At 40.0% G+C, this 115,385-nt stretch overlaps 1 protein-coding gene and 1 long non-coding RNA gene across 9 annotated transcripts; one reads left to right on the top strand and one right to left on the bottom strand.

The window, feature by feature from the left end:
• Positions 1-7,193: 7,193 nt before the first annotated feature.
• LOC133072404 (cytochrome c oxidase assembly factor 1 homolog) lies at positions 7,194-99,694 on the bottom strand. Of its 8 annotated transcripts, none has more exons than XM_061165636.1 (7): positions 99,582-99,694; positions 54,599-54,651; positions 13,874-13,925; positions 12,199-12,298; positions 10,025-10,173; positions 8,299-8,375; positions 7,194-7,505 (listed from the first exon to the last, which is right to left on the bottom strand). In XM_061165636.1, exons 4-7 carry the CDS (start codon positions 12,281-12,283, stop codon positions 7,409-7,411), a joined length of 408 nt encoding a protein of 135 aa, XP_061021619.1. In that variant the 5' UTR covers positions 12,284-12,298; positions 13,874-13,925; positions 54,599-54,651; positions 99,582-99,694; the 3' UTR covers positions 7,194-7,408. The 8 variants fall into 8 exon arrangements, with proteins under 8 accessions (XP_061021619.1, XP_061021618.1, XP_061021620.1 ...); XM_061165635.1 differs by having other exon boundaries at positions 99,612-99,690; XM_061165637.1 differs by lacking the exon at positions 99,582-99,694 and adding an exon at positions 99,397-99,496.
• On the top strand, positions 17,552-37,036 carry LOC133072847 (uncharacterized). The gene is made up of 3 exons (XR_009696819.1): positions 17,552-18,140; positions 18,239-18,290; positions 36,848-37,036. It is a non-coding gene; the product is annotated as an uncharacterized LOC133072847 (long non-coding RNA).
• Positions 99,695-115,385: the final 15,691 nt, after the last annotated feature.

The raw sequence follows: 115,385 nt of genomic DNA, 5'->3' as shown, positions 1-115,385 counted from the left end.
AGACACATGCAGCTGTAGTAAAATAACAAAACCAGGGGGCTGACATTCATGTAGATGCCCTTTTATCACATGTAGTTTCTTATAACCACAATTTATATACATAACTCTTCAATCTCAACAAAAATGGGTTAGTATCAACATTTTACCAGTTTGGGTAAAGTATTATATCAATGTTATCTGTTTTGTTTCCACTATCAAACAATTGAGAAAACACAAGAGATGGACAGTTTATCATATTTACCCATATTTTTGCTCTATCGTTCTTCCTTCCTGATGTTCTAAGACTTTTTTTTTTAAGCATTTCCTTTCTATTTCAAGAACTTCCCTTAGTCACTCTTTTAAGGTAGGTCTAGTCAGCAGATTGTTTTTGCTTTCCATCATCTGGAATGTCTTTATTTTTCCTTCATTCCTGAAGAATAATTGTATCAGATACAGAATTCAGAGTTGACAGTTCTTTTAGTCTGTGCTGTTTCTCTGTCCTCCACGGTTTCTGAGGAGACATCTCTCACCTGGATTATCTTCCCAGGGTAGGTAAGGTGGTATTTCTGTCTTGCTGCTCTCAGGGCTTTTTCTTTGCCTTTATTTTTCAGAAGTTTGTCTAATCATAAATTTCTTTAGGTTTACGTTGTTTGGGTTTCACCCAGTTTCTTAAAGGTATAGGTTTATGTCTTTTGCCACATTTGAAAACTTGTCAGCCATTAATTCTTTCAAATGCTTTTTTAGCCCCACCCTTATCTTCTCTCCTGGGATTCCAGTGACATGAATGCTGGATTTTTTTAATTACAGACTCACATGTACTATTTTTGGACTATTTTCTCTTGGTTCAGATTGGGTAATTTCTAATTTCCTGATCCTTTCCTTCTTTTTAAGTTGATATTTTCCTGGTTCTTGGTATACAAAAATACAATTTTCTCTTGTATACTGGACACTCGGTTTTATGTTAAAAGACTGTGGATGTTGTTTAAATCTTCTGTTTCAGCACGTCTTCTCTGACACCATGCTGGTGGGCAAAGTGGGGGTACGTATGCTGCCTCCTCACTGCTGCCAGTTGTAGGGTGAAGGTCCAGGTTCACCACTTGGCCTCCTTTGACACCCTGGCAGGGGTTAAGGGTACCTGTTTACTGTCTGAAGAACATGGGCCTCATTGACACTATGAGAATGGTGGGTAGGTGTAGAAGGGTGGGCTGGCTCCCTGTGTGGCCTCCATTGATGCCACAGGGATGGGGAGAGGATATCCTTGGCAGGGATGGAGTCCTAGCTCCCCACTGCCTAGCTCCCCACTGAGCCTTCTCTTTCTCTGCCTGCCACCACCCCTGCAGAGGACCAGGGGCAGCCTCATGAGAGCTGAGTAAGGAAGTCTAGGCTCTCCACCCGGCCTCAGCTGACAGGAGAAGGCTGGGGCCGTTTTTATCCATGGTATCTCTGGCAATTACCGTGTGGAACTTCTTTGGCTTGAGAAAGCCAGCTTTTCTTGGCTTTAGTTATCTCTGCCATCGGTGTTTTGAGGCTGCTGGTTTTACCAGCACCTAGTCTGGGAAAAATGAGGTAAAAGAAAACACAGGAACTCATTGCTGTGTTACTGTTTGGGTCCAAAGTCCTTAGCCAGTCTGCTGCCTTTTCATTTTTCAGGTTGTTTCTGTTGCTTTGATAAATATCCTGGGTTTTAGCTATGCTTAATGGGAAGAACAGGGAAAAGGTCTCTATCTTGTCCCTCCTGGGGGGTTTTGCTTCTTAGACTTGACAGTGGTTCTGTGTATTTTAGGTCTGAGAAAATTAGTAAATTCACCTCAGATTATGAACGCCAGGTTTGTGGAAAGGAGGAAGTCTCCAGTGAATGAGTGTGAGCGTGTGCGCACACACACACAGTAACACTAGACCAGTGGTAGTTTAAAATTTCTTGGGATTTCATTTTGCCAGGAGAATATATCCCACACTAAGAATGTTAAGGCAGAAAGTCACTAAAAATATTTTAACAAATGAGTCATATAGAGAAGAAATATTTCAAAAGAATTTTAAAGATTTTTTTTCTTTGCAGTTTTATTTTTTAATTATGTAAAAACAAAATAGCATGGTTTCAAAGTCTCAACTGTAAGATAAGGTACGTTGTGGAAATTACAGCTTCCATCCCTGTTTCCTGCTAAGATCCCCTTGCTGTTTACTTCCCCAAAGGTAACTACTGCTGCTGACTTTATTCTTCCATTGTTTCTTTTTGAAAGTAGAAGCTAATATATACATACATATAAACATGCATATGTAAAATTCCTTTTCACAAGTACAGACTCCTCAGTTATAAGGAAATCCCAAAACTGATTTAACCCATTCTCTATTGATGGATAGTTGGGTTACATTCAGGTTGTTTACAGTTTTTTCCTACTACAAGCAATGTTGCATTAAATAATCTGTACAAAGGTGGCATTTTGTATTTTTTTTGCCAGCATATCTTTGGGATAGAATCTTAGTGCAGTGGGACTGCTGCATAGAATGGTAAGTGTACATGACAGCATCAAATGTCGTTCTACAGGTGGTGGTGCATTTTTGTCTTCAAACCAGCAATTTAAATATGCCTGTTTACCCACAGTCTTTTGAGAAAACAGTTTCTCAGATTTGAGGATTATTGCCCATTTGCTAGAAGAAAAATGGTATTTTCCTATAATTTGAATTTGTAGTCTTTTTAATAGTGAGGCTGACCATTTTTTTTAAATGTTTGAGTCACCTGAATTTCTTCTCTGCGAATTTGTAGTATCTTTTGCCTATTTTCCCCATGGGTTACTATTTTCTCAACTTTCACTGTAGAGCTTAGAGATATTAAACTTTCGTAATTTAAACTGTAAATATTTTCCCATTTATCATTTGCTTTTTGCTTTGCTTTTGGTATTTTTAGACACGCAATTTGTTTTTATATAGTCAATTTCCCTTATTTTACAATGAATCATGGTTAGGTAAGTTTCTCCACTTGTGAGTTATAAAAGAATTCACCCATGTTTTTTTGCTAGTGCCTAGATGGTTTCATTTTTATATTTAGATCTTTGTTCCAATTAGAATTTGTATGATGAGCAGTGGATTCCATTTCATCTTTTCTGTGTATGGCTATCAGGTTGTTCCAACATCATTTTTCAAACATCTTCCCCCCCGTCTCTGCCTTAGAGCTGCTTTATCATAACCAGGTTTCCATTGCATTGTCTCTTCATGTGCCAGCACACCATCAGTATTTACAGATATGTTTGAATGGATGTGACTACCTTCCCTCCTTGCTCTTCCTTTGCAGGGATTTCCTGGCCATCTTTGCTTATTTCTACTTCCAAATGAATTTATAATTAATTAGCTTATCTAACTTTTAAAAGTCACCAATAAAAATGTTAGGGACTTTTAAAAGTTAGACAAGCTACTTAATTAATAAAGATGTCAGGGAGAACTGACATCTTTATGGTGAGCAATCTTGCCATCCAAGAACACCATGTCTTTTCTTTTGTTCAGTTCTGCATTTGGACCTCAGGGAGTGTTTTTTAGCACATCTAAGTTTTGCAGATTTCTTGCTAAGTTTTTTCCTAAGTAGTTTTTGCGATTCTAAACATTGTCTGCTCTCCATTATTTCTTTTGATTATTATTTATGTGAAGAATATTGGTTTTATAATTTACTAAATACACAGTACTGACCCATGGATTGCCTTGGGTTTTGCAGATATATAAAATCATCTATGTAAACAGTAACTGCATTACTCTTTCTCATGTTTTAGGCCTTTTAAAAAATATCTAATTGTACTGGATACAATACAGTGTTAAATAATAGTCAATATAATGCATCCTTATCTTGTAAAAAACCTCTACCAGTTTCCCAATTAGGATGTTGGCTTTGAGAATATAATGTATACACACACACACACCCCCTTTAAGAAAAGAATTATCCATTGATTCTCATTTTTAATATGAACACTTTAGTCAAATGCCTTTTTGTATCTTTTAAAATTAGCATATATACTTCCCTTCTTAGCTTTTTATTAATGTGATGAACTATACTAGTGGTTCTCCTAATATGATACCACCCTTCCATTTCTGAAATAGACCTCTCAGTCACCGTTAGAAGTCCAGTTAAGCTGGAGTGAAAATGTCCCCAGTTGTAAGGACTTAGAAGGGTTTATTTCTCATTCAGGCTACCTGTCTCATTTGGGGTCATCTATATTCAAGCACCCAGGTCCTGGGAATAGCTGCCATCTGGAACATTACTGATTTTAAGGAAGACAGAAAAAGAAGACGTGGTGAACTGAGGGGCTGGCAGGGAAGTATAGTCTCCCCATAGAGAAGGGCACTGCAAGGAAGGCACCAAAACACTTTGTGAGAAATACAATATACCACTACTGTATGTCACTAGACTCAGTTTGCTAACATTTTCTTTAGGCCAGTCTCTGTGACTGTAGCAAAATTCTATAGTTTCGTGAAAGTCACTCAGTCATGTCCACTCTTTGCGAACCCAAGTCCATGGAATTCAGGCCAGAATGCTGGAGTGGGTAGCCCTTCCCTTCTCCAGGGGATCTTTCCAACCCAGGAATCAAACCCGGGTGTCCTGAATTGGAGATGGATTCTTTACCAACTGAGCTATCAGGGAAGCCCATAGTTTTATAGTTTCTTATTTTATACAAAAAATTTGTAAGTAAAAAATTACCTTCATATTAAGACTGCAAGGTAACTGACACATGGTAGCCAAATTTAAAAGTATAATGGTTATGTGGTGGCAGAAAAATAACTTCTGCCTTTGCCTTGGAGGATCATTATTTAATAACGAAAGGTGTTCAATGTGCCACATGTGGTCTATGATACATACCTGTGTCTGAGACATGTTTCTAACATTTTCATCTCCCACTTTTGAACCCTGGATCATAAAACGTCAGCTTCTCTTTACACACTCCTGGCAGGACTTTTAACCGAACGGGTTCCTGAAGAGTCGAGAGTCCTCCTGTGGGCGGCGCCTGGAGGTTTTCCCTCACCCTCTCACCACCTCCTTGATGCCCCGCCGCCATCATCAGGGCTCCTGTGGCCAAGCCTCCAAACAAGCAGCAGGAACACTGCCTCACCTGTAAGACTGGTAACCGATGGGTATTTATTCATATCGATTCATGTCTTTAATATGGACAAGCTGAAAACACCAGAGTCCACAGCCTAAGGTTGCTTGCCTTCAGAAAGCCCTAAAGGGGCTGTTGAGAGAGCATTTCTCTGGCCTTTCCACTAGGAAGGAGAGAGAGGCCACTATTTGCCAAGCGCTGGTAGCTTCTTCATGTGGATGTAATTTAGTTTCATCTTTGCTGAATACAACTTTACCAAAACTGGAAGTGATAGAACCTTGTCTCAGCAGGTATTATTAAATCCCTGGATTGGTGAATGGTTAGAAGGAAGAGAGGTAGGGGGAAGCCAAATCTAGAAAAATGGGATAAATTGACTTCTGAGAGTCATACGGGTCTTATCAGTATAATTTGGCACAGTCTCTTAACAGTAGAATCACATACTTACTCCAAAATCTGATGGCTATAAGCTGCATGTAAAGTGCTAACACTGGCCACCTTACCTGTCCAGAGCTTGCTTTTACTGTATCTTCAGCTAATTGGCCAAAGGGCAGATCATCTTTCTGGAGCATAGCTCACACTTTCTCTGCTGAGACCTTTTTTCATGTTCTTTCTGTTTATAAGGCAGTCTCCATCATATCTGAAATCTTAGACCTCAAGGCCCATAGAGTCTCCAGTCCACTGGACTGGCCTCTTGGATTCCTCCTAACTGGTCTCTCCCTCCTACTACATTATTTTCGCACCACTGCTTGGAACTCTGCTAGTCCAGTATCATGTAAACTGCTGTGAGTGGAGACCAGGCAGCATCTTATTTAGTAAATGCAGGACTGGGAGTCCTCCTGCCATCTGTGGGCTGTGATTGCTTGTCTGCTGTTTTCATAAGTCTATTATTCTTACAATGCTAGTGAAGCCCTTTCTCCAGTGGTGGCTTGGAGCATTTGCTCAGATGGTAAAAAGTCACCTTTGCCTCTGATGATGATGTATATTATCCAAGATTTCTTCAAGGTCATTCCTGGGAGACCATGGCTGAGGCACAATGATTGCTGGATACATAAGAAGTAGTGGGCTGCACATATACAGCACCAATTCAAGAAAAGAATGGACAATGCCTACTACAGTGACTGCATTCTGGCCTGTTCAGAATCAGCCATGAAGGCATTAAGAAGTAAATACACTGAATATGCTTAACTGGAAAAAAAAAGTACCCAAGATGGTGACTTTCAAATAGAAATGAAGGGCCTTTTCACTACATAATACTAGAGGAAAGCCTCTTAATCCAAATTTTAACAAAAACTGTTACTTTTCCTTCAGAACAGATGATCCACTTGGGTTTTCTATGGTTTGGCCACAGCAAGAAAAAAATCCAGCAAACACTGAAAGGAAGTAAAAGCTGTTAACAGAACAGCACATAATTGTTAAAAGAATAGAGCAGCACAAAAAAGACTCCACAGATTGTAATATTTATCAACAAACACACTGGAAAAACTGCACTCAGGGAAAGACTTCTCCACTTAATATTCTATTCAAAGAGTATTTTTTAAAGAAACAAACTGTAGAACAGGAATAACAAACTACAGAACAACGATGAAAGGCCTCATACTCTACCAGCATATTTAAGCATAACCTTTTTGAAGTTTCCCTTCAGTGAATATTAAGAGTGCAGGAAAAGAGCTGATGAACATCCTTGATTATAACTGCATTAAGCTTAATAACACTGAGGGGGTTAAATTGGCCTTTCCAAAGCAAAAGTGGCAGATTTCTGGGTTTTGCAGGCTCTGGTGCTCAGAAGATCTTGTCCCCCTGCAAGACTAATAAAACCTACAGGTAAGATTCTCTAAAATGTGGTTGTTTTAAGCTTTTGAAATGTTTGGATTAAAGCAGTTATTTTGTGAATCTTCAATTAGGCAGACAGTTGGTGACTAAAACAAGAAAATAAAACAATGAAGAAAAAAAATTCTAAGTACTTGAGAGTGACCAAGAAGCTACTTAACATAAATTTAGGGTAGAGTAACCAGACAGAAGTGCTTGTCTGTCTCCCTTGGCATTCTGATGTTAACAATTAAAAACCTTGTCAGTGCTAGAAAACCTCATTGAAAACTCTCTTTTTGGCGGGGTGGGTTGGTGAGAGATGAGAAATCACCATTATTAATACTGATTCCTTTTATTCTATACTTTTCTTCTATACAGAGAACTTTCAAATTATTATAAATTTTAGTAAGTTTCTGATTAAAAACTTCAGTAGGGTTCACTGTGGATAAATTAGAATGATACGGAGATCACCATATGGCCGCACCTGCAGCCCTGGGGGGCGCGTGCTAACCAGCGAGGCCAGGAGCAGAGGGAGCTGATCATTATTTTCACTCCTTTTTCACCTCGTCGTTGTCCCTGCTGGGCTTGAACAGGGGAATCTGCTGACCGTCCTTGAGCTCTAAGAAGACCTCCTGAAGGTTCCACCTGAGAAAAAGGAAAAGTATAGTCTCTCATCAACAGAACACTAAGGCAAAAGACATGGTTTAAAAGGAAATAAGCAGTTGTTTGGAATGTCTTAAATTTTTAAAACTATATTATGTTAGCAATGTTTTAACCTTTTATTCCATTCCAGGCTATCTTTATTTAAATCGCCATCAAGGCAAGTTTCACAATGAATGGCTGGCATCAGAGAAGGAGCACCTCATTCCTGGTTTCCTAATTCCCCTCGACCTTCAGCTCCTCCTCTAATCCCAGGCTCAGGGGTCAGCGAGGCCAGGCAGGGACTGCCTGCTCCTTTTGTCCCCAGGAATTAAAACGCATCCTGGCTAAAGAGCAAACATCTCAGAGAGAGGCTTCCCGTGGGGGAAGTGAGTGACTTAGCTCCTGGCAACCAGACAAGAAAAGCCAATTAATGGGGGTGGAGGGAGAGCTTACATAAAAAATGTGATGAATAACTCTGGAAGAGGAACCCAGTCTTTTATTCACTTGTAACGACAGAGGCAGCAGTGTTGGAAACTGTGATACAGCACGGCAGACCTAGACCACACCAACTGTAAAGCTCCTCAAATTCAGTAGCATGAGGAGAGGACGATTCAGTAGTTCGCATTGGATAAGATGTCCGGACTGAGCTAAGGGCAAAAGCACTGGCACGCATGTCGTCCTGGCTGTGAAACTAATTCTTGGTGCCACACTCATACAACTGCAGTTGAAAAGGGAAATCAAGATTATTTCCAGAAGAAGGTTCTCCTCCTGCTCCCCACCCACTTTCCCATCATACCTCTTAAAGGGGGCATCTCTGGATGAGCTGACATAGAGATGGCCCTCTGACTTTGGTCCAGAAACAGGGATCTTCAGCTGGGGGGTATAAAGAGACATAAGTGGATACAACGCTGTTCTCTCAGAGATAGCTATAAAGTGAGAAGAGCATGAGGCCACTCTGAGGTGATAGGAACAGTCTATAGTATCTAGGTAGGGGCTTGAGTTGCCTAGGGGGATGCATTTGTTAAAATTCATCAGATAGGAGACATAGATCACAGAAGGTAAATTTTATGTCAAAAAAAAAAGCAACTATAAACTCTAGTTAATGATATACAGCTTATGAATTTAAAGGTTAAGTGTGTGGATATTTGAAAATAATAAGATAGGTTCATGAACAAATAGAGGTAGGCAAATAGGTATGGAATAAAGCACACTGAGAATCCAGAATTACAGAATCCAGGTAGCAGCTATATGGGTTCCACAGCATAAATTCTTTCATTGTTTCCATATACTTGAAACTTTTCATGATAGAAAAATAAAAACAAGTCCACTGTTTGTTTAACAAGGGTAACTATTAGGAGCAAATTGGTTCATACTCTGATCTGGACCATAAAGGAGTTAGAACAAAGCCCAAAGTCAGTGAAAGGAAATAATAAAAATCAGAGGAAATTAATAGATTTAAAACAATAGAAAAGATAAATATAATCTAGAGCTGGGAAAAGATAAAATCAACAAACCTCTAGCCAGACTCAAGAAAATAGGAGTGGACCCGAATAAGAAATGAAAGACGACGAGCCACAACTCTTAGTACAGATACAGAATCATAGGAGAAGACTATGAACAGTTATATGCCAACAAATTGGACTAACCTAACATAAAATCAACTAGACGTCAAAAGTTTTTTAAACCACTGACCACTTTTAGAATACTTGAGCACAAATTGCTTTTGTAGTTAGGGGGAGAATTCCAATAAAACTGTTTCTGTTAATAAAACAACAAGAACAAAAATAAACTAGGTCAGATCAGCTCACTCTTATCCTCCAAATACTCCAGGCCTTTTGCTTGTCACAGAATCAAATGCACACCTCACAAGATGACGTCACAGCCCTTTCATTGCCTCACTCAGCCCATTCTCCCAGCCACACCTCTGCTGAGAACATGCTGGCAGAGGGAACCAGAGCCATAAACTCCCTCAAAGTCTTTTCTGTATTCCCCACACAACTTAGAATCATTCCTCTAACATATTAAACAGAAGGGGAAAAAATGCTTTTTATGTTCAGTTGAGTTTTATCAGTTGAACTATAAAAGTGAGATATAGCTGAAAAAATGGACTGGCATTGCATGGAAGCTTTTACATTTAAAACTAGAGTTTAAAGAGTTTTTAGATTTGAATGAGCACCAATTAGCTGTAGGTATATTTCAAGTTCAGAATTGAAATACTGGCGTACCACCACTGATCATTTCTCGACAACCTTTAGTTCAAGATGGTGACCTGAGCACAAACAGGCTTTTCCTTGCCACATCAATTCCCCGGAAAGGAAGAAAACTTATGTGAAAGTTAATTAATCCACAATGCTTTTTTTTTTTAAAAAGGTGCTAAGTGACACCCAGTGGCAGTTTTACATAGTGGATTTTCCCATCTCACACCTTTCTCTCCAGCTTGCTCCAAGACCCTTTCCAGATTACAGCAGCCCCTCCTCAGCCCAGCGGGCACCCAGCCCACAGCTCGCGGGGGAGCAGGTCACCTTTGCATCGGCGATGTCCACGAAGTTGTACTTGTCAGTGAGCTGCAGGTAGTGAACGTTGAGGGGAGTGCCCAGAGCTTCCAGTGCCTCAGGGTGGCTGTGCAGCTGCTCCAGAGCCAGCTGGTAATAGGAAGCTCTGGAAAAAGTTTCTAAGTGTAAAAGAGAGGGGTTACATTTATTTCCTTTATTGAACTTGTAGAAAGTTAGATGACACAATTCACGTACAACATGGAAAACAGAAACAAACATGAAATCAATAGGTGGAATTATTAATAAGGTCTACCTAATCTGTCCATTTTAGAGACTCCAAAACAGGAAATCAGCATCTGTAGGGGTGTGGCAGGTGACCTTGAGCAAGGTATTTGATCTTTCTGTGTCAATTTCTTCATTGCTTATTTCCTCACCTCATTCACTGCCTCTCCACGTAAGGTGTCTGATCAGACCTTCTCTAACTTTCTTTCTATTTCTATGTCCTGTGATTCCATGACTTGCTCAGTGACAAGGAAAATCTGAAGCAGAGTTAGGGCTAGAATCTAACTCGATTTCTGAACATTCCTCCTTCCACTAAGAGGAAGGTCCTGATAAACCAGCAAAATATAGAGAGACCGCACCACCAAAAACAAAACCCTTAGGCCAAGTAATAGGACATGAAAAGGCTAACTTGTCAAGTTTACAGATTTATGCCAACATTTCATGTAGATAAACTGCTCTCAGCCTCAGGTATCCTTGGCCCAAAGGCTGCTGGGAACTCCAGGAAGCACTTCTCTGAAAGCATGAGGTACGACAAGCCTCCCCAGGGAGAGACCAAAGGAAGCTAAGCTTCTCAAGTATGGCTGTCAGTGTGGCAACAAGAAAGACGTGGGCCAGATCACTGTAACGGACGGGAAAGGCGGCTTGAGCCTGGAGGGGTCAAGGAGAATGCCCTTCCAGGATGGCCTCCCAGGAGAGGGCTGCAGGCGCGAGCAAGGTCCCAGCCATGATAAGCGGAGGAGTAGAGGTAGCATCCAGACCATCTTCCCTGAGCAATTTCTCTGTATCCCACAAGTTGTGAGACTGATTTAATTTTTACAACAACCTCACACATAGGCCCTGAATATTACCCCTCATCACATAGATAACTCAGGCCCAGGAAGAAGACAGACTCCCCCATAAGGTCACACAGCTAGGCCAGAGTTGGGAGTTGGGATTCAACCCAGGCAGTTGGTGGCAGAGCCCACTGTACTATCACTATTAGCTGACCCCAGCTCCCTCAGAAGGAAAGGCTGCCAAGGCCCTCAACCTGAAAATGGATTCATTCCTGTCATGTTCTGCCTCCATTGCTCTGGCAGAGGGGCAATGGTGCTGAGCTATTCCAGTATGAATTATCCCTGGGAATGCTCATCTCTGGCCACCTCTAGACCCAGAGACCTCTGGGTCAGCCCTGAAGGAAGGTGGGGAAGAAAGGGTGGAGGGGGCTGAGGCTATCTGCCTGGCTGTGAGTGATGCTCATGTCAGGGCAGGAAGTAACAGGGTGAGGAGCCAAGCTGGGCAGGCATAAAAAATCTTCAAAGAAAGTCAGTCGAGAAAAAAAGCTACTGCTGCTTCGCAACCAGTAGCACTGAAATGCCCTTAAATGTCTTGGCTGCTCACAAGAATCTTTACAAATTCAAATTTAGGTGCAGTGGGGCTGAAAGCCACATCTGTCAGGATTTTGCCAGCCTGGACTCTGCTTTTAATTTCTGCTTCTGCCCCAGTCCCCAGCTCAAGGTGTCCCGTCCTCCACTAAATGAACAGCAGAGAATGGCAGGGTGAACAGGCTAAGGACACTGGAAAAAGCCAGTTTTCCACACCTGGGAACCATCTGGTAGCCCCCTTTCCTTTGTTCTTTACATAATCTCAGAAGTCTTGATGGATCCCCTGCATGTGCACAGGGGTGAAAGCCCATCTTGCTTTTTCAAGGCTTCTTATGCAAATGAGTCCTGTTCCTTTTATTTGTTCTTGTGGCTCCTGGGAAAACTGGGATTATAGGATGAGAAGGAAGCTATAGCCAATGGAATGGTGTACTGGCTGCTCAAAATAGCCCTTTCCTTCTTTCTCTAATCTGCTGAAAGCACCTGAAGTATTTCCTTTAATGGAGGAAGGGGCCAAGAGAACTAGGAGGCAGCCTTGCCGTGGGCACTTCATCGGATACTTACTCTGGACCAGGTAGTACAGAATGGCGCAGCTCCCACTAGCTGCCACTCCGGCGAGAAAGACCTGCTTCCCCAGAGGCATTGGCATCCTGCTTCCTAGAGACTTAGGAACAAAAGAGGTGAATTTATGGTGAGATTCAGGTTCGTGCCAAGGGCTCTGCCTGGATTGGGCCCCATGGGGAAGGGAAAGCTAAGGAGGAAGCCAGCAAGGAGGCAAGGCCGCCTTGCCTTTCAGAAGCCCAGGGCCAGTTCTGGAGCCCAAGCAAAAGTGCCCTCCGGAGGGTGGCCTGCATCCAGGACCGGGGCCACAGGGGCAAGGGCTGAGCACAGAGCAGGCATTCAGCCCTGCCGTCCTGATGGACAGAATGTGGCCCACGTGCCAAGTCCCACACAGCCAGGAAGCACCACCACTTTGTCTCACGCCGGCTGGTAAACAGGAAGCTTCTCCCTTTGTGGCAATAGCTGGTCTTGTAAGCCTACAAGCGGGCCAGAGCAGTCACTGGCTGCTTTCTTTCATATTCTGAGAAATGCCCCACCCCCTGGATAAGGAAACTGGCCATGACTTTCAGGCTGAATGAAGACATGGAGAGGAGCCAGCTCAGCAAGTTCAGTGCACCAAACCCATTGCACTGGACTCAGATCAGCGAGAGTCTCTGCTAACCAACCTGAGTCAAGATGAACACATTCCCACCGTCTGCTCCTCCACCTTCTAGGGGATGGAGAGTAAGAACAGCTGCCTGCCTATCATTTCTGCAACCTGAAGGTAAATGAATCCTGAAGGTTCAGAAGGCGGCCTGTTAGAGAAAGTTCCTCATGTAGATACTCTTTCTGGGAACGGATCATTAAACACACCCTCTGACAGGGCTAAAGTTGACCAGTTCTACACAGAAATATCAAACTCAGGGTTTAGATAAATCGAATTAAAAAAGATGAAGTTTCTGATCATCCCTATATTATTTGGATTCTTCCCTGGTGGCTCAGACGGTAAAGCGTCTGTCTACAATGCAGGACACCCAGGTTCGATCCCTGGGTTGGGAAGATCCCTTGGAGAAGGAAATGGCAACCCACTCCAGTATTATTGCCTGGAAAATCCCATGGAGAGAGGAGCCTGGTAGACTACAGTCTATGGGGTCGCAAAGAGTCAGACACGACTGAGTGACTTCACTAAATTGTTTACTCATATACTGTTCTGTTCAACCAAGGAAAGGGTACCAAAACTCCAAATCAGTGTACTCCAATGCCGTAGGAGTCTCTGCTGTGCTCTCTGGTAGGTAAGGATATTTCTCAAAGTGGAGGGTAAACTCAATTACAGTAGTGTGATCTGGGAAAAAACCATTTAGTCTCATGATGAAAACAGGCAGAGCATCTCCAAAGAATGCATTAGTCAGATCTTGCTTAACGTGAAGGAGAGCTCAACAGGGTGTGGTGGTGAGCAGGAGTCATGCACAGCTTTCTACACAGCTGTTGTTTCTCAAGCGAGCATGAGATAGGAGGAAAAGTCCTAAGCAATTCAGAGAAGAGCCCACCGCATCCCTGACATGGTCTTGCAGCCAGCCACAAGTGAACAGTGAGGACCAGGGGAACCCACGACTCTTTGAGGAAAGACATCCATCCACTGTCTAACTTGAGGACACCAGGAGGCATCAGATGGGGAGCTAGGCCCCAGAAGAGTCATTACCTTTGCCACTTCGTAGCCCAGTTTCCTTGAAAACCATCTAAGGAAGGTTGCCCTGCAATCAGACAAAAACTTTACATTAGAAGAACTTTTTCAGGGAATTCCCCGGTGGTCCACAGGGTAAGACTCCAGGCTCTCAATCCCTGGTCAGGGAACTAAAATCCAACAAGCTGCTTAGTGCAGTGAATGAATTAATGGATAAATAATCACTTTCTCAAATATAATTTTCTTTGGTTGATAGTTTTACACAGCTAAGATTTATTACCAATCTAAGCTTTGGAGAAGTTAAGTTCTAAAATGAGCCTTATCTGGTTTTCCCCTCTTTCTCTTTTGCTATATTAAGAAGAAAAAACAAAACCTGCTGGTTTCCTGTCAGTGTCCTGTGCATGTTCTCTTGCAGCAAACCAGAAAACTGGTGCAGGCAAGAGAGGGTGTTCCACCTCAGCACACAGAATGGGGCCCGTCCGCGGCTGCTGACACAGGATGCTTATCCATCCATGTGAGCTGGGCTCCATGCATGAAAACAGCTTTTCAGGGTTAAAAGGAAACAGCAACATAGTAAGTGTCTATGTAGCCTTTAATGGTACTGCTAATAGCTACTACTCATATCTCTTACTATTTATTATGTGCCTGGTGATATTCTAAGCACTGCACATATATTAATCCATTGCACTCTCACTACAACCCCAGGAAGTAGGGGAACAAACTATTGTTAAAACAGGCACAACAAGGTTAAGTAAAATGCCCAGAATCTCACTAATAAGTGTGTAAGAAGCCCTGGGATTCAGGCCCAAGTAGTCCAGCTCCAGGGGCTGTGTCCTCCCCTACCACAGTCCACTGACTAAGGTATCTGTCATTTCAGAAATACTGAGATGGGGGGGGGGGGGGGGGACATCTCAGCATTATAATATATTCATAATATTCAGTGCAAAAGCCTTGTCAAGTGTGCTTTCCCTGCTATTTTTCAGATAAGAGCACGGTGTGAATTCACACCTTTGTTCTTCCTTTAGCTTAGCAAACAAGTGTTGAGGGCCTGCCCTGGCCAGACTGACGGTGCTGGGGACATGGACAGTTCCCACCAGTTACAACTGCGCAGGCAGGCACCCCCCACCCCCACACACTCAGGGCGCCCCTCACAGGGTAAACAGCCTGGCTCTTTCATTCATCAGACGGGTTTCCAGTAGTAGGAAGTCCTGTGCAGTACCTTGTTCTGATCTGCACAAAGGCCCCTGTGGGTGAGCAGCCCAGTCAGTGTGACCCAACACATGCAGCAGGGGCAGCAGCAGCACCCAGGAAGTGGTCTGCCCTGCTTTCACAGAGGAAACTGACTCAGAGCAGACAGAGATGAAGGGGTGGGAGGAGGGCTTCAGATTCACAGAAATGACAAGCGGGGTGGGGGGGGGGGGGGGAGGGGGGCAGAGTGGCAGAACCAGAGCTGCAGAAGTGAACCACGGGAAAGGTCTAGAGGGTCTAGAAACAGAGGCATTTGCTCAGAGAGGCATCTACCCTGCGCGGCTGGGTCAACTCTGCAGGAGAGGGCTGCAGGAAGGAGATGGATGGGATAGGGCACGAGCAGCCAGTGACTTCTGCAACAGCCCAGCCTACAGCTCAGACCAGAGTGCTAAGAATCCATCAAAAGGACTTCTTAAATATTAAAAAGGTTTCTTAAAATATTTAGGACAGTTCTTATGTATTTGCTAATTGATACACCAACTTCTTCTAAAAAGAATGATGGGGCTAACAAGGATATTACATGTCAGAAGAGAAGTAAACAGATGGATAAGGAAATGAAGACAAATGGAAAACAATTTTAAGAAGAAAAAGCTGGGGTAAAGTTAGTACCCCAAACTACACACTGTCATGTACTGGCCGTTCCCTCAAGGTGGCCACAGTCTTGACACTGAGCTTCCTATCTGCTCAGCAGAAAAGGGAGCCTAAGTAGCTACAAGGTCCAGAGTGTCCATGGAGGAACACCACCCTCCTAATACCATACATTCTATCTCTCCCACGTGTGTTCAGAAAGGCAATCTCTCAAGTGGGTGGTGTTACAAACAGCACCCCTAGATCTTTTTATAAAATATCATAATCAAAACCACAATCGCAGCTCAAGAAAAAAAAGCATAAATAGAATCTCACAAGTGACCCAAACAGTGAGGACTTAGTCGGGAGCTCTACTGGGCTACTCTGACTCCGTGGAGCACTAAGGCAGTCATGATCCACCTGGTCTCCAGGGAGCCACTGAGTGTGTCCAAGTGAGGAGAAGGGATTGGGATGGGAGAAAGGGGGGCTCAGTCTCTGCTCCTTTTTACCCAGCTTCAGTTTCCCTGCCCCATCGGCTAACTTTTGAATAAAGTATTCAGCAGCCCCTAATCTCACAAAAAAATTCAAAAAGGTTCTGTAAAACTAGAGCAGACTTTAGGCTACCTCCAGGAAGGTGACATTTTATATCTAAGTGTTTGATAAGAAGTGAAGATTTTTTAATGAAGTGAAAATCTCCCGAGAAACTCAAATTCAATTACTCGTTATTGGTTAGTCACTAAGTTATGTCTGACTCTTTGCAACCGCAGGACTGTAGCCCGTCAGGCTCCTCTGTCCATGGGAATTCTCTAGGCAAGAATACTGGAGTGGGTTGCCATTTCCTTCTCTAGGGGATCTTCTTGATACAGGGATCAAACCCACACCTCCTGCATTGGCAGGTGAACTCTTTGTCACCAAGCCACCAGGAAGCCCTCAATTAGCCTACTACATAGCCAAGAAGAACTTTTTCTTTTTTGCTTTACAATTAACCAAGAGGAAAGGGTTGCAACTCATTTTGAAAACTAAGGGATGGTTAGCCACGGGAAGATGTAACAAAGTACAGGCAAGATGTCTCCGGAAAGCAGTCCTAACAGCTCTGCTCTGACACACAAAGGGTGACTTGGGCCCCAGTCGTTTCAAAGTGCTGACCCCCTTGCTAGAGTAATCGAAAGGCGATCTGTTAGACAGCTGCAAGAGCCGGCATAGGGTTGGAGACTACCTCCTGGCTGCTCCCCTCAAGCCCCTGCAGATGAAGGAGGCCTGCAGAAGCCTCACCAGAGGGGTGGACAGAAGAACCCCTGAGGGTTCGAGCCACAGGAGAAACCTGCGCCGGAAGGAGGGAAGCCATCCCACGGTACAATATCAACCTCTGCACATCAGAACCCCGAGGACAGCGCAGGGTCACGTAGCTCTTCCACAGTAGAGCCATAACGTCCGTCTGTCTGACCCTGCAGGCCACAGTCTTTCCACCGAGTGACCAAACGCACGTTACAGATCATACATTTCAGAACAGTCAGATTCTCACACAGGTGGTATGTGCTATCCAAAAGTCACTCTAAAGTTCACGTGTCACTATACCCTCAAGTCATCATTTCAGGGGTCAAGACAGAGAACAGTGACTCAGAAAATACTGGACAGAGGAGAGGCAGGTCTTCCCATCTGCTGAATGACACTGCCCACAATATTGCCACTCTCAGAGGACTACACATCCTTCCAGCCTTTAGAAAATCAAACCATGAGGGGAAGAGAGGCCAGAGGAGGGGAGGAAATCTGACTTAAGAAAATAGACATGAAAAAATTAAGGAAGTAAGAAATAAAATTAAAGTGAAGGAACAAGGAAGGACTAGACCAAAAAAGACCAAAAATAGACAAAAAATAAAAGAAGTAGGACTAGCAAAAAAGAAAACTAAACTTTAAAAGAATAAAATGTAGTATATTTGAGATAAGGCAGACAAAAGAGGCTAAAAACAAAAACCAAAAATACAGCAGCATGCAAATGAATGTGATTAAAAGATTTTTTAAATTAAAAGACTAAATATTCTCACCAAAAATAATTGAAAGCTAAGTGATGGATTTGTTAGAGGGTATCCATTCACAGTGTTTACATTATATATATTAGATCATCACAGTTGTTTATTTTAAATAGCTGACAATTTTATTTGTCAATTATACCGCAATAAAAATGAGAAAGAAAAAAAAAAGGGTGATCATGTTCAAATGAGACCAGGAAGGTGGAGTTCTAGCCCATTACGACTAATGTCCTCATAAGAAGAGGAAGAGATACCAGGGATGCGGGTGCGCAAAGAAAACTGTGTGAAGAGGCAGCAAGAGGGAGACCACCTGCAAGCCAAGCAGACAGGCCTCAGAAGAAACCACCCACCGACACCTGGGGCTTGGTCCCTCAGCCTCCAGAGCTCTGACAGCACAGATTTCTGTTGTTTAAACCCCTTCCCTGAATTAAAAGACTAAGAAGGTAAGCATTTTAAAAGTTAAGCTTTCTAACCAGTTTTGGCTCTGGAGTCTTAGAACAACCAAGTGCTTCTAAAAGAAAACTTTCTATTCTCAACTCAGGATAATCATGAGGAACGCGCCTGGCAGGAGGCAACCTTCCCCCTGGGTTAAGGTGAGTTAGGAATGTTGATAAAAGGCTGTCCAATGTTGATAACAGATTGAAGTTCCTGTTAGTGAGTCCAGGGAAACAATGACTACCTGGAAGAGATCCTGGTGCCGATAAAAAGGACTGTGCTCAGTCACTCAGCTGTTTCTGACTCTGTGACACCATGGACTACAGCCTGCCAGGCTCCTCTATCCATGGAGTTTTCCAGGCAAGGATACTGGAGTGGGTTGCCATTTCCTACTCCAAGGGATCTTCTTGACCCAGGGATTGAACCTGCGTCTCCTGCACTGGCAGGCGGATTCTTTACCACTGACTCACCTAGAAAGCTCCTTAATTTTTTTAAAAAAATAAATGAAATATAGGATGGGGAAAAAAAAATCTAGCTTAAGAGGGCACCAGGCGACCTGACATGAATTTTTAAATCCCATTTAAAACACCTATAAAGACACACACAAGAAAAGACCGAAAGCAGAGCCTACTTCAGAAGTAACATATTACTAAAATCTGGGAGAAAGTTCCACTAACTAGTGTGAAGGAAGACTGAGACACAGTTCAATGGCCAACCGCAGCCCCACCTCTACCTCTGAAGGGTGAGAGCGCAGCTGCCAGGAAGTGCGTGGGAAGAGGGCGCAGCCCTTCACCTCTCTCCACCCCCAGCCCAGGGTTCCTGCGTTTGCAGCAATCCGGAAACAGGCAGCCAGCTCCACACGGGGTGAGCCCTGACAGCCACGATCCCTTCCCCATCCAGAAGTTCTTCTTCTACATCCATTCAGAGGCTACAATCCTAGTCAGTAAAACTTCACACTAAGTAGAGACAGGACTGGCACTGGCAACGATTTACTCCAAGAAATAATATGAAGAAGAGCACTGATTTGGACACATCCTTAGTTGGACGGAGAAGCCTGGTGGGTCACAGTCCATGGGGTCACAGAGTCGGACACGACTGAGCGACTTCACTCACTTTTTAGTTATTGAAAGACACTGCCTGTAAGAACCAAGTAAGATGGGTTTCCCTGGTGGCTCAGACGGTAAAGAATCCGCATGCAGTACATGAGACCTGGGTTCCACTCCTGGGTTGGGAAGATCCCCTGGAGGAGGGCAAGGCAACCCATTCCGATATTCTTGCCTGGAGAATCCCCAGAGGCGGAGGAGCCGGGTAGGCTACAGTTCATGGGGTCACAAAGAGACAGACACGACTGAGTGACTAAGAACACACAAGATGGGAATAAAGAGACATCATGCGAAGAAGGAAACAGAAGAAACTCAGGTAAGATTCCAAGGAAACTTGAAAATGCAACAGCACACTTGACATTAGCGCTGGAGAAAAACAGCAGAATTAACATGACCAGAAAAGCTGAATTCATAATGAGGAAGTTACATTCAAGTCTTCCCAGGGACTGGCCCAGTGGCCCAGTGGTTAAGACTCCATCTTCCAATGCATGGGGCATATGTTTGATCCCTGGTTGATCAGGAAACTAAGATCTCACATGTTATGTGGTGTGGTTAAAAGTTAAAAAAGTTTTTCCAATTAAAAAAGTTGTACAATAAAAGAGCAAAAACAGAGCAAATGACAAATGCCAATTTCAGAACTAAGATCTAACAAACCTGATCATCATCAGTTCAGTTCAGTTCAGTTCAGTCACTCAGTCGTGTCTAACTCTTTGTGACCCCATGAATCGCAGCACGACAGGCCTCCCTGTCCATCACCAACTCCCGGAGTTTACTCAAACTCATGCCTATCAAGTAGGTGATGCCATCCAGCCATCTCATCCTCTGTCATCCCCTTCTCCTGCCCCCAGTCCCTCCCAGCATCAGGGTCTTTTCCAATGAGTCAACTCTTCACATGAGGTGGCCGAAGTATTGGAGTTTCAGTTTCAGCATCAGTCCTTCCAATGAACACCCAGGACTGATCTCCTTTAGGATGGACTGGTTGGATCTCCTTGCAGTCCAAGGGACTCTCAAGAGTCTTCTCCAACACCATAGTTCAAAAGCATCAATTTTTCAGCGCTCAGCTTTCCCCACAGTCCAACTCTCACATCCATATATGACCACTGGAAAAACCACAGCCTTGACCAGACGGACCTTTGTTGGCAAAGTAATGTCTCTGCTTTTTAATATGCTATCTAGGTTGGTCATAACTTTCCTTCCAAGGAGTAAGCGTCTTTTAATTTCATGGCTGCAATCACCATCTGCAGTGATTTGGGAGCCCAAAAAAATAAAGTCAGCCACTGTTTCCATTGTCTCCCCGTCTATTTGCCATGAAGTGATGGGACTAGATGCCATGATCTTAGTTTTCTGAATGTTGAGCTTTAAGCCGACTTTTTCACTCATAACTGCTGTTAAATTGAAGATGAGACAAAACAGAATTATACTAGAAGAAAACAAAATTGAAGAAAGACAAAAATGTACACCATCTTCCAGATCTATTCACCAACCCTCACTGGCAAAAACTTAATATTACAGGGGGAGAAAAAAAATCCAGTACCCTAAAACGGTATACCCATAAATGACAATAAATTTCCTAAGACAAAAGAATAATAACAATAAATTCCTGGGAAGCACTGAGTGTGATCCAAGACCTCTAAAACCAGGAGTTCCCTGGCAATTCAGTGATTAGGACTCAGCACTTTCACTGCTAGGGGCCCTGGTCAAGGAACTAAGATCCCACAAGTCATGTGGTATGGCCAAAAACAAACAAACAAAAACTCTATAGCCAATCAAACTGTGTGAAGACAGAGGAAGTCATTATATATTTGGAAAGAATGCAGATGTTACATAATCTACACAGCCTTCCCGAAACATTATCTAGGAAAAAAGTGTATTAGGAAAGACAGCATGCAATTAATTGGACTTAATTAGGTCTAGATTTAATTAGATCCAATTAACTAGATCTAAAAAATTATTGTTTATACAGTTACAAAATGAATGAAAACATCTAAAACTTTTTAAAAGATATATACAATATTCAAATTTATAACATGGCCTAAAATTTCACATAATATGTATAAAACATAAGTAAAATCATGCTGAAGCCCCCAGTCATCATAACTGATTCCATGGTGCAGCCTGCAAGGCTCCTCTGTCCATAGAATTCTCCAGGCAAAAATACTAGAGTGGATTACCTTTCCCTTCTCCAGGGGATCTTCCCAACCCAGAGACCGAACACAGGTCTCCTGCATTACAGGCAGATTCTTTATCATCTGAGCTAAATTGGAGTACAAGTACTATTATTTTTCTCGATGTTGATACAGAAGTTAACAGAATTAAAAGCATATGCAAATTCACTAAAGGAAGTAAAAGTCTAAGCCCTAAGAACAATACCATGTCAAGTAAAATAATAAATGTGAAGGGTTTAGACTCTCATATTGTGGTAAATAGGCTCTCAGGATGCCCTCAGTGAACCACACCTCCTGGTATTCACACCCTGATACGAACCTGGGCTGGCTCTAGGACTCCTTCAGCCAACAGGAGGAGGCGGAACTGACCCTGTGGCAGTTCTATGCCTCAGCTTTAAGGAGACCTGGCAGCTTTCACTTCAGCACTGTTGGGAGTCCCAAGCCATCATATAAAAAGTATGGCTACTCTGCCCTGCTGCAGAGATCACATAAAAAGAATAAGTGAAGACGCCACTGGTAAGGGAGAGGACTGAGGCTACATAGTAGGTAGACAGATAAACAGACAGTATGCCCCACTGTCCCAAGGACTATCCCTGCACCAAGGCACTAATAACCACATGAATGAGCCTTCATGGACATTCTAGTCCTAGTGAGCCACCAGATGACTGCAGTACCAGCTGAATAACCATGGAACAGAAGAACTATCCAGCCCAACTATAAATCATGAGAGGTAACAAAATAGTTCTAGCTTAAAGCCACTAAGTTTCGAGATGGTTTGTTATGCAGCAACAGAGAACCAAAACATTTTTAAAAAGCTTTTCTAAAAGGATTTTTAAAAACTCAACTCTTTCAAATTTACATTATTTTTAAGAGCAACAATCTAAAATGCAATGAAAGGGTTAAAAACAGAAGACTTGGCATATTCATACAAAAACAAAGCAGAATGGAAACAAAGACTCAGTTCAAGGCAAAAAGCATTAATTGGGATAAAAATAGATAAAAATATAATAGTTATAAAAATTAGTGGCAAACAACACTAAAATATACAGCCAAAAACAACTAAAGATAAAATTTAAAAAACTGAAAACAACCATAGCAGGAGACCAACATGTCATTTCCCATCTTTAACAAATCCAATTAACAAAAAAGCAATCTAGAATAGGGAATTTGAATAATTTTTTTGAACCTTGCAAGGCTCAATGTGTGTGTGTGTAGACACATATTTGAACATATTAAGACTCTGAGGTGTCTTAACAGGCGGCCTTCCTTCCATAAGGCTTTGTGGGACTAATGCAAACATTCGCCTGTTCTCACTGCCCAACCCTGTGACAACCTCCTGGAGAATAAATCTGAATAGCTCATGAGAGGGCAAAACAAGTATAAATCAGTAATTAGATGTCTTAAACCAATTAATCTAAGCCATTGTGGAAATTCATCTCACACTATTACTAGCGGCTAGTATCCTTAATTTTGAAGATAAAATGGTAAAATTTTGAAACTGAGTTTTAAACAAGAAGATGACATAAATCAGCTTAATACCATTTTCATTAAGAATAAAACAAACTAGAAATGTTAACAATGGTTATCCATTCAATCAACAAATATCTGTCATCCAAAATACCAAGCACTATATTGTGCACTGGAAATACAGTAGAAAGCAAGACAGTTGTTTGTGGATTTTACACTGTAGTGGGAGGAGATATACAATAACCAATAAGACTATTTTAGTTAGTGATGAATACTTTTGGAAAAAATAGTATGTCAAGAGAATGAGAAGACAAGCCACAGACTAGGAGGAAATATTTGCAAATGACATATCTGATAAAAGACCTTTATCTAAAATATACAAAGAACTCATAAAACTCATTAAGAAAATGAATTAATTAAAAATGGGCAAAATTTTTTAACAGTTCAACAAAAAGAAATACAGATGACATAAGCATTCAAAAGACACTCAATGTCAAATGTTACTAGGAAATTACAAATTAAAAGAACAATGAGATACCATATGTATCTATTAGAACTACTAAAATCCAAAACACTGGCAACACGAAATGCTGGATGTGGATCAACCATTGCTGGTGGGAGTGTACATCCACTTTGGAGGACTGTTTGACAGTTCCTTACAAAACTATGCTACTCACTCACTCACGTGCAACATAAACGTGACATGCTAGAGTATGAAAATGGGAAAGAGCAGCTTTAGCTGTGGAGTGAGGGAAGGCCTCTCTGCCAAGTTCTGAGTTGAGACTGAAGGAGTAATCTGAAAACTAAGGGAAGGGCTAAGGCCCTAAAGCACCCACCAGCTTGGTTTGTTCAAAGCAGCAGGAAGCAGACTAGTGCGGTAAACGAGGGTGGGCAGGGTCTTCACCACATAAAGCTTTGTAGGGTATGGTATTGAGTTTGAATTTTATTCCAAGTATAATGAGAAACTGCTGAAGATTTCTATCAGGTTTTTTAGACTTCTCTAGGAGGGGAGAGAAGGAAGGAGAAAGTCTAGTTACAAGTCTGTTGCAGCAGTCCACACTGAAGATGATGGCACTGCTGGTGGCAGTGGAGAGGCAGAGGCAAGAGGTGTCTGAGAGGAAGCAAAGTAACAAGGGAGAAGGACAAGGCGCGTAGCAGACTGACTTCACAGAATCTATCATTACACTCAAACCTCTTCACAAATACTTTGAGCATTCAAAACTACGATGCAGTTAGAATTTAGAAATGATAAAAACGAGTCTTGGGAGAAAGCTTTAAACAGTAAACTAGGCTTTTGGATAGCAGCCATCCTGACTGGCGTGTAATGGTACCTCATTGTGGTTTTGATTTGCATTTCTCTAATAATGAGTGATGTTGAGCATCTTTTCATGTGTTTGTTAGCCATCTGTATGTCTTCTTTGGAGAAATGTCTGTTTAGTTCTTTGGCCCATTTTTTGATTGGGTCATTTATTTTTCTGGAATTGAGCTGCAGGAGTTGCTTGTATATTTTTGAGATTAATCCTTTGTCTGTTTCTTCATTTGCTATTATTTTCTCCCAATCTGAGGGCTGTCTTTTCACCTTACTTATAGTTTCCTTTGTAGTGCAAAAGCTTTTAAGTTTCATTAGGTCCCATTTGTTTATTTTTGCTTTTATTTCCAATATTCTGGGAGGTGGGTCATAGAGGATCTTGCTGTGGTTTATGTCGGAGAGTGTTTTGCCTATGTTCTCCTCTAGGAGTTTTATAGTTTCTGGTCTTACATTTAGATCTTTAATCCATTTTGAGTTTATTTTTGTGTATGGTGTTAGAAAGTGTTCTAGTTTCATTCTTTTACAAGTGGTTGACCAGCTTTCCCAGCACCACTTGTTAAAGAAGTTGTCTTTTTTCCATTGTATATCCTTGTCTCCTTTGAAGGTGTCCATAAGTTCGTGGATTTATCTCTGGGCTTTCTATTCTGTTCCATTGATCTATATTTCTGTCTTTGTGCCAGTACCATACTGTCTTGATGACTGTGGCTTTGTAGTATAGTCTGAAGTCAGGCAGGTTGATTCCTCCAGTTCCATTCTTCTTTCTCAAGATTACTTTGGCTATTCGAGGTTTTTTGTATTTCCATACAAATTGTGAAATTATTTGTTCTAGTTCTGTGAAAAACACCGTTGGTAGCTTGCAACAAGCAATAAATGCTGGAGAGGGTGTGGAGAAAAGGGAACCCTCTTACACTGTTGGTGGGAATGCAAACTAGTACAGCCGCTATGGAGAACAGTGTGGAGATTTCTTAAAAAACTGGAAATAGAACTGCCATATGACCCAGCAATCCCACTTCTGGGCATACACACTGAGGAAACCAGATCTGAAAGAGACACGTGCACCCCAATGTTCATCGCAGCACTGTTTATAATAGCCAGGACATGGAAGCAACCTAGATGTCCATCAGCAGATGAATGGATAAGGAAGCTGTGGTACATATACACCATGGAATATTACTCAGCCGTTAAAAAGAATTCATTTGAACCAGTTCTAATGAGATGGATGAAACTGGAGCCCATTATACAGAGTGAAGTAAGCCAGAAAGATAAAGAACATTACAGCATACTAACACATATATATGGAATTTAGAAAGATGGTAACGACGACCCTTTATGCAAAACAGAAAAAGAGACACAGAAGTACAGAACAGACTTTTGAACTCTGTGGAGAAGGTGAGGGTGGGATGTTGCGAAAGAACAGCATGTATATTATCTATGGTGAAACAGATCACCAGCCCAGGTGGGATGCATGAGACAAGTGCTCGGGCCTGGTGCACTGGGAAGACCCAGAGGAATCGGGTGGAGAGGGAGGTGGGAGGGGGGATCGGGATGGGGAATACGTGTAAATCTATTGCTGATTCATGTCAATGTATGACAAAACCCACTGAAAAAATAAATAAATAAATAAATAAAAAAGAAAAACAAAACAGTAAACTAGGATTCCTAAAATGTGAACATTGACATTTCAGGAATCCGTGAACTAAAATGGACGGGAATGGGCGAATTTAATTCAGATGACCATTATATCTACTACTGTGGGCAAGAATCCCTTTAGAAGGAATGGAATAGCTCTCACAGAAAACAAGAGTCTGAAATGCAGTACTTGGATGCAATCTCAAAAATGACAGAATGATCTTGGTTCATTTCTAAGGCAAACCATTAACATCACAGTAATCCAAGGCTGTGTCCCAACCTCTAATGCTGAAGAAGCTGAAGTTGAATGATTCTATGAAGACCTACAAGACCTCCTAGAACTAACACCAAAAAAAAAATGTCCATTTCATCATAGGGGACTGGAATGCAAAAGTAGGAAGTCAAGAGATACCTGGAATAACAGGCAAGTTTGGCCTTGGAGTACAAAATGAAGCAGTACAGAGGTTAACAGAGTTTTGTCAAGAAAACACACTGGTCAGAGCAAACACCCTCTTCCAACAAGACAAGAGACAGCTCTACACATGGACATTACCAGACGGTCAGTACCAAAATCAGACTGATAATATTCTTTGCAACCAAAGATGGAGAAGCTCTGTACAGTCAGAAAAAAAAAAAAAAAAAAAAAAAGACCTGGAGCTGACTGTGGCTCAGATCACTAGCTCCTTACTGAAAAATTCAGGCTCAAAATGAAGAAAGTATGGAAAACCACTAGGCCTTTCATGTATGACCTAAATTAAATCCCTTATGATTATACAAGGACTTCCCTTGTAGCTCAGTATAAAGAATGTGCCTATAGTGCAGGAGACCCGGGTTCGATCCATGGGTTGGGAAGATCCCCTGGAGAAGGAAATGGCAACCCACTCCAGTATCCTTGCCTGGAAAATCTCATGGACACAGGAGCCTGGTGGGCTGCAGTCCATGGGGTCCCAAAGAGCTGGGCACAACTGAGCAACTAACACTTACTTACTTTACAATTATACAGTGGAGGTGATGAATAGATTCAAGGGACTAGATCTGGTACACAGAGTCCCTGCAGAACTATGGACAGAGGTTTGCAACATTGTACAGGAGGTGATGGCCAAAACCATACCCAAAAAAAGGAAATGCAAGAAGGCAAGGTGGTTGTCTGAGGAGGCCTTACAAATAGCTAAGAAAAAGAGAAGCAAAAAGCAAAGGAGGAAGGGAAAGATATACTCAACTGAATGCAGATTTACAAAAAATAGCAAGGAGAGATAAGAAAGCCTTCTTAAGTGACCAATGCAAAGAGAGAGAGGAAAACAACAGAATGGGAAAGACTAGAGATCTCTTCAAGAAAACTGGAGATACCAAGGGAACATTTCAAGCAAAGATGGGCACAATAAAGGACAAAAACAGCAGGAACCTAACAGAAGCAGAGGATATTAAAAAGAGGTGGTAAGAATACACAAAAGAACTGTACAAAAAAGCTCCTAATGACCTAGATAACTATGATGGTGTGGCCACCTAGAGCCAGACATCCTGGAGTGTGAAGTCAAGTGCACCTTAAAAAGCACTACTACGAATGAAGCTAATGGAGGTGATGGAATTCCAGCTGAGCTATTTCAAATTCTTAAAAGATGCTGCTGCACTCATTATGCCAGCAAATTTGGAAAACTCAGTGGTGCCCACAGGACTGGAAAAGGTCAGTTTTCATTCCAATCCCAAATAAAGGCAATGCCAAAGAATGTTCAAATTACTGTACAATTACACTCATTTCACATGCCAGCATGATTATGTTCAAAATTCTCCAAGCTAGGCTTCAACAGTACATGAGGCCAAGAACTTTCAGATGTACAAGCTGGATTTAGAAAAGGCAGAGGAACCAGAGATGAAATTGCCAGCATATGCTGGATCATAGAAAAAGCAAGGGAATTCAAAAAAAACATCTACTTCTGCTTCACTGACTATGCTGAAGCCTTTGATGCTGTGGATCACAACAAACTGGAATATTTTTAATGAGATGGAAATACCAGACCACCTTTCCTGCCTCCAAAGAAACCTGTTATACAGGACAAGAAGCAAGAGTTAGAACCAGATATGGAACAATGGACTGCTTCAAAATTGAGAAAGGAGTTCATCAAGGATGTATATTGTCACCCTGCTTATTTAACTTACATGTAGAGTACACCACATGAAATGTTGGGCTGGATGAATCACAAGCTGGAATCAAGACTGCAGGGAGAAATATCAACAACCTCAGATATGCAGATGATACCACTTTAAAGATAGAAAGTGAAGAGGAACTAAAGAACCTTGTCATGAAGGTGAAAGAGGAGAGTGAAAAAGCTGGCTTAAAACTCAACATTCAAAAAACTAAGATCATGGTATCTGGTACTATCACTTCATGGTAAATAGATGGGGAAAATGTCAGATTTCATTTTCTTGGGCTCCAAAATCATTGTGATGGTAACCGCAGCCACAAAATTAAAAGACGCTTGCTCCTTGGAAGAACAGTTATGAAAAGCCTAGACAGTGCATTAAAAATCAGACACATCACTTTGCCAACAAAGGTCTGTATAGTCAAAGCTAAGGTTTTTTCAGTAGTCATGTGTGGATATGACAGTTGGGCCATAAAGAAGGCTGATTGCCAAAGATTTGACACTTTCAATCTGTAGTGCTGGAGAAGACTCTTCTAAGAGTTCCTTGGACAGCAAGGAGATCAAACTGGTTAATCCTAAAGGAAATCAACCCTGAGTATTCATTGGAAGGACTGATGCTGAGCTGAAGCTCCAATACTTTGGTCACCTGATGTGAAGAGCCAACTCATTGGAAAAGCCCTAATGCTGGGAAAGATAGAGAGCAAGAGGAGAAGGGGGCCACAGAGGATGAGATGGTTGGATGGCATCACTGACTCAATGGACACGTGTTTGAACAAACTCAGGGAGATGGTGAAGGACAGAGAAGCCTGGCATGCTGCAGTTCATGGGGTTGCAGAGTCGCACACAACTTAGCAACTGAACCACAAGGATTCCTAAATCTGACTGCTTGTGATGTCTCATCTATTTAAACAAAATACATTTCAAGACCATTATACCAAAGATCTGAAAACACAGCAAGAAGATAACAGTATTTTCCAGCATCCAAAACTTCAAATAACAGACTGATTCATAACTATTTTCCAAGTCTGAGTAAGGTAAACCCTATAAAACAGCTACTTCAGCATTTCTATTTAGATCTCCCATTTTATGAAAAGAAAGTAAAATAATTTGTTATGGGGGATTAGATGATTTAGAATCTGGGAGGCCTGTGGTCTACTCTACCATTCCTGAAATCCTCCCCTTATTTGCACAAACTCAATTCTCTACCTGTTCCTTTTACCTCTCTGGCCAGTCCCTTCAGTTTCTTATGTCAATCTGTAGTCCTCTAGCCATCCTATATTCTCCTTTATTCTATGTTATGGACAGAACATGCCCTCCCACGCCCCACTCACCACATTCATATGTTGAAGCCTTAATACTCAGAATGTAATTATATTTGAAAATAAGGTCTTTAAAGAGGTAATTAGGGCTTCCCTGATAGCTCAGTTGGTAAAGAATCCGCTTGCAATGCAGGAGACCCTGGTTCGATTCCTGGGTCAGGAAGATAGGCTGGAGAAGGGATAGGCTACACACTCCAGTACTTTGGGGCTTCTCTTGTGGCTCAGCTGGTAAAGAATCCTCCTGCAATGCAGGAAACCTGGGTTTGATCACTGGGTTGGGAAGATCCCCTGGAGAAGGGAAAGGCTATCCACTCCAGTATTCTGGCCTGGAGAATTCCATGGACTGTATAGTCCATGGGTCGCAAAGAGTCAGACACAACTGAGCGACTTTCACTTTCTTTTTCACTTCAAAGAGGTAATTAAGTTAAAATGAGGTCTTTAGGGTAAGCCCTAATCCAATAATGACTGGTGTCCTCATAAGATGAAATTTGTACAGGGACATGTAGGCAAACAGACGAAGGACTGAGTGAAGGCAAATGGAGAAGGTGGCCATCTACAACCAAAGGAGAGAGGTCTCAGAAGAAACTAAAATTGGTTACACCTCTAGAACTGTAAGGAAATCCATTTCTATTGTTTAAGCCACCCAGGCTGTTGTGTTTTGTCATGACTGTCATAGCAAACTAACATACACCATTTCCCCTCTTCCACCAAATTCCATTCCCATCAAAATCTTCACCTAAAATGTTATCCAGTGACTTGAGTCTGGGTCTACTAAGATTCCTAAATTTCTATCTCTAGGCCAGGCATCCCTGGGGGCTTAAACTAAATCTCTCTTAAACACTTACCCATATCCCTAAGTGAGCTCCTTTCCCTACCGCTCCTCCCCATGCCAGCTCTCCCTTACCTGAATTCCCTACTGCAGTGGATGGAACCAACACAGGCAGTTCCTGCAGATAAGTAAGGTATCCAGAAGTCATCTTCATAGAAACGAAAATAGCTACCACATATTTACTAAACATGTGAGAGCTTTACACACATCTCAAAGAAACCAGAACATTCATATAATGATGCTAGGGTATAACCACCATGGACAACTATTTGACAGTATCTATTAAAGTGTACAGGTACACACCCAATAAGTCAGAAATCCCACTCCAAGATACACAGAAAAACATACACACATACATCAAAAAGCACATACAAGAATGTTCATAGCCATATTATTTATATTAGGCCCCAAATAAGAATGTCTGCAATGATGAATGGAGAATAAAACAGCAATGAAAATGAACGAGAATAAACCTTAGAAACACCGTACTGAGCAAGAGAAATCTGGATCCTAAACATTGCACACTGAATAATTATCTGCACATAAAATGTCTTTCCTCCCCAAACGGTGCGTGCATGTGTGTGTGTGTACACATGCACGCATGGTAAAAAAACACACAACATACGATGACATCAGCAATAAGGCACAATAACAGACCCCAGCTTCCATCTCCCAACAAAGAACAATTAGCCAGCTATCCATAAAAGAAAATACCTCCTGGAGAAGGAAATGGCAACCCACTCCAGTATTCTTGCCTGGAAAAGTCCATGGACAGAGGAGCCTGGCGGGCTGAAGTCCATGGGATTACATGACTGAGCATGTGTGCACGAGGGTGGAGGGAGATGGGTTGGTAGCAATAAAGTAGTAGAACTTAAAAAAGAAAAAGAAAGAAAATACCTCCTGGAGAGTTCATAGATTCACCTAAGAAGCGTCAGCAACATAGTAGAAAAAAAAAGTCTGAGAAAAACTGCACATAAAAGGTAAAAAAGATTGATTTGCCTTTACCAGCCCATCCCCAGGCCTGCCCTGCTCAGTGCCAAGAGGGAACTTCCCCATGGGAGAGAGTTCTCCTTACCAGGAAAAGGGAAGCAGGTGAGCGACCAGCTTTCACAGCCTTCCAGGGCACTGCACGTAGGACCTGCTGCAGTTTCACCGCAGCAGAGACTAGCAAAGCTGACCTGTACAGAGAGGGCTCAGAAAGGGAGGAAGGCCATGTGGCAGGAGTAACACAGTTCCCAGCGGCCTCATCTGCAGAGGATCCCAGCAGCCTTCACTTCTGAGGACAACAACAGGCTTGTGGACACTGCAGATCTGGCATCCTCATCCCTGAGGACCTCACTGTGGACCCCAGCAGATGGCTCCAGGCAGGACCCCAGTAGCTTTCACAGCTGACAAAACCAATAGCCAGTACAGCCACTGTGGACCCCCTGCCGGCTTCACCACTGAGATTCTCACCCATAGGTTTTTTCATATTCACAGTCAACAGGGCCCATGTCCCTCCCCATTCCTTCCCCCAACCTCCTGCTTGAGCCCAGAATCCTCCCCAGCAGCCGACTCTGGCTGCTACTGCTACACGCAAGCAAGGCACCAGCCTGCCCCACGGCTAGTCCTGGCAGCCACACGCGTACACATCAACAGGCAAGGCCCACGTAAGACTCTGACTCCTGTCACTGGTCTGCACAGCTTCACACGCCGGCATCTAGCCCCTGGAAGCCACTGGCCCCAGTTCCTGTCACAAGCCTCCAATGTCATGTACATGACTGTGGCAAGGCCCTGAAGCCACACAAGTGTATGCTGACAGCCCAGGTCCCCACAGCTGCTCAAGCACCCAGAGCAGACCCAACTCCAGTCACTAGCCTGCGCTTACATGTGCCCAAGATTGTCCCAGAAGCCACACCCTTATCCTCAACCACCTTGATTCCAGATGTTGTCGTTCAGTCGCAAAGTCAGGTCCAACTCTCTGCCTCCACATGAACTGTAGCCTGCCAGGCTCCGCTGTCCACAGGATTTCCCAGGCAAGAATACTAGAGTGGGTTGCCATTTCCTTCTCAGGGATCTTCCTAACCCAGGGATCAAACCCATATCTCCTGCATTGGCAGGAAGATTCTTTACCACTGAGCCACCAGAGAAGCCAAGATTCCATATACCAGCTCCCAAAGTTATGCATGCCGCCATGGCTAGGTCCTACAGATTTAGAAGTAAACTCTTCTAACAGCCAGGTCTCCTAGAGCTGGTCCCAGACCCTGCTACTCTGGCCTTGCATTGCACATGTATCTCCAGCCAATCCTGCCCACACAGGCACCTGCAGCAGCCCTCACACTCAAGCATGCACATCCCACCAACTCTGGCCACACCAGGCCGCCACCACCACAGCCTGTCCTGGAACCTAACTGCTGGATCTACAGGCATTGCTGAGGACCTCGGGTGCCTCTGAAACCACAGTAGACTGCCTCTGGCTCTCAGCAAGGGTCACACAGTTGTCATGACTGCTTGAACTCACAAGATACCACATACCATGGGGCCTAGAGATGCCATACATTTGGCACCTTGCACCACTGGACCCAAGTTTATAATGCAGTCCAGTGGGCCCCTACCTGGAGGTGAATGTCTTTCCTTAGTGAAATCAGTCCATAAAAGCTATGAATACAGAGATTCATAGACTTTGAATACAGAGATACCCATTCAAGGCTACAACTGTCAGAAAGAAACAAGGAAAAATAAACCAAACACACACACACAAAAACAGTAAAATTCCAGTACCTGACCCCCCTGCAAAATGGAGACAGATAAACTACCTGACAAAGAACTCAGAGAACTACAAGAGATGACACATGAACAATTTAATGCAATCAGGAAAATCATACAAGAACAAAATGAGATGTATAACAAAGAGATAGAAAACCTAAAAAAGTACCAAACAAATTTTGGAGCTGATGAATACAATCACTGAACTAAAGAATTCAACAAGAGCTTTAACAGCAGACTAGATCAAACAGAAAAAACAATCAATGAACTCAAAGACAGGTCATTTGAAAGTATCCAGTGAGAGACATGAAAATAAAAAAGAATGAAAAGGAATGAAGAAAGCCTACAGAACTTACAGGACACCATGAGAAGAAATAATGTATTAAGGGAGCCCCAAGAGAAGAGACAGAGAAAGAGCTGAAAGCTTGTATAAAGATAAAATGGCAGAGAACTTTCCAAATTTGGACATCTGAGTTCTTGAAGCTCATAGGTCTCCAAACAATTCAATCAAAAGATACCTTCTCCATGATACATTATAATAAAGCAGTCAAAAAGTTAAAAATAGAATTACCAAAATATCCAGTAAATCCATTTCTGGGTATATATCCAAAGAAATGAAAATAGGTTATTTAAGAGATATATGTACACCCATGTTTAATGCATCCTTATCACTATAGGAAAACAACCTAAGTACTTGTCAACAGATGAATGGATAAAGAAGATATGGTAGGCATGTATGTATATAATACCATAAACACACAATGGAATATATTTAGCCATGAGAAAGGAAACCCGACCATTTGTGACAACCTGGATGGACCTTGAGGACATTATGCTAAGTGAGATAAACCAAAGACAAAGGCAAATACAATATGTCATCACTTATATCTGGAATCTAAAAAAGCCAAACTCTAAACAATAGAGAGGAAATTGGTAGTTACCAGGGAATTTAGGATTGCAGACTAGGACAGACTACATTGCTTAAGGGCACAAACATACAGCAAGTAGCAAAAAGTCCTAGATATCTAATGAATAGTATAGTAAATATAGTTAACACTATTGTATCATAATCAAACTTGCTAAGAGGCTAGATCTTAATTATCTAACTACTTAAAGAAACTATAATTATGTGATGTAACAAAGGTGCTAAACACTGCTACAAAGACAATCATTATAGTATAAAAATAAATCCAATCAATATGTTGTATACTTTAAATTTACAGAATGTTGTACGTCAAGTATACTTTTAAAAAAGATAATAACAACTGTTGGTAAGGGTGTAGAAAAACTGAAACTTTTATATACTGCTTATGAAAATATAAAAAGTAAAGTTGTTGGGGAAAATAGTTTGGAAGTTCCTCCAAATGTTAAACATAGAATTACCAAATAACTCAGCAACTACTCTCCGAGGTGTATACCCAAAAGAACTGAAAACGGGCATTCAAACAAAACTTACACAAGTTTAAACTGGGACAAAATAATTCCTATACCCTAACTACTCAAGAAATAGTATCCAGAAAATAAATCTTACAAACCAATTAAAAAAAAAAAAAAGCAAACAACCCAAAAGAAAAAATGAGCAAGAAACATAAACAGACATTCCACAGAGGATTTATGACAGTTAACACTTGAAAGTGTTTGATCCCATTAGTTTTCATTATTCATTAGTTTTTCTCATTAGTTTTAAGACCACAGACTAATACTGCATATCCATTAGAAATGCAAAAATCAAGAAATGTTAAGTGTTGGCAAGGATTCAGATTATGGGAACACTCATATACTGCTGATGGAATGTAAACCGGTACAACCACTTTGAATCACAACTTTGGATATCATATAAAATTCAGCATGTACATATTCTAAAACTCAATAATAGTAGCATTGCTCAAAAGGGCAAAAAACTGGAAACAATTCAAACGCTCATAGAAAGACAAATAAACATATGGTATATTAGCAGAAACGCATATTAGACAATAATAAAAATGAATGACTTACCATTAAAGGCAACATTAGAAACATGATTATTCAAAAAAAAAAAGCAAAAATACATAACATTTTTGTAAGGCCTCAAAAATAAGCAAAACTAGACTACGTGCGTGCATACATGTGCACTCAGTTGTGTCTAATTCTTTGCAACCTCATGGACTGTAGCCTCCAGGCTGCTCTGTCCATGGGATTTCCCAGGCAAGATACTGAAGTGGGCTGCCATTTCCTCCTCCAGGGATCTTCCTGACCCAGGGATCAAACCCGCACCTCTTGTGTCTCCTGCATTAGCAGGTGGATTCTTTACCACTGGTGCCACCTGGGAAGCCAAACTATATATTTGTAATACATATAATATATAACTCACAAATTTGTAATTTTTAAAACTTACTTTAAAAAGGCAAAGAAATGATAAACAAAATCAAAGATAGTAATATTTCTGGTGGGAAGGTTAGAGGGTAGAAGGGTAGTGGAGTTTTGTAAAACTGGACCTCGACTATCTTAAGACCTCTAGCTGGACCTGAGAATTAAACTGACTCCAGACAGGTTAAAAGAAGAAACAGACAGGTTAAAAGAAGAAAAAATTATATTAGAACTATGACACTATGAAAGAAGAAAACACATTTTTTCATGTACATGTAAGTGTCCACAAGAAAATGAAGATCCCTCAAATTGGCAAAACCTAAGTGCTTACATACTAGATGAACAAACAGAAGCAACTGTGAGAAAAGAGTAGAGACAGGAGTCATTTTTACAAGGTTTGTTTGTCAGTCTCAACCTCTGGCTCCAGTGATAAAAATGTTTCCTCTTGGTATGGTATGGAAGGCATCTTTCACTTGCAGAAGAGTTTTATCTTCTGCTTTCAGGAAGAATGGGGCGGGGTGGGACAGGGGGAGGGGGCTGTGGTGAGAACATTCTTCTTGCACCTGTCATTTTTTTAAGTGCATTTAGCTCAAAATAATCCTTATGCCAAAGCGGTATATTTTGCCATTTCTTCAATAGTATTCTCACATTGTTCTTACTCTGGGTGATCAGCTCACAAAAATTCATAACTTATATATGTGACATGTAGATTCTTTGCCATGTCTTGAATGATACATATTTTTAAAATATAAAAAAATTTAATATAAAATAATTATATATTACCTCTATGCCAAAAATATAGTAAATGACCAAGAAATATTAACTATTTTTATTGTGAGGGGAAAGTATTTACATAAAAGTATAACAGAATTCAATCATATATATGCTGCATGGTCTCAATAAAACAGGACTTATTTTTATGTTTAAAGAATAACTTGAGGAAATAAATCAAAATGCTCCCAATGATTCCTTCTGGAAAATGAGAGGCAGAGTAAATAAATTACTTCTTTCTGGATCTTTAAGCTTAATTGTATTTACAAATCTGCTGCGTTAAGCATGCTTAAATTACTAAGAGTGACAGCAGAACCAAATAGAACAATCAATGCATATAATGTCTGACATATTATGCAATTAATCTGTCACAATAATAAATTTAAATATCTCATGTCTTCAGTATTATCCAAATACTAAATGGTTTTGCTTTGCCATTTTATTCTAGCAATAAACACCTACATAGGATATATTCTAAAGGTCCCACACAGTCCCACGTGCTACTCTACAAAGCTTATCTAATTCTCACTCAGCCATCTCAAAAAGACATTGCAGAAACACAGAAGCAGGGCTAAATACCCACTCCATTCTTCATTTGGTCTTTGTGGGCCTTTATTACCCCAGTTGTAAGCCCAAACAGTACTGTTATGAAGAATAATGGAGCTTATACCATAAAAGCAATGTGCACTCTGTAAAGGGCAAGACAGCTTTGAGTTAACTCTTGTCCTCCTATATTTGAAATATCTTGGGGGCATAATCAGGTCTTTGTAATCCCAGTAACTATCAAGAGTTTCTGAAATAAAAAAGAGGATCAATAATGGCTTCTTAAATAGAATTTTTAAATGTCTTCCTCTTCCTCCATCCTGTAATAGTTCTGACACTTCTGTTTTATAGATTATAAATCTTCAATGATTAAGATGGTTTTTGATAAAAACCAAAACTATTCTCAAAACTCAGCTGAGTGAACCTTCCTTCTGCTTTATGTGTTGTACCTTCCTAAAAAACTGTGAACCTGCAAGGAGAAACTGTGTTACTTGTCTTGGATTCAATTGAATACAACGCGTGGCAAGTGGTAAGCATTTAATATATAACCAAAATTCTTTCTTTCTTGTTCCAAAAAGGGAAAGGGCTTTATAAAGCTTGATAGCTTTAAGGAAATGTTGGAGTAATCACCCTAAATATATAAAATTGCTGATGATCAAATTGCTGTGGGCAATTTGAGAATAAGCCACTCCTTGTGTTATAAAAGAAAGAATGAATATAGCAACATGCTTTGTCCATGATTTCAGCCTGACGTAATCCTAAAATTGGAGAGTGTGATTTGTGACACATGGACCTGAGTCAAGGGCAAGTTTTCCTTAATGAATAGGCTTTACTGAATTAGTCATTGAGGGAGTAAATATGCACAACCCAGTATCAGGGCTTATCTGCAGGACTTACAAGGGCAGACTTCCCGTGACCATTCTAACACTCTGCTCTTCAGCCCACACTGCGCTCTCTCCATAGCTGAACCATGGCACAAGTATCAGGTACGTTAAAACTGTTGACAAACTGATAAAATGTCTTGGTTGAAAGCAATTTTAAAAGTTAAAGGTCATTAGTCAATTTTTTTCCCAACAAATATTACACAGATATTTTTTCAGATACCCTCCTACTAGAATAGCCTTTCATGTTTTTTTCTTCTCCAACACACATAATATATGACATTTACAAGTGCAAATACTCTACCAGGCTATAGAATAAATAAGTACATTCACTATATTTTAACACCATCTCTTTCTCCTCTCTCATGGAAGCAAGAAACAATAAAATTACATGTAAATCCACCCAAATTCGTATTGTAAAAGTAATTACAAATTTTAATTCAATTCTTAGATGTAACAAATTACCTGCTAAATGCCTGACGACCAATTACTACTGTGAATTAAAGGGGATAATGGGATTCCCTGGTAGCCCAAGTGGTGAAGAATTCACCTGCAATGCAGGAGACCCCAGTTGGATTCCTGGGTTGGGAAGATCCCATGGAGGAGAGTATGACAACCCACTCCAGTATTCTTGCCTGGAGAATCCCCATGGACAGATAGGCCTGCGGGCTACAGTCCATGGGGTCACAAAGAGTCAGACACGACTGAGCAACGAAGCACACACACATGCAATGTCACACAGAAAGGTTACACTTTGGGGGTGAAAAGTACCACTGGTACATAGTTCAAGAGGATTCACAGGAAAAAAATTTGTATCAAGGAATCCTATAATGAATTTGAACAAAGTCAAGTGTTATAAAAATCTGAATAAAATCATTACTGCACTACTCAACAGATCTCTGATAATTACTACCTACGAATACTGACTGATTCTAGCTCTCACTTCTGGGAACCCTATACTTGCCTATTCACGTGCAAAGAAGAAATTTTTAAAAGAAATAAAAAAATGAGCAGTAAAGGGAACGCTCTTGCACTGTTGGTGGGAAGGTAAACTGATACAGCCACTATGGAAGACAGTATGGAGATTCCTTAAAAAACTAGGAATAAAACCACCATGAAGTGAAGTTGCTCAGTCATGTTCAACACTTTGTGACCCCATGGACTGTAGCCCACCAGGCTCCTCCATCCATGGAATTTTCCAGGCAAGAGTACTGGAGTGGGTTGCCATTTCCTTCTCCAGGGGATCTTCCCAACCCAGGGATCAAACCCAGGTCTCCCGCATTGCAGGCAGACGCTTTACTGTCTGAGCCACCAGGGAAGCCCCCAGACCACCATATGACCCAGCGACCCCACTCCTAGGCATGTACCCTGAGGAAACCAAAATTCAAAGAGACACATGTATCCCATTGTTCACTGCAGCACTATTTACAATAGCTAGAACATGGAAGCAACCTAGATGTCCATTGACAGATAAATGGATAAACTTGTGGTACATATACACAATGGAATATTACTCAGCCATAAAAAGCAACACATTTGAGTCAGTTCTGATGAGGTGGATGAACCTAGAACCTATTATACAGAGTGAAGTAAGTCAGAAAGAGAAAGATAAATATCTTATGGTAATTTCAGCAACAAAAAGAAAGATAAATATCATATTCTAACACATATATACAGAATCTAGAAGAATGGTACTGAAGAACTTATTTACAGGGCAGCAATGGAGAAACAGACATAGACTTATGAACATGGGGAGAGGGGAGGAGAGGGTGAGATGTATGGAAAGAGTAACACAGAAGCTTACATTACCATATGTAAAATAGATAGCCAAGGAGAATTTGCTGCATGGCTCAGAAAACTCAAACAGGGGCTCTGTATCAACCTAGAGGGGCCGGATGGGGAGGGAGATGGGAGGGAGTTTCAAAAGGGAGGGGATATATGTATACCTATGGCTGATTCATGTTAAGGTTTGACAGAAAACAACAAAATTCTGTAAAGCAATTACCCTTCAACAAAAAACAAACTATAAAAAAACATTAGCAGTGTATCATTTGAAGATGGTATGATTAACATTTATTTTGTTGCTGAAATTTTTTAAACAGAAAGGTTGCTCCTCCATCTACCTAATTAAACACAATTATTTAAATGACATTAAAATTTTGGATCTAATCCTTACTCATTCACTACTGTGGGGAAAACTTAAAACCACTTTAAAAAGAGATGAGAATACTTTCACGATTATCAAATTCTTGGTAGCAAATTATGTCTTTGTTTCTTTCACTAGTAATTCAATTCTAAATAAGATTTATAACCTAGGAAAATGAGATTTAGACTAAAGAATTATTTGGTTATTAAAAAAACACATATGGTTATAAGCTGTACCTTTTTCCCATGAAAAGTGAAAAAATGCAACCAAATAGTATTAAAAGCTAAGGATAGGCGCTATCTATACCCCTCCATATGTTTTACAGGATTTAGGTTATCACTTGTACTCTCATTCAAACTGATTTAAAACATTAATGAATTTTCCTATTTTCAGTACAATGGGGTAAACTAGGTTTTGCACATCAATCTTCCTGTTACAAACAACTTAATGGCCTGTAAAAGTATTTAAAAACATTTTTTTGAAAGCACTGAAAAATAATAAGACAGTATAAAAATTATCAAGTCAGAAGAGGGGATTTCAAAAAATAGTGCTGGAAAAACTAAATATTTACATTCGAAGAAAAAAAAATAAAGGTGGACACCTACCTTACAAAAACTAACTCAAGATGGATCAAAGGCCTAAATGTAAGAGCTAAAAGTACAAAACTCTTCATAGACAACACAGGGAGAAAGCTCCATGACATTGAATTTGACAATGATTTCTTGGATATGACACGAAAAACACAGGCAACAAAAGAAAAAAAAATAGATAAACTGGACTAAATCAAAATTTTAAACTTTTGTGGATAAAAGAATACTATCAAAAGAATAAAAAGGCAACCCACAGAACTGAGAAAATATTTGCAAATGACATACCTGATAAAGAATTCACATCTGGAAGCAACTCCTAATACTAAATTAAAATTGGGCAAATTAAAAAATGTGCTAAGGGAGTTCCCTGGTGGTCCAGTGGTCCTGTCAATGCAGGGGACATGAGCTCAATCCCTGGCCCAGGAAGATCTCACGTGCCATGGAGCATGGAGTCTGTTGCTACTGAAGCCCATGCACCCCAGAGACGGTGCTCTGCAGTAAGAAAAGCTACTGCAAGAAGCAGCCCGTGCACTGCAACTAGAGAGAACCCCTGCTCACCACAAGCAGAGAAAGCCCATGCAGCAAGGGACCGAGCACAGCCCAAAAATAAACAACAACAACAATTTTAATGGGCTAAGGACCTGAATAGACACTTCTCCAAAGAAGATACACAACTAGCCAATAAGCACAAGAGAAGATGCTCAACATCACTAATCACTGGGGAAATGCAAATTAAAATCACAATAAGATACCACTTCACACCCATTAAAAGTTATTAAGAAAACAAAACAAAACAGGAAACAACAAATATTGATGAGGGTGTGCAGAAACTGGAACCCTTGTGTGCTGCTAATGAAAATATAAAATGGTGCAGCTGTTGTGGAAAATAGTACATTGATTCCTCAAAAAATTAAAAATAGAATTACTATATGGTCCAGCAATTCCACCCATGGGTATATACCCAAAAGAAATGAGAGCAATGATTCAAACAGATACTTGTACACACATGTTCATAGCAGCATTATAAACAACAGCCAAAAAGTAGAAACAAGTAAAGTTTCCAATCAGTACATGAGTTGATAATCAAAATGTGGTATGAGTACACACAAACATACACACAGAGAGAGGAATATCATTCAGCCTTAAAAAGGAGTGAAATTCTGGTACATGTTATAACATGAACCTTAATGACATTATGCTAAGTGAAACAAGCCAGACACAAAAAGACAACTACTACATGATTCTACTAATATGAGGTACTTAGACTAATCAAACTCATACAAAGTAGAACAGCAGTTAACAGGGGCTGGGGTGAGTGAGATGAGGAGAATATTGTGTAACGGGTTCAGTACGAGATGACGAGAAAGTTCAGGAGACAGACAGTGCTGCTGTTTGTACAACAATGGGAATATATTATATTTAATGCCACTGAACTATACACTTAAAAACAGTTAAAATGGTAAATTTTATGTTATATAATTTACGTTATGTATATTTTACCACAATTTTCTTTTAAGTGAAATGGGAATGAAAATTCAGCATGGAAAGCAAAATCTAAAGCCACATTTCCTCTAAAGGGTCCCTGCTGATCTTGAAAAGTTAGAACCTTTGTTTTTATTGATTCTCAGGGTGACTGATACAGAAATAAAACTGAGGGCCTAAGCCCCTCTCATAAGAAGCTGGAATTCCAAAGAGATACAACCTTAAGTGAGAATAACCCGAAGCAGATTACCACTTCGGATCAAACTGCTTTTCTCAAACTGTAAACCTGGGTTATAATGTATCCTGGATTGCAATACTCCCAAAGTGTCTGTCAAAAGCAAATGTAAATTTCCTAAGTATATACTCTATGGCCCAAAAAATATTTTTAAGTAACTTTTCAAATGTAGTATCCAAGGCCCAGATAAGGATAATGGAATACACAGGAAACTAAAGAGGAATAAGAATTATCTGCAACAACAAAAAGGAAAAGGGGGTCAAGAAATAAGAAATTGGAATTATCAGATGTCGACCAAAAACAATTTTGTTTTCTGTGACAAGATAAATAAAAGACAACTCTGAATTTTTAGCAAAGAACTGAAAAGTAACAGTGAAAGTTGCTCAGTCGTGTCAGACTTTGCAACCCCAGGGACTGCAGCCTGCCAGGCTCCTCTGTCCATGGAATTCTCCAAGCCAGAATACTGGAGTGGGTAGCTCTTCCCTTCTCCAGGGAATCTTCCCAACACAGGGATTGAACCCAGGTCTCCCACACTGCAGTGGATTCTTTACCATCTGAGCCACCAGGGAAGCCCAGCAGAAAAGTGAAAACCATAAATGGTGACATAGATTTGAAAAAATAAAAACTCAGGAATCAAAAATTAAATAACCCCAATAAGAACTGAATGGAGAGGTTTAAAAGCAGATTGCTGTATGCTCAGTCATGTCCGACTCTTTACAACCCTTTGGACTATAGCCTGCCAGGCCTCTCTTCCATGCGATTTGTCAGGCAAGAAGACCAAAGAGGATTGCCATTTCCTCCGCCAGGGGATCTTCCCGACCAAGAGATCTAACCCACATTTCCTGTGTCTCCTACACTGCAGGCGGATTCTTTACTGCTGAGCCACTGGGGAAGCCAAAAGCAGATGAGATGCAACTTAAAAGATATTTAATAAATGGAAAGATAGGACAAAAGCCTAGAGGTATGCAAGACCTGGCCTGAATCAGTTTGTGAAAGCCAATTACCTGCAGGTCCTTCTGCATCAGTGAAGTCACGTTGGTTGCCTGAAACTTCCATGTTTATACTACAAAAATCAACAAATGCTACAAATCAGGGCTTTATTTTCCCCTGGAGAACCAGTTCACCAGCACACCACTGGAAGCAACCATACAAGATTCAACAGAGAGACAAAAAGATCACAAATGCATGAGAGAGGTTGAGATATGTGAAGAATATATGAGAACGTCTAAAGTATATTTAACTGGAGTTTCAAAAGAAACTGAAGAAATTAAAGAACAAGAGAATGGCAAAAGTAACATCTGATGAGAAAATGGGTACGATTTTTCCAGAACTAATGAACTCATAGCTTGAAAGAAGCCCGGTGAACCCACTGCTGCTGTTGCTGCTTACTCGCCTCAGTCGTGTCCGACTCTGTGCGACCCCACGGACTGCAGCCTACCAGGCTCCTCCGTCCATGGGAGTTTCCAGGCAAGAGTACTGGAGTGGGTTGCCACTGCCTTCTCCGAATGAACCCACTACAGGATAAATAAAAAGAAATCTGCAGTGAAGACTGACCACTATAACCATTTACTTTTGAATCTATGAGTTCTTTTCTTTAAAAATTATAAATGCCATCAGAATTCAAATAGGTGGGGATTTATTTTCATTAATTTTACCTAGAACACAATGAAGCCTACACTTTGGACCTGCAGATTCAGAAACCTGTCAGCCCACGGAAGTTTTCTTCTACTTTTATTTTTTGCTTTTGTTACATTTATTCTGATTTCTCCCTTAGAAATACCACATTCATCAGTTATTTCTCCTCTCTCTGCCCTCAGTATTTATCATCTTTACCCTCATCACCTCACTTCCTGTCACCATTTTCTCCTTATTCTGGACAATCTCAAATACTCACTATAGGATTGATTCTGTTTTCTGCAGGATCAGCTCAGCTATTTACAGCTGACATTGCAGATTTTTATCCTGCTACTGCATTTTCAGGCTTTTTGGTTTATTTTTAATCTTCTTCATTCCAGTTCCTCCTAAAATCTTATTCTTATTTTTTCTTACGACTTTTTGTTTTGATTTTATAGAGGTCATATTTTTGCTTCCTTGCTGAGAAAAAAATCTTACATTTCCATAAATATCTTCTGTATATCATAATAAATCATATTCATAATTATTAAGTCTTTCCTCATCATCTTTGGGCAATGGTTCCCTTCTTTGATGCTATATATTTCTTTCATAATTTCCATAAAGATTATTATCTTTGCAAAAAGAGTATACACAATTTTTAAAATGGCAGAGTATGTAGATCATCCTTGAGTCTCTCCATTATTGCCACTATCCACTGGATGGTGAAACTTTGCTCACGTCTTAACTTGGTCACGTTGTGTATATACAGGCTGAAGGACACAGGCCGTGGTTCAGTTCATAATACTCAGCAGGCAGTGCAACTGTGCTCAACTGACTTAGATCTTCTATCATTCTCTCTTCTCATATTATGAAAATTTATTACTATTACATCTGGAATGTGCTGTAGTTCGTCTTTTAACAGAAAAAAATAAAAGCTAATCTGAAATCCTAAGAGCACACCTGTTGCAGGGTTCCTCTTAACACCACCTCTACAGCTGCACTGCCTCCCTGGAATGCAATATCCTAACAGTTTCCTTTCATTCTCTTCCACACTGCATATTGGAATTTTTAGCCTATGAATAGATGCACAGAGAACAGTGTTAAAGGTAGGTGTGGAGGAGCTAAGAGTCAGTGGAAATAGAGCAAATCTCTAGTCAAGTTAACTGACTTGTAATATATCGTGAAATACAAAATGTGAAGAAAACAGTAGAGGCTTCATTTATTCATGGTCTCAGAAGGGTGAATAAACAATGGGAACAGATTAAAGTCCTTGTCTAACTTCTTCCCCTCATCTAATTTTATTCTCCAGGTTTAGAAGTCAAAGCATAAATATACCACTCAGGCTTTCTCAGTCTACTCCAACTTCAATGTAGTAAGTAGTTAGGGGCAATGCCTCTAAAACTAAGTGGTTTACTGCTACTTAACTCTTTGGTGCTCTTCTGGAACTATCTGAGTATTTTAATGGGAAGCTGGAAGAAAACATATTACGCGTAGCTAGCTTAAAGTCAGTATTTTAAATAAGTACATTTTTAAAAACAAAAAGAAACTGGTAATCTCTGTGTTTCAACATACAGTCAACTAAAATATCATGGTGACAGGTACTGACTAATAGAGAAGGAGTAAAATAACTAGAACTCTTTCACAACAAGATGAGGATCAAGACTTAAAAGGACTGTATACATTTTTAATGATCCATGATTTTATACACAGTGATGTAAACACTAACGTCTTCTCCATATCACTTAAAAGTGTGACAATCTTCTTTTTGTCCCTTTTTACATATCATGATGAACACTTCACTAATGAAGTCCAGCTGAGCTATTTCTTACATGAGAGTGCTCCCCCAAACACTTAGTATCTAATGGATTTTCCCTAGTTAACAGCTAACATTTAATGAACCCTTCCTATGTGCCAGGTACTTCACTAAATGCTTTACATAATTAACTCATTTTTCTCTAGGAATACTGTTATTATCATGAACATTTTAAAGATAGGAAACACAAAAGGGACACAAAAGTCAAATAATTTGCCAAGATTTTCATTCCACTCACTACTGCTACATCATACAATTACACCAAATGTAGTGGCTTGAAAAACAATTTTATCACAAATTAAGTCTGTAGATCAGAGGTTTGGACAGAGCACAAAAGTAATGTACAACGTCTGAGGCTATAACTAAGAAGACTCAACAACTAGGGATGCTTCAGTGGCTGGGGGTGGGAGCAATGTAGGGAATTTTCACTTGTGTGTATGACTGTTGATGCTACTATGGTCTAGAACCTTAGGGAGCTGTCACCTAGAGAGCGGACATACGGCCTCTCTGGTGTCCTGTGCGCTCTTTACCGCATGGCAGCTTCAGCATGATAGGACACCTTGCATGCAGCACCGGGACCCGAGTGCAAGTGTCCTGGAAAACAAGGCAGAGGGTAAACTGTCTTTTCTGACCGAGCTTCTGACATCACTCAGCACTTCTGCGACATTCCGTAGGCAAATCTCAAGCCTGCCCAGATTCACGAGGAGAGGATAGAGACCCCTCCTCTCAAGGGAGAAGCATCAGGGTCACAGACTAGAAAGAGCAGAGGGCTGGAAGTGCAGCCATCTGTGGAAAATACAATATACCACCATCTTAAGAGCAGAGATTCCAAGTGTATGTTCTTAATGACCATACTCGACTGCAAGATTACAAGCTGGCACTCTTTATGGCACTAACAATCACACAGTCCAAAAGATTGTGTATATGCAATGCCAGAATTCCAGAAAAACATCTACTTCAGCTTCACTGACTACGCTAAGGCCTTTACTGTGTGGAAAACTACTAATTGTGGAAAATTCTTAAAAGAGATGGGCATACCAGACCACCTTACCTACCTCCTGAGAAATTTGTATGCAGGTCAAGGAGCAACAGTTAGAACCGGACATGGAACAACAGACTGGTTCAAAATTGAGAAAGGAGTTCATCAAGGCTGTATATTGTCACTCTGCTTATTTAACTTACATTCAGGGTATGTCATGAGAAATGCCAGGCTGGATGACTCACAAGCTGGAATCAACACTGCAGGGAGAAACATCAAGAACCTAAAACATGCAGATGATACCCTTCTAATGGCAAAAAGCAAAGAGGAACTAAAGAGCTTCTTGATGAGGGTGAAAAAGGAGAGTAGAAAAGCTGGCTTAAAACTCAACATTCAAAAAACTAAGACCGTGGCATCTGGTCCCATCACTTCATAGCAAACAGATGGGGAAAAACTGGTTAACAATAGCAGATCTTATTTTCTTGGGCTCCAAAATCACTGTGGATGGTGACTGCAGCCATGCAGCCATGAAATTAAAAGATGCTTGCTCCTTGGAAGGAGAGCTATGACAAACCTAGACAGCATATTACAAAGCAGAGACATTACTTTGCTGACAAAGGTCCATAAAATCAAAGCTATGGTCTTTCCAGTAAACCATATCACATCATCCACGGATATGAGAGATGGACCATAAAGAAGGCTGAGCACCAAAGAATTGATGCTTTCGAACTGTGGTACTGGAAAAGACTCTTGAGAGTCCCTTGAACTCCAAAGAGAACAAACCAGTCAATCTTAAATGAAATCAATCCTGAATATTCACTGGAAGGACTGATGCTAAAGTTTCAATACTTTGGCTACCTGATGCTAAAAGCCCACACATTTGAAAAGATTTTGATACTAGGAAAGATGGAGGGCAGAAGGAGAAGGGGGTGAAAGAGGAGGATGAGATGGTTGGATGGCATCATCAACACAATGGACATGAGTTTGAGCAAAGTCCGGGAGATAGTGAAAGACAGGGAAGCCTGGTGTGCTGCTGTTCATGGGATTGCAAAGAGGTGGACATGACTTAGTGACTGAAAAACAACAACAATGCCATTCACAATTTGGAATGGGCAAAGGGACCAAGAGGAGAACGAGTTCTGAAGAGGGTTCTTTAGGCTACATTCCCTTCAAGTCCAGCCCCCTCTGGAAGCCATCAGTGAAGACAGGATCCTCTACGCCACCAAGAAAACAGTGTCTCTTATAATCTCTCCATCATGTTAGTATCTTGTGGTACTCAATTCCATCATAAAAATCAACTTAACTGTTTCTGAAAGATGGAAAGGGATGCCCCATGGACATCCTACTGTCATAGACTCGACTTTTGGTCTGTGCACCATCTCTGGTGTTGAATATTACAAACCTAACCCAAATCACACCTTGATTTCTGAGGTCACAGTAAAACTTCCACAAGATCCACATTATTTACAAATAAATCAACAAATATTTCATATTCAGATGGGAATCTGCATGTCTAAGAGTAAGTTTCCAGAACCTTTTTTGGGGAGTAGAGGAACTGGAGGAGCCATTCAAAGCAAATAATCTTTTTTTCAATCTTACCACTGATTCCTCTGACAATTTCAAGGGGTTTGGAAAAACTAGAGCAGAATGCGAAACTGGAGAATCAGACTATTTAGAGACTCTCCAATGTTAAATCTTTCAGGATCAGATCCCTGGCACAAAGCCAGGCGAATAAAAGGTACAAACTGACTCACTGGACTAAAATCCCACCCTTCAATAGCTGCCAAGGAAGAATATTGTTTTAAAATGGTATGGTTATTATTTGGGCTGTGAACAAATACCTCCCCATTTAACAGTCCCTCAGAATATTATTCTGCAAAACCTTGGTGTTACCAAGGAATTTCGTGAAATCTGTTGGGGTTTCTTTTTTTTGTTGTTAAAAATAATAAAATCATTGTCTCCAGTAAACTGCTGGTTGCTACAAAGGGAAAAACCAAGAATGCCTTCTGCCTCTTCCGGTTTACACACTAGGTAAAAGCATGAAAACACTGTGGCAAAATTAGCATAACTAGTTAAGTGTTACTGATTTGAAAATACTGTATAGTAGTAATTTTTAAAAAAACAAAAACTGGTTTACTCATTTAAACTTTCATTTTGAATTAAATTTCAATTAACACAAACAACTTGAGCTGGCCTATTAAAACAACCAAAGAGCAGAGGAGACATTTAATGAATAAACTTACCGGTAAACAGTTTGTCTACATGGATTTTTCCAGAGGTACTGTGTTCCGGCTACATGAGGCTGCCTTTGTTTCTTTCAATAAATCAGAGAAGGGAAAAAGGTGGGGAGGGGAAAGTGACAATCACACTTAATCCACACCAGGCTGCCATATGTCACTTTTTGTCCTTTGCTGGTTCATTGATTATTCATGAATTCACTACCTGAAAAGTGCTATATTTATCTTTACAGCCACAAAGCTGTCAATTCAGTTCCAAGTATGCCTGCCTTTGTTTTCAATGAAATGCAGTTTGGGTGAAGGTCTTTTGTATATGACACTGCCCTAGGCCATAAAACAAGTATTAAAAAATTGATATAATATAGGTGAAATTTCAGTGTTGATACTGGCCTGAGCCTTATTATTATTTTGTAATGACTGTCTTATCAAAAGAAACATGAAGTAGTCTTGGCTTTTAAAGCCTTTGGCCTCTAAGGATTACTCCAGACAGGCCCTAAACCCTATTCCCTCCTCTATTTTGTTCTCAATGGTCTTACTGTTCCCGTTTCTTTTCTTCTTTTATACCTGCTTGTTTCTAGTATGGCAGAGGTATAGTATCCTCTGCTATTAAGTTACCTGCTCAAAGCTACCTGAATTCCAACCACTGCTTTCCTGGGATGCATTACATCATTCTAGTTCAGAATCTGCCTCAAAGTTTCCTTTTCCCACATACAATCACTGCCTTGAAGAATTCCACAGGTCATTTAAATTTCAACTTGTTTGCCAGCACCTAGAGAAGACATACTTTTAGAAAAGCAAAGAGACACTCAGCTTTCAACACTAACTACCAGGCAAGAAGACAGGGAAAACAAGCTTGCCTAAAGACATTTTAAATGTTTCCCTGGTAGTGTCAAGCTTAAAACTACCACCACAAATCCGTCACCTTTGTCCTGGAGAAGAAAGGTCAGAGGGAGAAAATAGATTACAAATATACCTGCATCCTAAAAATTCTGTGATTGGCTTAGAGGATAAAAAAGCGAACTGAAATCTCCACCAAATTACTGTCATTTCAAAGTTTTATGATAATAAAGCCAAAAAGGTAAACTCAATTTATTTTTCCCTAGGTGAGATCAACAACAATTTTGACATGAAAGTTCAAACATGTGATAAAGGTTAACAGTAAGTGACAGGGCAAAGACCTCATCCAAAGAGAAAAAAGCCCTTCATAAATAGTTTCAATATATCATGCATTCTTCCATGTTTTATTTCAATTAATCTTTTGAGGATTCCCAAACCTAAAAGTCTCTAATTCAAGAATGTGATTAAGACCTGTAACTCCATTAACAGGAAAATGAGGCAGAGGGAGACTTAATATTTTAGAACTCCATTGTGATGTAAGACTAAGTCATCAAATTCCTACCGTGATTAACATATGAGATAAGTGTTCATGTCTAAGAAAGCAAAAGGAAAAAAGATTCAAATAAAAAACAAGCTTTAGTCTTTTCATGTTTTAAAAAATAATTTAACTGCTGAGATTTATTCATGTCGGCGCTTAATTGTTTTATAGGATTATCTACCTTTAGAAGCCCCTAACCTGTTTGCTCTTTACCAAATGCATTACTATTTGTTCAGTCATCCAAGATTCAGACCTGGGCCTCCTCTGTCACCTGGCTTTCATTAGTCAGGATTAAGTTCGATCACATACAACAAGAGCAAAAACAGACAACAGATAAAGCCAATGGCTTACACGAGATAAAAGGTAATTGTATTCTCACGAAAAAAGCAGCCCAGATGCAGTTGGACCAGTGAGTACAGGCTCACAGTGCCAGGCTTCTTCCCTCTTGATGCTCTGTCGTGTCCCCACCTTTAAGGCTGCTTGGGCGCCTGCTATCACATGCCTGTAACAGCCAGCAGGAAACAGCGGAAGCAGGGCTCAATCCTTCTAATAACACTTTCTAGAAGTTGCACACAGCACTTCTTTCATCTCACTAAACTGAATTGAGTGATATGGTCACATTATAGCTACAAAAAGAACCTGATTTTCAATCTTTTCATTGGGCAACAACAGTATGTCCAACTGAAAATATGGGTTATATTTTACAAAGAAAATGTTTTCCAGGATGAGCATAGTCTTCTGGATACTTCTTACTTCACACATCCAGTCCTCTCAGCTCATCATCACTATTTACCTAAGTCAATCCTGTCAGCATGGTTGTAATTCGCTTCATCATCATCTCTGCCTGAATGATAACATCCTGACTGAGTTCCTTGAGCAAAATGAAAATGAGGGGAAAACAGAGAGATTGGCTGTAATCTGGTGTCTGTGCATTTATGGATAGTCTTGCTGAGGTTTAGTGGTCAGAGATGAAGAGATGAGGGTCCAGAGAAGGAAATCTGTCCCTATGTCAGAAAACACTTCTCAGTAGAAAGAATCAAAAAAAATCAACATAGAAAAAATATTAACAACATTCTATACTCAACACAAATTTTTTCACAAATGAAAGCAAAATAAATACTTTTGCAGATAAATAAAAGCTGATAGAATTCACTGAAAACAGATATGCACTATGAGAAATTTTTTAATTGAAACATTTGGAATATAATATACTAATGAAAGTAATCAAAGATAACAGATGGAAATATGTAACATGTTCTTGGATTAGAAGAATCAATATTGTGAAAATGACCATACTACCCAAAACATTTTACAGATTCAGTGCAATCTCTATCAAACTACTAATGGCATTCTCCACAGAATTAGAACAAAAAATTTTACAATTTGTATGGAAACACAAAAGACCCTCAAGAGCCAAAGCAATCTTGAGAAAGAAAAATAGAGCTGAAGGAATCAGGCTCCCAGACTTCAGACTGTATTACAAAGCTACAGTAGGGCCCCCGAAGCAAGTCCTTCTACTGCAGGCGCTGCGGAGTTTGGTGTATCCCTGGGTGGGAGGCTCTGGTTCTACCTGCTGCCTCTGCCCTCTCGGAGGGCCTTGAGTAGGGGATGGGTGGGACAGAAGGGAGCTTTACACCTCAGTCGGCATCTCTTTGGAGAAATAACAGCGCCCCAGTCACTCTGGCCGAGAGCAACCGAGCATGCCCTCGCCCTCTGCTCCTGGGTGCAGTGGTGGTCTCTGCCTTTCATGGACGCCCGTGTGCCGGGGAAGCAAAGGACAGCTGGGCTGGTTCTTGACCTTGGGGCTGTAGTATTTCCTCGGATGGAGCTGTGCTGCTTCCCGGGAACACCCCCCTCTGCCTTGGGCCTACTATTCTGTAGAGTTTGGGAGCGGAGGAGGTCTAAGACTATAGAGTCCAGCTCTAACTAACAATCTGAAAGACTCTGAGCAGCTTTCTTTATTTACTAAATTATCCCTTAATATCTTTATGGAAATGATTAAATTTGACAGTGCTGGCGAATGATAATAAAAGATTTAACACTTTGCGTCAGGCTTTACTATATTTTACATACATTCTTTCCTTTTCTCCTCATACCACCTAGTGAGAGAGGTACTGTTCTCTTCTTCATTAACGAAAGAAAGAAAGTGAAGTCGCTCAGTCGTGTCCGACTCTTTGTGACCACATGGACTGTAGCCTACTAGGCTTCTCCGTCCATATTTTCCAGGCAAGAGTACCGGAGTGTACCGGGTTGCCATTTCCTTCTCCAGAGGATTTTCCTAACCCAGGGATCGAACCTGGGTCTCCCGGGTTGCAGGCAGACACTTTACCCTCTGAGCCACCAGGGAAGCCCTCGTTAACAAAGAAAAAAAAAAAAGCTACAGTAATCAAGATAGTATGGTACTGGCACAAAAACAGAAATATAGATCAATGGAATAGGATAGAAAGCCCACAGATAAACCCACATATCTATGGTCACCTAATCTTTGACAAAAGAGACAAGAATATACAATGGAGAAAAGACAATCTCTTCAATAAGTGGAGATAGGAATACAGGACAGCTACACGTAAAAAGAATGAAATTAGAAAACTCCCTAAAACCATACACACTCCAGTATTCTTCCCTGGAGAATTCCATGGACAGAACAGCCTGGTGGGCTACAATCCATGGGGTCGCAAAGAGTCAGACATGACTAAGTAACTAACACTTAAACCTGCCATCTCCTGCATTAGGAGGCAAGTTCTTTACCACTGAGCCACCAGAGAAGCCCAAAGGAAACCATAAATAAGACAAAAAGACAACCCTCAGAACGTGAGAAAATATTTGCAAATAAAACAACTGACAAGGAATTAATCTCCAAAATATAAAAACAGCTCATATAGATCAATACCAAAAAAACAAACAACCCAATCAAAAAAATGGGCAGAAGACTAAATTGACATTTTTCCAAAGAAGACTTATGTACAGCAAACAAGTAAATGAAATGATGCTCAACATCACTGTTGAAAGTGAAAGTCACTGTCGTGTCTGACTCTTTGCGACACCATGGATTATACAGTTCATGGAATTCTCCAGCCCATAATACTGGAGTGGGTACCCTTTCCCTTCTCCAGGGGATCTTCCCAACCCAGGGATAGCACCCAGGTCTCCTGCATTGCAGGCAGATTCTTTACCAGCTGAGCCACCAGAGAAGCCCAAGAATGCTGAAGTGGGTAGCCTATCCCTTCTCCAGTGGATCTTTCTGACTCAAGAATCGAACCAGGGTCTACTGCTTTGCAGGCAGATTCTTCACCAGCTGAGCTAGCAGGGAAGCCCAACATCACTATTAGAGAAATGCAAATGAAAACTACAATGAGGTATCACTTCACACAGGTCAGAATGGCCATCATCAAAAATTTCATAAACAATAAATACTGGAGAGGGTGTGGAGAAAATGGAACTCTCCTACACTGTTGGTGGGAATGTAAACTGGTACAACCACTATGGAGAACAGTATGGAGGGTCCTCAAAAAACTAAATACAGAACTACCATATGACCCAGCAATCCCACTCCTGGGCATACTCCTGGAGAGAAATAGAATTAAAAAAGATACATGATGTACCCCCCACCCTCAGTGTTCATTGCAGCACTATTTACAACAGCCAAGACATGGAAGTAACCTAAATGTCCATCAACAGAGGAATGGATAAAGAAAATGTGGTACATTTATACAGGGGAATATTACTCAGCCACAAAAAGGAAAGAAATGGTGCCATCAGACGTGGAGGGACCTAGAAATAGTCATACAGAATGAAGTAAGTCAGAAAGAGAAAAACAAACATTGTATCTTAATGCATATATGTGGAATCTAGAAAAATGGCATAGATGAACTTCTTTGCAAAGCAGAAATAGAGACACAGAGAACAAATGTATGAGTACCAAGAGGGGAAGGAGGGCTGGTAAGGATTGGGAGATTGGGATATATACACTACTAATGAAATAACTAATAAGGACAAACTATACAGCACAGAGACCTCTACTCAAAGCTCCGTGGTGACCTAAATAGGAAGGAAATCCAAGGAAGACAGGATATGTGAATACATGTGGCTGATTCAGTCCGCCGTACAGCAGAAACTAATGCCATTATAAAGCAACTATACTTCAGCAAAAATGTATTTTACATATAACATCGTGTAAATTTAAGGTGTACAATTTATATTGTAATACAATTGCCTTGGCAGCAATAATCACCTTTATCACATTATGTATTTTCTTTTTAGTGGGTGGAATAATTGAGTTTGTTTCTTAGCAGGTTTGACAATTGTAATACAATATTATCTATAGTCTCTGTACTATGCATTAATTCTCTACGACTTATTTAACTACTTGGTAGCAAGTGTGTCCTCTTAAACATCTTTCCTTTCCGTCCACCTATGGTCCTCTGGTAACCAACATTTTACTCTGTTTCTATGAGTTTGGTTTTTTCTGATTCTTCATATAAGCGATATCATACAGTATTTGTCTTTCTCTGACTTATCTCATGAGAAATATTAAAGTTCTTCCAGCAGAAGAAAAATATCAAATGGAAATTTCTAACTACAAAAAAGCCATAGAGGCCTACAATGTAAAACACATGGCTAAATGCTAAGGACATTTTTCTCTCAATTTTAATCTTTTTAAAGGTTAACTGAAATGACATCAGCAAATGGCAGAAGAGGAGTTTTCTACTGCCATTTCCCCAAAGACCAACTGACTAGGACAATCACCTACCGAGAACAGGGCTTTTGTAGAACTCCGGAGTCCAGCAGAGAAGCTCCAGTACACTACAGAAGCAAAATAAAACAGGGATTAGATGTAGAAGTAAAAGGACCACATTACCCCCTCCCCCAAGGTGGTATAGCTTAGGATCTCTCGTCAGCAATGTCTCCCACCATGGAATGTTTGAGTGCATGTGAGTGAGTACTCAGCTTCCCCAGCTGGACAGTATACTGTCAAAAGGACCCACTTCTTTCCTGCCCCATCTAGGGGTACTGAGATGAATGTACAACTGAGGGGCAGGGAGGGGCTGCCAGAGCCGAAGATGCATCAAAGAAACATGGATCCTACCAACCATTTCAAGGACAGCATCAAGTCCACACCTGAGCGGCTGGGGAGGCCTCACCTTCAATAACCTCAACGATCTGTGCACCTCGCTCACACACACTCTCCCACCCAGTGGCAGGCTCCCCGCTGCTCCACACTTTCATGAGCGATGTGTTCAACACTCTGCATGCAAGTAACATTGTGTATAAAAAGATGTAAATACAATGGAATAATATTGAGCCATTAAAAAAAAAAAAAAACCACAAGGAAATCCTATCATTTGCAACAACCTGAATGAAACTGGAGGACATTATGCTAAGTGAGATGGCTCAGAGAAATAAAAAGAAATACCGCATAATCTCAAAATAAGGAGAATCTTAAAAGAAAGTTGAACTCACAGAAACAGAGTAGAAGGGTGGTTGCCGAAGACTGGGGAAATGGAGAAAGGTTACTTAAAGGGTACAAACGTTCAGTTATTAGACGAAAAAGTCCTGAGAATCTAAGTACAGCATGACTACAGCAAAACCAGCACAATGAAAGTACAGAATGTGATTACATTCTGTATTATACAACTGAAATTTGCTAAGAGAGCAGATATTAAAGGTTGTCACACACTCACACACAATCACTGAGGTAATGGTTAACTTGATTGTGGAAATACTTTTACAATCTATACCAATATCAAATCATCATGTTGCACACTTTAAATACAGTTTTGTCAATTATACCTCAAAAGCTAGAAAAAACTAACTTGGCTCTTTAAAGAAAGTTCAATAACTAACTATGTGGTTTATAACAGGTAGAAGTAAAATGTGATAAAAACAACAAAAGATGAGGATGTAGAGGGAAGTATACTTTGTAAGATTCTTGTGTGAAATGGTATATTAAACATAAATTAATAGTTAGATATATAGACTCTAGAGTAACTACTAAAAAATAAAACAAAAGGTACAGCTAATAAGCCAATAATGGAGGTAAAACGGAATCACAAAAATTACTGTTAATCCAAAAGAAACCAGGAAAACATGAAGAAAGAGGAATAAAGATGAGACACATAGAAAACAGAGAACAAGATGGGAAATTTTAAATTGATCATGTTGATAATGAATGCAAACTGTCTAAACATTATGCTTAAATGGCAGAGATCATCATAATGGAAAAAAGAAAAAAAGCAAGACTCAAAAACATGACATCTGCAGAATTAGCTGATCAATAACACTCACCAAAGTCTCTAAGGCCTACAAAAATATAAAATATCTTCTTCCTTATACTGGGAAATTACTTGATGGAGAAGGGAGGAGGGCCCAGAAGGAGCTAAGAAATCATCACAGTGAGTCAAGAAATTTTGCATCAATAGAAAATTTCCCTTCGAGGCAAAGAAGAAGACCATTCAGATATGACCTAAATCAAATCCCTTACGATTATACAGTGGAAGTCACAAATAGATTCAAGGGATTAGCTCTGATAGAGTGCCTGAAGAACTGTGGGTGAGGGTTCATGACATTGTGCAAGAGGCAGTGATCAAGACCACCCCCGAGAAAGAGTAATGCAAAAAGGCAAAATGGTTGCCTGAGGAGCCCTTACAAAAACCTGAGAAAAGAAGAGAAGCGAAAGACAAATGAGAAAAGGAAAGATACACACATCTGAATGCAGAGTTCCAAAGGAATAGAAACGAGAGATAAGAAAGCCCTCCTCAGTGATCAATGCAAAGAATTAGAGGAAAACAATAAAATGGAAAAGCCTAGAGATCTCCTCAAGAAAATTAGAGATACCAAGGGAACATTTCATGCAAAGATGGGCACAATAAAGGACAGAAATGGTATGGACCTAACAGAAGCAGAAGATATTAAGAAGAGGTGGCAAGAATACACAGAAGAACTATAGAAAAAATGATCTTAATGAACCAAATAACCACGATGCTGTGATCACTCATCTAGAGTCAGACATCCTGGAATACAAAGTCAAGTGGGCCTTAGGAAGCATCACTACGAACAAAGCTAGTGGAGGTGATGGAATTCCAGTTGAGCTATTTCAAATCCTAAAGGATGATGCTGTGAAAGTGCTGCACTCAATATGCCAGCAAATTTGAAAAACTCAGCAGTGGCCACAGGACTGGAAAAGGTCAGTTTTCATTCCAATCCCAAAGAAAGGCAACACCAAAGACTGTTCAAACTACCACACAATTTCACTTATCTCACATGCTAGTAGAGTAATGCTCAAAATTCTCCAAGCCAGGCTTCAACAGTACGTGAACTGCGAACTTCCAGATGTACAAGCTGGATTTAGAAAAGCCAGAGGAACCAGAGACCAAATTTCCAACATCTGCTGGATCATCAAAAAAGCAAGAGAGTTCCAGAAAAAACATCTATTTCTGCTTTATTGACTACGCCAAAGCCTTTAATTGTGTGGATAACAGGAAAATTCTTCAAGAGATGGGAATAACAGACCACCTTAACTGCCTCCTGAGAAATCTGTGTGCAGGTCAAGAAGCAACAGTTAAAACTGGACAAGGAACAATGGACTGGTTCCAAATTGGGAAAGGAGTATGTCAAGGCTGTATACTGTCACCCTACTTATTTAACTTCTATGCAGAGTCAGTCAGTCAGTCCAGTCACATCAGACCCTTTGGGAGCCCATGGAATACAGCACCCCAGGCCTCCCTGTCCATCACGAACTCCCAGAGCTTGCTCAAACTCATGTCCATCTAGTCGATGATGCCATACAACCATCTCATCCTCGGTCGTCCCCTTCTCCCCCGCCTTCAATCTTTCCCAGCATCAGGGTCTTTTCCAGTGAGTCAGTTCTTCTCATCAGGTGGCTAAAGTATTGGAGTTTCAGCTTCAGCATCAGTCCTTCCAATGAATATTCAGGACTGACTTCCTTTAGGATGAACTGGTTGGGTCTCCTTGCAGTCCAAGGGACTCTCAAGAGTCTTCTCCAGCACCACAGTTCAAAAGCATCAATTCTTCGGCACTCAGCTTTCTTTATAGTCCAACTCTCACATCTCTACGTGACTACTGGAAAAACCATAGCTCTGACTAGATGGATCTTTGGTGGCAAAGTAATGTCTCTGCTTTTTAGTATGCTGTCTAGGTTGGTCATAACTTTTCTTCCAAGGAGCAAGCGTCTTTTAATTTCATGGCTGCAGTCACCAACTGCAATGATTTTGGAGCCCAAGAAAAGAAAGTCTCTGTTTCCACTGTTTCCCCATTTATTTGCCATGAAATGATGGGACCAGATGCCCTGATTTTAGTTTTCTGAATGTTGAGTTTTAACCCAATTTTTTCATTGTCCTGTTTCACTTTCATCAAGAGGTTGTTTAGTTCTTCCTCACTTTCTGCCATAAGAGTGGTATCATCTGCATATCTGAGGTTATTGATATTTCACCCAGCAATCTTGATTCCAGCTTCTGCTTCATCCAGCCCAGCATTTCTCATGGTGTACTCTGCATAGAAGTTAAATAAGCAGGGTGACAATATACAGCCTTGCTACTGCTGCTGCTAAGTCACTTCAGTTGTGTCCAACTCTGTGCAACCCCACAGATGGCAGCCCACCAGGCTCCCCTGTCCCTGGGATTCTCCAGGCAAGAACACTGGAGTGGGTTGCCATTTCCTTCTTCAATGCATGAAAGTGAAAAGTAAAAGTGAAGTCGCTCAGTCGTGTCCAACTCTTTCCGACCTCATGGACTGTAGCCTACCAGGCTCCTCCGTCCATGGGATTTTCTAGGCAAGTGCACTGGAGTGGGTTGCCACAGCCTTGATGTACTCCTTTTCTTATCTGGAACCAGTCTATTCTTCCATGTCCACTTCTAACTGTTGCTTCCTGACCTGCATTCAGATTTCTCAAGAGGCAGGTCAGGTGGTCTGGTACTCCCATCTCATTCAGAATTTTCCACAGTTTGTGGTGATCCACACAGTCAAAGGCTTTGGCATAGTCAATAAAGCAGAAATAGATGTTTTTTCTGGAACTCTCTTGCTTTTTCAATGATCCATGGATGTTGGCTATTTGATCTCTGGTTCCTCTGCCTTTTCTAAATCCAGCTTGAACATCTGGAAGTTCGCAGTTCACATACTGTTGAAGCCTGGCTTGGAGAATTTTGAGCATCACTCTACTAGCATCTGAGATGAGTGCAATTGTGTGGTAGTTTGAGCATTGCCTTTCTTTGGGATTGGGACTGACCTTTTCCAGTCCTGTGGCCACTGCTGAGTTCTCCAAATTTGCTGGCATATTGAGTGCAGCACTTTCACAGCATCATCTTTTAGGATTTGAAATAGCTCAACTGGAATTCCATCACCTCCACTAGCTTTGTTCATAGTGGTGCTTCCAAGGCCCACTTGACTTCACATTCCAGGATGTCTGGCTCTAGATGACTGATCATACCATCGTGATTATCTGGATCATGAGGATCCTTTTTGTACAGTTCTTCTGTGTATTCTTGCCACCTCTTCCTAATATCTTCTGCTTTTGTTAGGTCCATACCATTTCTGTCCTTTATTGTGCCCATCTTTGCATGCAATGTTCCCTTGGTATCTCTAATTTTCTTGAAGAGATCTCTAGTCTTTCCCATTATATCATTTCCCTCTATTTCTTTGAATTGATCACTGAGGAAGGCATTCTTATCTCTCCTTGCTATTCTTTGGAACGCTGCATTCAAATGGGTATATCTTTCCTTTTCTCCTTTGCTTTTAGCTTCTCTTCTTTTCACAACTATTTGTAAGGCCTCCTCCGACAGCCATTTTGCTTTTTTGCATTTCTTTTTCTTGATCCCTGTCTCCTGTATAATGTCACAAATCTCCATCCATAGTTTTTCAGGTACTCTGTCTATCAGATCTAATCCTTTGAATCTATTTCTCACTTCCAGCCTGTATAATCATAAGGGATTTGATTTAGATCATATCTGAATGGTCTAATGATTTTCCCTACTTTCTTCAATTTAAGTCTGAATTTGACAATAAGGAGTTCATGATCTGAGCCACAGTTGGCTCCTGGTCTTGTTTTTGCTGACTGTATAGAGCGTCTCCACCTTTGGCTGCAAAGACTATAATCAATCTGATTTCGGTGTTGACCATCTGGTGATGTCCATGTGTAGAGTCTTCTCTTGTGCTGGCTGGAGCGGCAGCTGCGTAGCACTGGAGCGGCCGTGAGGAGAAGCCCCATGTCCAAGGGCAGAGAGGCCCCAGCAAGAGGGGAGGAAGGGCGAACTCGCGTTCAGAATCAAACTCCATTCCCGCCAGAGATGCTCAGAGGGCTCAAAGAAACCTTGTGTGCACCAGGACCCAGGGACCCCACAGAGACTGAGACAGAACTGTGTTTGAGAGTCTCCTGTGGAGGTACGGGTCAGCAGTGGACTGCCACAGGGACGGGCTCTGGGTGCAGCAGACTTGGGTATGGCATAAGGCCTCTTGGAGGGGGTTGCCATTAACCCCACCATAGAGCTGTCAGAACTGGGAAATAGACTCGTGGAGGGCACGAACGGAACACTGTGAGCACCAGGACCCAACAGAAAGGATCAGTGACCCCACAAAAGACTGACCCAGACTTGCCTATGCAGAGTACATCATGAGAAATGCCGGTCTAGATAAAGGATAAGCTGGAATCGAGATTGCCAGGAGAAACATCAATAACCTCAGATATGCAGATGATACCACTCTTATGGCAGAAAGTGAGGAAGAACTAAACAACCTCTTGATGAAAGTGAAACAGGACAGTGAAAAAGTTGACTTAAACCTCAACATTCAAAAAACTAAGATCATGGCATCTGGTCCCATCACTTCATGGCAAATAAATGGGGAAACAGAGAGAGACTTTCTTTTCTTGGGCTCCAAAATCACTGCAGTTGGTGACTGCAGCCATGAAATTAAAAGACACTTGCTCCTTGGAAGAAAAGTTATGACCAACCTAGACAGCATACTAAAAAGCAGAGACATTACTTTGCCACTAAAGATCCATCTAGTCAGAGTTATGGTTTTTCCAGTAGTCACGTAGAGATGTGAGAGTTGGACTATAAAGAAAGCTGAGTGCCGAAGAATTGATGCTTTTGAACTGTGGTGCTGGAGAAGACTCTTGAGAGTCCCTTGGACTGCAAGGAGACCCAACCAGTTCATCCTAAAGGAAGTCAGTCCTGAATATTCATTGGAAGGACTGATGCTGAAGCTGAAACTCCAATACTTTAGCCACCTGATGAGAAGAACTGACTCACTGGAAAAGACCCTGATGCTGGGAAAGATTGAAGGCGGGGGAGAAGGGGACGACCGAGGATGAGATGGTTGTATGGCATCATCGACTAGATGGACATGAGTTTGAGCAAGCTCTGGGAGTTCGTGATGGACAGGGAAGCCTGGCATGCTGCAGTCCATGAGGTCACAAAGAGTCAGACATGATTGAGCAACTGAACTGAACTGAACAAATTTCCTGGCCAGGCAATGAACAAATACAAGTGTCAGAATTATGCATTCTGCCTTTCCCTAACACAGAATGGAATGTGATGAGAAGACAGACATTTTGGTTGAATTCAAGCCTCCCAGCCACATGGAGAATAAGATTGATATGAAAAGGCCAGGAGAGTTAGTTGTCCTAACTAATTCATATCACACTGATCCACTAAGGCTCCTGCAAAATTAAGCCCCCAACACCAATTAATTCTACAACAGTCACTGGACAATAAGAACTTTGTGCTGTATCAAGTCAAGGATTAAATCATTTGTAGGAGCTAGTAAATGTGTTGGCATCTATTAGCCAACATCTTGATAAGTTAGGCTATCAAACACGCACTTTAGCCTGCTGAGCAAGTCAGCCCAATAAAACCGGTAACCAGGCAATGACCCAGAATTTTCCTCCTCTGTCAAGAAGCAAGATATAGATTTCACTGTCTCTTTCATACATAGGAAGCTATAAGCAACTACATGTGCAGCCATACACATAATTTCCCCGATAAGCATTACAAGGTAAAAAAAAAAAAAATTCTTAGGAGTTAGAATAGGGCAGTTAGGAACACTGGGCCAACATCTGACCTTGAATTCCTGGAAAGTAGGAAACAATAGCAGAACAGTTTCAAAATTTTACGTAGCCTCTTAATACAGATTGTGGTTTGTAAAGCCAACGAGCAAATATTGGGAAGGTGTGTATGAGGGACAGGCAGAGCTGAGTGGGAGTAGACAGTCTTATAGTGGGTTGTTTTATCCAAGGATCTAGATAAGAAACATGGAGCCAGGATTCATAAGGGAAATCAATGCAGCCAATGAAATAATAAGGTCATGAGGAAAGTGGGAAAGCCAAGTGGATGACTGTTTCTCAGGAGCAGTACAAATGTTTGTACTAGTTTTCTATGGCTATTGTAACAAATTACCACAAACTCAGTGGCTTAAAACAACACAGATTTGGACTTCACTGGTGGTCCAGTGGTTAAAAATTTGCCTGCCAATACAGGGAACATGGGTTCGATCCCTGGTCTGGGAAGATCTCACATGCCTCAGGGCAGCCAGAACCATGCACCACAACTACTGAAGCCCAGGAGTCCAGAGCCTGTGCTCCTCAACAAGAGAAGCCACTGCAACAAGAAGCCCGCACACCACAACCAAGAGTAGCCCCCACTGTCTGTAATGGGAGAGCGCCTGTGTGCAGCAATGAAGACCCAGCGCAGCCAGAAAATTAAATACATAAACATTTTAAAAAATAAAACACAGATTTATTATCTTACAGTTCTGCTCATCAAAAGTCTAACATAGACCTCACAGGGCTAAGATCAGGGTGTCAGTAGGATGCACCTTTTCTGGGGGCTTTACAGAAGAATTTGTTTCTTTGCCTTTCCATCGTGTAGATGTCATCCACCTTCCTTGACTCATGGTCCCTTCCTCCACCTTCAAAGGAGGCCTGGTCCTTCTCACGTAACTCTCTCTCTGGTTCTTTCTTTCGATTCCCCTCTTCTGCTTTGAGGGACCCATGATTACACTGGGATCACCAAATTAATCCAGGATAATCTCCATGTTTTGAGGTCAGCTGAATAGCAATTTTAACTCTCCTTACCATGTAACTCAGATGGTAAAGAGTCTGCCTGCAATGCAGGAAACTGGGGTTCGATCCCTGGGTCGGGAAGATCCCCTGGAGAAGAAAATGGCAACCCACTCCAGTATTCTTGCCTGGGAAATCCCATGAACGGAGGAGGCTGGTGGGCTACAGTCCATGGGGTCACAAAGAGTGGACACGACTGAGCGACTAACACTTTCACTTCGCTTTACCGCATAATGTAATATAATCAACAGTTCCAAGGTTTGAATGTGAACACACTAGGATACGGGTAACAGAGGGGACAGCAACAACATTATTCTGCCTACCACAGTGCTGCTAGCAGCTTTCCATAGGGATTTCTCCACTGATTTCCATGAATAAAGCAAGTCTACACTATTGTAGATCTTCAGGAAGGTGTGGACAAGGTGGCCAAGAAAACATCAATAGTACTGCAGACTGGACTGGACCAGAATAGAGTAGCTGGGAAACTCAGTGCCACTAAGAAGCACAAAGACGCAAAAAATAGGGGGTGGAGGTGGGAGAAGGATCAGGGTTTGAGCCAAAGACGTGGCACCAGCTGTAAGATCTTACTTGGACAAGTCACTTAACTTCAGTGTCCTACTTTCCTCATCCATAAGATGAAAAAGTTGATCTAAATAAATAATCCTCTAAAGTCTCTTCAAAGTGCTATGATGTAATGTAATAGAGGAGAAAGCGAAAAAGACCAAAAGTTTACTCTCTTTAAATTTAAAACCAGGGCTTAGTATTTCATCTTCCCATGGAAATGGAGAGTAGAAAAGTAGACTTTTTTATTTTGAGGACAAATAAATAACATCTTGAAAACACTAAGTATGTGGGAAAATCTGACTCTCTAAACTATTATTTATTAAACTTTTGACTAATCCATGTAAATTTAAAAAGCCAACAGATGTCATATTCTGATGATCCTAATTACTTTGCCGACAAAGGCCCATCTAGTCAAAGCTATAGTTTTCCCAGTAGTCATGCAGAGATGTGAGAGTTGAACCATAAAGGCTAAGTGCTGAAGAATTGATACTTTCAAACTGTGGTGTTGGAGAAGACTCTTGAGAGTCCCTTGGAGAGCAAGGAGATCAAACCAGTCAATCCTAAAGGAAATAAACCCTGAATATTCACTGGAAGGATTGATGCTGAAGCTGAGGCTCCAATCCTTTGGCCACCTGATGGGAAGAGCTGACTCATTAGAAAAGACCCTGATGCTAAGACTGAAGGCAGGAGGAGAAGGGGATGACAGAGGACAAGATGGCTGGATGGCACCACCAACTCAATGGACATGAGTTTGAGCAAGCTCCAGGAGATGGTGGAGGACCGCGAAGCCTGGCATGCTGCAGCCCAGGGGGTTGCAAAGAGACAGACACGACTGAGCGACTGAGCAACAGCAATAATTAAAATACATAAAATGATAATATTATACCGTTAGGAAAAGAAAGAAAATTTTAGAAGGTTAACCAATCTTGAGTTTCGGGGAGGAAGGATTGGGAACCATGTAGGAACCAGTTCCCAGGAAGTAGAGAGTGTCATTCAGGACAAATCATGAGTTATGAAACTGGTAACCAACAGATTAATAAATACCAAGAACAACAAACACTTAAATGTAAAAAAAATGAATTAAATGTCCATGATTTCAGAATACTAATTTTAAAAAGATAAAGTATGAAACATACTATGTAGTTAACCCTTAATACACAAGAATATTGTTCATGGTATTGGAATATTTATTGATTGTAGCAATTCTCAGCTATTCAATGTAACTCAATCTCCAGAAACAGTACCTAGGCTTCTTACCAGAAAGAACTGATTATAATCATTAACATCCTACACAAATGTACCAGAGGAACACAGAAAAGTAAAAAGAATTATAGTCAACCTAAAAGCTAAGTAGTATCTCCTCTAAAATAATAATCCAGATATACACTTTTTGGTCTCAATTAACACTTAGATAAATATTAGAAAGGTAGGCTTTGGGAATTTAGAAATAAATATCTGGGCAATTTACAGTAAGAAGAGAGCTACAGGTTTTGTAAATGATTCCTTGTTCTAAATGGTGACTATGTTAAAAAAAAAAACAAAAACAAAACAAACGTATATGGAACCAACATTTTAAGGACATCACAGCTGAAATCAGGAAGAATATTTACGTTCATGGACAGAAAGCTGTGGTTCTGGGGATAATGAAGCAAATATCTGGAAGCCTAAGCCCTAGTCTCCATATCTCTAAAGGCCCAGGTTTGCTCACTTGTAAAATAAAAAAATTCTAGTATTTGAGAGGATAACAGCTAGCTATTTTTCATATTTACTGATGACAAATATTAAGAAGCAGGTGTATACTGTCAATGAAAGCCTTATGATAGATAAGGGAATAACTTTACATTAGAAAGCATTGTTAAATATTACAACTTGCTATCAAAAAAAGCCTATAAATTACTTTTTAGTAGCAAACTTGGTTTTTAGAACAGTTTTAGGTTCACAGGAAAACTGAGCAGAAGAGAGCTCCCAACTATCCCCAGTCCCATACACATAGCCTCTCCTACTATCAATATCCTGAACCAGAGTGTCACATTTATTACAATCAATAAGCCTACAGTGACACATCACCTAAAGTCCATAGTTTACACTAGGGTTCACTCTTGGAGTTAACACTCTATGGGTTTTGACAAATGTATAACCACAGGTAGCCACAATTATAGTATCATATAGAACAGTGTCACTGCCCTAAAAGTCCTCTTGACTTTGCCCCTTCATCCCTCCCTTGCCACCAACCCATGGCAACCACTGATCTTTCTACTCAAATTACCCTTTTTAAAGGTCAAAGGCTTACCTAGGACAATAACTTCCCTAGGAAGAGGAACTAAAGAGCCTCTTGATGAAGGTGAAAGAGGAGACTAAAAAAGCTGGCTTAAAATGCATCATTCAAAAAACTAAGATCATGGCATCCGGTCTCAACACTTTATGGCAGACAGATGGGGGGAAAGTGGAAACAGTGGCAGATTTTATTTTCTTAGGCTCCAAAAATCACTGCAGATGGTGACTGCAGCCATGAAATTAAAAGATGCTTGCTCCTCGGAAGAAAAGGTAAGACAAACCTAGATAGCGTATTAAAAAGCAGACACATCACTTTGTTGACAATGGTCCATCTAGTCAAAGCTATGGTTTTTCCAGTAGTCATGTATGGATGTGAGAGTTGAACCATAAAGAAGGCTGAGTGCTGAAGAACTGATGCTTTTTGAATTGTGCTGAGGAAGACTCTTGAGAGTCCCTTGGACTGCAAGGAGATCCAACCAGTCCATCCTAAAGGAAATCAGTCCTGAATATTCATTGGAAGGACTGATGCTGAAGCTGAAACTCCAATACTTTGGCCACCTGATGCACAGAACTGACTCATCTGAAAAGACCCTGATGCTGGGAAAGATTGAGGGCAGGAGGAGAAGGGGGCAACCGAGATGGTTGGATGGCATCACCGACTCAATGGACATGAGTCTGAGCAAACTCTGGGAGATAGTGAAGGACAGGGAAGTCTGGAGTGCTGAAGCCCATGGGGTCACAAAGAGTCAGACGTGACTTAGCAACTGAACAACAGGACAATGCAACCTAAAGGAGGAACAACTCCTTATATGGCCATTCAACATCCTAACCTACCTTTACTCATTCTCATATGTCACTGAGCAACTGACATGAGAATGAAAATATTTCACTTAAGAAATGTAATATCAGTAAGTTATTGGTACATTAATTATAACAAACTCTGATATTATACTCATCTAAACTTCAAAGAATTTTAGAGAATGTGGTACAACGTGACTATCTGAAAGCAAGCAAGCAGTATTTTGTCCTTACCATTTTTTTCTAATAATTTTTAATATTTATGCCATTTTTTACTAGATTTTTCAACAGATGCTACAGGTAGAGCTAAAATAAAAGAAACTGGTACTTCCTGCTCCTAATAGTAATAAAAAGCCTTCATCATAATGCCCTATGAGCTTTTGCTTCCCTGCTTTTTGTCAAGAAATTCATAGACCAAAACTCCAGCTTCTACATTTTTTTAATAGCAGTGGTCAAAATACTGGAAATTAACAGCTATCAAAAAGCAGAATCTGGCAATGTACATTTATGAGACATACTTTACAGTTAAGAAAAACCATGGTGGCCATTCCTCAGAGCTCTTCCCTGACTCAAGCCTGGCTTACAGCTGTTTGGCAAGCCCTAACCCTAGACTCCGAACCACAGTCAGGCAGGTATGTGAGACCCAAACCATCCTGGCTAACTGGGTGAGGCCCCTTGTCACCTAGAGCACGTTTTCACTTGCCAAAACAGCTTGTTTCCAGTCAGACAGGAGTAGAGCTGATGAGAGAGAAGGCTGAAAAGATCATGGTCTCTTATGTGTTTCCCACAACAGTGCACTGCCCAGAGGCCAGTTTTCAGATGAAAAAATGTTATCGTGGATTTTCAAGCCATTTTCTATGTATCATGTACCATGGCTAGGATCATTTTGGCTTCCCGTATTACCTAAACCCAGTACACTTTAATATGAAATTTTGTTCAAGGTAGGCAACATAAGATCCTTTTAAAAATCGAACCTAGCAAATGAGATAGTGACTAGAAAGAGTGGGGGCTCAAATGCGGCTTCTGGATGCTAGTAATGTTCTAGTTCCTGATTTGGGTGTGCATTACACAATGTGTACAGGTGCGTATTATTTTCAGTATTCATGAAATACTTCAATAAACAAGCTCAAACCAAGATCAAACGTTCACCAATAGAAAACTAGAATAATGGGTATCAAACAGGCAGTTCACAAAAACTCAAAAGTGCAATAAACTCTGAAAAGATGTCCCACCCCCTTGAACTTCAGAACCCTTCCCCTATTGCCTTCAGACACGCCTCTAGCAGCCTCAATTACTCAACCTTTTCTCAGACGTTCCTGCTTGGGACACAACCCTGGCTGCACATACAATCACCTGGGAGTTTCAAAAAATTACCCAAGCCTGAACTCCACCTCAGACTATTTGAGTCAGAATCTCCGGGGGCTGGGACCCAGGAAATGGTATGTTTACAAGCCCTCCCTGGTGATTTAAGTGTGCAGCCAGGGTTGAAAGTCACTGCCAACTGAAACCTGGCTCTTCCTGCAGCCCTCTGCAGTCTGGCTGCCTAAATGCTCATAATCCTCTTCCCATTAGGCTGGAGACAGGGTCGATGCTCTTATTTCTCATTGCCACTTCCAAATTCCCGTCTCACTGCTCTCTAAGCTTCCAGCTTTCAACCTCACATTATCAGACCACATCATTCCTAATTCTGTTGTGGTCATCAACATGACACCCCCAACCTCACTCCTGAACAATTTTAACTCGTGGCTGTGATACTCTCTCCAACACTGTTGTTATCAAACTGCATGAAAAAAGAAATCAACAAATACCTGGACAATGGAAAAATAACATATTAAAACTTACAGGATACAGCAAAAGCAATTTTAACAGCGAAGTTCATCATAAGGATAAATGCCTACATGAAGAAACAAGATAAATCTCAAATAAACAAGCTTATTTACACCTCAAGGAACTAAAAAGAGAAGAACAAATGAAACCCAAAGCTTATAGAAAGAAAGAAAGATCAGAGTAAAATAAAATAAATGAAATAAAGACTAAAAAGACTAGGAAATGATCAATGAACTAAGAGCTGGTTCTCTGAAAAGATAAACAAAAATGGACAAACCTTTAGCTAGACTTATCAAGAAAAAAAAAGGATTCAAAGTCCAAAATGAAAGATGAAACATTATGATTGATACCACAGAAATACAAAGGATCATAAGAGACTATTATGAACAATTTATATGCCAACAAATCTGACAACCTAGAAGAAATGGATAAATTCCTAGAAATAAAATGCATGATAATTTAAATATCCACACAGATGATCCCTGACGGTCTCCTCTCCTCTCAGAATCTGGTCCTCACTTGACCATAGCAACTCATTCCCATAGTCATATCCTAGAACCTGTCATTACCAATAACTTGACCCCCTCCACCATCTCAATTTCTAGCATCCTACTCTTCAGCCACCCCTTATTTTTTCAATTCACCTCCTCAAAAATCTTTTTTAAAACTCCAGTTCTACAATCCATTGATCCTACCACCTTTTCACTGTTCTTCACCAACCTAGAGTCCATGGCCTATCACTATACACCACTCTTTTGAACACACCCTCAACTACCTTGTCCCCTCTTCCCCTATCATTATCACCAAACCCCAAACCTAGATAAATCCTACCTCCACATTATCCACACAGGTGAGTTTTTTAACTCTGCTGACTGATCTCACTATATACCTATGATCAGAGACAAGTGGGCCAAGGCGTTGCCTTGTAATCACAGACCATTTCTCTACTCTCCTGAATGACTGCTACTGTTGTCCAGTCACTGAGCCGTGTGGAACTCTTTGCAACCCCATGGACTGCAGTATACAGGCCTTCCTGTCCCTCACTAACTCACAGAGTTTGCGCAAGTTCATGTCCATTGAATTGGTGATGCTATCCAACCATTTCATCCTCTGCAACCCTCTTCTCCTTCTGCCTTAAATCTTTCCCAGCATCAGAGTCTTTTCCAATGAGTCAGCTGAATAATTAGGTCACACCTTTTCCTCTCTTCTCACTCTCCTTCATTGCAGTCCTACATCACATTCAATGAGAAAATAAAAAGCAATTGAATTTATTAGTTTACCCATATTTATGCCAAAGTACTCTATATCTTCCCTTTGCCACTGGGATGAATGGTCTGTGCTCCCACTATTAATAAAACCAGTCCCTCCACGGTATACTAGATCCCTCTCCTTTCATCTACTCAACTCATTCCAGCAATTCTCCCTTCTCTCTTATGCATGATCAGTTTCCCCCATTTTACATATCACTTATATTAGCATGAAACATGCTGAAATATCTCCTATCTTTGAAAAAACTTTCTTAACCCCGTATCTTCTTCCAGCAATAGTCCCATTTCTCTACTCTGCTTTTGGAGAGAAATTCTTCAAAGGAGATGTCTATTTTTGCTATCTCCAAATCCTGTCTTCCCATTCTCTGAGAGGATACCAACCTAGTCTTGATCGCCTCACTGCTCCACAGAAAAAGCTCCTGTGGAAGTCTTCACTGACCTCCACGTTGCTAAAGCCAAAGGCCAGGTCTCAGCACTCACCTTACTTGATCTATCAGAGCATATCCGATATCACCAACCAGTCCTTTTTTAACACACTTCACACTAGGCTTCGAAGACACTACTGCTCTGGTTCTCCTCCTCCTAACTGGGCACTCGTTTTCAGTCTCTCTTGTTTGTAAGCTTCATCTTTCTACCTCTGGACACCGATCTGGCCCAGGGCTCTTCCCGAACATCTCCACATTCATCCCTCCAACCTCATGGCTTAATCCTCTCCTCAGTGCTGACATCCTTGCTTCTAGCTCAGACTTCTATTGCAGACTCATGTATCTACATGCCTCATCAACATCTTAACCAAAATGCTGAGGAAGCATCTAGAACTTGCCGGTTCAAAAATCAAACTCCTGAATTCTCCCTCCTCCCCAAACCTACTTCTCCCACTGGTCCTTTTCAATGAATGGCAACTCTAGCCTTCCAGTTTTCACAGCCAAAAGCTCTGCATTGATACTTTTTCGCTCACAGCCCACATCTAATATATCAGCATACCTCACTGACTCTGTTTATAAATATTATAAATAATACATGCATAAGTCTGTATAAATAATACATCCAGACTGTGAACACTTTTCATCACCTTCATCAATTCACCATTATCTAGCTTGAATTATAACAATGACGTCCTAATTAGTCTCCCTGCTTCCTCCTTTAGCCTCTCTTACAATCTTTTCTCAACACAACACTCTATGATCCTTTTAAAGCCTAAATGAGACGATGTCATCCTCTGTTCAAAACCCTCACATTTCAGGTGGCAATCACACTCAAGGTAAAAGACAAAGTCTCTCTAATTGTCTATGTCACTATTCACTCTCTCACCTCACGTCCTGCTACTCCCTTACTTACTCTATTCCAGCTGCCCTGGCTTCCCTGTGGGTCTGTGAACAGGTCACACCCAAGGGTCTTCTCATTTGTTATCCCCTCTGCCTGGAATGTTCCTCTGATTATCCACAAGGTACTTGCTCTCTTCTTTCTCTCCACAGCATAGCACCATCTAAGATTCTATGCATTTTCTCATCTATTCATTTATACCTCCCCTCACTAGAATATAAGCACACAGAACCTTAGCCAGTACTCGGTTCATCGGTTAGGTGAATGAATGGTGTTTATGCTCATTAATAATTAGTAAAGTGAAAATTATAACAGTATGAAAAACCATAACACACCAATCATATGACAAGAATTTAAGTTTGATAAAACCAAAAGAATGGTCAGAATATGGAACAGAAACTATTATATACCAGTGGCAGGAGTATAAATTAATGCAAGTACTTTAGAGAACAATTTGGCAATATCTAGTAAATCTAAATATGCATATATTCTTCAACCCAAGAACTCCACTTCTACATATGTATCTCTTAGACTCTAGGGCCCAGAGCAACTCTCTCACAAGTACACAAGGAGACCCCTGCAAGAATACTCAGTTCCACATTGTTTGTAAACGCAAACCAGAAACCTAAATGCCTACCAACAGAAATGTATAAATTATAATAAATACATATAATGGAGTACAATCTCACAACTAAAATGAATGACCAAATATGAATGACCTACAAATATCAACATGCTAAAATACAATGCTGAACAAATAAAAAACAACATGCAGAATGATATGTTTTATAGTATGAAGCTGTTTATTTTGGGGGAGGGGGTGTGTACCTTTAATACTAATATTTTTAGGATTAGCTTTTTTAACAGAATGACATTTTCAAGCATTCTTAAACTTTAGTTTTAATATTCACAATGTTTAAGTTCAAATCAACAAATATTAGAGCCTACATGAAAACAGAATGAAACGAGATTACTTTTTATATAATTAGCTACATTATTTCCAAGAGTAAAAAGTTAATACTAGTATTTAAAAATCTAAATTTCCAATGTTACTGTTAATTCAACCATAGGTATATTACTTTAGGCCACAGGACTACCCATTAGCCTTTCTTGTCAGAGAGCAATTAACCTCTTGAACTTTTCCTCAGCATCAGCTTTCTCAGTAAATAAATTTGGATGAGCCAGAGAATTGTCCTGGTACTTGATAGCGTAGGGATGCTGCTGGGGTCTATTTATTTCTCATTATTCAGTGGACCAGCCACCACTGATGCTGTCCTGAGGCTGCAGCAGAATGCTTTTCTTCACTAGGTTCCACTGACTCTTTGACTTCTTTACTTGACCTGAATGTTTGCTGAAGAATCACTTTCAATGACTTCCATTTCTTTGACTCTTTTTAACATGTTCCACCAGGGTGGCTTGGTCCTCCTCCTTTCTTCTCCTTCCTTCTTCATTTCTTTCTTTGGGTTTCAATAACTGAAAACATGGAAAACGAAGCTATCTTGTACATGACTATGAGTGAGTGCATGTGTGCGTGCTCAGTCAGGTCTGACTCTGCGGCCCCATGGACTGTAACCCACCTGGTTCCTCTGTTGGTGGGATTTTCCAAGCAAGAACAGTGAAGTGGGTTGTCATTTCCTACTCCAGGGGATCTTCCTGACCCAGGGATCCAACCCACGTCTCCTGCATTGGCAGGTGGATTCTTTATCACCATGCCACCTGGGAAGTCCATGTCACTATATTTATACATAATAATATACATCAGGACTGTGGTTACGTCTGAGGAGGAAGGGAAGAAGAGAGAAAAACAGATTCGGGGAGGAATATACAGGGTACTTCAACTGTACCCTTTTTTTTTTTAATTTTTTATTTTATTTTATTTCTTTTAATTAGTTGGAGGCTAATTACTTCACATCATTTCAGTGGGTTTTGTCATACATTGATATGAATCAGCCATAGATTTACACGTATTCCTCATCCCGATCCCCGCTCCCACCTCCCTCTCCACCCGATTCCTCTGGGTCTTCCCAGTGCACCAGGCCCGAGCACTTGTCTCATGCATCCCACCTGGGCTGGTGATCTGTTTCACCGTAGATAGTATACATGCTGTTCTTTTGAAACATCCCACCCTCACCTTCTCCCACAGAATATACAGGGTACTTCAACTGTACCCATTTTGTTTCTTAAAAAAAAAAAGCCTATTCCATATGGGAAAATAGCAGAATCTGACAGAAGTAAATAATAGCCATATAAATATTTGTTATGTCATTCTCTAAATCCTTCTGTAACCTTAATTCATAATTTTAATGGAACATATTACATTCCAAAAAAGCTTAATATGATTAAAATTTCACATTTTCCCGACTTTGTAAATACCAACTGCCAGCTTCTTCTAACTGAAATGAATGTTAAGGCTGCCAGGGCTTTTTGAAAATTCTGGAATTCCATGAGAAGAGAGCTGACTGCTAGCACACCCAGTACTCCACCTCAGCTTCCTTTTCTTACAAAGAACTTCGAGTGGCATATTTCTATTTAAATATTAATCATCTGTAAACACTGCCACATAAATATGCCCCTGGGGAGAGCTGTGAAGTGGAAAGACAATTTGAAGCAGATACAGCAGTAGGCACCAGGACGCCTGTGAGCTTCTAAAATCACCAGTTGGTGCACATGACTGCCGTAAAGGCAGGTAACTGCTCTAGGCTTAGGGCCTTAGCCTTCTGAATTACAGCTGTACCAGTGAGATCTCCGCTGTTTTCTCAGACCTTTTACCAAAACTAGAAAGGACCTATCTAACTTGAACTCAGAAGAAAAATTCTCCTGAAGCTCGCTTATTGAGGCTTCCCTGGTGGCTCAGATCGTACAGAATCCACCTGCAATGCAGGAGACCCAGGTTTCATCCCTGGGTTGGGAAAATCTCCTGGAGACGAGAACGGCTACCCACTCCAGTATTCTTGCCCAGAGAATTCCAAGGACAGAGGAGCCTGGCGGGCTATAGTCCATGAGGTCGCAAAGAGTCAGGCACAACTGAGTGACTAACACTTAGAATAATACAGGATAAAAATCCAGGAACATTAAAACATAATCTTTAGGAAAATTAATGTTTGCAAGATAAAAACAAAATTTGTGGGATCACATATATGAAAAATGAATGTTTAGCCCTTAGATAAATCAGGTTAATTTCACTGACATTAACACAACCAACTTGCTCTTATAAGCAAGATTGTTTTAAAAAATCTCAAACACAAAAACTGATACACAATATGCAGATACAGAGGCATAAATCCAGCTGGCTAGTATAAATGACAAACCTCTCGATGCTATGGTTTCCTTGATGTAATATCCAGGAAAGGTAATAAACACCTGCCACCCACTAACATTTATACAGAAACTTTGAGAATCACAAGACAAAAGACAATGCAAAATGTGCTTTATTAACCAGAGTGAAGACACAGTTGATTCACTAGGCAGCCATGAGCCAAAAATGATGAGTCAACTAGCACAAGAACAACTCTATTATTCTAATTATTTGTATAAAATGTGTCAGTGGCTATGTGATGTGAATCATCAATAGCTTGCCATACTTGTGATTTGTACTTGGTTGGGTACTTAGTTTCCAAGGACACTAATCTAAACTAGAATGTGCTTTTAAAAGCCCATTATCAGTGATTACTGATTAAATAAGTAATCTTCACAAGCAGATATTGCTTGGAGGGCACATCAAGCACACAAATGTTCCATCCATATAAGGGCTAACACATCCATTCTGAAAAGCATCTGAACATTTGAAAGTCACAAGCCCTCACCACCAGCTTATATTAGCACAAGCATTTTTGCAACTCTCCACCAGAAAGTTTCAAATTCCCAGGGCTTTACCATCTAGAGCTTGGGAAAACTCACAACAGGGTGGGTTAGGAAAGCTACAATTATATCTTGACTGCCTTCATCAAATTATAGGAGTAGGAGGTAAAGACATTAATTGAGACACTCATAAAAGAACACACCCTTAAAGGGGAATCCTGCACTCTGATACACTAGGATCAGATGCAGAAGTCACAGACACACTATCACTTGGTGAATTTTCCAGGAAGTAAAAACTACGGGAAGTGCATACATGAGAGGAGACATTCAGTGCACCTTTCTGCATACAACCAAGGTACTTATTACAATTTAATTAAAAGTTTTTACATCATGCATAATGCCAGGCTGGATGAAGCACAAGCTGGAATCAAGATTGCCAGGAGAAATATCAATAAACATCAGATACGCAGATGAACACCCTTATGGCAGAAAGTGAAGAATTAAAGACCCTCTTGATGAAAGTAAAAGAACAGAGTGAAAAGCTGGCTTAAAACTCAACATTCAGAAAACTAAGATCATGGCATCCAGTCCCATCACTTCATGGCAAATAGATGGGGAAACAGTGGAAACAATGACAGACTTTATTTTGGGGGGGGCTCCAAAATCACTGCAGATGGTGACTGCAGCCAGGAAATTAAAAGATGCTTGGTCCTCAGAAGAAAAGTTGTGACCAACCTAGACAGCGTATTAAAAAGCAGAGACATTACTTTACCAACAAAGGTCTGTATAGTCAAAGGTATGGTTTTTCCAGTAGTCGTGTATGGATGTGAGAGTTGGACTACAAAGAAAGCTGAGCACCGAAGAACTGATATTTTTGAACTGGGGTGCTGGAGAAGACTCTTCAGAGTCCCTTGGACTGCACGGAGATCCACCCAGTCCATCCTAAAGGAAATCAGTCCTGAATATTCATTGGAAGGACTGATGCTGAAGCTGAAACTCCAATACTTTGGCCACCCAATGCAAAGAGCTGACTCATTTGAAAAGACCCTGATGCTGGGAAAGATTGAAGGCGGGAGGAAAAGGGGATGACAGAGGATGAGATGGTTGAATGGCATCACCAACGGGACGGACATGAGTTTGAGTAAGCTCCGAGAGTTGGTGATGGACAGGGAAGCCTGGCATGCTGCAGTCCATGGGGTCACAAAGAGTCAGACACGACTGAGCGACTGAACTGAACTGAACAAGTAATACCACAGCTATGTAGAATGCTGTTAACATCCCAACACCTCATTAGCATATCATAGACACTATCACTTCAGAATGAGAGCTGTCTTAGAAGTCATGGCCAAAGGCATTTGAGAAATAAGTTGAAAGAGAAATCAGGCAGGAGATGGGATATTCCTAGGGCATGATTAGAGTCAGCCTACCTTTTCAAATATACAAATACCAGGGCATGGGACTATTTTAAGTACATTTTTGGTATGCCCTTTTGATTCGTCATCTCGAAGATCTATATTAAGTATATATTTATATATTTAACATAACTGTTTTTATTTAAAAAACAATTTGTCAATTTATTTTACTAATGCTCATTGGCGTAAGAGGTGCTCTGAAATATGCAGGGTTTTTTTAATTTTGCCTTCATTTTTAAAAATTTATTTTTAATTGAAGGATAATTGCTTTACAATATTGATTTTATTTTTGCCCTACATCAACATGAATTAGCCATAGGTGTACACATACATGTCCCTTCCCTATTGAAACCTCCCTCCCACCTCCACTCTTTCCCACCTCCCTAGGCTGTTACAGAACCCTGGTGCGAAACACCTTAAGGGCAAGGGAAACTTAACTTCTACCTCATTAGTGTCCCCCACTAAACAAAAACCAAGACTATGCCAGCAAATCCAGGATGCTCTATGATTTTGATGGATCTCATCCAAATTAAACTTTAAATATTTAGCATCACCTGGTGTTAAATTTATTCTTTAAACTGAAGAAAGTATGGATCACAACAAGTAATATAAAACCTCAAATCAGTAATAATATTCCAACATTAGTGTGAATTAAAGCTTTGGGAATTGCTAGAAAATGTTAATTTTGTGTATATGTGAAATTTTCCATTTAAAAAAAAAAAGCCTCTGCTGCTGCTGCTAGCCTTATTTGTCTCAATTTGGAAAAATTCTTTAGACTCACAGTCTAACTAATTCTGGCCTCAGATTGCAAATATAATTTCTAGTAACAGAGAAAAAAACTAGCAGAGAAGCCCTGATAAACTTTCCAAAAATGCAGGATGATCCCTGCATAAATGGGGCAGGGGGGACTTAAATTTATAGTTTAGTACTCAAGATCATAGTGATCTTTTATTACAAAAGTTTCATTTTTTAAATGGGATGGCAATGTTCTTTACAGTTTGCAAATGTACCAAGTTAAGAAAATGAAGCTATAGCAACACCAGCCTCTGCACCCAGAACACATACCTCTCCACTGGGTGCTCTGTAAAGAAGTATTCATTCTTCTCATGTTATCGGAGACTCAGAGGGGTCCCTTGCCTCAAAGAAATTATAATATGAACTAACATATCATTTTGTCAACAGCAGTAATGAGATTATGCCAATATATCCTGCCTATTTTACCAGTTTTCATTTCTAAAAGAGAAAGCTACAAACAAAATAAAAAACTTATGTAGACTTAGAGCAATATATGACTTTGAGGAATCCTTTTCAGAGAGAATTAAAATATGTCTTTACCACTAAATTATTTTTAAATAATAAACTGTGAAAACTCTTTTAGTAACTAACAAATAAAAGTACTAGAGAAAAAAATTTCATTTTATATATTACTGAAAAGAAAACCTCTTTTACACAAATGCTTAGCGTATTTTGATTCAGAAGCTAAAAAGTTATCACTGTTATTAATACCAGTTGATATAACTGATATGACTATATGAAAAGATAATACAAAGAATTACTTAAAACCATTACCAGAAAATCAATGAGTTTAATCAAGTGTGATGTAAATGATAATCATAAAAATCAACTCTTATAAATACTCAATTACAAAAAAATTTTCAAAACAATATTCCATTTGCAATTAGAAAAATAAATATATTGAAACTTTCAAAATTTAACCAGGAATGTACATAAGTTTTACAAAACCACAAACCTCTTGGGTTAAAAACAAGGTTTGAAACAATAGAAAAAGTACCCAAAAAAAAGTGATAGCTTCAACTATTTACAATTAAGACTTTCTACAATGAAAATTAAAACATTATACTTCTGTCATCTTTAAAAAAATATTATACTGCTATTGGGTCACACAAAAACTTGGAGCATCTGAATTTTCAAGGCCAAAGTCACGTTTATTGTGTGCTGGCTAAAACAGCCCCTAAAGATTAAACTCTAAAGAGTTTACAAATTTATAAGTATATCCTCAAGCCCAAAATTAATCAATAATCAAAGGACATGCAAATACAAATGAAATGGAGAAGTAAGAAGGACAATCTCATATTGAATATTTACTGGGCATTATAAAGCTGGGTGGTTCTTTTCTTACTGAAGTTGAACACAAGAAAAGCACACAAAACATAAATGTTCAGCTCAGTAAATTAGAACAAAACAAACATCCATGCAATCACCATGTAGGTCTAGAAACAGCACTGCTAGTATCTGGGCAGTGAGGAAGAGACTGCCTCCCAATCATAAACCCCTTCTTCCTCTCCAGGCGAAACTAGCATGGCTTTGAAACACTGGTATCATACAGTAAGTACTCTTTAGCATGTGGCTTCTTTGGGTTAACATTTTGTTTTTCAGATACATCCATTTTGTTGTGTGACCTGAGTTTGTTCATTTTCGTTTACAGTATTATATTCCTAGGCAGGAACATATAATAATGTACTTACCTACTATACTATGATGTACATTTTTCACACCTCCACAATATGGAGCTAGACCAAACAGGGCTGCTATAAACATTAAGGTACACACAACTTGGTTGCACACATGCAAACCATTTCTGTGGCAAGTGGAACAGCGGGGTCATAAAGTATGCACACATTCAGCTTCAATACTGCCAACCAGTTTACCAAAGTGGTTGAACTAATTTATATACACCAAGAGTGTATGAGAACTTCCTTGCCCATATTCCTACAAACTCTCTATTGTTAGTTTTTTTCTCTCATTTTTCTATTGGGTTGTCTTTTTCTCACGGATCTGCAGCAACCCCACTGCCACTCTGCTGGCACAGCCACCCCTCACCTCCAAGGAATAACAACTCCAACAGTGATGATACTATCAGACTTAAGCTCTCCTGCATGCAAACACCAGTCTATGTCATCTCGCTAACCCTAACCGTGTATGGTGGATTCTGTAACTATCCCTATTTTAGAGATGAGGCAAAAATACACAACCAAGAAATGAGAGAGAGAACGCGTGCGCACGCGAGCGAGCCAGGGTTCAAGCCCAAGTCTGCTCTCCCAAACCAGGCACCCCTCACTGCTCTCTGGCTGCCCTTGCCACGTGCTCACATGGGCTCACTGCTCACCCAGGAAGCCTCCTAGCTGCTGAGCACATTCCCAGGCACATTCCCTCAGTATTATAAATCCTACTATGCCTTTATTCATTCCACAAACTCTGTGAAAGGAAAAGCAAAATGAAGTCAACGTTGATAAGAGAGCTCTCTAAACTGGATCCAAGAGGCCACTGAGGAAGTGAAACTTCACATCTCAACACAGATGGGAGAACTCTTTGTCAGAGTGCTGCCAATAACTTCTCCCACTCTGTGGCTTACCTTCTTACTGTCTTAAAGGTGACTTTTGATTAGCAGAAATTCTTGATTTTAGTAAAATCCAATTTATAATTTTCTTTTTGTACTTAATCATTTTTGTGTCCTATTTAAGAAAGCTTTGCATACTCTAAGGCCACATATTTTCCTGTACTGTCTCCTAACATATTTACTGTTTTGCCTTTCACAAATAGATCTATGATCAACTGGGAATTTGAGTGTAGTCTGAGATAGGGGTCTCGGTTCACTTTGTTCCATGTGAATTGTGTGATGCCCGAGCACCATTTACTAAAACACCACATTTACACTGTTCTGTGTGCCACCTTTCCCACAAATCAAGTGTCTATATATGTGTACGCTTGTTTCTAGATTCCTTATTCTATTCCACTGATCTAATGAAACAAGAGTATTATATATCCTGTACCAACAGAACAGTCTTTATTAATCTAGCTTAATTTTAATTAAAAATCTTGAGATCTATCAAATTGTTCCACTTTTATTCTTGAAGAGTGTCTTGGCTTTTCTCAGCTTTTTGCATTTTCATATAAATGTATCTCTTTTAATGACTGTCACAACCCTTTAGGTAACTAAAGCTTATCAACCCTTTAAAAACATGGCAAAGCAAACCTGGAAAACTGATATAACTTGACTGAGGTCAAAAAACTGCACAGTCTAGATTTGAGCCCAGGAATGTGCTTGTGCTAAGTCCACACCTACAATATCCTGCATGCCTATAAACTTACACACGTGAAAATGTTAAGCCTAAAAACAGACACAAGTAAAAATAACAACAAATTATTATTTTACTGCCTACTGGATTTCCTATAAGTAATGTTAAGATAACTAATTCTACCAATGCTGGCAAATATGTTATGAAATTGGTACAACAGTACCAATTTTGCCAACAGAAGTAAAAATGACTATTGATACAATCCTTTTAGAGTTCTAAGAAACTAAATGTGGTTACTGCTAATAAAGGTACAAGAGAAGTTGATATCCTGAAGCATTGATTTAGTTACTTCCTGCTTAAAGCCCAATTGTTTTAAAATGTGGGTCAAGCCTTACTCCCATTCCAGTGCATTAAGGAGATGAAATGAATAGATCTTCGGTAGGTAAAGGAAAGAAAAGATTCATGGACAATTCCCAAATATCTGGCTTGAGCAAAGGGTACTCAAAGAATTAACAGTCTATGAACTAACACCTCTTTAGCAACTAAGCACGGTGGTTAAGTGCTCGACATAAATTATCTCATCTCGTCCTACCAACTCTGGCAGGTATTACTGCTGCCCCGAACTACAAATGAAAAAAATAGGAATGGGAAAGAAAGTACTGAGTATCAGATCTGAACTGAACATTCCAGTTGCTAAGCTCTTTCTACCATAACAAACTGCTAATATCTATGTGATATTTATTTCACAACTGAGCTGAAAAACTAGATTTTCCACTGGGAAATATACAAGTGACCCTAAAACAACAGCCTGGCAGCTGTCAGGATTTCACTGTAATTCAATGTAGCAAGTCACATGGGAACCTTTTGACATTATTGCCCCTAGCAAAGTCACCTTTAAAAACAATACTACATTTGTTTGCCTGGGTTTTTCTACCTTTTTTTCCCCTTAAAGATTGGCACTGTAAACTTAAAAAAAAAAAAGTTTAGATCTTTAATATATGTTAGAAATGAAACAATAGCTCACCCTACACTTTTTACAATCCCACTACAGTGACTAGTAAATTAAAACTAGTATGACATGGATAAACAACAAGTTCCAACTGTTTAGCATAGGGAATTATATTCAATATCCTGTGATAAACCACTATGGAAAAGAATATGAAAAAAAAATATGTATATATATATACACACACACATATAACTGAGTTACTTTCCTGTACAGCAGAAATCAAACACAGCACTGTAGATCAACTATACTTGAATAAAATCTAAAAAAACTAGGAGCAGAGGGTAAGATGGTTAGGTAGCATTACCAGGTCAATGGGCATGAATCTGAGCAAACTCCAGGAGATAACAGAGGAAAAAGGAGCCTGGTGGGCTGCAGTCCATAGTCACAGAGAGTTAGATACAACTTAGCAAGTGAATAACAACAAAGTGTGTGTGTGTGTGTGTGCATGCGTGTGTGTATACAATAGAATAATACATAGCCATAATATTCTTGCCTAGAGAATCCCATGGACAGAGGAGCCTGGTGGGCTGCTATCCATAGGGTCACACAGAGTCAGACTCGACTGAAGCGACTTAGCATGCATGCGTGCATTGGAGAAGGAAATGGCAACCCACTCCAGAATTCTTGCCTGGGGAATCCCAGGGACAGAGGAGCCTGGTGGGCTGCCGTCTATGGGGTCACACAGAGTCGGACATGACTGAAGTGACTTAGCAGCAGCAGCAGCAGCCATAAAAAAATGAAATTTTGCCATTTGCAACAATATGGATGGACCCAGAGGGTATTACGCTTAGTGAAATAAGTCAGACAGAGAAAGACAAATACTGTATAATATCACTTGTATGTGGAATCTAAAAAATACAACAGATGTGAATATAGCTAAAGAAGAAACAGACTCACAAAAGTAGAGAAAAGACTAGTGGTTACCAGTGGGGACAGGAAAGGTGGAAAGGGCAAAACAGAAGTAGAGAATTAAGAGATAGAAACCGGGACTTTTCTGGTGGTCTAACGGCTAAGGCTCCATGCTCGCAGTGCAGGGTGTGCGGGTTCAATCCCTGGTCAGGAAACTAGATCCCACATGCCACAACTAAGAGTTTTCATTCTGCAACCAAAAAGATCCTGCATGCTGCAACGAAGATCAGAGATCTCATGTGCTGCAACTAAGAGCCGGCACAACCAAATAAATGTTTTTTAAAAAGAGGTACAAACTACCAAGTATAAAATAAGCTACAATGATAAACTGCACAACACAGGGAATGTAGTTAATGCATTATGATAACTACAAATGAAATATAATCTTTAAAAATTTTGAATCACTATGTTGTACATCTGAAACTGATATATCATAAATAAACTATACTTCAATAAAAATAACTCAAATTTTTTTAATTACTTGGAAACAAAACTAGTATTACAGATTCATGAAAGGATAAGAGATCACTATGATATATCTCAATAAACTGGGCAGAAGAGAATAATTTCCTTATATACACAAGCATGGGAAATACAAGTAGGGCAGACATGAACCTGCTTTATTCTGTACTCTCCAGACCACATCAGTAATACTGGGCAATGCCCTTAAGAGGACAATGTATCAACCAGAGTAACAATTTTTACCTAACAGTAAGATTTATAATGTAGAATCCTGGAAATTACTTATAAAAATAGTCTCTATTTCACTGAGTCTGAAGATGGGGCCTAGAAATCTGACTTTTTTTTTTAAAGTTTCTATAAAACAGGCAGAAAACAACAAAATGGCAATAAGCACATGCTTATGAACATTACTTTAAATGAAACGGACTATATTCTCCAATCAAAAGGGATAAAGTGGCTATACAAATAAAAATACAAGACCCAACTATGATGCATGTGAGAGACAAACTTCAGCTTTAGTTATACATACAGGCTCAAAATGAAGGGATATTCCATGCAAATGGAAACCAAAAGAGAGCTTAGGAAGCTATATGGAAAAAGGCACTGGCAACCCACTCCAGTACTCTTGCCTGGAAAATCCCGGAAAAGCCTGGTAGGCTGCAGTCCATGGGGTAGCGAAGAGTCGGACACGACTGAGCAACTTCACTTTCACTTTTCACTTTCATGCATTGGAGAAGGAAATGGCAACCCACTCCAGTATTCTTGCCTGGAGAATCCCAGGGACGGGGGAGCCTGGTGGGCTGCCGTCTATGGGGTCGCACAGAGTCGGACACGACTGAAGGGACTTAGCAGCAGCAGCAGCAAGAAACTATATTTATTTCAGAGTAGATAACCTTTAACTCGAAAGTTGAAAAAAGAGACAAAGAAGGTTATCATATAATGATAAAGGGGTCAAATTCATCAAGAGGATATATTGATCACACATAAACATACATACACACACACTTAACAATGTACCACATACATATCTTAAGCAAATACAAGGGAAAAAACAGACAACAGTGCAATAATAGTAGGGGACTCCCAAAGCCCCACTTTCAACAATGGATAGCTCACTCAGAAACCAATAAGGAAACCTTGTTCTTGAACTATATGTTAAACCAAATGGGTCTAACAGACAAATATAGAACATCCTACCCTAAAGCAGAAGCATACACAAAACATACTCCAACACAGATCATATATGCAGTCACAAAACAAGTCTTAGCAAGCTTAAGAAACTGAAATCACACCAAGCATCTTTTCTGACCTAGATGATACCACTGACAGAAGGAAAATTGGAAAATCCAAAAATGTGAAAATCAAACAACATATCCCTGAACAACCAATAGGTTAATGGAGGCGTTAAAAAGGTAATTTTAAAAATCTTGAAACAAATGAAAAAGAAAAAACAACACACCAAAATTTGTGGGATGCAACAAATGCAGTCTTAAGAGGGAATTTTATAGCTCTAAATGCCTATATTAAGAAAAATATCAAATAAGCAACCTAAACTTAAATTTCAGCAAACTAGAAAGAGAAGATCAACCAAGTCCAAAGTTAGCTGAAAGAAATAACAATGATGACAGCAGAAATAAATAAAATTGGGACCAGAAAAACAATAGAAAAATCAACAAGACTAAGAGCTGGTTTTGATAAAATAAACAAAATTCAAAATCCTTTAGCCAGACAAACTAAAAAAGAGAAGACTCAAATAAACAAAATCAGAAGTGAAAGAGAAGACATTACATCTGATACCACATAAATACAAAGAATCAGAAGAGATTACTATGAACAATTATTGCCAACAAACTGGGATAACCTAGATGAAATGGATGAATTCCTAGAAACATAAACCCTTATCAAGAAGGAAACATGAAGAAACAGAACATCTGAACAGACCTATTAAGGAGTAAGGAGACTGATTCAGTAATCAAAAACCTCCTAACAACAACAACAAAAACAGAAACAGTTGGTTTCACTAGTACGTGTTCAGCTGCTCAGTTGTGTCTGACTCTTTGTGACCCCATGGACTGACGAGTCCATGTAGAGCTCCTCTGCCCCTGGAATTTTCCAGGCAAGAATACTGTGGTGGGTAGCCATTCCCTTTTCCAGGGCATCTTCTCAACTTAGCAATTCTCTAGTAAATTCTACAAACATCTGAAAATCAGTTTACAATAATCCTTCTTAAACTCTTGCAAACAACCAAAGAGGAGAAACTCATTTTACCAGACTAGCATCACCCTGATACCAAAGCCACATACAGACACAGACATTACAACAAAAGAAAACTACAGGCCAACATATCTGATGAATACAGATATAAAAATACTCAGGAAAGTACAAGCAAATTCAACAGCACATTAAAAAGTCACCATGATCAACTGAAATTTATCCCCAGGATGCAAGAATGGTTCAATATCCGCAAATCAACAAATGTGACTTAACACAATGAAAGTTTAAAATCATATTATTTCGACAGATGCAGAAAAATGATTTAACAAAAATTCCACATGCTTTCATGATAAAAACTTTCAACAAAGAGAGTAGAAAAGAAATGTACATCAACGTAAAAAAAGTCAGACAACAGTTAATATCACACTCAATGGTGAAATGCTTGAAGTCTTTCCTCTAAGATCAGGAATAAGTCAAGGATGCCCATTCCTACCATTCCTATTCAAAATAATATTGGAAGTGTCAACCGAAGCAATTAAGCAAGAAGAGAAAATAAAAGGCATTCAAATCAGAAAGAAAGAAGAAAAGTGTCTCTGTCTGCAGATGACATGATCTGCTATGTAAAAAATCCTAAAGACTATACCAAAAAACTAACCAATAAATTCAGTAAAACCACAGGAAATAAAACCAACATACAAAAACCAAAGCATTTCTATTCATTCCCTATGAAATATCTGAAAAAGAAATAATGAAAACAAACCCCTTTATAATAACACTGAAAACAATAAAATACTTACAAATATATTAACCACACAGGTGAAAAATCTGTATTCTAAAAACCATAAGACACTAAGAAGTTGAAGACACAAATAAATGGGATTATAGCTCATATTCATAAACTGGAAGACAATATTGTTTAAAAAAAATAGCCATACTACCCAAAGCCATCTATAGATTTAATGCAATCCCTATGAAAATCCCAACTGCATTTTTTTTTACAGAAATAGAAAATAATTGTAAAATTTGTATGGAACCATGAAAGACTCAAATAGCCAAAAAATCCTGAGAAAGAAAAAAAAAAAATCACACTTTCTGATTTTTACAAAGCTATAACAATCAAAACAGTATGATACTGGCATTAAAAACTGACATATAGATCAATAAAACAGAATTGAGAGCCCAGAAATAAACCCATGTATATGTGGTCAACCAATATTTGACAAGGTAGTCAAAAGTACTCAATTGAGAAAAGCCAGTCTCTACAATAAATATTGCTGGGAAAATTGGATATTTACATGCAAAAGAATGAACTGAAACCCTCTCTTACACCATTCACAAAAGTGAACTCAGAAATGGATTATTAAAGACATAAATGTAAGACCTTAAACATAAAACTCCTAGAAGAAAGTAAGATTAAAAGATCCTTGACATTTTCTTGGCAATGACTTTTTCAGATATGGCACCGAAAGAAAAAATCAACAAATGAGACTACATCAAAGTAAAAAGCTTTTGTACAGCAAAAGAATCAATAAAATGAAAAGGCAATCTACAGAGTAGGAGAAAATATTTGCAAATCATGTATTTCATAAGGGCTAATATCCAAAATATATAAGAAACTCATAAAATTCAATAACAAAAAGCAAATAATCTGACTAAAAATGAACAAAGGACCTGAATAGACATTTTTCCAGAGAAGACATACAAGTGGCCAATAAGCACATGAAAAGATACTCAATATCACTAATTATCAGAAAAATGCAAATCAAAACCTCAATGAGATACCACCTCACACCTCAAAAAAACAAAGAGATAAGTGTTGAGAAGAACATGAGAAAGGGAAACCCCTCTGTATTTTTGGCAGGAATATAAATCAGTATAGCACTATGGAAAACAGTATTGATATTCCTCAAAAAATTAAAAATAAAACTGCCATATGATCCCACTTCTGGGTTTACATCCAAAGGAAATGAAATCACTATGTCAAAGAGACTTCCACACTCCCTGTGTTCATTCCAGCATTATTCACAGTAATGAAGACATGGAAATAATCAAAGTGTCCATTGATAAATGGATAAAAATGAATATATACACATACACTAGAATATTATTCAGTCATTTTTAAAACATGAAGGAAATTCTGCTATTTAGGACAACATCAATGAAACTTGAGAGCTGAAATAAGTTAGAGAAAAATATTTACTCTACGATATCACTTATATATGAAATGCATAGCGCAAACTCATTGAAACAGAGAATGGCGTTTGCCAGGGGCTTGGGACTGAGGAAATGGGAAGAGGCTGGTCAAGAAGTAAAAATCTCCAATTATGAGATGAATTAATTCTGGGGATCTAATGTACAGCGTAGTGACTACAGTTAATACTATTATACAGTTGAAAGTTGCCATGAGAGTTAATCTTAATTTCTCACCACATACCCACACACAAGTGGTAATTATGTGAGATGACAGAGGTATTAACTAACTGTACTGTAGCAATCATTTCAAAATACATACATGTACCAAATAATCACTTTGCACATCTTCAACTTACATAACGTTACACATCATTATTCTCAAGAAATCTGATAAAACAGCAAGATCTTTAAAAAGAAACAATATAAAATGACAAACTAACATCTTTGTAAAAGTTGAAATACAAATGAAATTTTAAAATACACCATGTATTATCTGTCCTGTTCAAAAGTCTTTCATAACAAATATTCCAGATGTAGATAAATTCCACTCATTTTGCATTGACATTGGTCAAACACAAAGTACCAAAAAAGAATCCCTCAGGTGAAGTATTGGGGCACATGTTACCTCTATAAGCGCCTATAATTTTTTTAATGATAAACTATTTTGCTTACTCTGGTTTTGGTTTTGGTTTGAAATACTGCTTTTAGTATTCAGATTTTATATTAAGTTCTTATTTCATACTGGAGTATTCCATAAAAACATTCATACCTTCAATTCCTTAGTATTCAGGAAAAAATAAAATAAAAAACACCCTACAGTCTATCAGTGAATATTCTGAACTTGAAAACACCATCAAACATTATTGGGTAATATTTATATATACAACATTGAGATCTCATAGCAAGGTTAACAGTACTACACAAAATACTAAATTGTAACTGCCAATTTACCAATTTATTTTGCTCCCAAACTTATTTCTTGGAACACCACCCATAGGATTTATAATTAATATAAACTTATTTTACTCCTAAGAATACCTGTTAGCAGCAGATAGAGGATGAAAACATATTTATAAGATGGCAAAAACTATGAGTAAGACCAGCTTATTAATCATGATTCAGCTTTTCTCCCAGATGCTTCTGTCTCAGTTCCCAGACCTTTACTTTCTACTCGGTATGTCACCATGCCCCATTCTTGCTTTCCCCTTGATGCCAGAGGAACTCTTAAAACAAATGGTAACCAAGAGTATTGATTGTCAAGCTTTAATTCTCAGGAAATTTTAAATTCCTTTTTTCTGTTTCCCTGACTATTTAAATAATTTTCCTCAGCTTTTGGAATTCGAATAAACGTAAAATTTCCTGAGAAGTGCTAGGAATGCCTTCCCACATGGAAACCCTATTTTATCCAGAGATCATTGCTGTGAGTTTGCAGAATCTGTCCCAAAGTGAACAGCATTCATTGAGAGTTACTAATAAGCAGTACTCACCCAATCTTCCTATTTCATCTCCCGTGTATCCCAATTTGCAGAGATATCTGGTATTGCCGAGCTTTTGAGCTTTTTGAGGATTTACAAGGTAAATCTGATCTTCTGCCAATTTAGGGTTCATAAGTCTTGCGTGTCTAGATAAATTGCCGTTCTTGTTTAGGCTTTTCAGTTTTAGATGTCTAGATAAATCGCCACTCATTCTTGTTTAGGCTTTTCAGTTTTTCAAACTGTACCGCTCATTTCCTTTCCTGATGTTCTGTCCTTTGGATCTTTACTATAGTTTCAGTAGAGTTTCAATAGGGAGCTAGAACAGAAGTTAATTTACCATCTTAATCCAATAAGAATCTTCACTTTTAACTAGTGTCTTAAGTGACTGTGTTGCATGTAGTCTCAAAACACACTTTCAAACACTAAACTGGAGGACAGTCAGTAGAAAGTACCCAGAATAGTGAACACAACGAGACATACTTGAGCTAAGCCGTCTAGTATGGATGTGAGAGTTGGACTGTAAAGAAAACTGAGCGCTGAAAACTTGATGCTTTTGAACTGTTGTGTTGGAGAAGACTCTTGGGAGTCCCTTGGACTTCAAGAAGATCTAACCAGTCCATCCTAAAGGAGATGAGTCCTGAGTGTTCATTGGAAGGACTGATGCTGAAGCTGAAACTCCAACACGTTGGCCACCTCATGCGAAGAGTTGACTCATTGGAAAAGACCCTGATGCTAGGAGGGACTGGGGGCAGGAGGAGAAGGGGACAACAGAGGATGAGATGGCTGGATGGCATCACCAACTCAATGGACATGAGTTTGAGTAAACTCTGGGAGCTGGTGATGGACAGGGAGGCCTGGCATGCTGCGATTCATGGGGTTGCAAAGAGTTGGACATGACTGAGTGACTGAACTGAACGGAAGCCGTCTAGTCAAGGCTATGGTTTTTCCAGTAGTCATGTATGGATGTGAGAGATGGACTATAAAGAAAGCTGAGCACAGAAGAATTGATGCTTTTGAACTGTGGTGTTGGAGAAGACTCTTGAGAGTCTCTTGGACTGCAAGGAGATCCAACCAGTCCTTCCTAAAGGAGATCAGTCCTGAGTGTTTATTGGAGGGACGGATGTTGAAGCCAAAACTCCAACACTTCAGCCACTTGATGCGAAGAGCTGACTCATTTGAAAAAGACCCTGATGCTGGGAAAGATTGAGGGCAGAAGGAGAAGGGGACGACAGGGGATGAGATGGTTGGATGGCATCACTGACTCAATGGACATGGATTTGGGTGGACTCCGGGAGTTGGTGATGGACAGGGAGGCCTGGTGTGCTGCGGTTCATGGGGTCGCAAGAGTCGGACACAACTGAGCGACTGAACTGAACTGAAGGAGATCTAGAAAGGAGAATATGCTAGGAGCCACAACAGCTACTGCAATAACTAAAGAGCTAATGGGGGAAGAGAAGTTAGGCTTGTTCTCTATGCCTCCAAGAAAAGCTAGAACCAGTGTGGGAAAACTGTAGGCCATTGATCTCATACAAGACAGAGAACTTAAACTCTCCCAAAAGGGAATGAACTGCCCCGAGAAGCCAGAAATGCAAGAACAGGCTGCACTACCACCACTTACTCGGGGTACCACCGACAGCATCTAAGCCCCAGATGGTTGTATGGTCCAACCAGCGGCTGAGGCAAGACTCATACACATGAAAAACAAAGTTAATGGATAATTAAAAGCAAGAAGAAAGAATGATTTTACAAAGACAGTCATTTTAGGCACACTGGAAGTTCTCAAATACAAAGCACTGTCTACACTTTGAATATACCAGGTAATGACTGCCTGGTCCTAAACTTCCTTTTCTCAATCAGAATGTAATTTTTTTTCTACACAGAATCTGAACTCAGATGTGCTTTTATCCCAAGATTTGAGTGGAACAGTGACAAAGTGATGAGTCCCCATGAGCCACAAACCTTAATATATTCCTAAGCCATCACTTCTTTACCTAAAATGCATGTTGGCTTAAAACAAGTCACCCTGCTTCCATTCTGCTCCCCTAGTCCAAACAATGAACAAAGAGGACACCAGAGAAGATGGAGCATAGTGACCAAGGGAAAAGTGGCATAATGTGAGGCTGCAACAGTAAGCAGAGAAGCCAGATCACAGGGAAGGGCTGGAAGGGTGGACTGTTGGTCAAACTAAATATTTCTGGCTTATCCTAAGCATAATGGTAAATAATAGAAAAGTTTCAAGTAGGAGTTTGACATTATCACATTTTATATTTTTTAAAATAGTTTTTGTGTGAAAAATAAAGTAGAAATATCACATTTTGTTGTTGTTTAGTCACTTCATGTCTGACTCTTTACAACCCCATGGACTGTAGCCCACTAGGCTCCTCTATCCATGTGATTTCCCAGGCAAGAATACTGGAGTGGATTGCCACTTCCTTTTCCAGAGGATCTTTCCAACCCAGGGATCAAACTTTTTGCATCTCCTGCATTGGCAGGCGGATTCTTTATCACATTTAAGCAGACCAGTTAGGAAGTGGAATCCAGGTGAAAGATAAAGGTAGTTTGGACTTGGATGACAGAAGTAGAGATGAAGTAACCAGGTTTGACAAAGCCTACCTAAAAGGTAGAATTAAGAGAATATTGAGGGTGAAACAGACCACCAGCCCAGGCTGGATGCATGAGACAAGTGCTCGGGCCTGGTGCACTGGGAAGACCCAGAGGGAGCGGGTGGAGAGGGAGGTGGGAGGGGGGATCGGGATGGGGAATACATGTAAATCCATGGCTGATTCATGTCAATGTATGACAAAAACCACTACAATACTGTAAAGTAATTAGCCTCCAACTAATAAAAATAAATGAAAGAAATTTAACAAATAAAATAAAAAAATTTTTAAAAAAGAGAGAATATTGAGAGGTCTTAAAGATGATCCCCAGTATCCTACATGAGCATCTGGATAAATGGTGGTACCAATTCCCAGGGAAGTATATACTACCAGATAAAAGTTAGGAATCCCTTTTTGAGTGAGTTAGGTTTGAAAACCTGAATCACCTAACTGTGAGTGTCTTACAGGCTCCACTTCATCATTTCTCACTAAACATCTCCATTAAAGCTTCAAACTCAGGATCCTAGCAATCAAAATCTGCATCTTTCTTCTGCATCTGCTCCATATGCAGATTAATTAATACTATCAATTGTGAGGGATGTTATAGATGGGGTTCCTGCCCGCAATAAAGAATACTGGAATATAAAACACCTGACATACGCCTCTGATAAAATTCTACCAGATCACAGGGAGGGGCTGGAAGGGAGGATTCACAGATTCACCCATAATACTCCAGGTATTCCTTCCACAAAGGTTAACCTTAAAGAGTTAACTTCTAATTCTACAAACATTTAAAACCATCTGAAAACAAATACAAAAGAATTAATCCATAGACTTTCATCCATAGACTGCTTTGCTAGGAGTAAGATAGCTTTTGAAATAGATCCAAAGAAAGTAGATTCTAGAGTTAAATGTCAATTCTTAATTAACTTTTTTCCTGTTTTCCTGAAGTAAAAACTTCGTTAGTTATTTTGCAGCAATCTGTGTCCTGTTATGGCCCAACACTGCCCCCTGTTGGAAGGCATCACAGGCAAAAGGATCTTATTCCTAATCAAGTTTGTGAAAAAGTTTTGAGTTTCTGAAAGAAAATGAAAAGGGATTATGTTTATTTTATCCTTCTTAGTCCATCGCATTTGAGTAAAAATCACTGGTAAAGAGAAAAGGAAGGAAAACCACCTTACTGCTTCCCACAGTAAAAAGCACAAAATGACATTTACTTTTTGGTTACCTGGGTAATGGAAAGGTGACCCTGAAGAGAGCAGGAGGAAGTTTTTGAAGTGAGGTGTACCCTGACTATAGTAGCAGTCACACAAATCTATACGTGTATCACAATTTACAGAACTAAACCAAAAGGTAAAATAGTCAATTGTACTGCATGATAATTTTTTAAAAGACAGATACAGAATAAGAGGATAAAAAAACTCAGTGCCACGTGTTTATAGAAAGGAAGAAAAATCCTAAAGTTAGAATGCAGAAACATTCACATAAAATTCAAGTTTTGCTGTTTATACCTCAATTTGAGCTATAGAAAGGTCCTGATCTGACACAAGCATGTTGAAATATTTAATATGGACTTGGAAGCATTTCTAAAGGTTAATGATGTACACCAGCAATAAAATCACTTTGTCCCTAGCAGAGACAAGTCTGATGAAAGGTAACAATCTATTACCAAAAACCAGGAGTTAATATTCACCTTTCTCTGGTAACCTCAAAAGAAGAATTATAAAAAGCTTTGTATGAGTGTGTTTAGTCTTACTCAGAGTGAGTGAAGTGGCTCAGTCGTGTCTGACTCTTTGCGACCCCATGAACTGTAGCCTACCAGGCTTCTCAGTTCATGGAATTTTCCAGGCAAGAGTACTGGAGTGGGTTGCCACTTCCTTCTCCAAGGGATCTTCCCGACACTGGAGCATAAACAGTCCAAGCTGGATACTCAGCATCTATGTAATCTTGGTATTTTGGATGCCAGGGAAATCCCATACAAATTTAAGTTATATTCAAGTTCCAAGAGTCTGGAGCACCCAAACCCATCTGGGGACCTTTCAAGTGCATCTGTAGTTGCCAAATGAAATAAGGTACCAAGAGCCCACACAATGGATGACCAGGTGAGAGAGCCCAGATGACCAACTGACCCAAACTGAGAGCAAAAGCCACATTAACACCTTTGTTCCTTCCATCTCTCCTGATAATATGCTTGCTTTTTACCAAGGGGTATGGGCTGTAACACTGATGAGGAAATATTAAACAGGGAGTTTACGAAAGATGTTAGAATTGGAGCGGAAGGGGAAGAGAGAGAGTTTGGCAAGCATGAGATCTTAGTTTTCTAAGATTTGGTTGAGTCATACTGCTTTCTGTATGTCTACACTTCCCCAGTAATCGCAAAGAGGCCAGTTACTGAGAGGGATCCCAGTACCCACAACAACATAACACTTCCAACTTCAGGGGAGTAGTTGAAAAAATAATGGTACAGTAATAAGAGAATACTATTAGTCATTTCCCACTCTTCACTAATTAATGACATGGATATCTTTGCACTAAACTTCCCTGTCAGAAGCAGCAGTATTCACAGCATACCAGAGTAATTGCCAAAGTATCCAACAAGATACTCAGCAGAACAACAGAACAATCCAGACCTCTGCAATGATGCAAGTCTGCAAAATCACCCCCATCTTACCATCTGCCATGACAAGTAATTTCCCCCCAAAGATTGAAAACACAGAAAACAAACAGTGAAATCAAATAACAGCAAAAAGAAAATAAAGCAGGAGATTAGATCATAAACAAGTTTGGGATCTGGGAACCTATCCAGGTAAACTTATTTAATCTGAATTCTAGCAGATAATTTTAAAACTCCAAGATTTCCAAAACCTAAGACAAAAACTCCCACATACCTTCGACCAGTAGATGGCTCTTTGAATTCATATTTTTAGAAAGGTAAATGTGATCATTAATATATGCCTAAATTACACAATTCTTTTAAGCCTCATATTTTATGTGAATGACAAAAAACACTGAAGGAAACTGATGGTTCCTCAAAAAAATCAAACCAAGAATTACCCTGTGCTGTGCTTAGTCATTCGGTCATGTCCAACTCTTTGCAACCCTATGGACTGTAGCCCACCAGGCTCCTCTGTCCATGGGGATTCTCCAGGCAAGAATACTAGCGTGGGTTGCCATGCCCTCCTCCAGGGCGTCTTCCCAACCCAGGGATCGAACCCAGGTCTTCTACATTGCAGGTGGATTCTTTACCATCTGAGCCACCAGGGAAGCCCAAGAATACTAGAGTAGGTAGCCAATCCCTTCTCCAGGGGGTTTTCCTGACCCAAGAATCAAACCAGGGTCTCCTGCATTGCAGGTGGATTACTTACCAGCTGTGCTACTGGGGAAGCCCGCGGATGATCCTATGACCCAGCAATTCCACTTACGGTATACACTCAAAAGAACTCAAACAATGACAGTGTACCAATGTTCATAGAAGCACTATTCATAACAGCCAAAAGATGGAAACAACCCACATATCTGTGAACTAATGAATGGATAAACAAAATGTATATATGCATACAATGGAATATTATTTAGCCTTAAAAAGGAAGACAATTCTGCAATATGCCACAAGGATGAACCTGAAAGACATGATACAAAGCAAAATAAATCAGACACAAAGACAAATACTATATTCCAGAGACAAAGTGGAAAGGTGGCTACCAGGGGCTGGAGAGAGGGGGAACTGGGGAGTTATTATGTAACAGGTTGTACAGAATTTCAGGAAGATAAAGGTTCTGGAGAGGATGGTGGTGACAGTTACACAACAAAATGAGTGCACTTAATGTCACTGAATAGTACACTTAAATGGTCAGAATGTGAAATTTCATGTTACGGACATTTTACCACAATTAAAAAAAAAAAAAAAGCAAATACTAGAGCAAGAAACACAGTCCTCCTGACAAATCAGGCCATATGGAAATAATGAAGCCTCAGGTATTGCATGTAAAACAGAATTTTACATGGGAGCTATTTTTCTAGGGAGCTATGATGGATAGTTTTCCTCAATTACTCAAAATGTTCAGAGACCCTAAAAATATCTGCATCACCACTACCCATGAAATGAGAAAAACAAACACCAAATAATGTTAATAGAATTTTATAAAACTGCTATTCCCAGCATGTCACAATCCAGAACCAGCATAGTTACACTCAAGCTCTGCACACATAAAATCTTAAAATAAACTTCTGCAGGCATGTATTAAGTACCTCTATTTGATAAACAACTGTCCAGCACAGCTCTGACAAATCTAATGCACGATACTAAACATGAAGATGAGAATAAGACAATAACTTCTAAGTGTTATAGAAAGTTTAGAGAACAAAGCTGAAGCAGATTTTAGCATGTTTTTCAAGGCAGAAAGACAGGGAGGCACAAGAGTCTGAAACAATTAACATTCTACAGGCACACTTCGGAGATACTGTGGGTTCAGTTCAGACCGTCACAATTAAGTGAATATTGCAATAAAGCGAGTCACATGAATTTTCTGTTTTCCCAGGGCATGTGATAGTTATGTTTACACTATACCACAATCTATTAAGTGTGCAACAGCATTATATCTAAAACCAATGTATATAATTTAAAAATAGTTTACTGCTAAAAAAAAAGCTAACCATCACGTGGGCTTTCAGAGTCATATCTTTATGCTGGTGGAGTGTCTTTCACTGATGTTGGTGGCTACTGACTGATCAGGTGGTGCTAGTGGTAAACAGCCTGCCTGCCAATGCAGCAGACATGTAAGAGGCATAGGTTCGATCCCTGGGTCAGGAAGATTCCCTGGAGGAGGGCATGGCAACCCACTCCAGTATTTTGCCGGGAGAATCCCATGGACAGAGGAGCCTGGCAGGCTACAGTTCATAGATCACAAACAGCTGGACATGACTGAAGTGACACACACACTCTGACTGATCAGGGTATGACTGCTGAAGGTTGAGGTGCATGCAGCAATTTCTTAAAGTAAGACAACAGTGAAGTTTGCTGCATCAACTGACTTTTCCTTTCCCAAATGGTTTCTCTGTAGCAAGTAATGCTGTTACACAGCATTTTACCCACAGGAGAACTTTTTTCAAAATTGGAGTTAACCTCTCAAACACTGTCGCCATTGTATCAAACAAGTTGATGTAATATTCTAAATACTTTGTTGTCATTTCAACAATCTTCACAGCATCTTCACTGGGAGTAGGTATCATCTCAAGAAATCACTTTCTTTGCTCACCCATAAGAAGCAATTCCTCATCCATGAAAGTTGTATCATGAGATCACAGCAATTCAGTCACATCTTTAGACCACTACTAATTCTGGCTCTCTTGCTGTTCCCACCACATCTGCAATTATGTCCTCCACCAAGTCTTGAACTCCTCAAAGTTATCCATGAGGGTTGGAACCAACTTCTTCCAAAGTGAAAGTGAAAGTCGCTCAGTCGTGTCCAACTCTTTGTGACCCCATGGACTGTAGTCCCCCAGGCTCCTCTGTCCCTGGGGAGTCTCCAGGCAAGAATACTGTAGTGGGTTGCCATGCCCTCCTCCAGGGGGTCTTCTCAACCCAGGGATCGAACCCAGGTCTCCCACATTGCAGGCAGATTCTTTACCAGCTGAGCTACTCGGGAAGCCTGACAAGGTAATACCTGCTTTCACTTGAACACTTAAAGGCCAGTGCAGGGTTATCAATTAGTCTGATTTCAATATTACATTTCAGGGACTATGCAAGCCCAAGGAGAGGGGGAGAAACGGGGTAACAGTGAGTTGGTGGAGCAGTCAGAACACACACGTTTCTCAGTTAATTTCACTGTCTTATATGGGCACAGTTCATGGCACCCAAAAACAATTATGATGGCAACATCAAGGATCACGGTTGACAGATCATCATAACAAATTAAAAATAATGACAAAGTTTGAAATATTGTGAGAGTTACCACAATGTAACACAGAGACACAAAGTGAGCAAATGTTGTGGGAAAATGGCACCAATAGAGCTGTTTGATGCAGGTTTGCATCAGAGACCTTCAATTTGTAAAAAACACAATAATCAAAGCACAATAAAATAAGGCTTGCCAGTAAAGCTAAACATAGTACCAGAACTCAGACTGACCAGGGAACTACTATGTCAGTTTCTGTAATTCCTATCATTTAAGAACAGTATCCCAAATGGCCACCCAGAAGCCTTTTAAGGAAAACATTCACAGTACTGACCACATAAAAACATAAAGCATCAGCACAGTAAAATATAGGAAAAAGTTAACAAATAATCTGAAAATATCTGTCCCATATCTAACAGCTAAGGGGCTAATATCTTTACAGAAAGAACTCCTACAAATCAATAATGAAAAGGCAAAACCAGTAAGAATTGGAAAAATTATATAAACTGTTTTCCACTGCTTCATTTTTCAAATCTTAAAATGCTGCTCACAGGTTCTTCGCATCAATTTTCCTGAGCCTGGTCTTTCACACTTAGTAATTCACTCTGAATTACTCCCACATATCTGTATAACATGGTCTCCAGGAAAAGTCAAAATTAAGCTCATGTGCTTCCCATTTAAAGGAACTATTGCATAATTCCGAAGACTGTCATACACCTGATGAAAGACTTGACCTAGAATATATAAAGCACTCTTACAACTCAATGGTAAACAACAGCTTAGTTTTTAAATGGGCAAAGGAATGAATAGACATTTCTCCAAAGAAGATACACACAGTGGCCAATAGCACACAAAAAGATGCTCAACATTAGCCATCAGGGAAATACAAATCAAAACCACAACGAGACAATGCTTCACACCCACTAGGACAGCTATAATTAAAAAAAAAAAAAAGATAACAAGCGTTGGCAAGGATGTGAACCGTTATACACTGCTTATGGAATATAAAATGGTGCAGCTGCTTTAAAAAAAAAAAAAAAGTCTGGTAGTTCTTCAAAATGTTAAATGCAAAAAAAGAAAAGTAAAAAGAAAAAAAAAATGTTAAATGTAGAATTACCATATGACCCAGGAATCCTACTCTTATGTACATAGCCAAGAGAAATCATTATGCTCACACACAAAAAAGGTGTACACCAATGTTCATATCAGCACTATTTAGGATAACCAAAACAACTGAAATACCCATCAACAGGACCAATGGATAAATAACTGGTGGTATATCCACACAGTGAAATAATATTTAGCAATAAAAAGAAATGAGGTGCTGATACACTTCAAAATGTTAAGTGAAAGAAGACCACATGGTTTATAATTTTATTTATCAGCCTATTCTAGAATTGTCCAGAATAGACAAATATATTTATATATTCAGCAGATTAGTAGTTCCTTAGAGATAAAAGTGGGGCAGGGTAAGGAGGAACTCAAGGGAGATTGCTAGTGGGTACAGAGTTTCTTTCAGGGGTGATGAAAATGTTTTAAAATCGTGGTTGTCGGTTGTACAACTTTGTGAATGTACTAAAAAGCAGTGTGTATTTTAAAATTCCATGGTGTGTGAAATATATCTCAATCAAGCTGTTATTTTTCAAAAGGACTGCAGGTTGGGCTTTTTCTCCCCAGTTTTAACTCCATTTTCCCCCAGTTCCAAAAACAGTGTCTGGCAATACCACGAATTCACTAAATTCTGACTGAATGGAAAAGTAAATTTCCAAACGTGGGTAAACCATTATAAGACATTATCACAGCCAAAGAGATGAAATTACTGCAGGATGGCATGACAGGGGCATACATCATGTATGTGTACGTGTGTTTCCCATGAAAGGAGATGAGACTGAAAAATTCAGCAGAAACAAGACTTTGAAGTGTCTTCAATCCAGCCAAAGGAATTTGTACTATCCTGAATCAATGGGAAAGCCAGTAAGGTTTTGAGGATTAACAGCCAAATCTGTGTTTTAAATGTGTAAGTTCAAGTAGAGAGTTGCTGCTTATATCCAAAGGTGAAGGAGAGTAATGCCCCTCAGGTGAGAATAAAGAGGAATGAGGGGAAGAGACCAGGAAAGTAGCAAAATATACTACCTGTGGATTTTTAAAATTACAGCCCTTTCCACACACGCACAGACTGACAAACATGCATACGCACGCTTATACAAACACCCGAAAATCACTGAAACGCTGAAAATCACTTCCATGGTCAGCCCCCTTATGCAGCTCAGCTGTGATGGAGACGAATGATCATGACCACCGAGCCAGAGTATTCTTTTATACAATCATCTAGGCAGGGCCTCTCTCAGGCTGTTGTAACCTGGGACCACCGACAAAGTGCACAGTTCCACCTCTTCACAAATGTGCTCCTGGAAACGCTCACCAAGGACCACGGGGCAAGGTCACGATTAGCCCACCACGGGTCCCCCAGTCACGCAGCTCCAGGAGGTCGCGACCCAGCAACAACAAGGAGGTGGCCCCTGACGTGCTGCCCTAGCAACAGTCCGCCCCTCGCGCAAAAGCCGTCTCCAGAACGGCGAGAACAAATGCTTTTGGAGCAGGACTGACCCGACTCTTTTCTCCCGCGTGGACGCTAACCTGTCAGGCGTAGAAACACCACGCCACAGAGAGCGTGACGGCCCCTTCCGGAAGTGGAGCGTGTGGGAGTAGGTGGGGCAAACGCCGGCGGGTGGACACGCCCCGCGAGGAGCAGTCGAGACTTCCGACGTCACCTCCTCTCGGAGCTAGAGCAGTCAGGACGCACTAGAGCAGTTGAATGATGGCAAAATCCCGGCGCCAAAGCGGCGGCTTCTCAGGCTGAAATTGGTTCTGCTGCCCGGCTTCTCAGAAGCTTGTCGAGCGCGAGAAAGGCATTTGTCTTCCCAAATCTCAGCTTTTTGTCTTGTGCCCCCCATTAGCGCCCAGCATACTGTCAGTCCATCAGCGGTTGCCTAGGAAATTTAAAACCACTGCTTCCTGTTGCTCCTCGCAGGGATCTGGCGCTTCGATTCACCCCCAAGGATGCGAAACCACGGGCCATCTGAGCCCCGCTCTGGCACTGAAGTCCATCTTGCCAATTCGACTGAGAAACTTAACAACGCTAACTTTTTTTATTCATTAAATGTTTATTAAATTCTTACTGTACTCCAGGGAATGGATTGTTAAGAAAAATGTAACAGTCTCGGTTCTTATGGCGTTTAGTAGCAAAATGCATTAGTAGTAGTGGTTACTTAATAGATTTGTCATGAGGATGTAAAGCGATCAGACTCGTCTGGCAGTATGTAAGTGTTCAGTAAACGCTAGTTATTATTTTCATCTTGATTATTCCATTGTCATCATCGCTATTAACGTCACCCTTTGCTTTAATGACAAGTTTGAAGTTCGAGAGTTACCTACCACCCAGGCCCTTGGATTCTTTAATCAAAAGAAAGTGATAGAGGCCAGAGAGAAACAGAGCAGACCATACGAAAAAGAAACCTAGAAATAATACAAGTAGAAGAGAAAATTAGTATTAAAAAGAAGGAAGGAAAAAAAGAAAATGGGGACATTTTGACACAGCTGCTTTGAGAAAACAACTGAGTAGGCCATTAGATCTTATCATAAAAGTTAAGTGTAAACTAGACAATATTTACCTCAAAGACATAAAATTAGCATTAGGTAGGTTGAATGAATGTCTATTCTTACTTATCTTACATACTGTCATCATGAAATTGAGTCCTGACTAGTTTGTTTACAAGAAATTTTACAGTAAAACTTTCAGTTTTAACCTGGAAAAGTTCTTTATAATCTTTACCAAAATGTTATCTTTAATCCAAAGCCTGTGCTTCCTCTATATATTTTTTAATGGGAAATTGCATGGATCTACTATAGTTTTATATATAAAACTTGTATCTGTTATAAAAAATTATACCTGCTCAAATATGTTGGTTGTTGAAAATGGGGATATTTTATAATGATAATGAGGTTAGATCATCAAGAAAATTTAACAATTCTAAACTTGTATGCTTTTGAATTGTGGTGTTGGAGAAGACTCTCGAGAGTCCCTTGGACTGCAAGGAGATTCAACCAGTCCATCCTGAAGGAAATCAGTCCTGAATATTCATTGGAAGGGCTGATGCTGAAGCTGAAACTCCAATATTTTGATCACCTGATGCTAAGAGCTGACTCCCTGGAAAAGACCCTGATGCTGGGAAAGATTGAAGGCAGGAGGAGAAGGGGACGACAGAGGATGAGATGGCTGGATGGCATCACCGACTCAATGGACATGAGTTTGAGTAGGCTCCGGGAGTTGGTGATGGACAGGGAGGCCTGGAGTGCTGCAGTCCATGGGGTCGCAAAGAGTCCGACACGACTGAGCAACTGAACTGAACTGAACTGAAACATGTATGCAATGTATATCAAAGGTTTGATATTTGTGAAATAAAAACTCCAAGGAAAATTAGAAAAATCAACAACTATGGTGAGTGATTATAACATTCATCTCTCAGTAATCAGATAAAAACCTTGATAATAGATCCATGCAATTTCCCATTTAAAAAAGTATACAGAAGACTTAGAAAAAGATTATCAACCAACTTGCCCAATTTATAGAACACTTGACCTATTTATCAACCACCTTGACCTAATATCTCCTAGAACACTATACTCAATAAGTATAGAATACATAGTTTTTTAAATGTCTATGCTTTGTTCACCAAGATAAACCATATGCTAGTTTTTGAAACAAATCTCAACAAATTTTAAAAGACTGAAATCAGGCTTTATACTTTCTAATAATAAAGAAATTAAGTTAGAAATAAATAACAGGAAAATATTTGAAAAATCCCTAAAGAGTTGGAGATATTTATGGGACAATTTAGAACTTTAAATACTTGTTTTCAAAGAGAAGAAAGGTGAAAGTCTGAGTTTCCACCTTAAGAAGCTAGAAAAAGTGGTCAGCATCATGGCATTATGAGATGCCTCTCCTTTGACCTACAACCAGAAAACAGCCATAACTCAACAAAGGTGCCTCTGCCCAACACATCAGGCTGGCCAGAGAATGCCACACACTTGTACACTTAAGGGCCGGGGTGGGGGGGGGGGGGGGGGAGGGGGGAATGGAACACATGGAAGAGGTGGAACCGGGGAAACAAAAAGGCAAGAATTCTGGAGTGGGTTGCCACTTCCTTCTCCAGAGATCTTCCCAACTCAGGGATCAAACCGATGTCTCCTGCATAGGCAGATGGTTTCTTTACCACTGAACCACCTGGGAAGCGGGACAGATTGGGTAAAGGAGGAAAAAGTGCGGATTGTCAAATAATGCAGTTTAGGTAAGAGAAACCAAAAACGTGTGCTATAGCGCCACCTACTGGGAAGCAATAGAATAGCCCCTAATTTTTTTTTTTTTTTTTTTTTTTTTTAATTAGTTGGAGGCTAATTACTTCACAACATTTCAGTGGGTTTTGTCATACATTGATATGAATAAGCCATGGAGTTACACGTATTCCCCATCCCGATCCCCCCTCCCACCTCCCTCTCCACCCGATTCCTCTGGGTCTTCCCAGTGCACCAGGCCCAAGCACTTGTCTCATGCATCCCACCTGGGCTGGTGATCTGTTTCACCATAGACAATATACATGCTGTTCTTTCAAAACATCCCACCCTTGCCTTCTCCCACAGAGTTCAAAAGTCTGTTCTGTACGTCTGTGTCTCTTTTTCTGTTTTGCATATAGGGTTATCGTTACCATCTTTCTAAATTCCATATATATGTGTTAGTATGCTGTAATGTTCTTTATCTTTCTGGCTTACTTCACTCTGTATAATGGGCTCCAGTTTCATCCATCTCATTAGGACTGGTTCAAATGAATTCTTTTTAACGGCTGAGTAATATTCCACGGTGTATATGTACCACAGCTTCCTTATCCATTCATCTGCTGATGGGCATCTAGGTTGCTTCCATGTCCTGGCTATTATAAACAGTGCTGCGATGAACATTGGGGTGCACGTGTCTCTTTCAGATCTGGTTTCCTCAGTGTGTATGCCCAGAAGTGGGATTGCTGGGTCATATGGCAGTTCTATTTCCAGTTTTTTAAGAAATCTCCACACTGTTTTCCATAGTGGCTGTACTAGTTTGCATTCCCACCAACAGTGTAAGAGGGTTCCCTTTTCTCCACACCCTCTCCAGCGTTTATTGCTTGTAGACTTTTGGATAGCAGCCATCCTGACTGGCGTGTAATGGTACCTCATTGTGGTTTTGATTTGCATTTCTCTAATAATGAGTGATATTGAGCATCTTTTCATGTGTTTGTTAGCCATCTGTATGTCTTCTTTGGAGAAATGTCTGTTTATTTCTTTGGCCCATTTTTTGATTGGGTCATTTATTTTTCTGGAATTGAGCTTCAAGAGTTGCTTGTATATTTTTGAGATTAGTCCTTTGTCTGTTTCTTCATTTGCTATTATTTTCTCCCAATCTGAGGGCTGTCTTTTTACCTTACTTATACTTTCCTTTGTAGTGCAAAAGCTTTTAAGTTTCATTAGGTCCCATTTGTTTATTTTTGCTTTTATTTCCAATATTCTGGGAGGTGGGTCATAGAGGATCTTGCTGTGATTTATGTCAGAGAGTGTTTTGCCTATGTACTCCTCTAGGAGTTTTATAGTTTCTGGTCTTACATTTAGATCTTTAATCCATTTTGAGTTTATTTTTGTGTATGGTGTTAGAAAGTGTCCTAGTTTAATTCTTTTACAAGTGGTTGACCAGTTTTCCCAGCACCACTTGTTAAAGAGGTTGTCTTTTTTCCATTGTATATCCTTGCCTCCTTTGTCAAAGATAAGGTGTCCATAGGTTCGTGGATTTATGTCTGGACTTTTATTCTGTTCCATTGATCTATATTTCTGTCTTTGTGCCAGTACCATACTGTCTTGATGACTGTGGCTTTGTAGTATAGTCTGAAGTCAGGCAGGTTGATTCCTCCAGTTCCATTCTTCTTTCTCAAGATTACTTTGGCTATTTGAGGTTTTTTGTATTTCCATACAAATTGTGAAATTATTTGTTCTAGTTCTGTGAAAAATACCGTTGGTAGCTTGATAGGGATTCTATTGAATCTATAGATTGCTTTGGGTAGAATAGCCATTTTGACAATATTGATTCTTCCAATCCATGAACACGGTATGTTTCTCCATCTGTTTGTGTCCTCTTTGATTTCTTTCATCAGTGTTTTATAGTTTTCTATGTATAGGTCTTTTGTTTCTTCAGGTAATATACTCCTAAGTATTTTATTCTTTTTGTTGCAATGGTGAATGGTATTGTTTCTTTAATTTCTCTTTCTGTTTTTTCATTGTTAGTATATAGGAATGCAAGGGATTTCTGTGTGTTAATTTTATATCCTGCAACTTTACTATATTCATTGATTAGCTCTAGTAATTTTCTGGAAGAGTCTTTAGGGTTTTCTATGTAGAGGATCATGTCATCTGCAAACAGCGAGAGTTTCACTTCTTCTTTTCCTATCTGGATTCCTTTTACTTCTTTTTCTGCTCTGATTGCTGTGGCCAAAACTTCCAACACTATGTTGAATAGTAGTGGTGAGAGTGTGAATAGCCTCTAATTATTAATCAGTTTCAGTCCTTAAGTCATGTTCCATTCTTTTGCAACCCCATGGACTGTAGTCCACCACGCTCCTCTGTCCCTGGGATTTTCCAGGCAAGAATACTGGAGTGGATTGCCATATCCTTCTCCAGAGAATCTTTCTGACCCAGGGATCGAACCCACGTCTCCTGCATTAGCCGTTGGATTCTTTAACACATTAGGATCACGTAAAAATAAACTGGCTGAGGAACAACTCATCAAGCACCATGAAAAACCACACTAACATGGAATATTGTGAGCTACCTCATAGAGAATTCATAATAGTTGTTATGTAGAAATCCAAGCTACAAGAAAACTCAGAAATGCAGTTCAGTGAACTCATGAAACAAGCAATGAGCATAAGGAATGCTTTACCAATAAGTTGAAACTCTTAAAAAAGCACCAAACAGAAATAATTCTGGAGCCAAATAATTGAATAAGTAAGATTAAGAACACAGTAGAAAGCACTGGACATAGAGCAGACCATATGGAAAAGAGAATTAGCCAGCTCAGAGATAGAAACCTAGAAATGATGCAGGTAGAAGGGAAGAGAAAATTAAGATAAAAAAGAGAAATTCTATGGAACTATCCAACTCTATTAGGAATGGAAATATTAGGTAATGGGCATCCCAGAAGAAGAGAGGGAGAAGGGAATAGAGTTTAAAGAAATAACAGCTGACAACATCTCAAACATAGGGGAGGAACTGGATATACCAGTCTATGAAGCTAATAGAACATATTTGCACCTCCATGCTAAAAGAACTTCTCCAATATGCATTATATTAAAACTGCTAAAAGTTAATGATAAATAATTTTAAAGGCACCCAGGGAAAAAGGATGACACCCTACAAATGAGTCCCATTTGGCTATCAGCAGATCTCAGCAGAAATTCTACAGGACAGAAGAGAGTGGAATAACACACTGAAAATATCAAAAAATAAAACTTTCAGCCCAAAATACTCTATCCAGCAAAGTTATCATTAAAGATATGAAGGATAAAGGCTTTTGCAGCCAAACAAAGACCAAGGGAATTTATCAACACTAAATTTGCCTTAAAAGAAATGTTGAAAGGAGCTCTTCTATCTGAAATAAAAAGGCAAAAATACACAAAACTTTGAGTAAGGTGGAAAACACACAGAAAGAATCAGAAAATTGCACTCTATATCAGAATAATTTGTTAAACAGTTATAGCATAAGGGTTAAAAGAGAAAAAGGAGTAAAAATATCTATAGTTACTTCAACTTGGTAATGAACTCACACTATGGAAAGGGAAAAATTGAGACAACAAAAACATAAAAGGGGAAGAGAAAATGGACGGAAGTCATATAGGAAAGTGAAGATAAGGTACCATCAACAGAAAAAAAAAAAAAGCTGTTTTATTTGTAAGACATTTCATATAAACTTCATGACAACCACAGAACATAAATCTGGAGCAGAGGCATGATGCATTAAATAAAGAGAAAATGAAGGGCTTCCCAGGAGAAATATCAACAGCCTCATTTATGCAGATGATACGACTGATGGCAGAAAGGGAAGAGGAACTAAGGAGACTTGTGATGATAAGAGTGAAAAACGAGAGTGGAAAATCTGGCTTAAAACTCAATATTCAGAAAACTAAGATCATAGCATCCAGTCCCATCACTTCATGTCAAAGAGATGGGGGAAAAGTGGAAACAGTGACAGATTTTATTTTCTTGGGCTCCAAAATCACTGCAGACAGTGACTACAAACATGAAATAAAAGACACTTGATTCTTGGAAGAAAAGCTATGACAAGCCTAGACAACATATTAAAAAGCAGAGACATCATTTTGCTAACAAAGGTCCATATAGTCAACGCTATGATTTTTCCAGTTTTTCTCACATACAGATGTGAGAGTTGGACCATAAAGAAGTCCGAGCCCCGAAGAATTGATGCTTTCAAGCTGTGGTGCTGGAGAAGACTTTTGAGAGTCCCGTGGACAGCACAGAGATCGAACCAGTCAATCCTAAAGGAAATCAACCCTGAATATTCTTTGGAAGGACTGATGCTGAAGCTCCAATACTTTGGCTACCTGATGTGAAGAGCTGACTTACTGGGAAAGACTGTGATGCTGGGAAAGATTGAGAGCCAGCAGAGAAGGGGGCGATAGAGGATGAGATGGCTGGATGGCATCACTGACGCAATGGACAAACTCAGGGAGATGGTGAAGGACAGAGAAGCCTGGAGTGCTGCGGTTCGTGGGGTCACAAAGCGTCAGACACGACTTAGCAACTGAACAATACAACAACTGGTGGCTCAGTGGTAAGGAAGCCTCCTGCCAACGCAGTAGACATGGGTTTGATCCCTGATCTGGGAGGATCCCACGTGCCGCGGGACAATCAAGCCCATACACCACAACTATTGAGCCTGTGCTCTGGAACCTGGGAACGGAGACTATTGAGGCCTGTGCACCCTAGAGCCCATGCTCCACAAAGAGAGAAGCCACTGCAGCCAGAGCCTAGGCCCCACCTGCCCCAGTAAGAAAAGCCCACACAGCAGTGAAGACCCACCACAGCCGAAAATACATAAAATTAATTTTTTAAAAAAAGTAGAAAATTGGGAAAAGCATCACAGAAAAACCACCAACTAAAATGCAAGACAGAAACACAAGGAAAAAGAAACACTGGAGATACACAGAGCAAAAAGCGAGCAAAGATAAACTGGCTGTCCTAAATCCTCATGTATCTATAATCACCTAACTGCAAATGGATTGAATATACCAAGCAAAAGAAACAGATGGATTAAAAAATGAAACCAAGTGATGTGCTGCCTCCAGGAGGCTCATCCTAGTTCTAAAGACAAACATTAGCTCAAAGTGAAGAAATGAAAGATGATACTCCAAGCAGAGCAGCCAAAAGAAAACTGGTATAGCCATACTTATATCAAACAAAGTAGATTTCAAGCTAGAACAGGTAACAAGAGACAGAGATGGGCACTTTATAACAATAAACAGAACAGTTCCTCAGGAAGACACAACAGTTATTAATGTATATGCACCTAACATAAAAGTATAGGCTGCCCAGGTGGATCAGTGGTAAAGACTCCACCTGCCAATGCAGGAGGCACAGGTTCAATCCTTGGATCGGGAAGATCCCCTGGAGAAAGAAATGGCAACCCCCTCCAGTATTCTTGCCTGGGAAATCCCAGGGACAGAGGAGCCTGGTGGGCTACAGTCTGTGGGGTCACAAAAGAGTCAGACGTGACTCAGCAACTAAACCACAACAACAATCATAAGAGTACCAATACATACATCAAAGGGGAGAAATTGATAGTAACACAGTAATAGTAGGGAACTTTAATGTCCCCCTTACACCAGTGGATGGGTCATCCAGACAGAAAATCAGTAAGGAAATACCAACTTTAATTAAATAATAGGCCAAATAAGCTTGACAGATTTATTTAGAACCTTTTATCTGATTGTAACAGAATACACACTCCTCAGGTGCACATGGAACACTCTTAAAGAAATAATAAATAGTATATTTACAGAGTACAGAATGAATATACAAAAATCTGTTGTATTTATATACACTACAACAAGCTAGGAGAAAGGGAAATAAAGAAAACAATCCCATTTACAATCTCAACAAAAAGAATAAAATATCTAGGAATATATTTAGCTAAGGAGGTGAAAGACCTGTACACTGAAAATATCAGTTATTGCTGAAAGAAATTGAAAAAGATACAAAGAAATGGAAATATATTCTGTGCTCATGGATTGAAAGAATTAACATTATTAAAATATCCATATTATCTAAAGGGATCTACTTAAGTGTAATCACTATCAAAATCCCAAAGACATTTTTCACAGAAATAGAACCAAAATATCCTAAAATGTATATGGAACCATGAAAGACCCTGAATAGCTAAAGCAATACTGATTAAAAAGAACAAAGCTGGAGGTATCATGCTCTCTGCTTTTGAATTTTGCTACAAAGCTATAGTAATCAAAATAGTACCTTACCTGCCTCCTGAGAAACCTGTATGCAGATCAAGAAGCCACAGTTAGAACCAGACATGGAACAACAGACTGGTTCAAGATTGGGAAAGGAGTAGCATGTCAAGGCTGTATACTGTCACCCTGCTTATTTAATGTCTATGCAGGGTACGTCATGGGAAATGCCGGGCTGGATGAAGCACAAGCTGGAATCAAGATTGCCAGGAGAAATATCAATAACCTCAGATATGCAGATGACACTATTCTTATGGCAGAAAGTGAAGAGCTAAATATCCTCTTGATGAAGGTGAAAGAGGAGAGTGAAAAAGCTGGCTTAAAACTTAACATTCAGAAGACTAAGATCATGGCATTCGGTCCCATCACTTCATGGCAAATAGATGGGGAAACAATGGAAACAGTGACAGACTTTATTTTCTTGGGCTCCAAAATCACTGCAGATGGTGACTGCCGCCATGAAACTAAAAGATGCTTTCTCTTTGGAAGACAAGCTATGATAAATCTACACAGCATATTAAAAAGCAGAGACACTACTTTGCCACCAAAGGTCTGTCTAGTCAAAGCTGTGCTTTTTCCATGTATGGATATAAGAGTTGGATCATAAAGAAAGCTGAGAGCCGAAGAATTGATGCTTTTGAACTGTGGTGTTGGAGAAGACTCTTGAGAGTCCCTTGGACTGCAAGGAGATCCAACCAGTCAGTCTTAAAGGAACTCAATCGTGAATATCCATTAGAAGGACTGGTGCTGAAGTTGAAGCCCCAGTACTTTGACCACCTGATGAGAAGAGCTGACTCATTAGAAAAGACCCCAATGCTTGAAAGATTGAAGGCGGGAGGAGAAGGGGATGACAGAGGACTAGATGGTTAGATGGCATCACCAACTCAATTGACATGAGTTTGAGCTAGCTCTGGGAGATGGTGAAGGACAGGGAAGGCTGGTGTGCTGCAGTCCATGGGGTTGCAAAGAACTGGACACGACTGAGCAACTGAACAACAACAAATCTATAGTAATCAAAACAGTACCATATTATCAGAAAAACAGACACAGATCAGTGGAACAGAATTGAGAGCCCAGAAATAAACCCACATGTATTTGGTCAATTCATTTGTAAGAAAGGAGCAAAGAACATACAAGGGAGAAAGAATAGTCTCTTTCATAAATGGTGCTGGGAAGATGGGAGAAGAATGAAACTAGATTACTATCTCATACTGTACAAAAAATTAACTCAAAATGGATAAAAGACTTGAGTGTAAGAATGAAAACCATAAAACTCCTAGATGAAAACATAGGCAGTAAACACTTTGACTCAGGTCTTAGGAGTATTTTTCTAGATATGTCCCCTCAGGCAAGGGAAATAATAGCAAAAATAAACAAATGGGACTACATCAAACTAAAAAGCTTTTGTACAGCAAAAGAAACAATGAACAAGAGGAAAAAACAACCTACTCAGTGGAAGAAGCTATTTGCAAATCATGTATCTGATAAGGGGTTAATACCCAATTACAGGGTTCAGTTCAGTTCAGTTGCTCAGTAGGAGGGTTCAATTCCTGGTGGAGGGACTAAGATCCCACCTAGCACACAGCATGGCCAAAAAAGGCAGGTAGAATTTAGGCAAAGGAAGGGTAGAATGTTTCTACCTAAACAGGAAATATTTCGAGACAAAGCACAGAGATAAGAAAAGGAGCACCTAATTTCTGAAACTATATAAACATTATATGGATTGGCAAATAATGCATGCTGAAGTTTTACAAACTTTTATTTTGCAACAACTATAGATTCACAGAAAGTTTGAAAACAAATGTAAAGGGAGGGCCTATGCACCCTTCACCCAATTTTCGCCGGCAGTAACATCTGCTGTTGTGCAATAGCAAATCCAGGAAACTGACATTGTCGTGATCCACAGTTTATTCAGATTATACCAGCCTTATACACACTCGTTTGTGTGTGTAGGTGTGTGTGCATGTTTGTACTTTGCAGCAATTTTATCACATATTTAGACTGATGTTACCACTACCCCAGTCAAGATACAGAACAGTTGCATGACAAGGGTTCCTGGTGCTACTTTTTCAGGGTGTTTTTGTTCAGTCGCCCAGTTGTGTCACACTCTTTGCGACCCCATGGACTGCAGCACACCAGGCCTCCCTGTCCCTCACCGTCTCCCAGGGTTTGCCCAAGTTTATGTCCATTGCATTGGTGATGTCATCAAGCCATCTCATCCTCTGACGCTCTCTTCTATGTCTGCCTTCAATCTTTCCCAGCATCAGAAAAAAAAGAAAATGAAGTCACTCAGTCATGTCTGATTCTTTGTGACCCCTTGGACTGTAGCCCACCAGGCTCCTCTGTCCATGGGATTTGCCAGGCAAGAGTACTGGAGTGGGTTGCCATTTCCTTCTCCAGGGGATCTTCTGAACCCAGGGATCGAACCCAGGTCTCCTGCATTGCAGGCAGATGCTTTACCATCTGAGCCACCAGGTAAACCTTTCCCAGCATCGGGGACTTTTCCAATTAGTTGTCTGTTCACATCAGATTACCAAAATACTGGAGCTTCAGCTTCAGCATCAGTCCTTCCAGTAAACATTCAGGGTTGATCTCCCTAAGATTGACTAGTTTGATCTCCTCGCTGTCCAAGCGACTTTCAGGAGTCTTCTCCAGCACCACAGTTTGAAGGCATCAATCCTTTGGCATTCTGCCTCCTTTACAGTCCAGCTCTCACAACTGTACATGACCACTGGGAAGACCATAGCCTTGACTATACGATCCTGTGTTAGCAGAGTAATGTCTCTGCCTTTCAACACACTGTCTAGTTTTTGTCATCGCTTTCTTGCCAAGAATAGCTTTCCTGCTTCTCACAGCCACAGTCAATTCCTGTCTTTCCTGCTCCACATTCTCTGTAACCTCTAGCAATCACTAACCTGTTCTCTATAACTTTGTGGCAAGCATGCTGTCTTTTCCATTAAAATATAGCTTTGCTGTTGCTGCTGTTTAGTAGCTAAGTCATGTCTGACTCTTTACTACCCCATAGACTGTAGCCCACCAGGCTCCTCTGTCCCTGGGATTTTCCAGGAAAGAATACTGGAGTGGGTTGCCATTTCATTATCTAGGGATTGGAGAAGTTCTTCCCAACCCAGGGACTGAACTCGCGTCTCCTGCTTGGCAGGTGGAGTCTTTACCACGGAGCCACCTGGGAAGCCCAAAATATAGCTTTAATCACACCCGATGTTATTTTGCAAGAAACTTGGTAGCATCTTCACCTTGGACTTAAAACTTCATCAGTAGGGGCTTCCCTGGTGGTCCAGTGGTTAAGACTCCATGCTCTCAATGCAGGAGACACGGGTTCAAACCCTGGTCGGGGAACTAAGATCCCACATGCCATAGAGCATGGCCAAAACAAAACGAAAAAAAATAAATAAACACCTTTAAAAATAATAATAATAAAAAAAATTAAAAAAAAAAAAGCTTCATCAGTAATCTTTTCATTTAGGAGTCAGATTTTATATTAAGTCAGTCAGTTTATAGCCAGTCGATTTATACTAAGGTTATTGCAAACGAACTGTCTTTAAATTTCTATCCTTCAGTTCTTCTTCCCTTTTACTCTGAAAGATGGTTTTATCAAATACTCTACAAAAATACCTGTGACCATCAGGTGTGACTTTACTCATTAGCTGTGAATGGCTTCCAGCTTTGTTTTAAAAACTTTCTTCAGTACATCTTCATTGAGCCTTTCTTCCCTTCTATAGAACAGGTGTTTTTACTCATCTCTGTTCATTGTGGAGACTTTCTCTGAAAGTATTTCCTCCTTCTCTAAGATAGTTATCCACACACACCTTGCCCTCTCTAACTGCTTCTTTTATGTGCATGAATGTTTTTAACCCTATTACAAATCAATATTGAGTATCCAGGTCAGAATAAGTTCCCAGCCACAAAGGAATTGCAGCCTAGCAAGGGAGAGACAACCTATGCTAAGAGCTGAAATTCAGCCAGGGCACACCAGTGCAACCCTGCTCGTTGCCAGATATCAAAATACTTCTGTTCTAATCGCTAAAAAGCTGATGTTATAGACCCCATGCCTTGTCACCCCAAAACAGCAAACTTTGGCACAACCAGGTCCTACCTCTGAGACCCACCAGACACCTCTATGATCCAGCAAGCAAAGATCTGGAATTTTAGACAGCTCTGCAATGATATTTTGAATATTGCTCCACCCTCTACCACTAAATACAATAAAGTATGATAAAATGCTATTATATTTGATGATTTAAGTGAAGTGTTAAAAAAAAAAAAAACCTCAGAGAATGGAGTACATATTGGGATGAGACTGAGAAAGACAAGAGAGCATCCAGGAAAAGTTTACAGACTTCCAAACTCTCAATTAATAGTAATAATAACATGAACTTCCCTGGCAGTCCAGTGGTAGACTCTGTGCTTCCACTGCGAGGTGCACGGGTTGAATCCCTGGTTGGAGAACAAGATCCCTCATGCTTTGCATCACAGCCAAAAAGTGAAAAAAAAAAAAATTCATTCATTTAAAATATAGTAATAATAAATACCATTTATTAAGTGCTTACTATAAAATAGGCCCTGTGCCAAATACCTTTAACAAATATTTACTTCATTTACTCCTCATACAACCATAGGACATATAAAAGTACAGTTCCACTTGACAGATGAGCAGTATTGATCTTCAGTCAGTTCACAGTGATACAGCTGAACCAGTCATTCAAAGGCACCTGTTTTGATGGGTCACAGTGTTTGTTGTGATCAGTCAGCACTTGGACTCTATCAGTTACTAAGATTTTTGAATATCACCCCTACAAATAAGAAAATTGACCCTGAGGATAAACCAGCTGCACAAGATTACATAATAAATAGCAGAACTGGAGTTTCAATCCAAGACTGAGGAACTCTAAGTTCATGAATACAGCTTTTAAAAAACATTCATAATATAATAATATGCTTAATAAATTGATATAACATATATTAATATAATATACATTATAACATAAACATAATAAAAACTTGGGTTGGTCCAAAAGTTCGTTCAGGTTTTCCCTATGGGTACAATAAAACTTGAAGGAACTTTTGGCCCAACCCAATAATATGTTTCCTTTCTTTGTGTCTTCTGGGGAAATGACAGTGATGCTATATGTTTTTAATCTCCCTAAAGCTTCCCATAAAAACAGAAAAAATAGGGTAGGAAAGCCAAAACTCAACAACGAACCAGGTGGCTGGGTATTCTCACAAACTCTCAAATTGGGTAGGTAGGAATCAAACTCCAACAGTGGCAAAGCTCACGTGGTGTCAGCAGCAACGCAGGGAGGTCTTCTGAGAGCTGGAGAGCCCCCAGATGACCACAGATATTCTTGGAAATGCTCACAGGGCTAATCTGAGAACTGCCAAAACTCCATGGAGCTTTGCAGACTCCAAGTCCCAAGTAAGAGCAGGAGGGCTGGAGTAGTGTGAGCCCCATGAACCCTCAACTCTAAGTGACCAAAGCTTTCTTCCAGGGCAAAGCCCACCTTAAGGAGAGACTGCGGAAGTGGAATTGAGCAGAGCAAACCCATCAGGTTGGCTTCCCAGATGGCGCTAGTTATAAAGAACCCGCCTGCCACAATGCATGAGACCTAAGAGATGAAGGTTCCATCCCTGCGTGGGGAAGATCCCCGGGCGGAGGTCACGGCAACCCACTCCAGTATTCTTGCGTGGAAAGTCCCATGGACAGAGGAGGCTGGCAGGCTACATTCCATGGGGTCACAAAGAGTCAAACGCCACTGAAGCGACTTGGCACGCAAATTGATCAGGTCAGAAACAGAAAGAGGAAAGGAAGCAGAAGGAGGAGAACTTTACAACAACAACAGAAGAGGGCGCTCTAGAACTGAGAGGTTTTAAAAAAGTTTTTAACCTTCACCGTGTCCTACTCTTTGCAACCCGATGGGCTATACAGTCAATGGAACTCTCCAGGCCAGAATTCTGGAGTGGGTAGCTGGTTCCTTCTCCCGAGGATCTTCCCAACCCAGCCATCGAACCGAGATCTCCCACAATGCAGGCAGATTCTTTACCGTCTGAGCCACTAGGGAAACCAAGTGCTCATTTCACTTAAACAGGAGCAAGCAAACAGATCAGGTAACAAACTCATAAAAGTTACTATGAGAAAAAAAGGAATAAGCAGAATAACATCCCTACAGACAATAAGGCACACTAAAAAAACATGCCCACAAACAGATGAAAACTAATCTTATATTCCAAAGTAAGCCAAAAAATGAAATATTCACCAAAGTTTTCTGAATCTGATTTAAAACAGTGGCAACAGCAATAAGCTGAGATTCAGGAACCTCAAGCAGTCTCCCAAGACTTTCAGGAAACCACACCTAGACATGCCATATTACTAAATTACTAAAAACCAGAAGAGAAGAGAAAATCTTAAAAACAAGGAGAGCAGAAAAAGGACACATGCATAAGAAATATGGCTGCTTTCTCTTCAGAAACAATGGAGGCAAGAAGGAAATGAAATAGTCCTGGCGTGGTGAAAGGGAAGAAATTGTCAACCTAGAATTCTCGATTTGTATTTTAAAACTTCCTACACTCTTGGTGAAAGGAAATACAAACTGAATTTATAAAATTAAAAAAAATGACAATGAAATCACTACATATTGAAATCTAGGAGATGCATGTAAAGCAGTGATCAGAGAAAAATTCATTGTACTAAACACTGTTAATCAAAAATTTTAATTAAAATAAGTTAAACTTCCAGGTCAAAAACAAGGAAAATATAATAAACAAACAACAAAAAAAAAGCAAC

The sequence above is a fragment of the Dama dama genome, chromosome 18 (genome assembly GCF_033118175.1).
Source record: "Dama dama isolate Ldn47 chromosome 18, ASM3311817v1, whole genome shotgun sequence".
Taxonomy (NCBI): Eukaryota; Metazoa; Chordata; class Mammalia; order Artiodactyla; family Cervidae; genus Dama; species Dama dama.
The sequence above is the reverse complement of the archived record's forward strand: the minus strand, read 5'-3'. Positions and strand labels throughout refer to the sequence as shown.

Coding starts and splice junctions, on each gene's coding strand:
- LOC133072404 (XM_061165636.1), bottom strand. CDS start 12,283: ATGCCAATGCCTCTGGGGAAGCAGGTCTTTCTCGCCGGAGTGGCAGCT. Junction 8,376..10,024: donor TGGACATCGCCGATGCAAAG/GTGACCTGCTCC, acceptor TATACCCCCCAG/CTGAAGATCCCTGTTTCTGG. Junction 7,506..8,298: donor AGAGATGCCCCCTTTAAGAG/GTATGATGGGAA, acceptor CCTTTTTCTCAG/GTGGAACCTTCAGGAGGTCT.